Consider the following 144179-nt stretch of genomic DNA (forward strand, 5'->3'; position numbering starts at 1 on the left):
CGCATCATAGTTTCCTCTTCCCCAATTAAATATCCTCCCATTTTGCCGAATCCTCTCCTTCTCCATAGCTATGTAGAATGTGAGGCAGTTGTGGTCACTATCACCAAAATGCTCTCCCACCACAAGATCTGATACCTGCCCTTGCTTGTTTCCGAGCACCAAGTCTAGAATGGCCTCTCCCCTCATCGGCCTGTCAACGTACTGAGTTAGGAAACCCTCCTGAACACACCTTACAAAAACAGCTCCATTCAAATCTTCTGCTCGAAGGAGGTTCCAATCAATAGTGGGAAAGTTAAAGTCACCCATTACAACAACCCTACTACGTCCACACTTTTCCAAAATCTGCTGACCGATGCTTTCTTCCATCTCCCTGCTGCAATTGGGGGCCTGTAATAAACCCTTAATGAGTTGACTGCTCTCTTGCTGTTCCTAATTTCCACCCATACTGACTCGGTAGGCAGACCTTCCTCGACAATGGAAGCTTCTGTAGCTGTGGTAACCTCTCTGATTAGTAGTGCTACACCCCCTCCTCTTTTTCCCTCTCCGTATTATTTTTAAATGCTCTAAATCCTGGAACATCCAGCAACCATTCCTGCCCCTGGGTTATGGGAGAAAGAAGGAGAATGAGGTTGTGAAACATAACAGCCATAATCGAATAATGGAGGATTCAATGGTCCAACTACACTAATTCTGTTCCTATATCCTATCTTACTATAGGGCCCTCTCCAGATGTGTGCACAGTCACTTTTATCTCCATTGTGCATTTATTATTTACAATATGATAGTAAAGCAGGTGGTCAATCCTGAAATAGATTGTCTCAGGCTCCAGCTGTCTGCCTTGCTCAACCCCTATACATCTGAAACTTTCTTCTCAGCCCTGACCACTTGAATATCCCAATAACAACCATGTTGTTATAGACTTCTTCTATCAGCCTGGCTCTTCTCCTGGCCCCCTTCTCTCTCTCTTTTTCTCTCTCTCTAAGTCATAAAAGTCGAGTCACCAACTACCTGAATAATTATCTCGACAGCTGGATCATTGGTTATTTAGTTAAAATTACATGATTTCTTGTAAATTTTGCTTTGATCTCTGTGTTCAGCTTAATTTTATGCCTTTCTTTTATAACAGAACTCAGATGTTCAACAAACTGAGAGTGAAAATGTTTTATCCTCTACTTCGGAAATCAAGTTCCCAAATAACAATAATATATTGTGAATATTCATCACATCAATGTGACCCATATCTTTGGCTGAATTCCACTGGTCTGACAATGTTGGCTGTAATTTTCCGGTTATATCTAACATATGCCATTTTATAAGATGTAATGCGATAAGGAAATCTAATTAATATAAATATTTTTTGGAATACAATCCATGACAAATTTGGCAGAAAAGCATCAAAATTCAATTAAAAACATCTGGCTCCAGCATGAATTGAAAAGTTCTGGTTTTGTAACTAGAAATTATTGAAAAGGAAAGCTGTCAAGATTAGTTTTCCTTCAGCAGGACCAGCATACCGGGATGAACATTATCAAGACCAGTGCAATTCCCAAACTCGTGCAGGTAACCGACAGGGCATCTTGCTGGTGGTGACCAATTAAAAAGGCAATCACCAGGATTACTGTTTCTTTAAGAACCATGACCTGCCTCTCCAGTATAATAGTCCAATCATGGAATGCACATTGCTTCTACTGTGGCGACTGCAAGGAGAAGGAGAGGCAGTCTCTATGTTGATGTGCACTTGATGGGGTGGGAAGAAGCTTTCTTTATCTCCCATGTTGGCAAGCCCCTGTGGTCAGAGGGATGAGCCTTCCAGTCCTGGGGTCAGAGCTGCACGGAATTAATTAGAGTTGATGTTTCTGAAGTGGACTGCTAGAGGAGGTGTCTTCAATGGCCTGTTGGCTATTCAGAAACAAAAATAGCTGAGGTGCTCTTCCCAAGGTGTGGAATGGCTCCTGAGGAAATAAGTTGCTATTGTGAGTGTAAATTGTAATTGTCAGTCTATGAGGTGGCTTGTGGTGGAGCCCACTAGAGAACAGGAAATTCTGGATTTAGTGTTGTGTAATAAGGGAGACTTGATAAGGGAGCTTTAAGTAAAGGAACCTTAAGGAGGCAGAGATCATAATATGATTGAATTTACTCTGCAGTTTGAGAGAGAGAAGGTGGAATGAAATGTCACGGTTTTACAATAGAAATAAGGCAACTAAAGAGGCATGAGGAAGGAGCTGACCAAAATTGACTGGAGAGGAGCCTAGCAGGAAAGACATTCGAAGAGTAATGGCAGAAGTTTCTGCGAGTAATCTGGGAGACACAGAAAAAATTCATCCTGAGGAAAAGAAAGCTTACTAGCGGGACGATGAGGCAACCAGAGAAGTCAGGGACAGCATAAAAGCAAAAGGGAAAGCATATAATGTGGTGAAGGGCAGGGGGAAGCCAGAGGATTGGGAAGACTACAAAGACCAACAGAGAGCATCGAAGAAAGAAATAAGGAAGGAAAAGATGAAATATGAGGGCAAGCTAGATGGTAATATTTGGAAAGATTGCAAGAGTTTCTTTCAATATATAAAGCATAAAATAGAGGCAAAAGTGGCAAATTGGGCCAATGGAAAATGATGCTGGAAAAGTAGCAATGTGGAACAAAGAAATGGCTCAGGAACTGAATGAGTACTTTGTGTCAGTCTTCATAATGGAAGCCACAAGTAACATCCCAAAACTTCAAGAAAGTCAGGGGGCAGAGATGAGTATGGTGGCTATCACCAAGGAGAAAGTGCAAGACAAATTGAAAGAACTGAAGGTGGATAAGTCTACCGGACCTGGTAAGGTCTGGAGTTCTGAAGGAGATAACTGAAGAGATAGCAGAGGCTTCAGCAGTGATCTTTCAGGTATGACTAGAGTCAGAGAGGGTGCCAGAGGACTGGAAAACTGCTAATGCAACCCATCTGTTTAAGGAGGGAGTAAGGCAAAAGACGGGAAACTAAAAGCCAATTACCCTGACCTCTGTCATTGGTAAAATTTTGGAGTCCATTTTGTAGGATGAGATTTTTGAATACTTGAAAGTGCACGGTAAAATAAGGCAAAGTCAGCATGGTTTCATCAAGGGGAGGTCATGCCTGACAAATCTGTTAGATTTCTTTGAGTTAATAACGAGTGGGTTAGACCAATGAAAGCCAATAGATGTTATCTTTCTGGGCTTCAATATGGCCTTTGATAAGGTGCCGCACAGGACGCTGCTGAGTAAGATAAGGGCATGTGGTGTTAGTAAGGTACTAGCATGGATGGACTGTTTGGCTGTCTGGCAGAAGGCAGAGAATGGAGATAAAAGGATCCTTCACAGGATGACAGCTGGTGACTCCTGGTGTTCCACAAGGGTCAGTGTTGGAACCATAACTTTTCACTTCATACATTAATGATCTAGATGAAAGAACTGAGGGCATTCTGGCTAAGTTTGCAGACAATACAAAGATAGGTGAAGGGGCAGGTAGCTTTGAGGAGGTGGGGAGGCTGCAGAAGGATTTGGAGAGGTTAGCAGAGTGGGCAAAGAACTGGCAGATGAAATACAACATTGGAAAGTGTGAGGACTTGCACTTCGGTGGGAAAAATAGAGGCATGGACCATTTTCTAAATGGGGAGAAAATTCAGACAGCTGAAGTGCAAGGGAATTTGGGAGTCTTAGTCCAGGTTTCTCTTAATGTAAACTTGCAGGTTGAATTGGTAGTTCGGAAGGCAAATACAATGTTGTCATTCGTCTCAAGAGGACCAGAATATAAACACAAGGATGTATTTCTGAGGCTTTATAAATCTCTGGTCCAACCATATTTAGAACTTTTTGAGCAAGTTTGGGCCCCATTCCTCAGGAAGGATGTATTAGCCCTGTAGTGGGACAAGAGGAGGTTCACAGAAATGATACCAGGAATGAAAGGCTTAACATTTGAGGAACATTTGAGGATTCTGGGACTATACTCAATGGAGTTTAGAAGGATGACAGGACGTATCTGATTGAAACTTACAGAATACTGAATGGCTTGGCCAGAGTGGACGTTGGGAAGATGTTTCCATTGGTAGGAGAGACTAGGACATGAGGGCACAACCTTAGAGTAAAGGCAAGACCCTTTAGAGCAGAGATAAGGAGAAACGTCTTCAGCCAAAAAGGGGTAAATCTGTGGAAGGCTGTGAAGTCCAAGTTATTGAGTATGTTTAAAACAGAGATAGCTAAGTTCTTGATTACCAAGGGGATCAAAAGTTACTGTGAGAAAACAGAAGAATGGGGTGGAGAAACTTATCAGCCATGATTGAATGGCAGAGCAGACTCGATGGGCTGAATGGTCTAATTTCTGCTCCTATGTCTTCTGGTCTCATGGTCTAAAATGGTCATTAATAGGTAAAAAACTGTGCTTAATTGTTCTCACCCCTCAGGCTGGGAGAAAATACATTTGGACAATTTCAGGATATGAACACAACTTTTATGACTGAGTTGAGGAAATATTATATCAATCAATTTGTGGTGATCATTTGGAATTCACTGTGGATGCTCAGTCATGTACAAATTAGAGGTAAGGTAGTCAGATATTTGATCGCTTCAGGAATCAAGGAAACGAGAGGGCACGGCAGAGTGGTGTTGTAGCACAAGCACAACCATGGTCATATGCAATGGCAGAGCAATCTCCAGCAACCATATGTTATGTTATTTCATATGTTCTCAACTTGTTGTGAGTGAGAGGTTTATAGGTTTCTATGCTAACATACAGGGGCAGAAGGAATTCACAGACATATGGTGGAACAGCTTAAAGAAGATTTACAGTGTTTAAAAAAAGATAAATATTGAAATAATTGAGCTGGTGAATGGGTAATTAATTGAGTTTAACAATAGAAATGGTGTTAGGTGAGATTGGTGTTGATAGGAGAGTCCTAGGCATGGTGCAGAGTCTGTGAAAGATGGAGGTTAGGAGGCCAACAGTATTCGAAAACTCATTTCGAACAGCTTTGTGATTTGTGTAGTGGAGGTAAGTGATGTAGGTGGGATAGTAATATTGTGAAGGTAGATAAAGACCATCCTTGGTGAAGTGAATGCGAGATTTGGAAATCAGCTGAGGTTCAATCAAAGCGCTGAGTTTGCAAATTCCTACTTTTCACATTGCCTCCTCATTTTTCTCAGACTTCCAAATATAATTATGGCATACTATACATCTCTATCATCAGCAGTTATTCCTGGTGTCAAGATATCACAATGGGTCAAATCAAAACAGGACCCAAAGAATTACCTCTGCTGATAAAAATACAATTGACTCTGTTAAACAGCATGCTCTAACTATCTGAGCCAAACGGCCCTGTCCATAAACTGATTCAAATTTATTTTCTTCTTGGACACACTGAGCAGAATTTATACAGTCTGGAACAATGTGAGAGAATTTATACAGTCTGGAAACTGTGAGTTACGGTGAGGAAGTCGGGAAAATCACGAGAGATGACCAAAGAGGAACTTTTGAACATTGAGAGTAATTTACTATTGAGCAGGAGCACTTGCAAGTATTAATATCTTATTATTACTTAATCCCACTTTATTATTGTACAGTTTGTGATTCTGCCACACACCAGTTAGAAATGAGAGGTATCAAAGCTGATACCCCTGGTGGCTCCAGCTGAGTGCTTGTTTTCCTAGATTTTCATCTTGGACACCCAGTACCAACATCTCAGACACACTCCATGGGCAATAGCTGCACACACCCTGGATCCACAACCATTGGCGTTCAACAGGTACCAGCTTTACTACATCATTATGGCACATCTCCAAGAATTTACATAATTCTACACTTCAGTGCCACACTTCAGAATGCACCAACATTTCATTGCTATGCTGTTGCAAGGATACTTTGCACACAGGGGCAGGCATCCATTTCAAAAAAAGACATGATTTGGAGATGACGGTGATGGACTGGGGTGGACAAAGTTAAAAAAAAACAGACAACACCGGGTTATAGTCCAATAGGTTTATTTGGAAGCACTCGCTTTTGGAGCGCTGCTCCTTCATCAGGTGGTTGTGGATCCAAATAAACCTATTGGACTATAACCTGGTATTGTGTGATTTTTAGCAAAAAAAGACACTTGGACATTTTCTGGTAATGTTCTGCTCACTGATGTCTTCACTGAAATCAACAAACTCAGCATTGACAAGACCTCAAGCATTTCTCGGTCCTTCTGATTACGAAATCCTCATATTTCTTTGTGCATTGACATGTTGAACCATCAACATAATTGCAATCAAACCTATGTTTAAATGTATCTCTCTCCCAGTTCCACTCAGTATAAATGTGAAAATTAATGTCAGACTTTCTGGTAACAAGTCATTCTCTTTATAGGAACTGTCTACATCCTATTACGGAAACTAAGGGGATTACAGTATTTGATGTTTTGTTCTGCTTGACCTTCTCCAGCATTGCAAGTAAACTTTAATTTAAAATAAATCCTTGTAACTGTTTGAGTATCCATTGCATTCCTGAGTTGATGGCTTTCTTCCAATTGGAATTACACTTTAGTTCAGCGCGGGGAGAAAATGACCCATGTTACGACTGCCAATGCAGCTCAAATTCTGGAATAATATGTTTTTAAGCTGTATGTTTATTATTATGTGTATTTAATTCTTGATAGGCAGGATACTTATCTCTACTCAACTAAAATGACTCAGATTAATTTATTTCTGTTTGTATGAAAACCAATAGTGTCTCAACATGGATACTTCATGTTTGGGTACCTAATATTGTCCAGGTTTCTTGCCTGCCCTGCAGCCACTGGAGGTTTTCTCTCTACGTGTGTGTTAGGTCCCATTTATGTTATATAGATCTGAATGCATTTTGACTTGTACAATTTTGGACAGGAAGCTTTTATAAATTTCCTTCCAAATGAAGACAGGACAAGAAAGGAGCTAGGGTCAGAAGAGGCCTACAGATCGCACATACACACACCCATACACAGAGAAACACACACACATATGACCACACATCCACATGAACACACCTGCGTTTAACACTTGTCAGGAAGAGCAGGCATCTTCCCTCAATCTCCTGTTAGGAGCTTAGCAGAATTTCTGCAGAGGTAGGTGGCAATAGCCACTGAAGAGCCATTCAGGAGTTTCCACTGTGTTTGACTAACATCACAGGATAATCCATGTTCAGAATCATTATTCATGATAAAAAGAAACACATTGGCACATTTCTATACACTGTCAGTGAAATAAAATGTTAATCTTTTGCTAATTCATGTTGGGAACTCATGGAGAAATGAAAATAATGTGGCTAATGTAATTCCTGTCAGAACAGACAAGATGCTTTCCAACCATCAAATAGAAGTTTTGTTGCATATTGTTCTGTTTGATGTTGAATTTACTTCAGAGAACAGAGGAAAATGACTTAATGAATAGAATCGACTCAAAAACATTACTGATGGTAGGGAAAAGGAATGTAATTCTGCATAATATGCTAATAATGAAGGTACACTTAATTATGCATGCTTGGAGTAAATTTTGATCATTTGTTAATCCCTAGAGGTTTTCACAGAAATAAAAACTAAACATTCAAAGAGACCAAGGCATGGTGGAATTCGAATTCAATTAAAAAAAACTGGAATTAAGAATCTACTGATGACCATTGTTGATTTTTGGTAAAACCCATCTGGTTTACATTGTCCTTCAGGGCATGAAAGCCGCCATCCTCCATGTGATTCCAGACACACAGAAATGTGGTTGACCCAATTGCCGTATGAAATGGCCTAGTTAGTCACACAGTTGTATCAATTGCTATGAAGTCTCATCAAAGAAATTAAACTGGTCGGACCACCTGGTGTCAAATTAGACACCTGAAAAGACATTGGTAGAAATAGCCCTGCAAAGTCCTGCAAAGTCTTTCTTCCTAACATCTGGAGCTAGTGTCAAAATTGAGAGACTTGTCTCACCGACTAGTGAATCAAACGTCTAACAGAACCATTCGCAAGAACTCATACCTGACAATATCCCAGTCACCTCCATGTCAACCCCGAATAAGTCCTGTCCCACTGGTAGTATAAAGCCAGCTGGCTTTATACTCTGGGTGGGGGATTTCAATACCCACCACTAAGAGTGGTTCAGCAGAAGCACTACAAATCTGGCTGCCCAGGACCTAAAGGTGAGTTTTTTGAGGAAGTGGCAAAGAGGACTGATGAGGGCAGAGCAGTAGATGTGATCTATATGGACTTCAGTAAGGCATTCGACAAGGTTCCCCATGGGAGACTGATTAGCAAGGTTAGATCTCATGGAATACAGGGAGAACTAGCCACTTGGATACAGAACTGGCTCAAAGGTAGAAGATAGAGGGTGGTGGTGAAGGGTTGTTTTTCAGACTGGAGGCCTGTGACCAGTGGAGTGCCACAAGGATTGGTGCTGGGTCCTCTGCTTTTTGTCATTTACATAAATGATTTGGATGCGAGCATAAGAGGTACAGTTAGTAAGTTTGCAGATGACACCAAAATTGGAGGTGGAGTGGACAGCAAAGAGGGTTACCTCAGACTATAACAGGATCTTGACCAGATGGGCCAATGGGCTGAGAAGTGGCAGATGGAGTTTAATTCAGATAAATGCGAGGTGCTGCATTTTGGGAAAGCAAATCTTAGCAGGATTTATATACTTAATGGTAAGGTCCTCGGGAGTGTTGCTGAACAAAGAGACCTTGGAGTTCAGGTTCATAGCTCCTTGAAAGTGGAGTCGCAGGTAGATAGGATAGTGAAGAAGGCGTTTGGTATGCTTTCCTTTATTGGTCAGAGTATTGAGTACAGGAGTTGGGAGGTCATGTTGTAGCTGTACAGGACATTGGTTAGGCTACTTCTGGAATATTGTGTGCAATTCTGGTCTCCTTCCTATCGCAAAGATGTTGTGAAACTTGAAAGGGTTCAGAAAAGATTTACAAGGATGTTGCCAGGGTTGGAGGATTTGAGCTATAGGAAGAGGCTGAACAGGCTGGGGCTGTTTTCCCTGGAGTGTCAGAGGCTGAGGGGTGACCTTATAGAGATTTATAAAATTATGAGGGGCATGGATAAGATAAATAGGCAAAGTCTTTTCCCTGGGGTTGGGGAGTACACATTTAGAGGGCATAGGTTTAGGGTGAGAGGGAAAAGATATAAAAGAGACCTGCGGGGCAACTTTTTCACACAGAGAGTGGTACGTGTATGAGCAGCCAGAGGAAGTGGTGGAGGCTGGTACAATTGCAACATTTAAGAGGCATTTGGATGGGTATATGAATAGGAAGGGTTTGGAGGGATATGGGCTGGGTGCTGGCAGGTAGGACTAGATTGGGTTGGGCTATCTGGTCGGCATGGACGGGATGGACCGAAAGGTCTATTTCCATGCTGTACATCTCTATGACTCTATGCAGCAAGTGTGATGAGGAAACCAATAAGAGGGAAAAACATACTTAACCTTATCCTTACCAATCTTCCCACTGCAGGTGCGTCTGTCCATGACAGTACTGATAATAGTTACAACTGCACAGTCCTTGTGGAGATTAAGTCGACCTCCACATTGAGAGTACACGCCATCAAGCTGTATAGCACAATCTCTGTGCTAAATGGGATAGACTTTGAATAGATCTAGCAACTCAAGACTGGACATCCATGCGGCAGTGTGGGTAATCAACAGCAGCAGAATTGTACTCCAGCACAATCTGCAACCTCATATCCCCACTTGCCATCAAGCCAAGGGATGAAACCTGGTTCAATAGAGGGTGTGTGAAGGCATGCCAGGAGCAGCACCAGGCATACCTAACAGGAGTGCTTGCATGCTAAACAGCATAAGCAGCGAGGGCGAGACAGAACTAAGCACTCCGACAGCCAAAGGATCAGTCTTAACCTCTGTAGTGCTACCACATCCATTTGTGAATGGTGGTGAATAATTTAAAAATTCATTGGAGGAGAAATTCATTGGTTCTACAAATATCCCTGTCATATTCTCGATCATCAGTAAAGTGATGGAAGGTGTCATCAATAGTGCTGTCAAGCAGCACCTGCTCAACAATAACCTGCTCAGCGATACCCAATTTGGGTTCCACCAGGGCCACTCAGCTCCTGACCTCAATACAGCCTTGGTTCAAACATGGACAAAAGAGCTGAATTCCAGAGGTGAGGGGAGAGTGACAGCCCTTGACATAAAGATCACAGTTGACCAAGTGTAGCATCAATGGGTATTGGGGCAGGGGCTAAACTCTCCATTGTTGGAGATATACCTAGCACATAAGAAGATGGTTCTGGTTGTTGGTGGTCAGTCATTTCAGCTCTTGACCTGTGCAGGGGTTCTTCAGGATGGTGTCCAATAACCTTCAGCTGCTTCATGAATGATCTTCCCTCCATCATAAGGTCAGAAGTGGGGATTATAAGGTTCTGGTTTGCAAGCAGTAATCTTCTGATTTTTAAGTGGTTCGAATCACCCCCAGATCTCTGGTTCTGGATATTGGACTTATTTAGGGAATGTGAATGAAGAGGCAGTAGACAAGTGTCTCAGGTCAAAAGAATCTCTGTGTTTATTTAATACATAAGGTAAGGATAATACAAGAAATACATGCCATTCTGCTGCAACATGCATTTCATCAACGCGAATTGGCTATAACATGATTGATGAACTGTAGATACTGTTTGGATAATGTAAACTTTCTACTGAACAGCTGTAGTGATTTTATATTAGTGATCTTCCACAGCGCGATTTTCTATCGCGGTTTTCCATTACACAATTTTCCATAACGTGAGGTTGCAGAGGAACACAATTGTCACTTTGTAGCAGAACAACCTGTATAGGTAAATGTAATAAACAGGGAAATTGACACAAGCAACTATACAGAGTATTGCTGGTCTATTAAATATACTATTAGCTAGATTAACACTATAGAAACTTATTCTGCTGACACACAGTGAAAAACATCAGTGTTTAATTTCAGACTCTTTAATCAGAATTCCGACACTGAGGTACCAGTGCACCGTCACCAGCTGCCTTCCCTTCCCTGCTAGCTAGGTCAGAACTTTAGGGTCTCAGGAGATTAAGCTCGCCACTGAAAAAATGCGTATTTGAAATGCACCTGGCTCTTCCCGCTTGCTGTACCCAGAGCCTGGATGAAGACTTCGGACTGCATAGGTTTCTCAGTTTGGGTTGTGTCTGCTGATGCAGTAAGGTGCATATTGGATCTCTCGGGTAAGTACCTGTTCTTTTTAACTTTCTGTTGGTTTTGAAGGGCCCAATTTTCACTTCAGGATGTGTCTGAGGCCTGATGGTGTTGGTCAGGTTGATACATTTGCAGTGTTTGTCAGATCTTGGATCTGCTGGTCATGGTCGGTTGCCATTGGTTTTCCTGGTTTGGAATAGGCCTGAGTCTTGTCGCTGTTGTTCTGAAGTTCTCAGTTCTAGAATTGCTCTCAGATTGCTCCTGGAATTGGTCTTTCATGTGAGTTTGGGGTCTGCAATTATACTGATTGTGGACCCCTAATCTTCAAAGCAAAATCAGTACTTTCATTGTATTTCTAGTGTTTCCTTCTGAAATGGTTTCCTGGTCGTTATGAGCAAGTGTGAATGGATTTCGATTGAAGTTAAATGTCCAGCATCTGTGTAGGCCCCAAACTGTTTGAAGTTAAAAAATCACACAAAACCAGGGTATAGTCCAAAAGATTTATTTGGAAGCACTAGCTTTCGGAGCACTGCTCCTTCATCAGGTGGTTATGGAGCCTACAACCACCAGTGCTCTGAAAGCTAGTTCCTTTATTGTCACTAATCCAAAATCCTGGATCTCTATTCTTCACAGCACTGAGTATTTGGGCCACACAGAGTAGAGCTATTCAAGAAGCCGATGGTGAAAGTGACTCCCCACTACGTTCTCAATGTTCAGCAATGCCTACATCATGTGAAATAATTAACAGAAAATAATGACAAATGCACAAAACCCCAGATGGTTTCAACAAAAGTCTTTTTAAACAATCGGCAAACATGCAGATACCCTGACTATAATCTTGTCAAGTTTACCTGACGTGGGGTCTGTACTTCCAACTGGAAACTTTTGCTTTCACTGTTATCTTGGAAACAACGAGAAATTTTATACCACTTAGTTCACCTCTTGCTGTCAAGAAACTGCTATGTGTCTAATTATTCGTAAAGTGACTGGACATTTTGAAAATTTTCAAGCTGAGCAGAAAGAGTAAGCATGGACTTGTAAAGGGCAAGTCACGTTCGAGTAAGCTGAATGAATTGCCTGAAGAGGTCATTTCAAGAATGGGCAGCTGAATGTGTATGAAAGTTATTTAGAAAGCATTTGATAAAAGTTATCAATAAAAAATTGACTGAACTTGAAATTCATGCCTTGGATTTGGGATAGAAAAGTTATAATGTGAGAGCATGAATAAACCGGATGCCCAGAACACAGCTCTTGAGACACAAATTTAAATCCACACTCCACCTCCAAACCATTTGGCAGAATTTTAATTCAGTTGAATTAATAAAACTTGAATCAAATGTTTGTCTTGTTAATAATATTCATGAACTATTGAACTTTTATAAACAACCATCTGACTTACCAATATTCTGTAAAGCAGGAAATCAGTTGTCCTGACCTGGTCTGGCTGACATCAGACTCCAGATTCCCTGAAGCAAGACCATGCCAGCCCATACTCTCAAAGACAGTCCGACATAGGTTAGAAATTTTAGTGCTGCCGATGATACACATCTGAAAAACAAATGCATTAAAAAAAAAGTTGACATTTCTGGAACTGTAATTGTTCAAAGAGTGAAGGGGCACTTGAAAGCTTACATGCCTCAATTAATAAAGGCAAAATACTGCACATGCTGGAGAATAAAAAGAGAAAGTGTTGGAGAAACTCAGTAGGTCTGTGCAGAGAGAAATAGAGTTAACATTTGAAGCCTAATGACTCTTCTTTGGAAATCTGACTCAAATTAATTGCCTGAAGACCTTATTGCCAGGCCTCACAGGAGTGTTTATATTTTCAGTAAGCTGTCAAGGGGAAAATGCAATATCTGGGACAACTCAGGGCATAGCATCCATGAGTAAAATTTGGAACTTGAGAGTTAATCAATGAAGAATTCTCAGCTGCTCAATCATTGGCACAGAGATACCATCACTACATCTGAGAGGCTTGTACTTGTGAGCACGGAGTGGTGGAACTCCTATGAGAGAGCAGGGGAGAGAGAGAGAAAGAGAGATGGAGGAGGGTTGGCATTACTTCGCAGTAGAGAGTGGCAGAGGAAGTACTGGTGAATGAAGTGACAGGTTACTCCAGCATTCAATAAAACAGTGAGGCAGAGTTTCAGCAAATGTATGAAGATCAGGGGGCCAGAGAAACAGAGACAGGGCAGCTAAGGGGTTCACAAATGGTCACTGATGATTGTACAACGTTCAGCACAATGTGTGACTCCGCGGATACTGAAACCATCCATATCCAAACACAGCATGATCTGAACAAGGGAAAGGAAGACTTAGCAGTATAGGGATGATTTGACTTGTTGTTTTCATTTCTGGTGTTTGGTTCAATGCCACATTTTATATCTGCTTTTACTCTTCTGATTTTTTAGTGATTTAATACATGGAGTGGCTTGCTAGGCCACTTCAGAGAGCAGCTAAGAGTCAAATCCACTGCTGCAGGTCTCGCAACACATGTATGCCAGATCCGGAAAGGACAGCAGACTTCCATCCCATAAAGACATTAGTGAACCCAGATGTGTTTTTACAATAATCAACAATGGTTTTATGATCATCCTTGGATTTTTCATTCCAGATTTGTTTTTCTTTTTTAAATATTATTTCCTCCATCTTCCATGTTGTAATCTTAATCTTGGTCCCCAGAACATTACCTGGATCACAGAATTATTAGTCCAGGAAAAATACCACTACACCATTGCCATATTGGACTATAACCCTATGTGTCTGCCCTTAGTGGTATGCTGACATCAACTAGAATGACTGCCTCATTCTGGCAGGCTCATGACCCAGTCATGCTTCACTCCTAACACTGAAAGCATTTAACAGCAGCAAACCAGATTCTATATGACTGGGTTTTCTCATAAGTGACTAACATGAAGAGGTTTCACCCAAGTATGGTAAGTATTTTAACTAGGAAACAATTTGGTTATGAAGGAATCAAGGAACAGAAAAAATTTGTACTCACCTGAAAATGGAAAAAGTCAACGACATCATCAGTAGCACACCTCGTTGGTATTAGTCAGGTTTGTGACAGACAGGTTTTCCACTTCTGGCTAACATAGTTGTGCCCATGAATTGAGGTCTTGCTAAGTATTTATGATATGGTTATAAATGTAAAACAAGTTCCTGAAAGCTGACCAGACTGAAACATTCTAAGAAATTAACCAAAACTTTAAGCTACTATTAGCTAAGTCGGGGAGTCAAGGGTTTTGGGAAAGTGGAGTTGAGGATTATCAGGTCAGCCATGATCTCATTGAATGATAGTGCAGATTCAATAGACTGAACGTCCTGCTTTTGTTCCTATATCTGATGGTTTTATGATGTTATACTTGCACATTAATTCCAGGAAAACTATACTTTGACCTAATTATAAAAGTTTCTAAGGCTTTGATGTGAGTTGGAGCTATTGTGGACTGAAAGTGACTTCACTTAATGGGTTCTTCCAACTGGTGAGTTGAGAACTCAAAATTAGACTGTGTTACCAGTTTGCTCAGATTACATTTTTTTAAGATTAGATTCCCTACGTTGTGAGGTTAGGCTATTCGGCCCAGCAATCCTCTGAAAAGCAACCCACCCAGACTCATCTCCCTCTGACTAATGCACCTAAAATTTAGCATGGCCAATCCACCTGGCATGCACATCTTTGGATTGTGGGAGAAAACCCACACAGAGACAGGGACAATGTGCAAACTCCATACAAACAGTCACCCAAAGCTGGAATTGAACCTGGGTCCCTAGCCCTGTGAGGCTGCAGAACTAACCAATGAGCCACCATGCCATCTTTTAACACTAGTACAATTACATGATCTTATTATTAAATCCATGTCTGAATCTTTCATTCCAACTGTACCAAGTTAACACTATGTTCTATTTGCGCTGTTCACCTCACCCATTGAAACTGGGAATAACAGAAACTTAGGGACTTACTTTGTTCATATATCTTAAAAGAAAGTCAGAAGTCACATGACATCAGGTTATAGTCCAGCAGCTTTATTTGAAATCACAAGCTTTCAGAGCTGACGAAGAAGCAGCGCTGTGAAGGCTTGTGACTTCAAATAAACCTGATGGGGAGGAGCCAGTGTTGGGCTGGGGTGTACACAGTTAAAAAAAAACACATAACACCAGGTTATAGTCCAACAGGTTTATTCGGAAGTACAAGTTTTTGGAGCCCTGCTTCATCATTAGGTAGCTAGTGGAGCAGGATCACAGGACTCAAAATTTATAATAAAAGATCAAAGTGTCAGACCACTAATGTGACACATTGAACAAACCGAGATTGCTGTTAAGTTTTCAATCATGTAGAATGGGGGATGCAGGTTTCAGATGACTAATATGTAAATTCCAGAACTTCCTTCAAGTCACATAACTTAAGGTGTTGTTTTTTAAAAAAAAGACATCTCAGCTCAGACAATATATTAAAGATGTGAGGTTAGAGTCTGAGGTTAGAGGCAGAGGCTGATAGCCAAGTTTGGTACCCATGAGGATGGCCTCAACTGGGATCTTGGGTTCATGTCACATGACAGGTGATCCCACTACACTATACACTCACACACACAAGCACACATGCACGCATGCACACTTTCACATATGATCACACACCCACACTCATAATCATAAGCGTCTCTCATACACACCTCTCTCAGACACATACACCCACACACCCACACCCACCCGCACACCCTCTCACAGGCATATACTCCGTACACACTCACATGCACACTCTATCAAGCAGACACACACACATATGTCTATGGGGTAAATTTGCATTTGATATTTTGTTCAAAAAGCACACTATCTGTGAGCAGTCAGTCAATGTGACATTTTATAAATTCCTGCTTTGGAAATAGAACTAGTCTGACTCAAGGTTGTAATACGACAAAACTCTAACCTCACATCTTTAATGTAGTGTCTGAGCTGAGATGTCTTTTTTTTAAAATAACACCTTAAGTTATCTCAGGAATGTGACTTGAAAGAAGTTCTGGAATTTACATATTAATCAATTGAAACCTGCATCCCCCATTCTACGTGATTAAAAACTTAACAACAATCTAGGTTTGTTCAATACATCACATCACTTGGATCTTTTACTATAAATTCTGTGTCCTATGATTCTGCCCACTAGTTACCTGGTAAAGGAGCAGTGCTCCAAAAGCTTGTACTTCCAAATAAACCTGTTGGACTATAACCTGGTGTCCTGTGACTTCTGACTTTGTCTACCCGAGTCCAATGCTGGTATTTCCATGTCTTAAAGAAAGATGGTGGCTAAAAGCTCTTGCTGCTGTATACCCATACACCACCAAACCCAGCAAACCCAGTGACTCATACCTGGTAAAACACCCCCTGATATGAGTTATCTGTGGCCAATTTGCCATAACCTCCACAAATTCTGTCTAATGATTCAATGAATCCACATCCTTTAAGAGCTGATGCAAGCTCATCAGGATCAGTCACCACAATGGAGGTCTCATACTTGAGCAGCAGGCTGCCAATGGAAAGAAAGATTGCATGTTATGAATGATTAAGGCCAACAATGAACATTACCATAGTAGACCCGCTTCAGATGGTTTCAGAGTCCTCTCTTCTCCAATCCTACTTCACAGAGAATTGATCCTTAGAGATGAGCTTTTTTGCTCTTCTTTGCATTGTGGTCAATGTTTGAATGTCTATCTTGTGATGTGACTATTCAACCGGGCAGAGCACTGTTCAAAGCATTATAGAGGCTTATCATGATTTTTGGAATTATATTCTACTATTCTGGCTATAAGCTTCCACATTCTGTTGTTTGTTGTTTTGTGTTCACTGGACTGAAACTTTACTAATTGGTCGAGTGTCTTTCAAATTCATTCCTAACTATTTCAACAGAATTCAAATAATAATTGTCTTGTGCATTGATCTTTCTGATGTGTAGCACTTTATATTCTCCAGCTGGTCTCCTTTCATGTTGCAGCTGGACAAATGTGGCTGGCCCCACTTTGTCCTAAATATATCATAACAACAGTAAAAGCCTTTATGAGAGATCCTCTACCACATCTATGACATGTGGGGGTTCGTTTTAGAAACTCTGGAGTTATCCATTGTAGTTCTGATGAACTCTTGTGGACAAATATTCAGATGTGTGTTGTATGTTTTTCCACAGACTCTGCTGAAATTGGATTCTTCGAGACATGCCTAGATGACAATAGATAGCAATCATACAAAAACAATAACTTTTTAAAAACATGTATATGTTTTTGAGGTCTGAATCTTGCACTCAGCAACTAAGGGAGTATACAGTAAATGTTCCACAAAGAGTAGTTGGAAGTTGCCCTGGCCAACATTCCTAATTTAAGTTGATTAGTGGTTCATTGATGTCATTGCTGTTTGTTAGACCTTATGCTTGAGGTGCCTTCCATCTATGCCTGATTAAGAATGATTTCTGCACTTCAAAGTAGTAGTTAGTTTTCTGTGAAGTGCTGTGGAAAATTTGAGAGATGTGCTGAGATGCTATACAAGAGCAAACATATCTTTGCTTATTTATGTGTATGAACAGCTGGAAAGCATAACCCTGACTGACTGTGGAAACTATTGTTGAGTTATTACTCATATGTGGGCCTAATAGACCTTTCAGAGTGATTCTGGTTAATTAATTTCTTTCTTTGTAAGAATCTAATTTTGTGTTATCATTTTTAATCCACTTTTGCATATAATTCAGAAATTAAATGAAAGCTTAAAGATTATTACAGAGCCTTAAACTGCCCCCTAAATGCCAGCACTTTTTTATTAGGCAGCCTAATAGGAGACTGAAGATTTGAGCACACCGTCACTCATTTCAGGCACCATGGTAGAGGAGGTACAATTTCACGATAGGGCTGGACCAAGTGGAGTAGTATTTGCGTCCATTTCCAGTACCTACCACCATGACCAGCACTAACAAGATCCCTTGATCCTGACGTGTGTTCAGAAATAACTGTAGCAAATGACTTTTTAGTTCCATTGAACAACTTGTATATTGATGAAAACCAGCTTTCCAGTAAAAATTCAGAGTCAGAATTTAACCTGACCTTTAATTACACTGAGCTAGAAGTTTTGAAACCACAGATGGAGTTTCCTTCCAAGGGAAGGGAAATAAATGTTAGAAGGGTTTTCAGATTCCAATCCTACTCCCTCTCTCTTGAAGAAACGTCCCCAACTCTAAGTTTTGTAAACACTAATTTAACTGGTGTATAAATAGATATGGCAAATTGTCAGGGCTGAGAATGGAGGTTGGACTGAGTAATTGTGTGCCCAGATTGAGTGGGCACTATCTATTGTTGGCAAGACATCTCAGGTGTGGCACAGGCCTGAAACCATTCATAGATACAGATCTAGAGGTAATCTTTGAGGCTGTGATGAAGTGGATGGAGGTCCCTGTCCTGGAGGGTGGCAGAATAAGACCATCCACCCAGATCAAGGAGGCCTCAGTCAAGCTGATTTAGTATGCAGAAACTGGTAGAGTATATGGAAGAGGTTCAATTGCCATATCTGATATGATAAAAAGAGTGCAACAAAGGGTATTTACTTTCCAGCAGATGTAATGTCTCACAGCTCAAAGCTAATGCTGTTCCTGAACGTTGGTGAAGTCTCATTCTAGGACACTTAATAATTCCTGCAGATTGTCCCAGATTCATCATTCTGATGAGAACCTGACAAAATACAACTTTCAATTCACAAGTGCAGCAGGTGTTGGCAGGACAGTGCCTTATATCAATAGCTTTGTCCTTGCAGGAGAAATGGGTTTATAATTTTTATGAAAGGATGGAAGATTTCAGACTTGCCAGTCATCACTACCTTGGAAATAGCCATAGATATCAACTGTACCATAAGTAAATCATCCAATCAGAAGAAGAAGGGCTTATGCCCGAAACGTCGATTCTCCTGCTCCTTGGATGCTGCCTGACCTGCTGCGCTTTTCCAGCAACACATTTTCAGCTCTGATCTCCAGCACTTGCAGTCCTCACTTTCTCCTAAAACATAATTTGTCAAAGTGAGAGTTAAGGTAGACAAGCAGGAGGTTGAAAGAACACAGTAAGGCAGGCAACATCAGGAGGAGGGGAAGTCAATGTTTTGGGTGAAACCCTTCTTCAGGACTGGGGGTGGGGGAGGTGGGATAGGTGAGCACAGATAGAGGGTGTGACCTGTTTGCTCGATGAGAGGAATGAATCTGGATGGTGCCCAGAAGGATGGGTCAATGGTAGGAATGGAATGGTGAGGGAAGGGAGGAGGAGGGGTTGGGTATGGAGTCAGGTGATGGGAAGGAAGGTCATTTGAAATTGGAGAGCTCAGTGTTGAGTCCTCCGGGCTGTAGGCTGCCCAGGCGGAAGTTGAGGTGTTGTGAGTTAAGTTCACTGAGAAAGGAATCTCCTGGATTGTTGAAAATAGAGTTCTGTTTTCAAAGCTATTCTGCAGTTGCAAGCCAATGGGATAGATCCCATCAGGCCTGGGAACTTATCGACCTCAATGTTTTTCAAGGTGCTCAATACCTCGTCCTCCTTCATATCGGCGCGCCTCAGAATATCAACATTATCCTCCCTAATCTTACTATCATCCATGTCCTTGTCCTTGGTGAATATGATTATCAATGTGAAGTACTAATTAAGGACCACATCCACTTCCTCTGACTCCAAGCATAATTTGCTCATTTGTCCTTGAGTGGACCTACCATTTCCCTAGCTATCCTCTTACTCTTAATAAATATATAAAATGCCTTTGGATTCTCCTTAATCTAATTTGCCAAAGACATTCATGGCTCCTTTTAGCCCTCCTAATCCTGTTTCCTTTATTTTCCTCAAAAGCCTTGCCTGATTTCAGTTTCATAGAGCTTATTTACACTTCCTTTCTCTTTTTGACTAAAATTTCAATGTCTCTTGTCATCCAGGGTTCCCAAATCTTGCCATTATGATCTTTCATTCTCACAGGAATATGCTGGGCCTGAACTCGGACCAACTGGCCTGTCAAAGATTATGACATGTCAAATGCAGATTTACTCTCAAATAACGACCCCAATATAATTTCTCCAGTTCCTGCCCAATACTGTTGTAATTAGCTTTCCCTCAAATTAGCACTTTCAGTTGAGGACCACTCTTATCTTCCTCAATAACTATTTTAATGCTTATGGAAATATGAATGCTGTCCCAAAAATGCACTCCACTGAAACCTCAATCACTTGGCCAGGTTCATTTTCTAATACAGGTCTAGTATAGCCCTAGTTTGTCAAACTACAAATTGTTTCTAGAAGTTGTCCTTGATGTACCCAACAAATTCTGCCCCATCTAAGCTCCTGGCACTAATGGAGTCCCAGTCAATATTGAGGAAGTAAAAACCATTCACAACAACAACCCTGTTGTTTTTACATCTTTTTACGGTCTGCTTACATATCTGATCCTTTACTGACTATTGGGAGGCCTATAGTATAACCCCAGCATAGTGATTTCATCTTTCTTAATCCTGAGTTCTCCTCATATGGCCTTGCTGGATGGGCTGTTCAAGATATTGCCTCTTAGTGTAGCTGTGACATTTTCCTTAAATCAGTAATGCAACTTGCTCTCCCTTTTACATCAATTTCTATTACACCTGAAATATCTGAACTCTGGAACATTATACTGTTAGTCCTTCTCTTAACCAACTCTCTATAATGGCTACAGCATTATAGTTCCATGTACTAATCCAGGCTCTATGCTCATCTGCCTCACCTGAGAAAGTGAGGACTACAGATGCTGGAGATCAGAGGTGAGAGTGTGTTGCTGGGAAACATCAGGCAGCATCAGAGGAGCAGGAGAATCAATGTTTCGGGCATAAGCCCTTCATCAGGAATGAGGCTTGTGGGCCAGGGCTGAGTGGTAAATGGGAGGGGGTGAGGTGGGTAGCTGAGAAAGCGATAGGTGGATGAAGGTGAGGGAGAAGATGATAGGTCAGAGGGGGGAGGGATGGACAGGTCCAGAGGGCGGTGCTGAGTTGGAGGCTTAGGACTGGGATAATGTGGGAGGAGGGAAAATGAGGAAGCTGTTGAAATCCACATTTATCCTGTGTGGTTGCAGGGTCCCAGCAACACATTTTAGAAGAACGCTTGGGAGAGGAGGAGAAAGGAATTTTTTACCACGACATCTCAAAATCTCGATAATTGAGTTCAAAATGTAACAGCCTTATTCAAACTACAAACAGGGTCATGTGAGCTCTCTCTGAAAATCTCAGACAGCAGATATCTCCACCTGAGCCCCTGCTCCTTGCATGTGAAACATTATTGCTGATGCCCTAGTGTCTTACCTCCTTGTTTTAAGTATCTTTGTTAAAATTCAAAGATATTTAGAAATACAGTCAAAGTTATTGTAAATTAATATTTGGATCACACCTGATCATGATGAGAGAGAGTGGCTAATTTCAATTGGGACAGCCCTTGGGGTGCATGCAGGAACTGTGCACTGAAACACAGAGAATGCATGCCACACAGTCTCGTTTTGAGCATTTAGTGGCACTGATGATGAGGACCATCTTGTGGCACCCCAGTTATCAAGGGTTGAGGCAATCACAGAAGACAAGGCATCCTTATAATCAGCAGCCTTCCTCGCCCCACCTCACTGAGATAACATTGTTGCAGAAGGACCTAGGGACAAAGGTTGCTCCTGCAGTAAAGTCAAAGGTACTGTATTGATTCTATCCCTTTTTGTAGTTTTGATTATAGACTGAAAGTGGAAAATAGCAATTTTAAAAGAATTGTTCAATGATTACTGCATTTTTAAAAAGCAATTACTTGACACTCATTGCAAATGCTGTTTATACAGCTTTTGGTTCAAGCAGTGAAGAAAGACTAGTTACAGATGAGCTGTAGCAAAGGGGCAGGGGATAATAGAAATACGGCTAGCATCATGTAGTTGATTGGTCTTTGAAGTGATGACCAGCTATCGATGACAAAGTTCTCCTGCTTGCTAACAGCGATGTGATTAGCTCCAAAATAGCTGAACAGCCTGAAGTTATGAGTGCTTAGGGAGGTGTCATAAGACACCTGGAAAGAAAGGAGCTGTTTTTGGTCTGAAACATAGAACACTTCAAGTCTGAAATAATTGGATTACTTCCCCTCATCAGTTGATAGAAGATGTGTTTGTAATTAATAAGTCAGTGACATGAATAAGTGTGAAGCACTCATCTTGTGCCTCCTGCAGACAAGTGAAAGGGCATAGAGAATGAATATCAAGATGCAATGTTCTAATCAGAGAAAGGATCACCTCAACAACCTGTGGACAGGTACCATTGAACTGGCTTCCCAGTCTTTCCCTCTACCTATATTCCTTTTTTTTTGTGTGTTCCAAAGTTTTGATTAGTAGAGCTATGTGCCAATGGTTCATAATTGTCTAGGCAATAGTTGTTAGTAATATTTCTTGCTAAGTACGGAAATCTCATCTTTGCTTGATGTCAAAAGATGACTGGTGAATTCAGCTCATTTTTAAAAAATCTTAAACTTTTCTCATGACTGAAAATAGTGCAGCTTGATTTCCAGCATCTATCACAATGGGGCCTACCAGTACCTCCAGTACAAGGATAACCAAAATATGCACCTCCATCACAAGCCACAACAAGTGAACAGAGTACCTTCACTGTCCCTAGGACACGAGTGGAGTATTGTGTTGAATTTTATTGTTTATTGTGGCCATGGTCTTGTACAGAGCACAATCGTGTATCAAGCATTACATTGTGCACTTTTTCTATTTCTATTTTTTTCTACTGAATGGGTGGATCAGCAGCGGGGGTTATTGAAGAGAGTAAAGGAATTTATAGTTTAAAAGCATGTAAGTATTTTTATGAGGACAAGGTAAGCAGATTGGGCATGTATTAATTGGAATTTAGAGGAATGAGAGTTAATGTTAAAACTTGTAAGATCCAGAGGATGTTTGACAGGGTGGGAGCTGAGAGAATACTTCCCTTTATCTAGGCTAATTAGCATTGTCTTTAAGATTAAAGACTGGGATAAAGGGATTTGCTTTTCTCTTAGTGGGTGGATAGTCTTTCAAACGCACTCCCCTTGAGAGCTGTAAAGGCATGTGTGTTGTATATATTTAAGGCTGAGTTACACAGACTATATAGTTATACAGTAATCAAGGGTCAAGACAGACAGAAAAGTTGAATTCAAGCCACAATCAGATCAACCATAATCTTATTTTTACAATATATGTTAATGATATAGAAGATGGTATCAGCAATAACATTAGCAAATTTGCTGATGATACAAAGCTGGGTGGTAGGGTGAAATGTGATGAGGATGTTAGGAGATTACAGGGTGACCTGGACAAGTTGGGTGAGTGGGCAGATGCATGGCAGATGCAGTTTAATGTGGATAAATGTATGGTTATCCACTTTGGTGGCAAGAACAGGAAGGTAGATTACTACCTCAATGGTATCAAATTAGGTAAAGGGGCTGTTCAGAGAGATCTGGGTGTTCTTGTCCACCAGTCAATGAAGGCAAGCATGCAGGTACAGCAGGTCGTGAAGAAGGCTAATAGTATGCTGGCCTTCATAACAAGAGGGATTGAGTATAGAAGCAAAGAGGTGCTTCTGCAGCTGTACAGGGCCCTGGTGAGACCACACCTGGAGTACTGTGTACAGTTCTGGTCTCCAAATTTGAGGAAAGACATTCTGGCTATTGAGGGAGTGCAGCGTAGGTTCACAAGGTCAATTCCTGGAATGGCAGGATTGCCTTACACGGAAAGACTGAAGCGACTGGGCTTGTATACCCTTGAGTTTAGAAGACTGAGAGGGGATCTGATTGAAACGTATAGGATTATGAAAGGATTGGACACTCTGGCAGGAGGAAACATATTTCCACTGATGGGGGAGTGCCGAACCAGAGGACACAACTTAAAAATACGGGGTAGACCATTTAGGACAGAGATGAGGAGAAACTACTTCACCCAGAGAGTGGTGGCTGTGTGGAATGCTCTGCCCCAGAGGGCAGTGGAGGCCCAGTCTCTGGATTCATTTAAGAAAGAATTGGATAGAGCTCTTAAAGATAGTGGAGTCAAGGGTTATGGAGATAAGGCTGGAACAGGATACTGATTGGGAATGATCAGCCATGATCATATTGAATGGCGGTGCAGGCTCGAAGGGCTGAATGGCCTACTCCTGCATCTATTGTCTATTGTCTATTGTCTATTGTCTATTATTGAATGGTGAAGCAGGCTCTAGAGGCTGAATAGCTTATTCCTGATCCCAATTCGGATTATCTTGTGAATATTCCAAAGTGAACCTTGCTGAACCTTATTATTTCTTCCAGAGGAGTTTACTGTCCCTCAGGTCCCTCACATGCAAATATTTACTCTGTTAATTTTGGGGAACAATGTAACTATTTCAGACACAAAGGCATCCTTTTATTAATGATAAAGCAGGAGAAGAAAGATGAAGTAGTGAAAACAAATACAGAAACGCAACGCATGGCAGTGAGTGAAACTCTGGACAGAAGGCATTTCTTCATTGCTGATAAGAGTTGAGTTTCTACAGGTGGTATCTTCAATGGAAATGTTCTCACAGGAAGTTCAACAAATTTCATATTATTCTATTCCATCTGGGCCAGATGGGCTCACATGAACTCTATGTTGACATTATTCTGATGATACCCTTATTCTCCCACCCCAGTGAGTCCTGAGGTCTTCCTTACATAGGTGGGTATCTTCCTTTTCTTTTTCCATGTCCCTCCCCTCTTCTTGCTTGTTTGAGCTCTGTCTATTTAGTTCTTCATCCTCGAGAAGGGCCGATCCTTTCTGGAGGGCCATACCAAAGCGAGTTCTGCTGGGTACAAGAATGAGCAAGACTCTTGTTGGAGCATACGGCAGAGTCCCTCCTTAAGATACCAGAATTGCATTGTTTAAAGCTGGGTGGCCTGCTCACTGGCTGTCATAGTGAACAGAGAGTTTTGGTCACAATATTTGTGCCTTTGTCTTGGTGTCTTTTGGAGGGGTGTGGTTCATCCAGTCAAGAAATACCCCCTAAGCTGTAAAATCCACTCATGCAGTTTGATTGTTGGCACGAAAAGCTGTGACAGTCTTAGTAGCTGCCAGGATAGCAAGTGAACCCATGAAAGATGGTTTTATTGTGGTTGCACACCAGATGAACTTTGAGGGAGTGAAAAATCCTCCTGATGAACTTGGTCATAGTTGCCTTAATGACTAAATAGATGGAATTGGTAATATTCTGCACCTAGGGCAATGTAGCAATGGAAGAGAAACCCACTATTTGCCTGCAAGACCATATATATGTCTGGAATTACATTTTCTGTCCAGCTCTGGCAGAGTCAGAGACCTGTGAAAGGCAGTGATGCATTATTGCTTGTAAGATGCCACAAGGTCTGTGATTGAAGTAAGGAGCCAGAAACAAATTCAAGGCCACATTAACTTTGACAGGCCTTTGAAAGCAACGTTGTAAGGACTGAGGTCTCATGTGACAAGAGGACAAATCTGGGACCAGGCATCTGAAGAGACACTCTCCTTGGCACTGTCGACTGACATCTCAATAAAGCTTCAGCGTTAGATCCACTGATGAGGGGCAATGAATCTTTCATTCCTCTCATCGTTCTCCTCACCTGTCCTGTCCCCCATGTCTGTGACCTTTCTGAAGAAGAGAAAGTAAGGACTATAGATGCTGGAGATCACAGTCAAAACATGTGAAGTTGGAAAAGCGCAGCCAGTTAGGCAGCATCTGGGCCTAAAATCTGGGAGTCATGCCATCATCTGCTGCCTTCTTTGTGCTCAGGTAGCCCCACAATTGTGCTTGGCATCTTCTTTAATGACTTCACAATGCCAGTAGGTGAGCATCATTGGAATGCTTGATTGCTTACTACCCACTTTCCCAACAACCTACACTTCTCTGATACCAGCCAATGGCTGCTCCTTCTGCTTTACTGTTCTTCCTTTCATGGGAGCCTCTCCATTCCCTGGTTGGCCAAGTCTGGCTCCTGCTGTACATGGTGCCTTCAAAATCTGAATGAATGTTCATTAAGCTCTTTAATAATCTGATGTTGTCAATGGATTGGACAGGAGTCCAAGACTGTCTTCACCATTCACCCACCCACTTCCCCCCAACATCCACCCACTCAGCACCAGGGATGGCAACAGCAAGGTGCCTGGCCTGCATTTGTATTCTTATCCAGCTCCATTTCTGCACCGGCAGGACCTAAAAATTCAGCTCAACTTCTAGTGAGTGATTTTGTATCAATGTGAATTTTACAGTTATGAATCTATTTTCCTTTTCATTTTAATTACTTTTCAATTCTTTTAACCCTAAGAGTTAGTTTTTTTAAAAAAAAAATTGGAAACAAGCCACTAATAACCTCTATGTTGCTAAGGAAAATACTAAGACAAGTGAGGACAGCAGATGCTGGAGGTCAGAGTTGAGAGTGTGGTGCTGGAAAAGTGCAGCAGGTCGGGCAGCACCTGAGGAGCAGGAGAATTGACGTTTGGAGCATAAGCCCTTCATTAGGAATGAGGTTTGTGGACTGAGAGGCTGAGAGGAAAATACTAAACCCAGAAAATATGTCATACCTTTAAAGTATCTACTTGTAAGTTCTATGCAGGTACAAGGAATTGCTCCAAAATACACAGTGCTGCACATTTGGTAAACACAATTTTAAGAGTATGTATGTGATACTTTTCATCTCTTTTAACCATGCTAATAGATAGAAATGCTTCCGAACCCTTTAACATGGTGAGACTAATTAAATATTGATAGTAATTTGTTTTGAAGAGTGATATGACCTTTTTGTGCTTTGGCACCAGCAATGAGTTTAAGATGGATGAAGATAGCTCCAAGGAAGAGTAAACAAGCACTTTCCTAGTCGCAAAAGCCGATGATATTTGAAGTTTCAAATCCTCTCAAAATGGAGTGATCCACTGCAACCAACTATACATATTCCATTTAAAAATGAGCAAAGGTTAACCACAGAGAATAGCAGACAATGTTTACCATGTTTGCTTGTGAAGATTTAAACCTGTATGTATATATCAGTCAGCAGCTGAAATATAAAGAGCAGTGATCCACCAAATTCAATTCCCAGTCTGTACTGAGTTAACTAATCCAAGCCAGCAGGCTATGAAAGCTACCCTTACAACCTGAAAAGGAGAAACCATAAGTGCTGAAGTATCTCAGCAAGTCTGGCAGCATCTGTGGAGAGAAAAATAGAGTTAAAATTCTGAGTGAAACATGACTCTCCTCCAGAACCAAAGGGGTTCTCTCCCCCATGCTGCCAGATGTTGCTAAGCTTCTCCATTCCAGTAATCTATACCTGATTGCTATCATGCAATAAATTACATATTATTGAAAATAAGAACCTCTTCACCTTCAACTAATGAGTGGTTTTCATCTACCACTTTACACCAAATGGACTTTGTAGATTCAGTCAAGAAAAAAGATAGTGGCATCCATCTTCCCAATCTATGTTGCCACTGGTTGCATCTTGGGCTCATACAAAGCCTGAGGACCTTAACTGAGAACCTTTCAGGCTTGATTTAGTGTAAGCCTTTCAGCTTTTCAAGATAACTCTGTATCCTAATCCCATCCTAAATCCATCTACGTGCCTTGATTTTTTGATCTTTAATATCCTTGATTAACAAAGATCTACTGAACTCAGCTTTAAAATTTTCATTGATCTCCTCTGAACTTGCTCTTTGTGAAGGTAGTTTGAGATTAGATTAGATTACATTACAGTGTGGAAACAGGCCCTTCAAGTCCACACTGACCCGCAACCCACCCATACCCCTACATTTACCCCTTACCTCACACTACAGGCAATTTAGCATGGCCAATTCACCCAACCTGTACATCTTTGGACTGTGGGAGGAAACCGGAGCACCCGGAAGAAACCCACACAGACATGGGGAGAACATGCAAACTCCACAGAGTCAGTCACCTGAGGCGGGAATTGAACCCAGGTCTCAGGCAGCAGTGCTAACCACTGTGCCACCGTGCTGCCCACGATGAGATCTCCAATTTGAGATCTCCAATAGTCTTTTTGTGCAGAAGTTATTCCTTGTCATTACCCTTGAATAATTTTAAGGTCCCTCTACTGTATGGCCCCTGACCAGATGAAATAGTTCTATTTTGTCCATCAATTCCTTTAGTCAGCCCCACTTAATATTCAAGGAAATACAAGTCAATTCATACAACCTGACCTTCTAATTTTAACCCAGAACAATTCTTATATGCCTGATCTGTAGCTGTTGCATGATGACCAGATTCAAACCTGAGTTCCTCCAAGTGAATCCCAAAGTGCTGACATGCAGTGGGAGAAAGTGAGGACTGCAGATGCTGGGGATCAGAGCTTAAAAATGTGTTGCTGGAAAAGCGCAGCAGGTCAGGCAGCATCAAAGGAGAAGGATAATCGACGTTTCGGGCATAAGCCCTTCTTCAGGAATGCTGACATGCAGTGTCAATTCACATTACCAATACTTAACTATGAGTTTTGGGGGGAGCAGTGTTAAAGTATCTTGACTAATAATTCATGACCCCACACAGTTCTATGGGCATATGCTTGAATCTCACCCTGGCAGATGATGAAACTTAATTCAATAAAAATCTTGAAAATAAAAATAGGCTAACCTAATAGCAACCAGTTAACCATTGTTTGTTGCCATAACAATCCAATTGATTCATTAATGTCCTAAAAGGAAGGGAAAATCTGCCATTTTTACTGGCCTGGATGACCTGTGACTCCAGACCCACACAATGTGGGTGATTCTTAACTGCTTGCAATTTTTGAGATTTGTAGCTCAGGTTGAGGTTCAGGTTGTAAGTTTGCTCGCTGGGCTGGTAGGTTTGTTCTCAGATGTTTCATCACCATACCAGGTAACATCATCAGTGAGCCTCCAGTGAAGTGCTGGTGTTCTGTCCCACTTCCTATTTATGTGTCTTGGTCTGTTAAGGTGGGTGATATCATTTCCAGTTCTTTTTCTCAGAGGTTAGTAAATGGGGTCCAAGTTGATGTGTTTATTGATGGAGTTCTGGTTTGAATGCCAGGCCTCAAGGAATTCCTGTGCGTGCCTCTGTTTAGTTTGTCCGAGGATGGATGTGTTGTCCCAGTCGAAGTGGTGTCCTTCTTCATCTGTGTGTAAGGATACTAGTGATAGCTGGTCATGTCTTTTGATGGCTAGTTGCTGTTCATGTATCCTGGTGGCTAGTTTTCTGCCTGTCTGCTTGATGTGGTGTTTGTTACAGTCCTTGTATGGTATTTTGCAAATGACATTCAATTTGCTGGTTGTTGGTACAGGGTCCTTTAGGTTCATCAGTAGCTGTTTCACTGTGCTGGTAGGTTTGGGGTGCTACCATGATGCCAAGTGGTCAGAGTAGTCTGGTAGTCATCTCTGAGATGTCTTTGATGTATGGTAGTGTGGCTAAAGTTTCTGGTTGCGTTTCTGGGCACGTCCTCTTGTTTGAGTTTATTGTTTAAGAATTGGAATGAACAGTCAATGGAGAAACACAACAGCATCTACAGGAAAGCAACACAGCCTGGTAGTCATCTCTGAGATGTCTTTGATGTATGGTAGTGTGGCTAGAGTCTCTGGACATGTTGAGTCTACTTGTTTGGGTTCGTTGTTTAAGAATCGGTGGACTGTGTTTATCAGGTACCTGTTGTTCTTGAATACACTGTATAGGTATTTTTCTTCTGCTGCTTGTAGTTCCTGGGTGCAGTATGTTGTGGCCTGTTTAAATAATTTGATGATGCAGCTCTGTTTGTGGGTGTTGGGATGATTGCTTCTGTGGTTGAGTTTCTGGTCAAGAAGGATACCACTTTGACTGGGACAACACACCTATCCTCGGACAAACTAAACAGAGACACATACAGGAATATCTAAAGGCCTGGCATTTAAACCAGAACTCCATCAATGAACACATTGATTTGGACCCCAATTACCAACTTCTGAGAAAAAGAACTAAAAATGATATCATCCACCTTAACAGACCAAGACACATAAATAGAAAGTGGGACAGAACACCAGCGCTTCATCGGAGGCTCACTGATGATGTTACCGAGCATGGTGATGAAACTTTTGAGAACAGACCTACCAGCCCAGCGAGCAAACTTACGACCTGATTCTTAACTGCATTTAGGGAAATTAAACTTTTGAGTCAAATATGACTTTCCTTCAGAACCAAAGGGGGTCTCTCCCCATTTAGGAGAGAAATGGACAATTAGGGATAGATAATAAATGCTGGCCAACCAGTGATAGCCACATCCCATGAATGGATTTTTAAAAATGCATAACTCAGCAATATAGCAATGATCTTAGCTATATAGTCATATCCTTCATCCATGTCCCTGTTTCTGGTACGTTTGCTGGATCAGTCATGATGAAGGAGTTGCCATGTATGCACTAACATCTGTTAATGGAACAGCCAACTTATGGCAGAAATCAGCATGAACACTGCTCAATGGCAGTGTTGCCATCTGAGATCACCATGTTGTCGTCAACACCTTAGATTAGATTAGATTAGATTACTTACAGTGTGGAAACAGGCCCTTCGGCCCAACAAGTCCACACCGACCCGCCGAAGCGCAACCCACCCATACCCCTACATTTACCCCTTACCTAACACTACGGGCAATTTAGCATGGCCAATTCACCTGACCTGCACATCTTTGGACTGTGGGAGGAAACCGGAGCACCCAGAGGAAACCCATGCAGACATGGGGAGAACATGCAAACAGTCAGTCGCCTGAGGCGGGAATTGAACCCGGATCTCTGGCGCTGTAAGGCAGCAGTGCTAACCACTGTGCCACCGTGCCGCCCAGAAGATTGCTGCAAAAGCCATTGCTCTATAAAATTACAAACTGGCTCTGTTGGCTCTATAAAACTACAAGTGCACAAGTAGACTTTTGTCTTGAAGTCAAACATGACCAGGAGATTGAACTTAGGGAGAGCACAGTGGCTCAAAGCGTCAAGGACACTAGTTTGATTCCACCCTTGGGTGACTGTCCATGTGAAGTTTGCGCATTCTCCCTATAAGCAAATGGGTTTCCTCTGGGTGCTCCAGTTTCCTCTAACAATCCAAAGATGTTCAGGTTAGGTGGATTGGCCATGGTAAATTGCCCTGTAGTGTCCAGGGATGTGCAGGCTAGGTGGAGCAGCCATGGGAAAAACAAGATTACAGGGAATCTGGTGGTTTTAATTGGGGCACTCTTTAGAGGGTCAATGCAGACTTGATGAGGTGAATGGTCTCTACCTGCACTGTCGGGATTCTGTGACTATGTAGCGTGAGAGGAGGGGAGTAGGACTCTCCATGGAAGACTATATCTGCTCAGAGTGTGAAAGTAACATTTTTAAAATATTGATATACAGCATGTCTGTGTCCTGGGCAATAACAACATTTATTGCCCATCCCTAATTGCCCTCAAGAACATTGGTATGGCATGGATAGAGGATTGGCTGGCTGGCTGGCAGAAGGCAGAGAGCTGGGAAAAAGGGAACTTTTTCAGGATGGCAGCCAGTGATTTGTGGATTTCCACAGGGTTCAGTTTTGGGATCACAATGTTATACATTAACAATACTGTCAAAGGAACTGAAGGTATTGTTGCTAAGTTTGCAGATGACACAAAGATAACTGGAGGAATACATAGTGTTGAGGAAGCTGGAAGGCTGCAGAAGGACTTGGGCAAGCTGGGAGAGTGAACTCTCTTTAAGCTAGTCTTTTATTTGTTATTTCTTTCTTATTCTGAAACTATTTTAAAAATTAGCACTGTATCGTGGTGACAGTGAAAACTTTTCATTGTATTTTACTGTTTTTTTCACTGTAAAATACACGTGACAATAAAATCATCATCTTTCATCATCAGTCAATCAAAGAAGTGGCACATGGACTACAGTGAATTAGGTCAGGTTAGGTTATTTTATTTTAGGTTAGGATTAATCCTCGGCTCAACATTGTGCTGTACGTTTCTATGTTCTACAAACCTCCTCTGGACTTCCTCCAATGCCAGCATATCCTTCCCTAAACATGGGGCCCAAAACTGCTCACAATATTGCGCCCAGTGTGCAGTTAGGTAAGGACTCAAATGATTTTGAGTCATCCATCTACCTGAAATTTATGGTGTACCATATTTCAGATGCCTGATATATTGAAGAGGTCATCATAGTGACATTTCAACTGCTGCTGGCACAACTTGCAACCTCCCTGTAATATCAAAAAATATGAACAGGGGTCAACTATTTAGCTCCCTGAACCTTTGCCTTACAATGAGAATGTGGCTGATGTGGGGAACATGGTGAGACTGAATTGCTATTGGACTGCAAAGGTAACTCAAACTATCAACTTTTGTAATCATGACTTATTAAATTATTGAGAATCTTTGTAAAATGTTGAGCATGGCTGAGTTGCTTTTGAAGCCAACATGACATGCACATGAAGGATTGAATCACCTCTTCGTGTGCTATAATCATCTGCGATTCTCTAAGGGAGCACCTGTCTGATGAGAATTGAGGATGAGCATGAACAGAATAGGAGGATGAGAAAGAAGAGAAAGTGGAAGTGCAAAGGAGGTCTCAATCTAGGGTTCTTTTCTGCTTGACTGTACATGAAAAATGAATGCCATTGTAATACCAGCATCTAAATTCTATTCCTCAATCACCAACAGCTCTATATATCGTACTTCCCCATGGACAATGACATTGTCCCCTTTCCCACAAAGCAAAAATTAATAACAACACAAAAAATCCAGGTTCTGATCAAAGGTTATTTTCTTGAAACATCAATTCAGTTTTTCTAGCATTTTGCTTTTTTACAGTACTTTCTAAACCAAATTTATAAACAAATCTGCACTATTTTGGCTACAAATATAAAAAGCGTAACCCTATATGTCTGAGTGTGGTGGTCTACAGTGAGATGTGTGACAGAATTAGGTGACAATTACAGTGAGACCTATCTCAATGTTGGGAGCAAATTGCATAAAATTTTTATGCTCTCCAGAAGCATTTTGGTGAGATTCTTGCGAGCTGGCCAGTCGATAGGGACTAAAGCTTGTTAAATGACACTACTCATCTCATTAATCTTCAGCTTCCCAACTTACTAAACCAGCTCAGAAAAAGTCACCATAAAAACCAGAGTGTGTACCTGGGAAATTCAGTTTGCTGCTTGCTCTGAATGACCTCCACATTGGATACTGAGCACCAGCAACTCAGGACACACTCCATGGGCACTAGCCACATTTATCCTGAATCCACAGATAGACACATAGAGTCATAGAGATGTACAGGCATGGAAACAGACCCTTCGGTCCAACCTGTCCATGCTAACCAGATATCCCAACCCAATCTAGTCCCACCTGCCAGCACCCAGCACATATCCCTCCAAACCCTTCCTATTCATATACCCATCCAAATGCCTCTTAAATGTTGCAATTGCACCAGCCTCCACCACTTCCTCTGGCAGCTCATTCCATACCCGTACCACCCCCTGTGTGAAAAAGTTGCCCCTTAGGTCTCTTTTATATCTTTTCCAAGCATCCAGCTTGTACCAAACTCGAAGATACCTCATGACATATCTCTGATGCATTTATAGGATGCTTCTGCACTTCAATGCTGCATCTCGGCTGCACTGGTAATTGGTTTTGAAAAGCAAAGAGACTTTGATGTCAGAGAGAAATACTCAGCTTTAGGATGGACCAGGCTGCATCTCTAAGCTCTTCACTCACTGTCATAATGTTCACTAACTATGACGTTACCTGGGTGCTCACAACAATGCTGCCATGGACGTTTTGTGCTTTGCTCCCCTCAGTGAGAGATACCAAGCTCATATTGCTGCAGTCTTGCTATGCCATGTAGTACAGAGCCAAAGTCTGGCATAAAACCAGGAAGCTTATCACAATTGTCCAAACTGGTTGTCCAAGAGTCAACCAGTCTGGTTTAAAATTAAACAAACCTTGACATTAACTAGCTGATGTTACCATACAGGACCCTCCTTCTCAACCTCATCCCTCACCTGAGGTCAACTATCAGTCAACTCACTTTCATGAAAGCCCAGCACTACGATTGTCTGGGACTACGGCATCTTTACCTTACCATTAACTAGTGCATTCTCCATGGCAGCACCATTACCGCTCATATTCCTTATGCACTGTCCTTTCATATAACATAAATGTACATTTTTCCTTACTTTGGTACTTCTTGTGAATTCTCCTGATGAGTGCAAGACAAAAATGCTTTGACAAAAACTGTTTTTTTTTCTCAGCAGTACTTAAGTTCTGTACTAACAAGCATTTGTATCTGTTTCCATGTTTGGCTTTTGGAATGTTTTGCTGAATCTGACTCTGTTCAAGATGAACAATAAGCACCAACGAACATTGGCATCAGTGTGTAATGAGTACAAGATGTATCGTGACAGTTCAGTCAGGCTGCTTTGAAAGCATCTTCCAACTCCACAATCTCTGCCAGCTGGAAGGACAGGGGCATGGGAACACTACCACCTGTATTCCAATTAAGCAGCATATCATCCTGGCTTCACCATTCCTTCACAGTCATTTCATCAAATTGTAGGAACTTCCTTCCTACCAGGACCGTGTTGGTGTATCTGCAGCATATGGATTTCAGTGGTTCAAGAAAGAAGCTCTTTACCACTTTGTCAAGGGCAGGATCAGAAATAAATGTTCATCCTGCCTGCAATGCCTTTGTCCCATGAAAGGATAAATGACACAAATATGTCATAGAGAAAGAGCAAGCAATGCCTTTTATCAAAATATCACACATATCTTGACATCAAATAAAGTAAGTTGTGACTTTAAATTACAAAAACTTTATTACGAGTCAGCTTTCTAACTACAGGAACATTAATACTTCAAATAAGAAATTTCAGGAAAGGTAGTGCAAACAATCCTTGTTGCTATGCAAAACTGAATTGTTCTCAAGTTCCAGTTAGCTCTGCTGTTACATTTACTGTAGCCCACATTGCTATTTGCAAATAATATGATGCCTAGTTTGTGAAAAAGGCCTACTTTGGTTCTATACTTGGTACAACAATGGAACAGAACTAAATGAGAAAATGATGTCTTGTAAACTTGTACTTGCAGTTAAGTCATGGAAACAGTTTCCTTTTTTTCTGGAAATAATGTTTACTTTTCCAGTAACTCTAGCTGTGGTCCAAATAATGTTCAACTTCCAAATGTTAAATTGTCCTGTGACAAACAGACTGTGGTGTGCAGATGGCAAACACAGCTCTTTTCGTGCAAACAGAGGCTTGAAAAGAATGAAGAGTTGTGTCCTGAGTAATTGAGGAATGCTCTGAGAATGACAATAATGGCAGGAATTCCCTCCAACAATGGCAAACTTGCTGGAAAAACAACAGTATTTTACCTCCTGCAGCCATGGGTCAGGGCCATAAATTGTATGTCAATTTTAACACTATCTTTCGCAGAAATGTCACTAGTTTGGTGGCAAATTAAAGCGGTAATCCACAGTTCATTTTATTTATCTCTACTAATAATTTTATACCATAACGTTTCTTTTAAAATTGCAGAAGTTAAAGTAGTGAAAATGACTGTCACTTTCTTGCTTACTTTATCACAAATATTAACTGGTAAGCTAGAGTAAGACTGGTAAGCTAGAGGAGATACTTGTTAGGAAGGAAAATGTGTTGGGCATTTTGAAAAACTTGAAGATAGACAAGTCCCCCGGGCCTGACGGGATATATCCTAGGATTATGTGGGAAGTAAGAGAGGAAATTGCAGAGCCGTTGGCAATGATCTTTTCATCTTCACTATCATTGGGGTTGTACCAGGGGACTGGAGAGTGCTGAATGTTGTGCCCCTGTTCAAAAAAGGGAATGGGGATAACCCCGGGAATAACAGGCCAGTTAGTCTTACTTCGGTGGTAGGCAAAGTAATGGAAAGGGTACTGAGGGAAAGGATTTATGAGTATCTGGAAAGACACTGCTTGATTAGGGACAGTCAGCACGGATTTGTGAGGGGTAGGTCTTGCCTTACAAGTCTTATTGAATTCTTTGAGGAGGTGACCAAGCATGTGGATGAGGGTAGAGCAGTGGATGTAGTGGCATTTGATAAGGTTCCCCATGGTAAGCTTATGCGGAAAGTCAGGAGGCATGGGATAGTGGGAAATTTGGCCAGTTGGATAGAGAACTGGCTAACCGGTCGAAGTCAGAGAGTGGTGGTAGATGGTAAATATTCAGCCTGGAGCCCAGTTACAAGTGGAGTTCTGCAGAGATCAGTTCTGGGTCCTCTGCTGTTTGTAATTTTTATTAATGACTTGGAAGAGGGAGTCGAAGGGTGGGTCAGTAAATTTGCAGATGATACGAAGATTGGTGGAGTTGTGGATAGTGAGGAGGGCTGTTGTCGGCTGCAAAGGGACATAGATATGATGCAGAGCTGGGCTGAGGAGTGGCAGATGGAGTTCAACCCTGTCAAGTGTGAGGTTGTCCATTTTGGAAGGACAAATAAGAATGCAGAATACAGGGTTAACGGTAGGGTTCTTAGTAAGGTGGAGGAGCAGAGGGATCTTGGGGGTCTATGTTCATAGCTCTTTGAAAGTTGCCACTCAGGTGGATAGAGCTTATAAGAAGGCCTATGGTGTATTAGCGTTCATTAGCAGAGGGATTGAATTCAAGAGTCGTGAGGTGATGTTGCAGCTGTACAGGACCTTGGTAAGGCCACATTTGGAGTACTGTGTGCAGTTCTGATCACCTCACTTTAGGAAAGATGTGGAAGCCTTGGAGACGGTGCAGAGGAGATTTACCAGGATGTTGCCTGGAATGGAGAATAGGTCATACGAGGATAGGTTGAGTGTGCTAGGCTTTTTCTCATTGGAACGGCGAAGGATGAGGGATGACTTGATAGAGGTTTATAAGATGATCAGGGGAATAGATAGAGTTGACAGTCAGAGACTTTTTCCCCGGGAACAACAGAGTGTTACAAGGGGACATAAATTTAAGGTGAAGGGTGGAAGGTATAGGGGGGATGTCAGGGGTAGGTTCTTTACCCAGAGAGTGGTGGGGGCATGGAATGCGCTGCCTGTGGGAGTGGCAGAGTCAGAATCATTGGTGACCTTTAAGTGACAATTGGATAGGTACATGGATAGGTGCTTAAGCTGGGACAAATGTTCGGCACAACATCGTGGGCCTAAGGGCCTGTTCTGTGCTGTATTGTTCTATGTTCTATGTTCTATTAACAAAAATCACACTGACCATGAGAACTCAGGACAAAATGTATGTTCCCAGGGAGAAAAGCTCCATGTTAACATTCCTAATTTATCATATTTTCCATATAAGCAAACCACTCTATAGCTAAATATCTAATCTCCCTTTTTTATCTCCTACAGTAAATCATTTTATATATTTGACAAAAAGAGACAGTACTTTCATGGATTTCAGTGTGATTACTATACCATCTAATACAGTAGTGGCAAAAGTGGAAATTTACTTTTTGAAAGTGATGGGGTGAAATTTGCTTGAATAACATTGGTTTTAGCAGCAATGCACGGAGTTACTTAAATTCCCCTGTGGAAGATAATGTTTAGACCCTCACTTATGCCTTTTTTACATCCTGTGTAAGATGGCAGCCCTGGCAACAGCCAGTTTTGGCTACAGTCCTTATAATTCATTGGAAAGATCAACCATCTGCCTATGCACACCAGTGACATAGGTTTCCTACCAATTACACACAGATTTTTCCTATCTGCAAAATTTAGGCCATTATTTCTTGTTGAGATTCAGCTAGGACAGTTACTCTCTGAATATCCTGGGCAGATAGTGTTGTGTTGTGTCACATGTTTCAATTACACTCTACCTTTAAGATGGTTCTTTGACACCACATGTGACAATCCTGTATGAAGGTTACCAGCTCACCTTCAGTCACTCTTTCTGTGCAGTCAGTTCAATTTGGTTCGATCAGTCATTTTTGTGTGTGATGCACAGTAACTTTAGAACCCAGATTTTGTAATCTGTGATTCATAGTCTCATAAAGACTTAACTTTGTAACTAAATGTCAGATATCTGACTTTAAAAGAACTTGATTTTTGACATATGTATGTGGACTAATGTATATATTAAATCATAAATAGCATCAGATATGCCCTACACCTAAGAATGCTTCTCTCCTTTCTCTTCCTCCCTCTGCTTCTGTGTGACCTCGGATTATTTTCCCTGTTATGCTACATTCAAAGAGAATGTCAATTACTGCACAGGGGAACAACTGTGTAGTGTAGAGTCTTCAAACCAGCACCTGCCACTCCTCTCCTTTCAAATTTCAATTTGAAATTCAGTTTGAAACAACAATAGAAAACCCCAAACAAACGTAAATTACAGCCTGCAAAATGTAGACGGCGACCAGCAACAAACTTAATAAATTGTTGATGAGCCATTTGTATTCTTTCTGCAGTGTACAACAGCATGAAATTAAGAGAAGCACTTTGGCTGGAGTTCTAACATAACAGAGGGTGCTGGTGGGAATTGATCAAGGAAGATTCTGAGAAAATGTCAGTGCAGTCACCACATCTGAGAAAGGTATCATAGAGGCCGCAGTGCTCAAAAAAGAGGAAGAGCATCCAACAGAGGGCACTGGTGAGAAGTGACCAAGACATCGCTTGGCTGGCGGTGAGAAGGTCAATACCTGTGAGATTCTTCATTTACTCCCAGGTGATCCACACCAATGCACACTGGACAAGGGGGGGGGGGGGGGGGGGCGGGGGGGAGGTGGGGGTGCATGGAATTGAGACTGTTACACACCTCCTTCTGGAAGGTGCCTTTGCGAAGTAAGTGTGGACAAAGTTGCAGTGGTTTGTGTCGAAGTTCTTCCCGAGCAGATCCGTGATGTGGAGTTCTATGCTATAAGGTTTGTTCCTCAGGACTCACACCAAGACAAACATCAGCTGTGCCTGGAGGACCACCGACTCAGTGAAAGACATGCTTTGGTCTGCCTGAAACTTGTTGGTCTTCCAGAACAAGGAGTTGACCCCAACTGAATGTTGCAGGCTAATACATTCTAAGGTGTTGAGGAACGCATGAAAGCTTGGGGCAGTTGCCGCCAAGGCATAGTGGGGAGAGACCACTGTCTGTGGTCTTCCTGCTGAAGATAAATGGGGGTCTGTTCAGTTATTGGACCGTCCCAGTGTCTCAAACACATGTAAATATTGGTATTGTATACGAGAGTTGGTTCGAGTCAAAGCTCAATATTTTTGATTTGATTATTTGATGTGCAACTGTACAGAACTGATCTTCAATTGTGACAATGTATGTATAAACAAAGATTTTGTAAGAACTTTTGAGGAAAAAAGATGATTCTAGGAGATGTCAGTGCAGTCACCAGGACTGCTAATTTTGTTTAGCAGCCTGACCTTGATCGCAGCCAGGAACTGGAGCCAGAGCAACTGGAGCAGGAAAAACTCTAGCATGAGGCATTCAGGCCTAGTTTCTAGTAGCAGTCTTACCTTGATCCATTACACAGGGAGTATCATGGGAGCTGAACTTTGTGACATCACACATTAAAACATGACATGATGGACAGCAGAGTTCCTGATTAGTACGTAACAGTCAGGGATTCATTTCTTCTCTTACCTTCAGTTACCATTACCCTTTTCATACACATAAAGTTTTAGAGCAGTGGAATTTAGGCTAGTGGTAGATTAGTACAGTGCTAAGACTTATAGTACCATCGAGACTGTTGTTTACATGATTGTGTATTTAATTGTCTTTATTAAGAATGTAACACCATGGACCATCAAGTTAGCTGTGAATTAATTTTATCGAAATTTATCTTTAATTAGAGAATTGCCAGAGGGTAACATTGGCAGTTAGCAAGATAGTTTGCTTCTCATGCTGAATGTGGGAAATCAGAAACCGTTCATACATCCCTGATGACAACATTTTCTGGGAGTGTGTTCAATTGCAGCTTCTGTTGGACTGCATTGATTGGTTGGAGTGGTAGCTGGAGACATTCAGATGTATGCAGGAGGTGGAAAAGATCAACAGACAGAAGTTTTAGAGACATGGTCACATCCAAGGTTCAGGCAAATAGATGGGTAACTGCTGGAATGGCAGGAGTGCCCTGTGGCTCTCTCCCTCCCTAATAATTATAACTTTTAGATACTGTTAGGCAGTTTTGCAAATCAGGGAGTGGCCATAGCAGCAGCCACAGCTGTGACACTACAGCTGGCTCTGTTGGACAGCAGGGAGAGTCAAAATGCAGTAGTAATAGGGGACTCCATAGCAAGGGGTACAATTCGGAATTTCTGTGGCTGCAAAAGGGACTCCAGATGATGGGTTGCCTCCCTGGTTCCAGGGTCAAGGATGTCACTGAGTAAGCACAAGACATTCACAAAAGGGAGGGTGAGCAGCCAGAGGCCGTGGTACACATTGGTTCTGATGAGACAGGCAGGAAGAGTGATGTCCTGAAAAGGGAGTTCAGGGAGTTAAGTAATACATTGTAAAGCAGGACCTCCACGATTGTAATCTTGGGATTACTCCCTGTGAAACTTGCCAACGAGGCTAGCAATAAGAAAACAGTACAGTTAAGAACATGGCTAAAGAGCTAGTACAGGGGGGAGGGCTTCAGATATGGATCAATGGGATGTCTTCTGGCAGATATCTGCTCCACCCTCCCCACTGACCTATCACAATTACCTCCCATCTGCATAGACCTATCGCCTTGCCAGCTACCTTCCCTCCTACATTTCTGATGAAGGGCTTATGCTCAAAACATTGATTTTCCTGCTCCTTGGATGCTGCCTGACCTGCTTTGCTTTTTCAGCACCCCGCTCTCAACTCTGACCTCCAGGATCTGCAGTCCTCACTTTCTCCTCGGCTCCTCAAAGAAGAAATAGACTATACTGCTGACTGGCATTTTTACCCTCTAGCAACTCTCTAATTGAAGATAACTTTTCATTAAAATAATTTACAGCTAACGATATGGTCCCTAGTGTTAGATCTTACTAAAACAATTAAATATTCAGTTCTGTAAATAACAGTCTTCATTCTACTCTAAGTCCCAGCAGTGTACTACTCTACCAAATTTACAAAATTATGAGAGGCATGGATAGAATGAATAGTCAGAATCCATTTTCTCAGATGAAAATGTCAGTGACTGGGGGCCATAGGTTTAGGATAAGAGGGGGCAAGTTTAATGATATGAGAGTCAAATGTTTTACACAGAGGGTGTTAAGTCCTGGGAATGCGCTACCAGAGGAAGTGACAGAAGCAGAAATAATAGCAACAGTTAAGAGGCATCTTTATAGATACATGAATAGGCAAGGAATAGAGGAATATGGACTGCTTTGAGCTGGAAGGTTTTCAATTTAGAATGATATCATATGTCAGCACAGGCTTGGTAGACCGAAGGGCCTATTCCTGTGCTGTACTGTTCTTTGCCTTTTGACACTGTTGGACATCAAATCAGTGTTAACACTGACTGATGTCAGTGTCTACCAGGTCTGCATGCCACTAAGTCACGTCCCCTTCATCCTTGCACCAAGATTACAATTCCTGCAAATGTTTGCAATGGCACAGACACCATTTTGAAGTTTCCAAATATGTATGATTGAGCCTGATTTCTCTTGAGCACACAGATTAATACATGCTTGATAAAACAATCAGACATTTGACAAACATTTGACATTTGTATTTTCTTGGTTATGTTTCAGTCATAAGTACTCAGTTTAAACAAACAATTGTCGACCAGAAATTTCCACAGCTCTAAGATTTTCTCTTCAGACAGTTTTCATGTTGCAGGAAGAAACACAGCAGGTTGTTGTTATGGTTTGAATTCATGGTGTTAAGGAGAACCAACATTGGATTATTCTTTCAAGGACTGGAGAGTTATGTTTTCTCAACAAACCTAAAATAGCAAATAAAATGGCCTTGGGGTGGTTTGCTGAAGTTTGAATTATCCTCACAGCATGCTAGAAGTGAATGTGCTTTCTTTAAAAAGTATAATATTCATGAAAATTGGATTGCAGTTGAAATGACTCCACAGAGGCCAGTATCCCATCACCCAAGTCACCCTTTGTTTACACGCGCAGATCCTTGACACTGATCCAGCTCCCTAAGAGCCACCTCTCAGAGTGAACAGGATGCCTGACACCCCTGTTTATATCTGTCAGTCAGGCCTCCCTGATTGGACCAGATTTACAGCCCCAATCAGGGAACTGATATTCTATGAGGTCCACCTGGTTGACCTCAATATAATCCTGACAGCATTGTTGAGAATACATTTTATGATTATTGTAACAATTTAGATTCCTTTGGATGTCTTCTGTTCTGCCAAAGCAAAAGTTATTTGCCATTAGAAAGTCTGCAATTCCTATGAAATAACTCCACAGAGGCCAGTATCCTGTCACCAAAATCACCTTATAGTTACATGTACACAGTACTTGGCACTGATCCAGCTCTCTCAGAGCGAACAGAACCTCTGACAGTTCTGTTTATATCGGTCAGCCACGGCTTCCTGCTTGGACCAGGTTATCAGCCCCTAATCAGGGAACTCATATTCTATGAGATTCAGCTGGCTGGCCTTGTTACACTCACTGCATCATTCCCCCTCTATGTCCAGGGCCATAGCTTGTTTTTTTTCTTCTAGCCTGTCCTGGGACGTTTTTGCAGCAGTCCTCCAACTCAGCCTCGGACAATACTGGACAGCAGCTTGTCTCTGACATTTACTCTGTTTGGGTGTTGCTGGTTACATATGTCTGTCAGAAAGTGATGGTATTTTGACATTGCTATTTAAGGGGAGGCATAGAGAGGGAGAGCAATTGAGAGGAACGGGTGTTTGCTGGCCTGCTGAGACATTACAAGCTTTTTTAAAAAAGTTTCAGCAGGTTTAAAACATGCCATGGCAGATGGTTGTATTTGAATTCAATAAAAAAAAAATCTGGAATTAAGAATCCAGTGAAACTACCGCCAATTGCATAAAACATAGAACAGTACAGCACAGGAATAGGCCCTTTGGCTACCAGATCTGTGCCAACCGTGATGCCATTCTAAACTAATCCCATCTGCCTGCACATAGTCTATATTTCTCCTTTCTCAGTCTGTTCATGCGTCCATCTAAATGCCTGTTAAACAATGTTTTTGTGCCTGCTTCTACCACCTCCTCTGGCATTCCAGACATTTACTAACCTCGCACATCTCCTTTCAAATTTCCCTCTCTCACCATAAAGTTCTGCCCCTAATATTTAACATTTCTATTCTGGGAAAGATCATTGACTATCCACTCTATCCATGCCATTCAATTTAATGCACTTGCATGAGGCCACCCCTCAGCCTTTGATGCTCCAGCAAAAACAATCCACGTTTTTCCAACCTCTCTTTATAGCTAATACACTCCAACCAGGGGATGTTCTGGTAAACCACTTTTGCACTCTTTCCAAAACCCCCACTGCCCATAATGTGGCGAGCACAATGACACACAAACTCCAAATGTGGCCTAACTAAAGTTTTATGCAACTGTAACATGACTTGCCAACCTTTATACTCAGTGCCCTGACTGATGACCAAGCATGCCATACGACATCCTAACCACATTATCCACTTGTGTTGTCACTTTCAGGGACTAAGGATTTGCACCCCAAGATCTCCCTGTATATTAATGCTCCCTCCTCAGTGTCCTGCCATTTACTGCATACTTTCCTCTTGCATTTGCCTTCCCAAAATGCATACCTCATACTTGTCCAGGTTAAGCTCCAGCTATCAATTCTCTGTCTAAATTTCCAAATGAAGTATATCCTGCTGTATCTCTTGACAACCTTACTCACCATTATCAACCTATGTGTTATCTGCAAACTTACTAATCAACCACCTACCTTTTCATCCAAAACTTACAAACTATAGAAGTCCTTATGGTCTGTTTTAGATAACACCCTGCCACAAATATCCTTGGTCTTCTACGGTCAAGCCAAATTTGTATCCAACTTGCCCAGTCACTGTGAATCCCATGTGCCTCAATCTTTGGAAATAGCCTACCATGAAGGACCTTGTCAAATGCTTTAGTAAAGTCCATGTAGACAACACCCAATGTCCTCCCTTCAATCATTTTCATCACTTTGTCAAAAAATTCAAACAAGTTCTCAAGACAAGACATTTCCCCCTGCAAAGTCATGCTGACTATCACTGATAAGTCAATTATTGCCATCCTAAACTATAGGAAACTATATGTTATGAATCCAGACCAGTTGAACACCTGCTAAAATGTGGGAAACTCAGTTGACATTATTTAAAGATAAAAATGCTTCTTCAATCATAAAACCTCCTTAAAAGCTGTTAATAACTAGCTCACCTTTTACCATTAACACCTCTGCCTCTACAGTTTATATCTCTGGGGCACTCTGTGGCTGGGTTTGAGATTTTATAGATTATAATTTCTCAGCCAATCCAAACATACATTATCTCTGAGACTAATCACTGTTATTTCCTCATACGGTGCTGAAAAATGTAGAAACCATTCTGTCAACATGCAGTCTATGAAGATTTTTTTGAAAAATACTTTGATCTTAATTAGCTTAGTTTAAGATAAGAATCAAAAGATGACAGAATCTTGGTGTTCTTTCAGCAAATCCCAAAAGTGAATCTTCCTCGCGGTAACGTTGAATCTCTGACCTTTGTTCACAATGATTGTGGCTCCATCTTGTGTGCTCCATCTTGTGACTGTACAATTAGCTTTACCGTATACATTTGTTTTTTTTATTGTCAACATTACTGAAAACACTTCCATTTTCATGAGAGATCTGTTGACACAATACATGTTTTCCAGTGAATTCCTTCAAAAGCCATGTTCATTTCCAGGATAATACTGGTCAGCTGATTACTTTAAGAAATGCTTTGGGTTCATTACCTGACAGTGTGTAGGTGTAAGTGGAATTCTTAGTGCTGTTGATGTTGTAAGTTAACTTATCTCCGAATATTAGGAATATTCCAAAGGACTGTTGGGTGTAACAGTAAGCTGCATGAATTTTAACTAAAAGGTTGGTAGTGAGCTACTTTATGCTCGACCAGGTTACCCAAAAACCATTAATTGACTCTTGGGCTATTAATTGGATTGAAGTGAACCTTCCATCTCCACCAGGGAGCCATTCCCTCTTCAGAGAACTGCCAGCAATCATTGTCAAGCAACTCTCCAGTCTCAGCAGTGCCATTGGAACTGGAATTGCAGGCAGTCCTCAAAGAAAAAGTACCAAGGGCTCAGGATTTCTGGAAGTTCTGGGGTATTAGGGTGCTCGAATGAGAGGCAAAATGCCTCCTAATCCCCACAACTCTTAACCCAGCAGCAAGGCCACAGAATCACAAATTTGTTACACTGCAGGAGGAGGCCATTTAGCCCATCATGACTTCACTGAGCTTATTAAACAAGCACCATGACCACATACCAATCTCCTGCCTTTCCTCTACACCTTTTCATACCATTTCTATCCAAGTAATTAACCAGTGCCCTCTTGAATGCTTCAATTGAACCTGCCTCCACCTCATTTCCAAGGAGTTCATTTTATATTCTAAGGACTGAATTTTTCTCACATCTCCCTTCCTTTTCTGCACATCACTTTCAATCTATGTCCACTCATTCTTGTTCCTTTTACAAGCGGGAATAGCTACTCCTAACCCAGCCCACTCATGATTTTGAAAACTTCTATCAAACTTCTACTAAAATGCCTCCTTCAGGATGCAGGAGGCAGCAGATGAATTGAACCGGTATTTTGCATCAATCTTGACTGCAGACGATATATGTAACATCTGAGAAAAGCAATGATTCAGGAAATGGAAGAAAGGGAGGAACTTAACTCTGTGATCTGCCTGTATTGCTCACAAAACAAAACTTTTCTCTGTGCCTCGGTATATGTGACAATAAATTCAATCCAATTCAACTCAGGTGTACTGACTCAGGGAGCCCGACTGGAAAGGAACATCATTTGTTATTGAAGACTAAAGATAAAGCCACTACTTGTCATGTGCATAGGTTAATCCCAGCCCAGGACAGACATTTCTGCAGACCCCACTCTGGGTATGCCTTTTTTATCCTCATCCGGAAGTGTGATCACACACAACCAAACTGCTTTCCCACCACAACTGTTTATAACTATCAAAAGCCACCAGTACAACACCCATGTGCCCAACTGGATACTTACATTGAAAGCACAGCTTATCAGGCAGCATCTGAGGAGCAGGAAAGTCAACATTTCGGGCAAAAAGTCCTGACCTGCTGTGCTTTTCTAGCACCACACTCTCAACTCTAATCTCTAGCTATCCTCACTTTCGCCTGTTTACATGCAAAGCCTGTCTCAGGCAATGCAGACAATCAAAAGTGAGGTGGGACCTGGGGAGGGAGAGCAGGAAGGGGCTAAATCAAATTCAAATTAGACAGAGAAATAAAGTACTGTATTCCCCGGGGTGCCCATCTCTCTCTAAAGGCATTGAGAGCACTGATGGATATCATGTGTTCCCTCTCTAAGGATATCTGGACATATACATATGCCCCACAGAAGAGGGGCAGACAGTTAGCATATATCACCCCTCCACAGCTTGCACCTGCTTATAGTCAACCTGGCCAGAGCCAGGAGCAGACCCATGAGGAGACCCTCCGATCTGCCCACACCCCATGGCACTGAAATTGAATTCAATTTTCACCATCTACAGTGATTGGATATGAAACAATGCGCCTGGAACATTAACATATAGCTCTGGATTACAAGTCCACCCCTCCTCACCCGTGGAGCCAATTAGATAATATTTGCAAAGCCTGTTAATGGGTCCACTGTTTTTTTTCATTCTTTGTTCATTTCCTTTGTAGCCAGAGTTTTGTTTTATAAGGGGATCAATTTCCCTACTCAAAAAGAGAGGGAAACAGAAAGCAAGAAAGTACAGGCAGGTTAGTTTAATATCTGTCCTTTAGAAATTTTAGTAGTTATATAAACATTAAAGCAGAGTACTTTCAAAATCAAAGTTCAAAGTAATCAGGCACAGCTGACAGGTTTTGTCAAGAGGAAATCATATTTAAGCAAGTTTTGAAGGTTCTTGAGGAATGAACATATGCTGTGGATAAAAGGGATCCAATGGATATAATGTACTAGATTTCCAGAAGGCATTTAATAAAGTGCTGCATCATAGGTCATAGTGTAAAACAAAAGGAACAGCATATTGACATGGATAGTAGTTTGGCTGGTTAACAGGAAGCAAAGAGATTTTTAAAATTCACTCATGGGACATGGGTGCCATATTTATTGCCCTTAGTTGCCTTGGTTGCCCTTGAGAAGTTGGTGCTATGCTGTCATTCTTGAACTTTTACAGGCCACATGCTGTAGGTTGACCCACAATGCAGTTAGGAAGTGAATTGCAGAATTTTGACTCAGTGACACTGAAAGAACAGCAATATATTTCCAAGTTAGAATGGTGAGTGGTTTGGAAGGGAACTTGCAGGTGATGGTGTTCCCATGTATTTGCTGCCCTTGTTCTTCTAGATGCAAGTGGCTCTAGGATTGTAAGGTGCTTTCTAAGGATTTTTGGTGATTTTCTGTATAGTGTAGGCATAAATGCCGTCTTTCCAATTGGTAAAATGTAGCAAGTGGGGTGCCACAGGGATCAGTTAGGAGAAAGTGAGGGCTCCAGATGCTGGAAACCAGAGTTGAAAAATGTGGTGCTGGAAAAACACAGCAGGCCAGGCAGCATCCGAGGAGCAGGAGAATCGACGTTTCGGGCATAAGCCCTTCTTCAGGAATGAGGCTGGTGTGCCAAGTGGGCTGAGATAAAAGGTAGGGGGGGAGGAGTTTGGGAGAGGGGCGCTGGGAATACGATAGGTGAAAGGAGGTGAGGGTGAGGGTGATAGGTCGGAGAGGGGGTGGAGGCGGATAGGTCGGGAAGAAGATTGCAGGTCAAGAGGGCGGTGCTAAATCCAGGGGATGGGACTGAGATAAGGTGGGGGGAGGGAAAATGAGGAAGCTGGAGAAATCTACATTCATCCCGTGTGGTTGGAGGGTTCCTAGGCGGAAGATGAGGCACTCTTCCTCCAAGTGTCGTGTGGTCAGGGTCTGGCGATGGAGGAGGCGGAGTGGGAGGGGGAGTTAAAGTGTTCAGCCACGGGGCAGTTGGGTTGGTTGGTGTGGGTGTCCCAGAGGTGTTCCCTGAAACGTTCCGCAAGTACTTTCAGGGAACACCTCTGGGACACCTGCACCAACCAACCCAACCGTCCTGTGGCTGAACACTTTAACTCCCCCTCCCACTCCGCCAAGGACATGCAGGTCCTTGACCTCCTCCATTGCCAGACCATGACCACACGACACTTGGAGGAAGAGCGCCTCATCTTCCAACTAGGAACCCTCCAACCACACGGGATTAATGTAGATTTCTCCAGCTTCCTCATTTCCCCTCCCCCCACCTTATCTCAGTCCCAATCCCTAGATTCAGCACCGCCCTGTTGGCCTGCATCTTCTTCCCAACCTCTCTGCCCCCACCCCCTCTTCAGCCTATCACCCTCACCCTCACCTCCTTATACCTATCGTATTCCCAGCGCCCCTCCCTCAAATTCCCACCCCCCTACCTTTTATTTCAGCTCGCTTGGCACACCAGTCTCATTCCTGAAGAAGGGCTTCTGCCCGAAACGTCGATTTTCCTGCTCCTCGGATGCTGCCTGGCCTGCTGTGTTTTTCCAGCACCAAATTTTTCAACACAGGGATCAGTTGCCAAGTTTCATGAGCTACAAATCTTCTCAAAACTCGATAAGTAGGGATGTAAGTTGTGATGAGAGAATAAGGAAGCTATGAAGGGATTTTATGAAGTGATGGGAAAAGATCTGGCAATTGGAATATTATGTGTGGAAAACGTGAAACTGTCCAAATACTGAGAAACTGCAGAACCCTGAAATAGATCTGGTTGTCTTTGTGAATCGCAAGAATTGCAAAACATTAGTCTGCAAGAACAGCAAGTAATCAGCAAAAATAATAGAACATTAAGAGGAATTGAACGCAAAAGACAGGAAGTTATGTTCAGTAATACAGGACATTGGTGAGGCCACATCTGGAGTACTGTGTACAGTATTCATTTCTTTATTTAAAGAAGGATATAACTGAGTTGGAGACAGTTCAGAGAAGGTTTACCAGACTAATTCCTGGAATGAAAACAGAAATTGCTGGAAAAGCTCAGCAGATCTGGCAGCGTCTGTGGCTGAGGTAAAATGTATTGCCTTAGAAGTTCATGAGACATTGGAACTCTCTTCCTGAAAAGATGGTGAAACAGAGTCTTTGAATATTTGAAAGGTCAAATTGAATAGATTCGTGTCAAGCATGGAGGTGTAAGGTGGTTAGAGGAAGGTCAAGAATTGAGGCTTTGAGGTAATTATTCAGCTATTCCAATATTAAATGAAGAGCAGGCTGGCAGTACACCGTATTTATATGTTAATAAATACACGCAGCACAGCAGCAGTGTTGCAGGCCATGACATGCGGCATTTCTTGTGCATATTCTTACTGCATTAATGAAATTACATTTTTGAAGATCCCAAAACCACTTTGGAGTGACTGAGGAAAGTGTAAAGTGAGGAAGGGGATAGATTAGCACATGGGTCAGTACGAGGGGCAATATTGGGCATAGGAGGGTGAGGTAGGTAAGGTGTAGCAAGGTGATGGGGATTGTGTGTCAGATGGGTAAGATAGGCAGAGTGCCAGCTGGGTAAGGGCTTAACATGTCAGATGGGTGAGGAAATAGGGTGCCAAGTGGATGATGGACTGGGTTTCTAAGGAGTGAATAAGGGTATAGGGTAGCTCTGGGGATTAGATTGGTAATGACGGGGAGGTAGTCAGGTCAGGGAAGATAAAGACTGATGGCTGGGTGTTCTTAGCTTAGGTTGGAGTAGAGTCATCAGGTCTTGAGCCAGTTTGCTGGGTCTGGTTCAGTCTGGTTTGATGTGGGGATGTTAGGTTAGGAATGGAAGTTATATGGTTTGGGTGCCAGTGAGTGTTTGAGTCTGTGGTTGAGGGGTTTTTGGGCTGCGGAGATGCAGGTTGGTTGGGATGGATCAGGTCAGTCATGGTGGGACATGAGTCAGGTTCTGATAGGTGCATTTCAGGTATGACTTGGATTTTCATGTTGGGATGTACCAAGTGTTAAGTGGGACTAATATGGAGACAAGTAAGCAGTGTCTCAGGAATGTGGTTTAATCACTACCCAGGAGTCAAAGCAGACATTTAATCTTTTACCTTCTCCTGGATAACTATAGAGGATGCAAGAAAGCTACAAGGTGATGTAAAAAAATTGAGTGAGTTGGCAAAGACATGATCGAAGCCGTATAACATGATTAAATGTGAAATTGTACACTTTGGTGTGAAAACCAAGAAAGAATAGTATGACTTAAATGATGATACAGTGCGAAAAGTGGATGTACAAAAGGTGTCCTTTTACACCAATTATAACATGGTGAGTTATGATATATTACACGGATAGTTTAAACCTGTAATCAATCCCATTATTATTGCTTCATTTTCCAACAAACATGCTCAATCCTGAAAGTTTCCATCTATTCAGTATTGCAGCACGTCTGCTCCATGGTGTATTTCTTTAGTACATTTGCCAGCAAGTAGTTAAACCATATTTTGTGTGACATAATTTCATGGAAAGTATGGAATGACAATGTTAACAAAATATGCTTCCAGGGAAGTTTATATTTTTCACAGGTTTTTAAAAATCACTTTGATTTATTAGCATGCAAGATTTGAGTAGCAGCTGGAGCTATGTGATAGTGTTCAGCATCCAAGGACAACTCACTTTGTTGAAGTAGGTTAGAATGCTTTTATGTAACAGCACTTAAAATGTAAATCTACATTTGCACAGCTCCAGCCATCAGTTGGAACACTGCCAAGCTTTCCTGCATCATTGTTTTGTAGTGCCTACCAGTTAATGTTGTTCTAATTTTACACATTACTAAAATGATTGATATTCCTGATGTTGACAAGTGTTTTTCTTTCCTGCATGTTTAGTACAATGTTCCCAACAAACAGCCACAAATCCTGAGAATCTGAAATAAAATCAAAAACAAAAATACTGGAAGCTGATCAGGTTGATAAGTTTCTGAAATGCAATGCTTGCCGAATCAGAAAAGCTTTTAGTAATTTGGAAATAAAACCAACTTTGCAACTTTCAAGCAAGTCCTGCGATATTCAGTTCTTACTTGTGTTTTATTACAGACATTTAGATAATTGTTTGGTAGTGTAGAACTTGAGTATTGCTGAAATAAAAAATTTGTTGAAGTTTTCCAGTTTGCACTCAGCAGGACATTTCAAAGAATAAAAATTCGGGGGGGGGGGAACAAAAATTTATATTAAATGACAGGAACATGTATTTTGTTGAGTTAAACCAGAGGTAAACTGTGTGCATATTATTTTTATCTGCAAAGAACAAAGCCCTTTGCAATCCAGTGATAGCCATTTGCTGGTTTGTTAGTTAGGGCAATGCACTGACCAATCAAAGTCTGATTTAAAATTGAACAAAATCTGGATGTTAACTGTCAATCAGCATTCTCCATGGCAATGCCTCTATCATTCAGAGTTCACTTGCAAACCAACCAGCATTGTCCTTTCATGCAATATAACTGGCTTATGCCAAACTGGCCATAAACAGGTAGAGGTAGCGGGCCATAAAGGGGGTCATTATGGCTGATTGCCTGCCCCTCTTCTGTGGTTATGTCCGAGCCCAGGTGTCCCTGGAGAAGGAGCACATGGTGTCCACCAACACCCTCGAGATTTTCAAGGAGAGGTGGGCACTGCAGGGAGTGAGGTGTATTAGTTCCCATTCCAACTCTATTTTGATTTAATCCCTGCCCTCCCCTTCACTGTTTGATCATGCAGCATTACCCTTTGAAGAGGGCACTGCTTGTCACTGGCCACTTGGGTATTTCCTTTCTTCCTGGTGTTGGAATATCAATAAAGACTTTTACACCTGTTGTTCTTTCATTGTATCCCACACTTGCACACACATGACATGGGTGCTGGGGAAAAATAAGCACTATCGCTGTTAGGCTGTAGTATGGGGTAAAAGGACAAAAAAAATAAAAAACTGGTTGGTTTTCTCCTTGAATTGTATTCTTGCAAAATTGATAAATGCAAACAGAGGACTCCTGAATAAAGGTTACACCCAAAATGTTGACTTCTCCACCTCCTGATGCTGCTTGATTTGCTGTTTTCTTCCAGCCTCCGGCTTGCCAACGTTGGATTCCAGAATCTGCAGTTTTATTTTGTCTTTAAGCTGGTAAATTGGGCAGAGAATGGGAGATAGAATTTAAACCTGAAAATTGTGAGGTGATCCATTTAGTGAGGTCTAATAAGGGAAGGAAAAAGACGATGAAAGGCAGCTCCTGAGGAAGTACTGAGGAACAAAGGGATTTTGGCGTATAAGTTCATAAATCCCTAAAGGTGTGAGCTAAGTGAAACAGGATGGTGAAAAATATGGGATGCTTGTGTGCATTAGCTTGGGTGTAGAATATATAAGCAATAGATGTCCTAATTTCATAAAACATTGTTTGGAATACTGCGCACAGTTGTAAACCAAGCAGGTAGACTCTGATTGGTCAGGGCATTGCCCTACTTAAAAGGAATACTGTGTGCAATTGTGGTTGTCACACTGTTGGATGGATGTGATTTCACTGAAGAGGGTACAGAACAGATTCACCAGGATGTTCCCCAGAATGAAAAGTCTCAATTATAAGAAGACACTTGATAGGTTGTGTTTGTTTTCCTTAGAACTGAAGTGAAGGGAGGGGTGTGGCAGGGGGAATCTGATAGAGGTATACAAAATTATAGACAGTGTAGATTGTGAGAATCGTTTCCCCATGGCAGGCGTGTCTAAGACTGGAGAGCATAAGTTTAAGGTGAGGAGCAAGTGGTTTAGAGGAGATCTACAAAATAACCTTTTTGCCCAGAGAGTGATAAAACTATGGAACATGCTGTCTGAAAGGGTGGTGGAGGCAGGTACTCTCACAACATTTAAGAAGCATCTGGATGAACACTTAAATTGACAGGCATAATAGACAATGGACCAAGTATAGGTAAGTGGGATTAGTGTTATTTGGTCTTTGTTATGATTTGGAGATGCCAGTGTTGGACTGGGGTGTATAAAGTTAAAAATCACACAACATTAGGTTACAGTCCAACAGATTTAATTGGAAGCACTAACTTTCGGAGCACTGCTCCTTCATCAGGTGGTTGTGTGATTTTTAACTTGGTCTTTGAAGGTTGGCATAGACATTGTGGGCTGAAGGCACTTCTTCTGTGCTGTATGACTCTATGAATAACAAGTTAACCCTGATGGCAGAAGAGATCAAGAATGCTCATAGTGAGACACACAAGAGGTATCAGCCACCGCAACAGAGAGAACATCTACACTTGCATAAAATTCTGTCTGGCGTTTGTTCCAAAACCACCACTGACCTATTTTACTATGAATGGAGCCAACTTAATCTTAGTCACAAATTATTTCTTCAAATTTTCAATTGTCAGGTAGGTAAAGAAACTTCACACATGTCTGTGGCAGATACATTGAGAATAATATTGAGTTTGTTTGATGGACCTGAAGAAACCATTTCTGACAATGGGTCTTTATATGTGTCCCAAATAGGACATGAACCATATGATGTCCTCATGACATTATCCCAGGGCAGTCTTAGCAAGTGAATGGTTCACATTGTTAAATCACTCATCTTGAAATGTTGGACATTAAAACAAGATCTTCCTGTTGTCACATTATACCTCAGAGCTACATCTCTGGTTATGGAGTTTGTATCTTACACAATTTTCTTGTAAGCTACTTAATAGAGAGAAGTTGGCCATAAAGACGTAACAGTCTTTATATTTCACTGAGCTTCTGGCATCCCCATTAATATTTTCCAGCCAGCTAGTAAAGGAATAAGGTGCTGTACTATGTGTCACAAATGTAAAATTATCCAAAAGTAATCTCAATTTAGACATAAAAACATGTTAAATATGACAACCTTCCAAAAGAAATATTATGAACCAAATGCTGATCCGTTTCAAGATTTATCATATCACCATTCTTTTCAATACCTTTTCAGTCAGAAATGCTAAAAATAACATGTTCTTTGATCAGTTGGAGCCCATTGGGCTACTCTGTCCATCTGAATTATTGTGTTGGGTGGAATCACCTTCTCATATCCCACTAGCCTTTGCAAAGTTCTATTCTATGTCAACAAAATTTCTACATGGACTTATCAACACTTGCTTTGCAATATCCTGTGACTTGCACTGCTCTTTAAGCATTGGATTTTTCCCCTCTCCCTTTCCACATAATCAGCAATTATTCCTCTTCAATGCGTGTACTCTTCGTCCCTGGAGCTTTCTTGTGCACCTGTATGCACAAATCTCCATAAAGCCTTTTTCTTTTCAGCTGTTAATTCTCAACTTTGAGTTCCAATGCATTTCTTAACCTTCCATGTCCAATGTGTTTCTAATGTGATAATGTTCTGAAATATCTTCCTGAAGCTGAAAATGTTTACTTTCTTCTTGTGGCTGAAATTAATGCAAGTCTGGACTCTCACGGTGATCTTTTTTGTTAGCACCATACCACCTGAACAGGGAGTGCAGGGGTTACTATTTAATGCCCTGTGAAATTCACAGACGGGTGGCCAGCAGCCCTTTTGAAATCCGTAAGTTGCAGTATGCTTTCTGGGATTCATTTTATTCGCTCATTGATGTTGAACATTTGCTGTATTTGTTGCCTATCGTAATTACTCTTGAACAATCCATTGCAGAAAGCCTGCAATAGAGCCCCAAGTATTAGGGTCTAATATTCAGATTTCTCAGTCTACTGAGTCCCAGTGAGGAATTCTGGTGAGGAGTAGAATGGAGCTATTTACAACTGACAAAGAGACAGAATATGAGTCATGCTGAGGCAAAGCTACTCCTTTCCAGTTTTTTAAGCTATATTTGGACGTTTTATTTTAGTCTTCAGTGTCCTGCAGAGATAATTTGTTTCCATTGGATAGGATCTATACATTATTGTTAGCCTCAGCAGAACAGAAGTCGTAGTCTTGGCAAACATACCATCGATTATCTGAGACAATAAGATTCCATAGGTGTCACCAGCAGGTCCCTTAAAGGAGCCAGGACAGTGGTGATTTTAGTGCCAAGGAAAAGCATACAAGTCTGATTCAGTCAGCATGAAGTCTTTCCAAGAAGAGGAGTAAAGTAAGCCTGCTCTGGGGGAGATGATGGTGTCACTAGACCAGTAATATGAACATCTGGGAAAATATTCTGTGACTTGGGTTTAAATCCTCCTTTTGCATGAATGATTTTAATGCAATTGAGTAATAAATCTGGAATTGAAATTTAAGTCTCAGTAATGGTGATCATGAAAATATAATGAACCATTGCCATCGAGTCTGTCAACATAGAAACAGGGCCTTTGGCCCATCATGTCTATGCCAACTAACAAATACACTAATCCAATTTGCCTGCATTTGATCCATAGCCTTAGTAGGTCATGGTATTTTAAATGCCCAACCAGAAGCTTCTTAAATATTGTATGTGTCTCCATCATCCTTTCCGGTAGCAAGTTCTGTATGTCCACCACCCTCTATGTAAAATTTTGTAATCTCAGATCTCCTCTAAACCAATTTCTCCTCAATTTATGTTACACCCTCTGGTCTTAGACCCACCTGCCATGAGGAAATGATTCTCATGATCTACTCTGTCTATGCCTCTCATCAATCAGATGTTCTATCAGTCTCCTCTGCTCCAAGTAAAACAACTGTAGCTTATCCAGTCTCTCCTCATAACTGAGACTTTTCATCGCATGCAACATGCTACTTTGACTACCACTGACCACTTCCTGCCTTTCAAAATGTTGATTATTCCTGTCTCTCAGGAATCTTTTCCAATAATTTCCTTCCCACTGACATCAGACTAACTGGTCTGCAATTACCTGGCCTACCTCTATTATAAACAAAAGATTCCTAATCCTTTTTAGGGAGGGACATCTGATGTCCTTACATGGTCTGACCTACAAGTGACTCCAAATCCACAGCAATGTGGCTTGTAATTCCCTTTTGAAATGGCACAGCGGGCCTCTCTGTGGTATGAAACTGCTACAGAAAAGTCACAAGGGGACACAACAGGCCGGCCACCAAACGTCAACTGAGGCACTGTAAATAAAAATTGCAAATACAAGCCCTTGTTCTAAAAATCCTTTTTAGTAGGAGGCATCAGCCATATCTAAAAATGTGTCAACCTGGTGAAGCTTAAACATAGGATAATTTGTGTGCAAAACAGGGGAAAAAGCATGCGATAAACAAAGTTAAACAGCCTCACAGCCAGTGGATCAAATCAAAGGGCCTCAGGGCAAAAGAAAAGGCTGAAGTGTTTGCAACTACCTTCAGCCAGTAGTGCCAAGTGGATAATCCATTCTGGCCTCGTCCTGAGATCACCAACATCAGAGATGGCAATCTGCAGCCAATTCCATTCATTCCATGCGACATTAAGATTGGCATTACCATCGCTGAAACCTCACTGTCAACATCCTGAGGTTTATCATTGATCATAAACTGCCCTGGACCTGCCAAATAAATACAGTGGCTACAAGAGCAAGTGAGAGTCTTGGAATCCTGCAGCGAGTAACTCATTTCCTGCCACCCTAAATCCTGTCTATCATCTACAAGATAGCAGTCAGGAGTGTGATGGAATACTGTCCACTTGCCTAGAGGGGGAATGCTCCAACAACATTTAAGAAGCTTGATACCATTCAGGCCAAAGCAGCTCATATGTTTGTCACTGCTTCCACCACTTTAAACATCACAGTCTTCACCACAGACACATAGTGGCAGCAGTCTGTATGATCTACAAGATTCGCTGCAGCAACTCACAAAGGCTCCTTCACCAGCAACTTCCAAATCCACAACCTCTCACATGTAGAAGGACAAGGCCCATAGATGTAAGGGAACACCACCACCCACACTTTCTCCTCCATTCCTTCATTTTCACTGGTTCAAAATCCTGAAGTCTTTAATACTGTGGTTGGGTGCCACTCCAAGCACTACAGCAGTTCAGGGATGCAGCTCACCCTTACCTTCTTCTTTAGGAAGGACAATAAACCCTGGCATAACTGGAAATGCTTGTATTCCATGAACAAATAAGAAAAAAAGCCCTTTTTGCAATGGTATCACTGAACTCAACCCGCTGACAATCGAGCAATTATTACAACAATATTATCACAGATTAACTAACTAAATGTTCTGAAATTTCAGTCAATTAGTATATGTAAAAAGAAAAAGAACATTTAATTTTAATTTTTTCTTCTCAAGGAATTAGTGAAAACTATAGAGAACATAATGCCCTACCTCTTTTCCAGATAAAATTATGGTTAGCATTTTGAATTATTTAATGCTGTCATCTCTGGAAATGTTGCTCACTTTGTTGCCTTGGTAATGAAATATCTAGGATTCAATCACATTTAATGACTTTATTATTGCTATGCCTGGTATTTCTCATGCTTTATTTCAGAGTTGTCAAGCAGACTTACATAACTAGCAACAGAAAAGTTCACATTGAAATGTATGGTTAAGGTTGTTCTTCATGCTAGTTAGTAGTGAAGTGTTTACTGTATTTGTGTTAAATCCCTGTGTGTGCTATCTTACAAAGTCATTAACCCATTTCGTAAGAACTTTGGTAATGTAGCTGAAGTACCAATGGAACTTCACTAACTTATACTCTAAAATCACAAGACTAGACTATAATAAGCATTTTTTGTAAAAACAGATTCCACACTTTTTCTACCAAAAGCAATAATTTCAAGAATTTGATGAAGAAAAAGCCCTCACCTTTATCAATAACTTGATTATACAGGCATTATATCTGAGACTAGCTTTATTCCATTGACATAAACATTGCATCGTATCAGAATACTGAGAAGGCCACATATACCATACTTTGAGGACTGACTCTGATTTTTTTTCCTGTGCCCTTAATTTTTTTTCTCCCATCTTTTGATAACAACTTGTGGGAGTTTCCATGGTTCTTGCTTTTTTTTTATTTTTGTGAGTGTGAGCATTGTAATCATTGGCCGCCAGGAGGAATTATAGTCAGCAGAACCTCTCCCCTCTGCATTCCCCTATCCACCACCAACACAAACCACCCAGTACTATTGTCAAGGCATGACTTACTTCATCACAATTGGTCATCCTGTTAATGAGGACTGCAGCAGTGAGAATTAGCTACCATTTAAAGAGCCCATAACTTCTTAGGGTTTGTCTGGTGCTGCATTACCATGACTGGATTTTGATGGGGTATCTACTGTATTACTGGAAAAATCATAGTGGTGAAGAGATAGAAAGGCAAAGGAAATTCAGGGCCAGCTTCTTTCCATTCAAAATGGTTTTGATTGTAAAATATTTACTCAGTTATTTCCAATAGAAGTAATCGATTTGTAGTTAAGAAGTCATTACATACATAAACTCCCTCAACCCCCTATTTCAGTAGAGTGTTCTGATAGCTAAATACACTCACATAGTTAGCTAACGCCAATAAAACTGGACTCCATCCAAACCTTAACTTTATAATACCCTGTTTCAAGACTGACTGCCAGTGGAATGTTTCCATAACATTAAGCGTCTTGTCCGCACTTAATTCACTTGAGAGTTGGCACCTCTGCAGTACATCACACCTTTTACTTATATTTCAATTCAATACTTGATTTATTTGAGTAATAATAATTCAAAGTATTTTCTCATGAATGAGAATATTACATAATTAAACAAGAATGATTTTGGCAATTAGACCATACAAATGAACCTACCCAGAAGCCTGGCCATCCTAGTACAACATCCAACAGATTTTTCACTTGACCTGTGGTTACTCTATGATCAAATCAAAAGCAAAATATGATGGATGCTGGAAATCTGAACTAAACCAGAAAATTCTGTAAAAAAAACTCAGGCAGCATCTGTGGAAAGAAACAGATTTGGCATTCCACGTAGATGGCCTTTTGTCAGAAGCCTGTTGATAAATGCTATGGTGTGCAGGTGCCGATGTTGGACTGGGGTGGACAAGGTCAAAAGTCACATAACACTAGGTTATAGTCCAACAGGTTTATTTGACATTGCAAGCTTTCAGAGTGCTGTTCCTTCATCATGTGATCTTTTTATGGATTCAGATTCACTTACTCACCTGCTCACCATAGCCCTTAATTGCTTTACTGTTCAAAAATCTATCTACCTTTGCCTTAAAAACATTCCATGAGGTAGCCTCAACTGCTTCACTGGGCAGGGAATTCCATAGATATCTTCTCTATGGTGTGGACATTGCACCGACTTCAGTAACTACTTCAGACCCAGGCAGTGTTATAAATGGCACACAGCTATATTTTTAAAATGGCACTCATGACACACCCAAAGTAAGGTCCTGGCACAGTGGAACTCTTTTGCCTCTGCTAAGTGTATGTGTGTGTGAACAGTGCTGTGGAGGCAAGATACATATTTCTGGAGGTGAACAACATAAATCAGTGTGAGGGAAGTCACTCCAGGTCCTGTAATGAAACCCTCTATGAAATTCCCTAAAATTAACACCACACTTTGGGGTAATTCAACCGTTTGTTTCGATCCACAGATGTTGCTTAACTGCTGAATTTTTGCAGTAATTTTTGTTATTCTACAGCTATGAAGACTGGAAAATAGTTCAAAGCTTACATTATTCTGAATAAAGAAGTCTCTTCCTGTCAGCTTTGAAATGTACTTTCATGAATTTGCACGTGTGTTTTGGTCTTCAAAATTTTAACGTACACTCACAATCCAGTTTTATCTTGTTCATCCATCGTTTGGCGTTTGGCTGCTTTCTTCTCAGAGAATAAAGCTGATTTCCATTATTTTGTTTTGCTCCAATTTGTTAAGCTTTAGTTCAGTGTCATCACTCTTTTCTCCGAATCAGAAAGTTTTAAGTTTCAAGCCCACTTTAGGAGTTGAGCATATATCTGGACTGACTTTTCAATGTCATGCTGAAGAAATGCTGCTGAGTTGAAGGCAGCGTGTTTCAATTGAAGTTTGAAAGCAAAGTTGCATTGGCATCTGTTGTGAATGTAAAAGATCACGTGTTCTTGCTTTGAAGAAGAATAAGTTAATTTTCCATAATGTCAATGTGAATCCATCAAACAACATCACTGATAGAAATTAATCACTTTTCTCATTGCTATTTGTGATACCTTGATGTGATCAAATTGGCTCCTGCATCATAATAGCAAACACACATTCCTTTATTCCTTTTAGAAGATCAGCCCATTCCTAATTGCCTTTGAGAAGGTCTGGGTGAGGCATCTTCACAGTTCACATGGTGAAAACTTCCACAGTGCTCTCAGTGAAGCATATCCAGGATTTTGACTCAGTGCCAATCAAGGCCTGGGGACATCGTTTCAAGCTAGTGAGTTCTGAACAAAATTCATATTGGACTCAAACAATATCGCAGTCCCTCTCTTTCTCTCCACAAATTTGCTAGGCATGCTGTGTTTCTCCAATCCTTTCTGTTTTTAGTTCCATAATATGTGGCTTGCAGATGAACTTACAGGTGGTGGTGCTGTTGCTACGAGCCTGCTACCCTTGTCCTTCTAGATGGTAGTGTTTCCTGGTTTGGAAGCTATTGTTAAAAGCATAGTTCCTCTTATATCTATTACACTGCAAAAACTGTGGGTCAGTGTGTCTGGAGGAATGTTCAAGGGGGGGTGAATGAGGAGTAAAGTTTTATCCTGGATTGCATTAAGTTATTGAATGTTGTTGAAGGTTTACCTATTCAAGCAATTGGAAAGCATTCAGTCACACTCCACCCAGTGCCTATGAGAGTCAGAATTTAAGTCATTCATTGCAGAACTTTCCCAGAATGTTCTGATGGAAGGAGGGTAATAAAAGGTAAAGCAACTCAAGATTGTTGGGCCTAATACTATCCTGGGAAGTCCTGCAGAGATGTTCTGGAGCTGAGATGACTGATCTCCAAAACAACACTCATCTTCCATTGTGCTTGACATGATTACAACCATACAGTCATAGAGTCCTACAGCATGGAAACAGGCCCTTCAGCCCAACTCCTTCATGCCAACTAGGTTTCCTAAACTAAACCTTTGCCTGTATTTGGTCTGTATTCTTCTAAACCTTTCCTATCCATGTACCCATCCAAACGTCTTTTAAATTTTGTAATTGTCACCCCCTACCCCAATTCCTCTGACAACTTGTTCCATAAATACACCTGCCCTCTGTGCGAAAAAAGTTGCCCCTCAGTTCCCTGCTAAATCTTTCCCTTCTTACCCTAAACTATGCCCTCTAGTTTTGGACCCCCCCACCCCAGGGAAAAGACCTTCACTATTCACCACATCTATGATTTTACCTCTATAAGGTCATCCCTCAGTCTTTGGTGGTCCAGGGAAATAAGACCTGGCCTATTCAGCCTCCCCCTTTAACTCCAGTCCCAGTAACAACATTGTAAATCTTTACTGCACCCTCTCAAGTTTAACAATATCTTACCAATAACAGGACAACCAAAATTGTACACAGCTTTTGTACACAAGCATTCCAAATGTGCCCTCACCAATATCCTGTTCAGCTGACAACTTCTGTCATTGTGCATGCAATTTCAACTCAGGCTTGCTCTGAATGCTCTTAATTTATAAATTTACAGGGTTTTTTTTGCTATTAGTTTTATTGAACAAACAAATAAAGTGAAATGCTTTTGTGTGGTATGGTTGTTGTGCACTGTACAACTTTAAAATGGAATTTTGATTTTTAAAATCACTTTACCCAAAAATAATTTGCACCTGGATTCAATAAGACACAATATAAAACAAAGCTGATTTGATTTCCTAAATGGACAATGCAGGATTCATACAGACTAGAGATAAAAAGCCAAATCAACTCACCACATTGCATTTTTGAAAAATATATTCAATCCAACTTGTGATTATTCCAGACACTTAACAACTGGAGAATGCAAACTGACGTGTGTTACTCTTCAAAGCATGCTTACAAATTTCATTTATGCCAAGGTATCAGCATTGGATCAGAGGCAGCATTCTCTTTCCTGAGACAAAAGTTTGTGAGTTCAAATTCTATTCGAGAGATTTCGGCACACATTCCAGACTAACACTGACAGAAACAGCAGCATTAAAGGAAAAGAAATCTGTCTATTGTCTTATTGCTGTTTGTAGAAACCTGCAAAAAAAACACAACAATGTTTCCAAAAGATTTGATTTAGCTATCAAAATGTAAAAAAAGAGATGTTCAGTGCAAATGTTTACCCCATATCTGCAGCAAAGCAAAGGCAGAACAGGTGGCATATGGGGAAGTGAACCCATCTGGTTCTCCAACATATGGAATAACACAATGGTTGCTGAATTGCTGAAGCTTAATTGTCAGAGACAGGTCTCTCCTAAAACATCCAAGTATTTGTGCTGTGGTCGTATAATATTTTTTTAAAAATCATTTGTGTCTGTAGGTGTCACTGGCTCACCAGCATTTATTGCCATTCGTACTTGCCCTTGAGAAGGTGGTGGTGAGCTGCCTTCTTGAACCGCTGCAGCGAACCTGCCGTGGTTTATCCACAATGCTCTGTGGGAGGGAATTCCATGATTTTGACCTACCAACAGTGACATAATGGTGATATATTTCCAAGTCAGGATGGTGTGCAGATTGGAGCGGAACCTGAGTGCGGTGGTGTTCCCATGTATCTGCTGCCCTTGTCCTTCTAGATGGAAATGGTCATGGGTTTGGAAGGTGTTGTCTGAGGATTTTTGGTGAATTTCTGCAGTGTGTCTTGTAAGTACGCTGTGCTGCTCCTAAGCATCTGTGGTGGAAAGAGTGCATGTTTGTAGATATCATTTGGATTCTGAATTGGCTCGAAGGTAGAAGACAGTGGTTGGTGGTGGAGGGTTACTTTTCTAACTGGAGGCCTGTGACCAGTGATGTGGCACAAGGATCGGTGCTGGGTCCACTGCTTTTCTTCATTTATATAAATGATTTGGATGTGAACATAGGAGGTATAGTTAGTGAGTTTGCAGATGACACCAACATTGGAATGTAGTGGACAGTGAAGAAGGTTATCTTAGAGTACAATGGGATCTTGATCAGATGGGAAAATGGGCCAAGGGCTGGCAGATGGAGTTTAATTTAAAGAATGTTTGAAAGGCAAATCAGAGCAGATTTGAAAAAGACCTAAGGGGCAACTTTTTCATGCAGAGGGTGATGTGTGAATGGAATAAGCTGCCAAAGGAAGTGGTGGAGGCTGGTACAATTGCAACATTTAAAAGGCATCTGGATGGGTATATGAATAGGAAGGGTTTGGAGGGATATGGGCCAATTGGGACTAGATTTGTAAGACCATAAGATCACAAGACATAAGAGCAGAAATTGGGCCATTCAGCCTATTAAGTCTGCTCTGTCATTCAATCATGGCTAATAAGTTTCTCAACCCCATTCTCCTGCTTTCTCCCCATAATCCTTGATCCCCTTGATACTCAAGAACCTATCTATCTCAATATTAAATATACTCAATGGCCTGGTGTCCACGGCCATCTGTGGCAATGAATTCCATAGATTCACCACTCTCTGGCTCAAGATATTTCTTCGTATCTCCATTCTAAAAGGCCATTCCTTTACGCTAAAGCTGTGTGCTTAGCTTCTAGTGTCTCCTACCAATGGAAACATCTTACCAATATTTACTCTGTCTAGAATATTCAGTTTTCTGTATGTTTCGATTGGATCCCCACTCATCCTTCTAAACTCCATCAAATATAGACCCAGAGCCCTCAAACGTACCTCATAAGTTAAGCTTTTCATTCCTGGGACCATTCTCGTGAATCTCCTCTGAACATGCTCCAGGGCTAGTACATCCTTCCTGCCCAAAACTGCACACAATACTCCAAATGTACTCTGACCAGAGCTTTATAGAGCCTCAGAAGTCCATCCCTGCTTTTATATTCAAGTCCTCTCAAAATGGATGCCAGCATTGCATTTGCCTTCCAAACTACTGCCTCAACCTGCAAGCTTACCTTGAGAGAATCCTGGACTACAATGCCCACGTCTCTTTATATTTCAAACTTCTGAATTTTCTCCCTATTTAGAAAATTGTCAAGGCCTCTATTCTTCCTGCCAAAGTTCATGACCTCTCACTTTCCCATGTTGTACTCCAGATGTCAGTTCTTTGCCGACTCTCCTAACCGGTCCAAATTTTTCTGCAGCCTCCCCACCTCCTCAATGTTACCTGTCCCTAAACCTATCTATGTATTGTCTGCAAACTTAGCCAGAGTACCCTGAGTTCGTTTATCCGGATCATTAATGTATAAAGTGAAAAGTTGTGGTCCCAACACTGAGCCTTGTGGAACACCACTTGTCACCGGCTGCCATTCTGAGAAGGACCCTTTTATCCCCATTTTCTGCTTTTTGCCAGACAGCCAAACTTCTATTCATGCGAGCACCTTGCCTCTGGCACCATAGTCCTTTATCTTACTCAGCAGCCTCCTGTGCAACCACTTGTCAAAGACCTTCTTGAAGTTCAGGTAGATAACATCTATTGGCTCTCTTTGGTCTAACCTACTCATTACTTCCTCAAAGAATTCTAACAGATTTGTCAGGCATGACCTCCTCTAAGTGAAACCATGCTGAAACCTATCTTGCCATACACTTTCAAATATTCAGAGATCTCATCCCACATAATGGATTCTAATATCTTACCCAGGACAGAGGTTGGGCTAATTGGTCTGTAATTTTCCGTCTTTTCCCTTATTCCCTTTTTAAATGGAGGTGTCACATTAGCAATTTTCCAGTCCTCTGAGACTCTCCTAGTGATTCCTAGAAGATCGCCACTAATGCCTCCACTATCTCTTCAGCTCTGTCCCTTAGAATATGAGTGCTGGGAAAAAGTAAGCACTATCGCTGTTAGGCTGTAGTATGGGGTAAAAGGACAAAAAAGAAAAAAATATATAACTGGTTGGTTTTCTCCTTGAATTGTATTCTTGCAAAATTGATAAATGCAAACAGAGGACTCCTGAAGAAGGGTTACATCCGAAATGTTGACTTCTTCACCTCCTGATGCTGCCTGACGTGCTGTGTTCTTCCAGCCTCCTGCCTGACTAGCCTGTGAGACAGCTTTCCCAATTTTGGCATTAGCCTCCAGATGTTTGTAAGGACGACTTTGCACGGTTGACAAGGCTGTATCTGCCATTGTTTTTTCCGATGCCTAGGCCGATGCCAAGTGATCTGTCTAGTTTTAGTTCTTGCAGATTTTTTGTAGCATTCAATGTTTTGTTCGGCTATTTTGGAGAACAATTGAGAGTCAACTACATTGTTGTGGGTCTGGAGTCACATGTAGGCTAGACCAGGTGAGAATGGCAGATTTCCTTCCTTGAAGGACATTAGTGAACCATATAATGTGATAATGCTTTCATGGTCATCAGGATTCACACTCCACCATCTACTGTGGTGGGATTTGAAACCAAGTTCCCAGACAAATGATTCTCAGTAGCAGTAAGGTGGACTTGTGTGTTGACTGAGTGCTACAACTGAGAAATGCAAACAGAGAAGCAAGACTTCATTGAAATCACTGAAACTAAAATGTAAATCTACAAAGCAGATTTAATAATATTACAACTAGTAATGGAGCTGAATAGTGAGTAGCTGATTGACAACTGGAAGGACCAGTGTAAACATAAAGTCACCAGTGTCCAATTGCCTCAATGGAGAGAGTTTAACTTGAGGGTCACCATGCCTCAAGTGAGGGGAGAGATTGAGAAAGGGAGTCCTTCATGCTAACCTCAGCTGGGTTTTATTGATCACGTGTTGCAGGCATCACCCTGCATTGCAAACCTGCTGTCTAAGCTAACCAACCCCCTAGCTAAAGTTGCCATAGTCCTATTGGGTTATTGGGCTGCTCTCTCATTAGAGAAAGATGGCTGGTGGTAATTTAACCTGAGGGTCCTCACGATTCAGGTAAGAGATTAGGATGAGAAGGAGAGTCCTTCATTACAGCTTCAGCCAGTGCAGGAATCAAACCCATGCTGTTGGCATCACTCTTTATATAAACTAGCCACCCAGCCAACTGAGCTAGCCAACACCCATCCAAATGGTTGAACATGTTTGTGAATAGAGTATTTTGAATAAATTCACCTCCCCAGTTAAGAGAGCGTGAGCAGAGAAAGAATGGGTAACTGCTAAGCAGTCAAGAAGACCAGGTAAGAATACCCTACATTATGTTGTGTGGCACTGGCGCTGTGCAAAATGGGACAGACTTTGTACAAATCTAGCAACTCAAGACTGGGCATGTGTGAGTCACTATGGGCCATCAACAGCAGCAGAATTGTACTCCCGCACAATATGTAACATCATGGTTATCCCTCACTGCATTTCCCTCACTCAACCATTACCATGTAAGTACAGTAGTTCATAGAAGGCTGGACAATCTCCAACCAGTGTTAGTTTTGAATATTCATGAATTTGTTCAAGTACAGCCAGAGTTGAGTTCATGGCGCAGTAAGCTCAACTGCATATGGTGGAGAGGAAGAGTTGTGGAAGAGATTAATGGTAGGGGACAGATGTTTCTCCAAGATGATACGTTGTCTGACTAATGCCAGAGTTAAGGATGTCACTTAGCATTGTGTGTGGGGAAGATGGATCAGACACTGATCATGGTCCAACTGATATCGATGGAAAGAGGGATGGGATTGGCAGGCAGAGCTTAGAGACTCACAAGAAAGACTAAACAGCAAATCCTCAAAAGTAGTAATGCCCAGTTTAGTTCCTGTGCCAAATGATCATGCGTGTAAAAGATGGAAGATAGAACTGATGAATACATGACTAGACAGATGGTTCAGATGTGAGGGCTTTAGATTCTGAGACATTGGCACCATTTCAGGGACAGGTGGAACATCCACAACCTGGACAGGTACATCTCAATGGGATCAGAAGTGAGATTCTCAAAGTAGGTATTGTGAATGGAGTTGGGGAGGATTCAGAATAGGTTTGGCACAGGGATGAGTACCTGGCAGCAGATTCAAAAGGGAGGGAAGAAAAGTTGAAAATATAAAGCAGAAAATGAGTGAGTATTCTTGGAAGACTGAGAAAACAATGGCTAATAATGGAGATGAGGAGTTTGTTAGTGCTATTTACTTTAATGCAAGATATCTAGGAATAAGACAGATGAGCAGAGAGCACAGATTGTCACATGGGAGTATCATCTAGCTATTTATGAATGTGGGTGAAAGAAGGCAACACTTTATTCTTAGGTACAAAGATTTTAGACAAGACAGGAGAATGATAAAAGAGGAGGTTAGCAATGTTGATTAAAGAACCAAAACTCACTGTGAGCAGGAATGAAAAGTATATAGAGCAGAAGAAATTCAAGTGAGAGAATATCATAGGACCCATCAAATCTGGCCCACCATTTACCATGATAACCACTGACCTTGGGCTACAACTCTATGTTCCCAAATGCTCTGGCTATCCTTTTGAATGCCTTGTTCTGCAGATCCCTTGAGTCTGAAAATCTGTCTAGCTCAACCATAAGTAATTTCAGGAATGAATCACAATCTTCTGAGGTGAAAAAATTCCAAAGATTCAAAACCCTTTGTTATGAAGATATGGGTGTACTGTGCCTTTAAGAGAGTTAAAAGCGAGCAGATTTACCTGACAGCACCAAGTGTTCTGACTGAGGTACAATGTAACATGTGGTCCAGCGGCTCGGGTAACTGGCTGCCTGGAGACAAAAACAAATTTGAATTAGGCCAATCAATTTAAATTATACCCCCAAAAAACAAATTCCAATCAAGTTTGAATGTAGTATATTGACAATACTAAAAGCTAATGACACAATCCGATGCTTTGGGGGTATAAGACCAAGAAAATTTGAATAGTTGAGGAGAACTGCCAAAAGACCAACAGATGTAGGCTACTAGTCAGAACTAGTCAGAACTGTCTGAGAGGTACCTGGCGAGAGAAGGAGTTTGCGCAGAGGAAAAACGTCGACACCGACCTAGAGAGCAAATCTGCAAAGAGAAGGTTCGACAGCTGGCTGGTTTTGAAATTTGAATTTTCCAGTAAATCTTTTTCAGGGATTTTATTGGACTAGTATTATAGAGGGGAAAGTAAAAGGTAGGTTAGAGGAAGGAATTGTAAATAGTTATTAGTTAATTATTTTCTGTCATACTTTATGAAATAAAGTTATTAATTTGTACTTTAAATAATTCTTGGCCTCTTGAATTTTCACAGATTACTGTTATGGATAAATCTTTTCCGTGTTGCTAGTTTAAATTAAGCAGGAAGGTTTACCCCATGTCATAACACCTTTGAGTGAAGAGTTTTCCCCTGTTACTGTCCCCTCACCTATAATCTGTGCCCCACGTGGTCTAGATTCTCACCAAGGAGGTGCAATCTTTTAAAATCTGCCCTGTCAATCTCTTCATGAATATTTCCATAAGATCACTCTCATTCTTCTATAATACAGAGAACATAAAGCTAATTTGCTCATTCTTTCACTAAACCTGTCATCCCAGGGACCAATCTTGTGAGTCTGCTCTCTGTTGTCTCCAATGCAGTAATATTTTTCCTTAAAAATGGAAACTGAATTCACATTCGGTTTTCCAGCTATTGTCTCATCAATTGTAGTAATTTCTCTATTATTCTCTTCCAATCATCTTCCAATAAAAACCAAGATCCATTTGTTTTTCTAGTTGGTTGATGTACCTACTAATGGTAACGTTTGTGTCCCTTGTGTGAGAACACCCAAGTCTCCCTGAACTTCTGGTTACGCATCTTTTAAGAAACATTCAACTTGCACTTTGTCAAATTATGAAGTTTTATAACAATATAAAGAGCATGACACTTTCCACTGGCTGGGTCTACTGTTGTTCTGATGGCATTTCATTGTGAAGAAGTTTGCAATTTTTTTTCTGCTGAACCACACAATTATTTTGCTGAACTAAGTGATGTTTGGGCTTTGAAATTTCCTGATTAAAAATCAGGCACATTCAAAATATTGAATAACTACAAAGGTCAATGCATGTCACTTGTTAACAACATCCATAGCAAAGATAACAAGGCAAAGTTCAACTGCGTGTTATGGGCACTGTGTTGGCAAAGGGGACAAGGACTACTGATGGATTTATAGCTGCTAACAAGTGGACACAGAGGAACTAGGGCCAACGGATATGAAATTTCCTAATTGCATTTCCTCACCATTTTTTTCGGCCAATGTGTACTTCCTATTTTGATACCCAGTTAAATAAAGGCACTATATCTGACCTCCATCTGGCTAAAACGGCTGCATATTCACTGCGTTTACAGTGTGTTCCCTTTCGGAAGCAATTCTGATAAAACAGTTGATGGAAACTTGCTTCCATTTCATGCACAGAACTTTGGCTGAGGAAACACTATCAGTGAACAACGTAAGCAGAAGAAAAATGCAAATGTTTGAATTTTATTTCTTCTCATAAACATTTGTCCAAGAAAAACTATCTTTATTATTAGAATTGCTTAATCAATAACCATAGTGAGATCAGTACAAGAAGGATTGCAGTAAGGAGAGGTTTATGACTGCAGGGTGGGAGAAAGTAAGCTTTCGGATGACCTATCCACTTCTATTATGACTGGGGGTATGCTGGAAAAGAACTTAGCCAAATGCATTTAAGTTTAAGCCAATCTTGTATTTTATTGAAGTTTAGGTTTGTTTCGGGAAAAAGAAATGAAACTCCCAACTACCGCACTCATTAACCCCTTTCTGTGCTGTAAATTAATTTTGTTCCAAATATTATGTACCAAGTAAGCAGTCAAAGTTAATTTTGTCTATTTGCTGTTTTTTTCCCCCTTTTTGACTCTAATTGCTGCTGTTTTGCCAAGTAATCTCTACCCCTTCCTGTTCTGTTTTGAGCATCACTATCAAAATAGATGCCCTGCAATGCTGCCATTTACTTCCACTTTAGAAGCTACATATCCTCTTTCGCAAATCCTCCCCTCTATTTAGTTTAAAGTCCCCTCTACAGTCTGGGTTATTCGATCTGCCAGGACACTGGGTCCAGCACTGTGCAAGTGAAGCTGCTCCCTCCCAACTCTGCCCTGGTGACAGAGCCCCATTAACTGGAACCCATTCTCCCCAGACCAATCTCTGAGCCATTTAACTCCTTGACTTTATTTATTCTGACAGTTTGCTATCTGTTCAACTAGCAATCCAGAGATTATCACCTTGGAATTCCTGGTTTTCAATTTAGCATCTAGCTGTTAAAATTCTTTCAGCAAAACATCCTTTCTCATCCTATCAGTGTTGTTAGTAGTAATTTTGACATCAACAACTGGATCCTTCCCCTGCCTCTCTAAGTTCCTCTCCAGCCCCGAGGTGATATCCTCAACAAAGAACAGAAATTTAGCAGTCTGACAGCATCTGTAGGAAGAAAGCAGAGTTAACATTTTGTGTCTAGTTGCTCATCAGAATATGATCAGTTCTGAAAAAGAGTCACTGGGCTTGAAATGTGAACTCTGCTTTCTTCCCAAAGATGCTGCCAGACCCACTGAGTTTCTCCTATAATTTCTGTTTTTGTTTTGGATCTCCAGCATCTGCAGTTTTTTGTTTTGCATTATTGTGAAATTCTCAACCAGGGACTGTGTAGGCAACAAAGCATTTGAGACTTGTACTCATGGCTTCAGAGAACAGTGTCTAGCCCTCTAAAGAGCCCCTAACTGTACCATCCCTGAACATGACTACATTCCTATTCCATTCCCTCTTGAATGGCTTAGTACCATGGCCAGTTCATTCATCCACCTTGTACTCACTGCTGTCATCCACACAGTTTACAAGAACCTTGCTATGTTGATCAAGTACAGGGACTGAAACTCCTCAAGTGCAACCCACTGACTTTTAATACCCTCACCTACAGTTACAGCCTCCTGTCTCTGATCACAGACCAAATCTTACAATGTTCATTGTTGTTCTTACTCTATTTCTTCTGATACTGCTAGTAGTTGTCAGCTGGTTACAGCTGATGTTCAAGAAGGTTAAAGATTGTAGGTTTAAACGGCTTCTGGAATACTTTGCATACAGTTCCGATAGAGATTAACACTCTCCAATGACACAAGTTTCAGGTGCTATCTAATTTGAGTGAACTAGTCTGAGGAGTGTGTCCTCCTCCTGGAACAAAGTGTCTAGGTAACTTTCCAGCCCTCCGTGAGGTTGTGCAATGTCTGCAAATGAGACTCCAGTTCCAGAACTCAGATCACAGTTCCTCAAGCTGCAAACCTTTACCACAGGCGGTTTCACCCTGGATGACCTTGGTGTTCAGCCACTTCCAGATGTTGCAGCAGTTAACACATCATGCCATCACTCTTGTTTTTACTTAATTTTTAAAATTAATTACTTTTGTTTTCCTGCTGTTTATATTTTACAGTCAATTAACAGGATATAAAATCAACTGTATCTTAAGAAGCTGTTTTCTTTAAAATAAAGGGGAGAATAAAAAGACAAGAGACCTAAGCACAAACTGAAGACTTTGCTTTCACTTGAAGAATAAAGATAGTTATCACTGCTTCTCACTAACCAGCTGCTTTCACTGTGCTTACATCACGTTATGCTTTACGGAGGCAACTCTACCGCTGGTCTCACTGCAGGGAAGCTTCTTGATCCTTATCTTTTTTACTCTGCTGCTCACCTCTCATACTGAGGAGTTTCTTTCTTACAGTAAACCTTAGTTAAAGCACCTCTGTCTCCTTTTGCAACAAATTCCCACTTTAGACTAAATTTCCAGCTACATTCACAGCCTTTGTCTAAGTCAGGGGAGGTTTCCACTCGCATTGACTGTGCTCATTACTTGTGTATTACAGAAAGTGAAAAATCCATAGGATCTGAATCGGTACAAGGCCACAGATTCTTAAGGAATAAATGTGAATAAATGTGAAGGTGTCCACTTTGGTGGAACAAGCAAAAAGAGATATTACTTAACTGGTGAGTGGTTGGGAAGTATTGGTATCCAAAAGGTTGCAATTATTCACTAAAAGCTGAAATGCAGTTTCAACGATCAATAAGGAAGGCTTTCATCACAAGGGTTTCGTGTACAGAAGTAAAGGTATCTTGTTGCAATTAGTGAGTTTACATCTGGAGCATTGTGTACATTTTGGTCTCCCTATCTCAGGAAGAATACACACACCATGGAGGAACCTTTAGGGTTCACCAGACTAATCCCTGGGAGGCCAGGGTTTTCTTCCAGTTGAGAGATTGAGAAAACTGTGTTTGTATTCCATAGAATTTCGAAGCATGAGGCATGATATGATTGCAACAGATAACATTTTTATATGTGTGACAGGGTGGATGTTGTGATGATGTTTCCCCTGGCTGGTGAATCTAGAATCAGGAGGCATCATCTTTGGATAAGGTCATTTCAAACTGAGACTGGTGAATCATTAGAAATTTCTAGTTCAGAGAGACATGGTAGTTCAAGACAGAAATTAGTGGTAGATTTCTCAGGATTAATAATATCAAGGCATATAGATAGTTAATGGCAGGACCCTGAACAGCATTGTTGTACAGAGGGATCTTGGGGTTAAGTCCATCCCAAGTGGATAGGGTGGTAAAGAAGGTTTATGGCATTCTTGCCTGTATCGGTTGGGGAATTGAATACAAAACTCAGGATGTCACGTTGCAACTTTATAAGACTTCAGCTCGGCCATGCTTAGAGTACTACATTCAATTCTAGTTGCCACATTACAGGAAGGATGTGGAGGCTTTGCAGAAGGTGCAGAAGAAGTTTAACAGGGTGATTCCTGGATTAGAGGGTATGAGTGAAAAAGTGGGGCTAGAAAAACTCAAGTTGTCTTGCCTGGAGCAGCGGAGGCTGAGGAGAGATTTTAAAGGAAGCCTATAAAAGTATGAGATGTATAGATAGGGTTGACAGTCAGAATCTTTTTCCCAGAATTGAAATGTCTAATACTAGAGGGCATGCATTTAAGGCGAGGGGGGAATGTTCGAAGCAGATATGGGGGGCAAGTTTTTTTACACAGAGTGTTAAGAGTGTGGAACATACAACCATGAGGCAGATAGGCGAGGGGCATTTAAAGGACTTTAGGAAAAGCACAGGAATATGCACGGAATGGAGGGATGTAGACCAAGGGCAGGTAGAAGGGATTATTTTAATTTGGAGTCATGTTCGACACAACATCATGAGTGGAAAGGCCCATTCCTGTGCTGTATAGTTTTCTGTTCTGTATGGAGCTGGTGCAGAAAAGTTGCATTGAGGTAGATAATCAGCTATGACTTAATGGAATGGCAGAGCAGGCACAGCAACATGAACGGCTGTTCCTATGTCCCATTTTACAAAGTTTGGAGTGATTTGAGTAGTGGTAGCTGAGGCTTGCGGTGCAATCGCTGGAATCTGACACTTGAACATTTATTCGTGTGACCTTATTCAATAATTCTCTTATGTAAGGTCACTGAATTTCTTGGTGCACAGCATCCTTGATGCAGCCAGATCCTCAGGCCAAACTCCTGATTTTAGTATCTGCTACTCTCTGATCCCATCGCCTTTTGTGCGTTACCTTGAGGATCTCCAGGGCCCATGCAGCTGGTGATCAAAGTTCCTTTGCATCTCCTCCACTAAGGCATCTAGTGCAGTACCATTCTTCTGACTTTATCAGATCATTTGCAGCTTCCATAAGACAGCAATTGCTGCCAACACCTGCTCTAGCCATAATGCACCTCCCTTTACAGTGTGCAAGTCAACCATAAGAAGGTCGGCTAGCTTTAACTGGCACTAGTAACTCATGATATTGGCTGTCTGCTCAGGCACCTAGCCAATTCAGTGTGGTTAGTGCTGACTGACTGGAAGAAATAATTTAAAACAGCATTGAGCACAAAGTTTGCAGGCTGACTACATTACAGCCACCAGGCCCACAATAATCATAATCCTTGTTCCCAGCTTCAGAGTCTCTGGTCTCCAAGTCTTTGAGAGAAATCTTAGCAATAGTGTGAATGCCCAAATTCATTTTTGTACATTAAAACTGAATGTAAGTAAAGACTTTCATTCCATATCTTGCCATAATTCAAATGCCGTACATGGATTTTTTTCATCAATAATTATATCATTTGCAACACAGGCCATTATGACAAACATAAATTAGGAAAAGACAGGAAAATTGCAAACAAAAAGAATGCAGTCAAAAGAAATCACTGTTGGACAAATAATACTTAATCTCTGGCTGAAATGAAATATTTGCAAGTTAGTCTTACTTCTGTGGTAGGCAAAGTAATGGAAAGGGTACTGAGGGATAGGATTTATGAGTATCTAGAAAGACACATCTTGATTAGGGACAGCCAGCACGGATTTGTGAAGGGTAGGTCTTGCCTTACAAGTCTTATTGAATTCTTTGAGGAGGTGACCAAGCATGTGGATGAGGGTAGAGCAGTGGATGTAGTGTACATGGATTTTAGTAAGGCATTTGATAAGGTTCCCCATGGTAGGCTTATGCGGAAAGTCAGGAGGCATGGGATAGAGGGAAATTTGGCCAATTGGATAGAAAACTGGCTAACCGGTCGAAGTCAGAGAGTGGTGGTAGATGGTAAATATTCAGCCTGGAGCCCAGTTACAAGTGGAGTTCCGCAGGGATCAGTTCTGGGTCCTCTGCTGTTTGTAATTTTTATTAATGACTTGGATGAGGGAAGGGTGGGTCAGTAAATTTGCAGATGATACGAAGATAGGTGGAGTTGTGGACTGTGAGGAGGGCATTTGTCGTTTGCAAAGGGACTTAGATATGATGCAGAGCTGAGCTGAGGAGTGGCAGATGGAGTTCAACCCTGCCAAGTGTGAGGTTGTCCATTTTGGAAGAACAAATAAGATTGCGGAATACAGGGTTAATGGTAGGGTTCTTAGTCAGGTGGAGGAACAGAGGGATCTTGGGGTCTCTGTACATAGATCTTTGAAAGTTGCCACTCAGGTGGATAGAGTTTGTAAGAAGGCCTATGGAGTATTATCGTTCATTAGCAGAGGGATTGAATTCAAGAGTCGTGAAATGATGTTGCAGCTGTAGAGGACTTTGGTTAGGCCACATTTGGAGTACTGTGTGCAGTTCTGGTCGCCTCACTTTAGGAAAGATGTGGAAGCTTTGGAGAGGGTGCAGAGAAGATTTACCAGGATGTTGCCTGGAATGGAGAATAGGTCGTATGAGGATAAGTTGAGAGTTCTCGGCCTGTTCTCGTTGGAACGGCGAAGGATGAGAGGTGACTTGATAGAGGTTTATAAGATGATCAGAGGAATAGATAGAGTAGACAGTCAGAAACTTTTTCCCCGGGTACAACAGAGTGTTACAAGGGGACATAAATTTAAGGTGAAGGGTGGAAGGTATAGGGGAGATGTCAGGGGTGGGTTCTTTACCCAGAGAGTGGTGGGGGCATGGAATGCGCTGCCCGCGGGAGTGGTAGAGTCAGAATCATTGGCGACCTTTAAGCTGCATTTGGATAGGTACATGGATGGGTGCTTAATCTAGGATAGAAGTTCGGCACAACATCGTGGGCCGAAGGGCCTGTTCTGTGCTGTATTGTTCTATGTTCTATGTTCTAAATAAGTAAATAATAGAATCCTGACAGTGCAGAAGCCGCCCTTCAGGCATAGAGACCATACTGACCCGCTAAAGAATATCCCACCTATATCCACCCCATCTCTGTAACCCTGTATTTCCCATGGCTAATCAACCTAGTCTACACATCTCTAGAGACTGTAGCATGCCCAATCCACCTAACCGGCACATCTTTGGATGGTGGGAGGAAACCCAAGTACTGGGAGGAAACAATGCAGACATGAGGAGAAGATGCAAACTCCACACAGTCACCCAAGGGTGGAACTGAACCTGGGTCACTGGCACTGTGCTGCAGCAATGCTAACCACTGAGCCACCATACTGCTCCTAATAAAAGAACTGAATATCATTTAAATGGAGAAAAACTGCAGAAAGCTACAGTGCAGAAGGATTTAGGAGTGCTTGAGCATAAATCACAAAAGTCAACTATACAATCTCTGTCATAGGGATGGCAAATGGACTTTGCTTTACTTCTAAAGGAATGGAGTATAAAATTAGGAAGGTCTTGCTCAGTCTATACAAGGGCACTAGTCAGACATCAACTGGAACACTTTGAGCAGTTTTGCATCCTTTATCTAAGGAAAGATATAATGGCATTGGAGGCAGTCCAGAGAAGATTCACAAGGCTGGTATCAACTATGGAGGGACTGTCTTTTGGGGTGGGGTTGAATGGGTTTGGCCTATACTCATATAAGTGACCTAATGAAACATAAAATGTTCTTAAGGGACTTTTCAGGGTTGTTGTGAAAAGATTGTTTCCCCTAGTGGGGCAGTCTAGAACCAGACGGCATAATTTCAAAATAAGGGGTCATTCATTTAAAAAAATACATGAAGAGGGCATTCTTCTGTCAGAGGATGCTGAATTTGTGGGATTCTTTATCACAGTGCATTGTTAACATGAGGTAATTAAGTGTATTAAAGGATGGGATAGACAGGTTATTAATCAATAAGAGAATCAAGGGTTATGGGGAAAAGGCAAAAATGTGGATTTGAGGATTATCGCATCAGTGATGATCTCATTGAAGGGCAGAGCAGACATAATGGGCTGAATGATCCAGTTTTGCTCCGATGTCTGATTGTCTTATGGATAAGTTAGCCTAACATCTGTTATTGGGAAAATGTTAATCTGTTAGAGAGGTGGAAGAGCAGACCATTTGACAAACACAACAAAATCAAACAGAGTTAGCATGGCTTCACAAAGGGGAAATAATACCTAATGCATTTATTAGAATTCTTTGAAGAGGTAACAAAAAACATAGATGAAGAGGAACCAGATGTAATACATTTGTATTTCCAGAAACCACTTGACAAAGTACAGTATTGTTCCCAACTAAATAAATGGGGGGATCTCGTACATTAGCGTTGATAAGGGATTGGCTTTGTTCATTTAAGTGAAGATGAAACTGCTATTAAGAAAAGTTGTTTTGTCTGATTTGTGATAAATAGCAAGATTCTTCGGCACCAATTCCAATAAGTATCTACTGAAACGGATTGAGAAGTGTTGGGTTGAAAGTGGAAGTGGCCAGTGTTTTGAAGTAGATAGACAATGTGTATTCCACCAGCCAAGCATCCATCTTGCTTAAAAGGAACAGTCAAGCACATCCCACAGAAGTTATCAAACTTGGAGCGCAATAGAAATCAGGGTTAACCCTTACAGTCAAGAGGAAGAAGTTGAGGGAGAAGACACAAGCAGCAGCTGAACCAACTAACTTAATTACAAACTAATCACCTTGTGTGATTGTAAATAAAGGAATTTTCAGCCACAATATTAAGCCATTCATCCTACATCTGAAAATTGAACAATAATTTGAATTCAGAAAGAATTGGAACCGTAGTATGCATTTTCACTCTCAAAAGTGGTAAGAATAATGGCAAATATGATGACATAATCTTCTCAAGAGTCCAAAAATCAGATTTCGTCATTTGGAAAAACATGCATCTACATTTACATCTCATTGATTACACACATTTCTGGAATTAATTCTGAAGGTAAAACCAATAAAACCATCGTCTGACTCATTTTATAGTCTTCAAAATAATGATCCAGTATGACCACTATTTTCATTTCCAAGTATTACTTGCCTTAAAAAAAAGTGATTTAAGCCTCTGGGAAGTTTGCATTCCCAATTGACTTCAACCAGTTGAGATAACAAATACTTCAGGAAATTGACTGCTCAACTTCATGTGTCAAATAGCTCCCTGTGATCTTGCTCTTCTCCAATCTAGGTGAGTACAAAGCTTTGACTGCCTCTGAGAAAACCTTCTCAGTGTTCGCTGCCTTCACTTTCACTATTAACTGTACAACTGCAATAGCCACATCCATGTGGACCAAGGCAAGACATGCCCCTGATCCATCACAGAACTGAACTGGGGAATGGCAATACTTCACAGGTGGAGAAAGTGAGGACTGCAGATGCTGGAGATCAGAGCTGAAAATGTGTTGCTGGAAAAGCGCAGCAGGTCAGGCAGCATCCAAGGAGCAGGAGAATCGACGTTTTGGGCATAAGCCCTTCTTCAGGAATGAGGAAAGTGTGTCCAGCAGGCTAAGATAAAAGTTAGGGAGGAGGGACTTGGGGGAGGGGTGTTGGAAATGCGATAGGTGGAAGGAGGTCAAGGTGAGGGTGATAGGCCGGAGTTGGGGTGGGGGCGGAGCGGTCAGGAAGAAGATTGCAGGTTAGGAAGGCGGTGCTGAGTTCGAGGGATTTGAGTGAGACAAGGTAGGGGGAGGGGAAATGAGGAAACTGGAGAAATCTGAGTTCATCCCTTGTGGTTGGAGGGTTCCTAGGCGGGAGATGAGGCGCTCTTCCTCCAACCGTCGTGTTGCTATGGTCTGGCGATGGAGGAGTCCAAGGACCTGCATGTCCTTGGTGGGGTGGGAGGGGGAGTTGAAGTGTTGAGGTTGGTTTGGTTGGTCCGGGTGTCCCAGAGGTGTTCTCTGAAACGTTCCGCAAGTAGGCAGCCTATCTGATTAGATTAGATTACTTACAGTGTGGAAACAGGCCCTTCAGCCCAACAAGTCCACACCAACCCGACAAAGCGCAACCCACCCAGACCCATTCCCCATTAGTTATCCCTGACTAATGCACCTAACATTACGGGCAATTCAGCATGGCCAGTTCACCTGGCCTGCACATTTTTGGACTGTGGGAGGAAACCGGAGCACCCAGAGGAAACCCATGCAGACACGGGGAGAAAGTGCAACCTCCACACAGTCAGTTGTCTGAGGCGGGAATTGAACCTGGGTCTCTGGCGCTGTGAGGCAACAGTGCTAACCACTGTGCCACCGTGCCACCCACTAACTTGGGCCTGTCTCCCCAATATAGAGGAGGCCACATTGGGTGCAGCAGATGCAATAAATGATGTGTGTGGAGGTGCAGGTGAATTTGTGGTGGATATGGAAGGATCCCTTGGGGCTTTGGAGGGAAGTAAGGGGGGAGGTGTGGGCGTAAGTTTTGCATTTCTTGCGGTTGCAGGGGAAGGTGCCGGGAGTGGAGGTTGGGTTGGTGGGATCTGATGAGGGAGTCATGGAGGAAGTGGTCTTTTCGGAATGCTGATAGAGGAGGGGAGGGAAATATGTCCCTGGTGGTGGGGTCCGTTTGGAGGTGGCGGAAATGACGGCGGATGATATGCTGTATATGGAGGTTGGTGGGGTGGTAGGTGAGGACCAGTGGGGTTCTGTCCTGGTGGCGGTTGGAGGGGCGGGGCTCAAGGGCAGAGGAGCGGGAAGTGGAGGAGATATGGTGGAGGGCATCGTCGACCACGTCTGGGGGGACATTGCGGTCTTTGAAGAAGGAGGCCATCTGGGTTGTTCGGTATTGGAACTGGTCCTCCTGGGAACAGATGCAGCGGAGACGAAGGAATTGGGAATATGGGATGGCATTTCTATAGGGGGCAGGGTGGGAGGAGGTGTAGTATAGGTAGCTGTGGAGTCGGTCGGTTAATAGTAAATGTCCGTGTTGTTTCGGTTGCCCGAGATAGAAATGGAAAGTTCTTGGAAGGGGACGGAGGAGTCTGAGACGGTCCAGGTGAATTTGAGGTCGGGGTGGGAGGTGTTGGTAAAGTGGATGAACTGTTCAACCTCCTCGTGGGAGCACGAGGCAGCGCCGATACAGTCACCGATGTAGCGGAGGAAAAGGTGGGGGGTGGTGTCAGTGTAACTGCGGAAGACGGACTGTTCCACATATCCTACGAAGAGGCAGGCATAGCTGGGGCCCATGTGGGCGCCCATGGCTACTCCTTTGGTTTGGAGGAAGTGGGAGGATTGGAAAGAGAAGTTGTTCAGGGTGAGGACCAGTTCAGTCAGTCGAAGGAGGGTGTCAGTGGAAGGATACTGGTTGGTACGTTGGGAAAGGAAGAAGCTGAGGGCTTTGAGTCCTTCGTGATGGGGGATGGAGGTGTACAAGGACTGGATGTCCATGGTGAGGGTAAGGCGTTGGGGACCGGGGAAGCGAAAATCATGGAGGAGGTGGAGGGCATGGGTGGTGTCCCAAACGTAGGTGGGAAGTTCTTGGACTAAGGGGGACAGGACCGTGTCAAGGCATGCAGAGATGAATTCGGTGGGCAGGAGCAGGCTGAGACAATGGGTCGGCCGGGGCAGTCAGGTTTGTGGATTTTGGGCAGGAGGTAGAAACGGGCGGTGCAGAGTTCTGGGACTATGAGGTTGGAGGCGGTGGATGGGAGATCCCCTGAGGTAATGAGGTTATGGATGGTCTGGGAGATGATGGTTTGGTGGTGGGAGGTGGGGTCATGGTCAAGGGGGCAGTAGGAGGAGGTGTCCACGAGCTGGCGTTTAGCCTCAACGGTGTAAAGGTCGGAGCACCAAACTACTACCGCGCCTCCCTTCTCTGCTGGTTTGATAGTGAGGTTGGGTTGGAACGGAGGGAGTGGAGGGCTGCATGTTCCGAGGTTGAGAGGTTGGAGTGGGTGAGAGGGGTGGAGAAGTTGAGGCGGTTAATGTCGCATCGGCAGTTGGCTATGAAGAGATCGAGGGCGGGTAAGAGGCCAGCACGGGGTGTCCAGGTGGATGGGGTGTGTTGGAGGTGGGAGAAGGGGTCGTCAGAGGGTGGGCGAGAATCCTGGTTGAAGAAGTAGGCGCGGAGGCGAAGGCGGCGGAAGAATTGTTCAATGTCACGCCGCGTGTTGAACTCGTTAATCTGGGAGCGTAGGGGAATGAAGGTGAGGCCTCTGCTGAGGACTGATCTTTCAGCCTCAGAGAGGGGTGGTTCTGGAGGGATGGTGAAAACACGTCAGGGCTGGGAGCTAGGATCTGGTGTGGGGCTGGAGCTGGGATTGGGGGCGGGGATGGAGATTGGCGTGGGGCGGGGTTAGGCACGGTGACGGAGATCGGCGTGGGGGCGGGGTTAGGCATGGCGACAGAGATCGGCGTGGGGGCGGAGTTAAGCGTGGTGATGGAGATCGGCGTTGGGGCGGAGACACATGCGGCGTTGTGGTCGTGCAGGTTAGTGATGTCACTGGGGGCGGAAGTGGCTGCGGCGACGGCAACCCAGGGGGCGGAAGTGGCTGTGGCGACGACAGAAACAGTGTTATTCCCGATAGCCGCGGAGGCCGCGAATCTGTCGGCGATGGTCTTCCTGGCGATCGTGGAGGCGGTTGTCTGGGCGGCCATCTGGAGGCCATCTGGGTTGTATTTTCCCGGAGGGATGGTGAAAACACGGCAGGGCTGGGAGCTAGGTTTTTCTGGAGGGATGGTGATCTCTACCAACACCTTCCAACCCGACCTCAAATTCACCTGGACCGTCTCAGACTCCTCCCTCCCCTTCCTAAACCTTTCCATTTCAATCTCAGGCGACCGAATCAACACAGACATCTACTATAAACCAACTGACTCCCACAGCTACCTAGACTACACCTCCTCCCACCCTGCCTCCTGTAAAAACACCATCCCATATTCCCAATTCCTTCATCTCTGCTGCATCTGCTCCCAGGAGGACCAGTTCCAAAACCGAACAACCCAGATGGCCTCCTTCTTCAAAGACCGCAATTTCCCCCCAGACCTGATCAACAATACCCTCCACCGCATCTCCTCCACTTCCTGCTCCTCTGCCCTTGAGCCCCGCCCCTCCAACCGCCACCAGGACAGAACCCCACTGGTCCTCACCTACCACCCTACCAACCTCCATATACAGCGTATCATCCGCCGTCATTTCTGCCACCTCCAAACGACCCCACCATCAGGGATTTATTTCCCTCCCCTCCCCTATCAGTGTTCCGAAAAGACCATTCCCTCCATGACTCCCTCGTCAGGTCCACACACCCACCAACCCAACCTCCACTCCCAGCACCTTCCCCTGCAACCGCAAGAAATGCAAAACGTACACCCACACCTCCCCCCTTACTTCCCTCCAAGGCCCCAAGGGATACTTCCATATTCGCCACAAATTCACCTGCACCTCCACACACATCATTTATTGCATCCGCTGCACCCGATGTGGCCTCCTCTATATTGGGGAGACAGGCCGCCGACTTGTGGAACGTTTCAGGGAACACCTCTGGGACACCCAGACCAACCAACCCAACCACCCCGTGGCTCAACACTTCAATTCCCCCTCCCACTCCACCAAGGACATGCAGGTCCTTGGACTCCTCCATCGCCAGACCATAGCAACACGACGGTTGGAGGAAGAGCGCCTCATCTTCCGCCTAGGAACCCTCCAACCACAAGGGATGAACTCAGATTTCTCCAGTTTCCTCATTTCCCCTCCCCCCACCTTGTCTCAGTCAAATCCCCCGAACTCAGCACCGCCTTCCTAACCTGCAATCTTCTTCCTGACCTCTCCGCCCCCACCCCCACTCCGGCCTATCACCCTCACCTTGACCTCCTTCCACCTATCACATTTCCAACACCCCTCCCCCAAGTCCCTCCTCCCTACCTTTTATCTTAGCCTGCTTTTCTCATTCCTGAAGAAGGGCTTATGCCCGAAACATCGATTCTCCTGCTCCTTGGATGCTGCCTGACCTGCTGCGCTTTTCCAGCAACACATTTTCAATACTTCACAGGTGACAGCTTTACACACACACCCAGACGGCAACTTTTGTCTCAGAGTGACACTTTAATGTTGAAGGCAAGGAAGGGCTTGCTGTAAGGGACACTTTAACACAGAAGGCAAGACAGTAGCAGATACTGTAAGGGCAGTGAACATCAATAGGAAAGAAAGGAGGTGTCTCGGCCACTGAACAGCACAGTGCTGAGTCACTATCAGGGATATTTCAAAGGTCTGCCAGGTTTCTGACAAATATTGCTTGTACATGAAGAGCTTAGCATGTGTAAATGGAAAAGGGGAGGCATGCTTTGTGGGGCAAGGTCAGATTTCAGTCAGTCAGCGGTATTTGATGGTCCAGTCCAGCACCTGGGCCCTTTCCAGATTGGGGTATGGGTAAGATGGGTGAGGGCAGGTTAACCATGGTCAGTCAGTTGGTGGGTCCATCTCAAGTCCAAAGACTGGGTTTCCCGTCATTCCTCAAAATCAAGTAAAATCAGCCCATGCCTTGCCTGGTCCATGAGCAATTGTCCTTGTGCTCACTCGCTGAGCGATTGGCTACCAGTCAACTACATGGGCATTTCCCACAATTGACAATGGATTCATGGTCAGTAATGGACTCTTAATCACAAAATTCAAAATCCATCATCTACCATTGTGGGATTTGAACCCAGAGAAAGTGAGGCCTGCAGATGCTGGAGATCAGAGTCAAAAAGTGTGGTGCTGGAAAAGCACAGCTAGTCAGGCAGCATCTGAGGAGCAGGAGAGTCGACGTTTTGAGCATAAACTCTTCACTAGGAATGAGGAGGACCCCAAGGGGGCTGAGAGATAAATGGGAGGGTGGTGGGGCTGGGGGGAAGGTAGCTGGGAATGCAATTGGTAGATGAAGGTGGGGAGTGATGGTTATAAGTCGGAGTGGAGGGTGGAGCAGATAAGTAGGAAGGGGGATGGACAGGTAGGACAGTTCAAGAGGGTGGTTCTGAGTTGGCGGGGTTGGATCTGGGATAAGGTGGGTGGAGGCGAGATGAGGAAACTGGTGAAATTGACATTGATCCCGTGTGTTTAGAGAGTCCCAAGGCAGAAGATGAGGCATTCTTCCTCCAGGTGTTAGGTGGCTAATGTTTAGCGGTGGAAGAAGCCCAGGACTTGCATGTACTTAGAAAAATGGGAGGGGGAATTGAAGTGTTCAGCCACAGGGTGGTGGGGTTTAGTGTGTGTGTCCCAGATTTGTTCTCTGAAACGTTCTACAGGTTGGTGTTCTGTCTCCCCAATGTAGAGGAGATCACAGCACATTCTGTGACTCCCTTGTAAGGACCAGCCACACCCCCGTCGCCCCCCACCCCCCCCACCTCCCGACCCACCCTCCACTCCTGGCATCTTCCCCAGCAACCACAAGAGGTATAAAACCTGAGCCCACACCTCCGTCCAAGGACCCAAAGGATCCTTCCATATCCAGTAGAGTTTTTCCTGTACATCCAAACACCTCATCTCCTGTGTCCATTGCTCTCGATGTGGTCTCCTCTGCACTGGGGAGACAGGATGCCAACTTGCAGAACATTTCAGAGAACATTTCTAGGATACACACACCAAACAACCACACCTCCCTGTGACTGACCACTTCAACTCCCCTGCCCACTCTGCCAAGGACATGCAAATCCTGGGCCTCCTCCACTGCCAAACTTTAGCGACCTGACACATGGAGGAGGCTCGCCTCATTTTCTGCCTTGGGACCATCCAACCAACGGGATCAATGTCAATTTCACCAGTTTCCTCATCTCCCCTCACCCCACCTTATCCCAGATCCCACCCTCCAACTCAGAGCCACCCTCTTGAACTGTACTACCTGTCCATCTCCCTTCCCACCTATCCGCTCTACCCTCCACTCTGACCTATCACCATCACCCCCCCCATCTTTATCTACTTATAGAATTCCCAGCTAAACTTCCCCCAGCCCCAACACACTCCCATTTATCTCTCAGTCCCATGGGGGCTCCCCGCATTCCTGATGAAGACTTTCTGCTTGAACCGTTGAATCTCCTGCTGCTCCGATGCTGCCTGAATGACTGTGCTTTTCCAACACCACACTTTTTGGTTGGGATTTGAATCCGACTACTCAGAACATTACCTGGGTCTCTGGATTAACAGTCCAGCAATAATACACTAAGCCATTGCTTCCCTTAAGTTGACCTTGAAGAGACATGATGAGCTGCCATCTTGAACGGTTCCAGGCCATGTGCTGTAGATCAACTCATAAGTTTGTTAGGGAGAGAATTCCAGGATTTTGATCCAGGGTCAGGGAGGATGGTGATATGGTTCCAAGTCAGGATGATGGGTCGGTTAGAGGGGAACTTGCAGGTGATGGTGTTCCCATGTATCAGCTGTCCTTGACCTTCTAGATGAAAATAGTGTGGATTTGGAAGGTGACGACTTTTGATGAATTTCTACAGTGCATGCACGCTGCTGCTACTGAGCATCGGTGCTGGATGGAGTGGATGCTTGTGAATGCTCACCAATTTAGTCAGCTGCTTTGTCCTGGATAGTGTCAAGCTTCTTGAGTGGAACTTCACTCATTCAGGCAAGTATGGAGTATTGCATCATGCTCCTGACTAGTAGTAGTCTGGCTTTGGGAAGTCAGGTGGTGAGTTACTTCCTGAAAGATTGCTATCCTCTGAGTTGCTCTTGCAGTAGCTACAGTATTTATTTGGCAAGTCCAGTTCAATGGTAATATCCAGGATGTTAGTGGATGATGGTGATACCATTGTATATCAAAGGGCAGTTGTTAGATTGACTCTTATTGGTCATTCACTGGCATTTGTGTGGCATGAATATTTCTTGCCACTTTTCAGTTCAAGCCTGGATATTGTTAATTTGGAAATGGACCATTTTGGTGTCTGAAGAATGACAAATAGTCCTGGATATCGGCAAACCTCCCCACTTCTGACCTTATGATGGAGGGAAGATCATTGATGAAGCAGCTGGAAATGGTTGGGTCAAGGATACTAGCCTGAGGAACTCCTGTAGATATGTCCTGCAGCGGAGAAGATAGTTTCTAACAACCACGATGCCTTTGCGCCAAGTAAGATTCCAACCAGCAGAGAGCTTTCCTCCTTATTCCCATTAACCCCAGTTTTGCTAAAACTGCTGGACGCCACTCTCAGTCAAATATAGCTTGGACTGTTACTCACACCTCAGGTCTGAGCTTGAAGGATAGAAGAGAGGATTAGATGATCTCAAAGGGATCAGTGCAAGTCATGGTCACAATAGCGTCAACCTGGGGATTGTGTCGGCAAGGAAGGAGAGAGGCGCTTCAATAGTCGGGAGCACCGGGGACTGAGCATACTGTAAACAGGCTGAACCAAAATAGGAGATTGAATGCTGATTGGGAAAACAGAGACTGGGAAATGATAAAGGAGGTGAAGAAGGAAGGGGAGTACAAAAGTGAGCCTGCTCTTCGGTAAACATGAATTCTCAAGCTCACCAAATTAAGCTTTCAATTACTGTCAAGGCAATTTCAAAGTAAGAGGAGGAAGTAACATTATTTTCTGAAAGTGTTGGAGTTCAGGGATGGAATTTGAGACCACCTAAACTGCGACTCTAATAATCAGAGGCGCAGTGATTACTCCGTATGAACTATCCACCTTGAGTTCCTGTTTAAATCATCACGTCAACACTCCCTTTACCACCTGTGGCCTTCATGGCAACTTCTCATCTCTCAGGTTAAGAAGAATCAACGGAGAACGCACAATTACTCAAAACTTCATCTTCCTTATTGGCGATGATATACAGTCACTAGGACTGCAAGCCATAACTTTGCAGTCACCCTCGGCAGTGGTTTGGTGATAGTGTAACTGGACAAATAATCCTGAGCAATAAGCCAATGCTCTAAGGGCATGAGTTTGGGTTCTTGGTGGATGTTGAAATTTAAATGTAATACAAAATTAATGTAAGATCGAATAATTTAGTAAAAACTGTCCTAATAACTATCATGTGGCTGCTTTTAATTGTCATAAAAAACTATCACTCCTCTCTTTCCAGAAAAGAAATCTACCATCCTTGTCTACTACTCTCACAATGTGGCCAACTTTTAACTGTGTTCCAGCCAAGACGAAGGGTGACATGTGAGGTCTACTGTAGAGGGTTTGGGTATTGGGGGAAGAGGCAGGTGATAAGATGGCATGTGTCCTCATGGCAGCAGCCAAAGCCACATAGTCACTTTGATGAGTGTGGTCAGGATGACATTGTACAAAGGAAGTGGTGTTGTCAGGCTGGAAGGTATCCAGCAGTAGTAGATGCATAAAAAGACCTCTGATGTTGGTGGCAAGGAGCCAAGTTGTACACCAACAAAGAATTGTATGGAGCACATACTCGTTGGGGACTTGGCCAGGTGCATGACTAATCTCTGTGAGAGCAAAGCTTCATGGGGAAGGATTTCATGGGCAAAGGGTCCCTTTACTAAGACTGTTTGATTTCACTTTGGAGGAGCAATGACCAAGTGGTATTATTGTAGAGATCCAGCTAATATTCTAGGGACCCAGATTCAAATCCTGTGATAGTGGAAATATAATAATAATTTGGAATTATGAGTTTAACAGTAAACATGGAACCACTGTTGATTCTCAGGAAAAATCCACCTGATCCACTAATGTCCTTTAGGGAAGGAAATTGCCATTATTACCTGGTCTGGCCTACATGTGACTCCACACCCCCAGTGATGTGCTTGTCTCTTAACTGCTCTCTGGGCAATAAGGAATAGGCAATAAATGCTGGGATGCTCACCTGCCTTGGATGAATGAAAAGAACTTCCTCTTCTGAAGGATCTCCTGAAATTAATGGACTGTAGCAGGCATCAACACTGCAATTTTTCAAATGTTTTTGTAGCTATGAAGGGTTTACTGATAAAGAATGCTAATGCAACAGTAGCTGTAGCAACAACAGCAGTACCACCCACTCAAGTAATAATACATAGCCTGCAGAGGGAGAACAAGAAGGACAAGAGGCACCACAATGACAGAGAGCTCTGGAGTGAAACACGATCAAAGGCTTCAGTACAGCCATCTGCAAATGAGTGATCATCAGGGCTAATGATGCCTCACGAACTCTCATGCCATCATGTCATGCCTACACCAGCCTTCATGATGACAGGGACTAACCTCATCCTAGTAGCACTGGGAATGTGTGGCTTTTCACAGTCCCCACTCGTACATGCATTCAAGCTGCACAGACAGAGTCATAGAGTCATACAGCACTAAAACAGGCCTTTGGCCCACCATGTCGATGCCAACCAACAAACTCCAAACTACACTAATTCCATTTACCTCCATTTAGTCCATAGCCTACCATACCCTGGAATTTTAAGTGTTCATCCAGTTGCTTCTTAAATGTTGCACCACAGTTTGAAGCAGCATGCTCATATTTCTCCAGCGCTTTGAGTGAATGTGGTTTCTCAGATCTCTTCTAAACCACTTGCTCCTCAACTTAAAATAATACCATCTGGTCCTGTGCAGGTTTCCATGTGGAAAAGAGTCGCACAATCTACCTGTCTATGCCCCTTGTAATTGTGTACCCCTCAATCAAAACCTTCCTCAGTCTCCTCTGCTCCAAGGTAAACAAACCCAGCCCTTCCAGTCTCTCCTCATAACTGAGACTTTTCACCCCAGGCAACATCCTGGTGAATCTCCTCAGCACTCTCTCTTGTGCAATTTCATCCTTCCAAAAATTTGGCAACAATAACTCCACAATATTCTATCTGTGTTCTAACCAATATTTTATAATGTTGAAGCAAAATGTCCTTGTTCCTTTATTCTATGCCTTGAATTATGAATGCAAACATCCCATATGCCTTCTTAACCATCCTGTCCACCTGTGCTGAGACCTTCAGGGATCTATGGACTTGTACATCAAGTTCCCTTTGTTTCTCAGTATTCCCTAGGGGCCTACCAATCATTGTGTATATCCTTCCTTATTTGACATTCCAAAATGCATCACTTTGCACTTATCAGTGTCAATTCCATCTGCCATTCTCTGCTGAATTTACCAACTGATCAATATCAGATTGTAGTCTGAGACCATCCTCCTCACTATCAACAACATCACCAATTTTGGTATCATCTGCAAGCTTATCAATTATGCCTTCTGCATTCATATCCAAGTTGTTAATGGCAATAACAACAGCAGGGACCCCCAACACTAATCCCTATGGTGTACCGTTGGTCACAGCCTTTCAATCACAAAATCATCCCTCCACCTTCGCCCTCTAGTTGCAACCTAAGTATGGATCCAATCTGCCAACTGCTATTGAATCCCATAGGGTCTTAATGTTTAGGCCAGCCTTCCATGCGGGATCTTGTCAAAGGCCTTACTGAAGTCCATGTAAACCATATCAACTGTATTATCCTCATCTATATATTTATTCACCTTCTCAAAAAATTCAACGAAATTAATTTGACAGGATCTTCCTCTGAAAAATCCATGCTGACTATCCCTGCTCACTCCTGCCTTTCTAAATACTGATTAATCCTATCCCTCAGAAATTTTTCCAATAATTTCCCGGCCACTGAATTTAGACTAACTGATTTTACTTACCTGGCCTATCCCTGCTGCCCTTCTTGAATAAAGGAACCATATGAACTTTCCTCCAGTCAGCTGGCACTTTATTTGTGGCCAGTGAAGTATTAAATATCTTCACCAGGGCTCCAGCAATCTCCTCCCTTGCCTCCTATAGCAGCCTACCATATATCTCAACAGGCCCTGGGATTTATGCATCTGTATGCCTGCTAAAACATCTAAAACTTCCATCTTATTAATCTTATAGTGTTATATAGCCTCACTATCCCAAATGAAATCCTCAGCTACATTGCCTTTCTCCTTTGTGAATACAGGCAAAAAATTTTCATTTAAGACCTCACCCACATCCTCTAGCTCCATGTACCAATTACCCCTTTGGGGTCTTTACTAGAGCCCATTCTTTCCCCTTAATGCCCTTCTTATACTGACAAAAACCTTTGGGTTTTTTTTATTCCTATCCGACAAAGATTTTTCCTGGCTCCTCTTTGTCCTGTTAGTTTCCTTTTGAAGCTTCCTTCTGCACTCTCTATACTTTGAAGATCCTCCTTCGTTTTTCATGCTCTGTACCTAACATGTACTTCCTTCTTTTTCTTTATCAAACTCTCAATATCTCTTGACATCCAGAGTTCCCTGGACTAGCTATCCTTGCCCTTCACTCTTAGAGAAACACTTTGGCACTGAATTCTCACTACACTACTTTGAAAAGTCTATCATTTTCCAAATATAGACTTACATGCAAGTAACTGGTCCCAGTCTACATTTGCCAGATCCCTTATAATGATATTAAAATTGGCCTTCCCCTAATTTTGACATTTATCGTCTGTACTACGTTTACCCCTTTCTATAATAACTTTGCAACATACAGAATGGTGGGCACTGTCCGTAAAATGCTCATCCACTGAAATTTTGATTACTTGACCAGTTTCATTCTCTAGGATTAGGTCTAACACTGATCCATTTTGAGTAGGACTAACCACATATTATCATAAAAAGCTCTCCTGGATGCACTTTAAAAATTCCACTCCATCTTATCCTTTCACACTAACAATGTTAACAAGGTTGAAGCTCCCTACAACTACAGTCCTGGTTCTCTCCCTTACTCTATGATTTGCCTATATATCTGTTTCTCTCTCCCCCTCTGACTGTTGGGAGGCGTGTAGCATAATCCCAGCCAGGTAAACGCCCATATTTTGAATTTCTAGGCTCTACCCAGATGGCCTCATTTGAAGACCCTTCCACGATATCCTCCCTCATTACTGCAACGATGGTTTCCTTTATGAATAATGTAATTCCCCCACCTTTGTTACACCTTTCCCCTCCCACCCCATTATGCCTGAAACTTCTATCATCTGGAATGTTGAGCTGCTGTTCTTCCTTCATCCATGTCTCAATGATTGCAACAATATGATAGTCCTGTGCTGATTAATGTTATAAATTCATCTGCCTTACCTGTCAAGTTCCCTGCTTTAATTTTCTAGATCTCCTTATAATGTCGATCCCTTTGCTGCCTGCAGGACTGTCTTGGCAGTCCCTTCTATCTGAATGGATATTGCTCCTGACTTTATATGTGCGTGAAGATCCACAGTAAGCTATGCAAATACACAAAAGGCAGACCAATGTGTTTGTCTTTTGTGCACTTGAAGTGTAGCCTGCAATTTTATTTACAATAGATTAGCTTCCCTACAGTGTGGAAACAGGCCCTTCAGGCCAACAAGTCCACACCGACCCTCCGAAGAGCAACCCACCCAGACCCATTTCCCTAACACTACAGGCAATTTAGTGTGGTCAATTCACCTGACCTGCACATCTTTGAATTGTGAGGAAACCAGAGCACCCGGAGGAAACCCAAGCAGACACGGGGAGAATGTGCAAACTCCACATAGACAGCTGCCCTAGGTGGGAATTGAACCTGGGTCCCTGGCACTGTGAGGCAGTAGTGCTAACCACTGAGCCACCATGCCCCTGGGCTCCTGGGCCAACTCAGGAATCCTCTCAGTATTCTGGCCAGCTGAGTTGCCCTTTCCTCAGAAAGGGAGGGTCCTGATATCCAACACTCCATCACTGGTCTTGACTCACTGCATGCATGTGGTTCAGCTTTTCCTGTAGTAAGATAAAGACAAGGCTTGAGTTCGATGGCAAATGATGTGCAAAGACTTTGTGAACATGGAGTTCAACCCTGTCAAGTGTGAGGTTGTCCATTTTGGAAGGACAAATAAGAATGCGAAATACAGGGTTAACGGTAGGGTTCTTAGTAAGGTGGAGGAGCACAGGGATCTTGGGGTCTATGTTCATAGCTCTTTGAAAGTTGCCACTCAGGTGGATAGAGTTTGTAAGAAGGCCTATGGTGTATTAGCGTTCATTAGCAGAGGGATTGAATTCAAGAGTCGTGAGGTGATGTTGCAGCTGTACAGGACCTTGGGAAGGCCACATTTGGAGTACTGTGTGCAGTTCTGGTCGCCTCATTTTAGGAAAGATGTGGAAGCTTTGGAGACAGTGCAGAGGAGATTTACCAGGATGTTGCCTGGAATGGAGAATGGGTCGTACAAGGATAGGTTGAGAGTGCTAGGCCTTTTCTCATTGGAACGGCAAAGGATGTGGGGTGACTTGATAGAGGTTTATAAGATGATCAGGGGAATAGATAGAATAGACAGTCAGAGACTTTTTCCCCGGGTACAACAGAGTGTTACAAGGGGACATAAATTTCAGGTGAAGGGTGGAAGATATAGGGGGATGTCAGGGGTAGGTTCTTTACCCAGAGAGTGGTGGGGGCATGGAATGCGCTGCCTGTGGGAGTGGCAGAGTCAGAATCATTGGTCACCTTTAAGCGGCAATTGGATAGGTACATGGATAGGTGCTTAAGCTAGGACAAATGTTTGGCACAACATCGTGGGCTGAAAGGCCTGTTCTGTGCTGTATTGTTCTATGTTCTATGCATAACCATAAAGAGTGGTGTGCTGTCCCTAGTGAGTGAGTAGGAAACACAGTATTCATGAAGGGTTAGTAGTTTGACTCAAGGAGGTGGGTCATTGAGCGTGTATCCTTGCATGTGATGTTGAGACTTGGAGGCCATGACCTGTGTAAGATGTCTGTGTAATGCTAGAATTAGGCTGAGTGATGCCCAGGGGATGGTGCCACTTACCCTTAGTGTGCAGGAGGTCATTTTATTTTCTTCCTGTACTTCTTGCAGTGCTGCTAATTGATGCTGACACATGCTAGTATTTGATCCAAAACTAGACCGTTTAGATGGTGAGACCACTGGTGCCATTCCCTGGCAAAAGATTTTCCTTCTGTTGGTGACTCCATCCACAAGAAGATGTAAAGAGACATTGTTGAAATGAGGTGCCACCTTCTGCTTCTTAGGTGACCACCACAGGTCTAGTGATGCTCCTGTCTTCTAGCAAGTGATGTGGGATGCAGCTGGCTATTAAATATAGAGCCAGAAACTTTGAGCCTGGGAATTCCCATTATGGCCAACAACACTCTCCTCATTTCTACGATGCATTGATCCACTCAATCAATATTTGTCTTACATATATAATGAGGAGAGAAGCATGCAATTGAGAGTCGTTAAGCTCAGTTGGCCAGTTTGCAATGCAGAGTGTTGCCAACAGTCATGTTGAATTCCCATAGCCACTGAGTTCTGCCTTCTTGACCTGGCTTCTCGCCTGAAGTATGGTGATCCTAAGGTTAAAGTGATAGCAAAGAGTGGATTTAATTTCTACCATGGTTGAGATAGCCATGATAGGCTCTACTTCTCAATCTAACCCCTTACCTGAAGTGTGGTGATCCTCAGGTTGAATTCAACTACAACCAGTCATCTCTCCCTAGTGACAGAGTAGCCCTATGATCCTCTGAGACTATGGCTACTACTACTGATCATGTGAGATAACTTACCACATGACACCATCTAAGGCACCTGCCATCATACATTAATAATCTGAACGACAAATCTTAGTAAAGTCAATTATGTAGCCTTAGAAAAAAGAAGGAAGAGAACCAATTGCCTCTGTAATTTACTTTTCTTAAAATAAATCAATCAAGAAAGGAGAAAAAAATTGCTTCATACACAATCTTACACATCCTCAGGATGTCGCAAAACATCAACAGTCAATTAAGTATTTGAAGTCTATTTACTGCTTATGTGTAAGTTGGAAAGTTTTGGAGGTGCAAATATTCTGTATCGAAGAGACAAAATAGGTTAATGGTACAGTTACAAAGAAAATCCGATGATGATTGATATCAAGGTAAGGTTGCCATCTTCCTACTCGGCCACAGGGCTGATCTCTCATTAGGGAGAGATGACTGGTGGTAATTTAACCTGACATTCATCACACCTAAGGTAAGGGGAGAGGTTGAGAAGGAGAGTCCATTCACGGTAACTTCAGGTGGTGTGGAAACTGAACCCATACTGTTGGTATCACTCTGCATTGCAATCCAGCTGTGTACATTGGATGACTGTGAAGGGCTGCAACACTTCTGGCTCTTTTAAAAAGTGTGAAGTGTGGGGAGGGAATGTGACAGTTAGAAGTAATGGAAAGATAAAACGTTTTATGGAGAAATATGCAATTGTCTGAGTTCAGTAAGTTGAGTAAAGGGATGGTAGGGAGACCTTAGAAGCCAGCAAGGAGGATATTGAATAAGTTGAATCCAAAAGCTGAATAAAGGATTTAAAACTTGTGGTTGAATTTTAGCAGTGGGAATCTAAGGGATAAGTAGATTCAGGCATCATTGCAAAGGTAGTGAGGCAATTATCTTGTATCACCTTGTTAGGTTTGAAACTAAGTTCTGCTTCATAAAAAAACTGCCAGCAATTTGCACTGTCAGGTGCAGTCTGAGTGAAAAACCTGAAGTTGAATACAGATAGTGGCAAGGGAAGAGAGTTTATAGATAGTCTAAAATTATGTTTTTTCTTTATGTTAATATTCATTTAAGATTTTAGTGAAGAAACAAAAGTTGTTTGGATAAATTCATTTGTAGGCTATGTGTTAGCTGGCTTGCCATATTCTTATAACTTCTATCTCTGCTGTAAATTGTTTTCACTTTAGCTTATAGCCATCATTAATCACATGACTTGAACATTGATAACAGAAATCTGAGGCTGAGACTAAGTGCATCTTCAGAGCCATAAGGGAACCAGCTACTGTCAAAAAACAGCAAAGAATTAAAGCTAAAGTTGGCAAATGTTAAGTGTTAAGAGAATCTGATTGGCTATGAACTTTTCATTCCCTGTTGCTATAGAAATGAATGGAGACATGATAAAAAAAATTGGAATTTTTCTCACTGTCAGTGCAAAATTATGAAATTGCAACAGAAATAAATAAGAAGACTGGGCAAGTAAGAGTCAAAATCCTGTTTCAGTGCTGGTCTAAAATTGGTTTGCTGCTGAGACCTTACTGAGGAGCAGAGAAGCCTGATTGCAGAAATTTTGGAAATATTCAAGAGACACTTTGAAAACCATGTTAATGTTGCATATAAATGGTACCTTTCCAATTTCAGAATTAAAAGGGAGAGAGAGGCTTTTTGGTCATCATGTGATGGCATTGAGATAGCTTGCTGCATGTTGTGAGTTTGAAAAGATTACATTATTGGAGATATAGGAGAAAGTGAGGACTGCAGATGCTGGACATCAGAGTCAAGAGTGTGATGCTAGAAAAACACAGCAGGTCAGGCAGCATCTGAGAAGCACCAGAATTGACACTTTGTGCATAAGCCCTTCATCAGGAATGAGGCTTGTGGTTCGAGGCTTAGAGGTAAATAGGAGTGCATGGGGATTTGGGAAAGGTAGCAGAGAAAATTATTGGAGAACATTATTAGAGATGTGGTAGTCTTAGACACAAGAGATTCAGGTTGTGTGGCATATCTGCTGAAAGAGAAGAAACTTACTCTAAAAAATGCTGTTGACTATGTAGAAGCTCTGAGCTCATGAGAACAGCTGAGTCAGCGTACTATGCTGAGAGACAGTCCAGACTGAACATGAGACACAAGATTATATATTGGGAGAAAGGAAGACATATTTCCAAAAGGACCAGCAGAAAAATCAAAGGATACAGCAGGATGCCAATATTGTAGTGGATAACGTAACAAAGGCAAGAAAGAATTTCCTACATGGAGAAAGAGTGCTTTGATCACAAGGAACTGAATCACTTTGTAGGCAAATTTTAGCTAGAAGTAGGCAAAGGCAGATCTTTAAATATGGCTGTTTAGTCATTAAGTGCATTCAAGGAAGCTTTTCTTCTCTCAGAGAGTAGTGAATCTGTGGAATTCTTGATCATGAAAGATTGTGAAAGCGAGATCATTAGGTGTATTCAAAGCTGAGATAGATTTTTAATCAGGAATGGAATGAAAGGATATGGAGAAAAACCAAGGAAGTGGAGTCAAGGATTATCAGATTAACCATGATCTCATTGAATGATGAAACAGGTAAGTCAATCATTCTGATGAATGATTGCATCATTCAAAGGGTTGATATTGTTAGGGCTATAAGTGATAAGTAGTTGTAACTGTCCATATGATGATTGCTAAAGGAAAGCATCAAGTGAGTATAAGGTGTCAGATAGACACTGGTAATTCATGCAGCATCTATTTGACAGTGACACAAAAATGAAGCTCTAAAAGTAAGGTTTATGGCATATGATAGAATGATAATCATTCCAAGGAGATAAATGAAGCTGAAAACCCAATGCATTGGGAAGAGTGAAAATCTGGAGTTTCAGATAGTAGACGTTAAATAAAATCCATTCACCTCTGTTGAAGCAAGTCTAAAGCTTGGACAAGTGATACTACATATACCAGAAAAGCCTTGTAGAATATTGCATATCACTATTTGCAGGTCTTAAATCATAAGACCACAGATGTTGGACAATAAGTAGGCCATTCAGCCCATTGAGACTACTGCACCATTCAATGAGATCATGATTGACCTGATAATCCTCCAATTCCACTTTACTGCCTTTTCCCCATAGCCTTTGATTCCCTCCCCATTAAAAATCTATCTCTGCCTTGAATACACTTAATGATCTCGCTTTCATGATCTTTCATGACAAAGAATTCTATAGATTCACTACTCTCTGTTAAGAAAAATGCCTCCTCTTCTCTGTTCTAACTGGGCAACTCTTTACTGTCAAAGTATGCCTGCTGGTCCTAAAACACTCCTGTCAAGCCCCCCTAAGAATTTTGAATGTTTTAGCAGCATCACTTCTCATTCTTCTAGGCTCCAACGAGTTTCGAACAAGGTTACTGGGTGTCTCCTCATAAAAGAAACCATCTGTACATGGGATCATCTTAGTTAACCCGATCTGGACAGCCTCCAATGCCAGGATATTTTTCCTTAGATACAAGGACCAAAACTGCTCATAGTTTTAACAAGTTTTCCCAGTCTTAAATGTCATTCCGGTGAACATCATCTTAACCAGATAAGTATGTAAGATCAATTCAGCATCTGCCAAGGACAATTCCAGCTGACCTCAAGTCCAGCCTGAAAGACAAGCTTGATTGAGGAGTTCCTAAATAATGCAAGAAGTGATAATTAGGCCAAGAAATTGGGTTTTTTGGGAGGAGCTGGCAACTAATGATGAGCATATGATTTAAAAGAGGTGGCCATCATAGATCAGAGAGAAACACATGGCAAGGAGACAAAATGTTAGGGATGCATTGAAGATTGTTGAATTCAATTAAATAGATAGGAATTCATTTCAGTCTGGGCAAGGTGAAAGCTTCATCAGAGATTAACTGACCAACAGATGTTAAGCAATACAATGATTTGTTGGATTCGTGAAATTTCGAGAGAAATTCTTAAATTTGGGACTTCACATCGAGATGAGAAAATACCAGTAAAGCTGACATCAAAAGCAACTCACACATATGATATTAAAAGACCTGAATGCTTTTGAGACAAGGGATGAAAGGATTGTGATGAAAACAGGACAAGCTGGGATTGTCACAAAGGCAGAAAATGCTGAAGAAACTCGCTAGATCTGGCAGCACATGTGGAGAGTTAATGTTTCAGGTCCAGCTTTCTGGATGGTGTATGGCTTTAAGAGATTTGATCTGTTTTTCTAAGACAGCTTGTAAGGCAGAGGCACCAAGCAGTCTACAAGACCCTTGAGTAAACAATTTGAGAGACTGTTTCTTTTTTAAAAAGCCATCCTGAATAAGTGTGGCCAGCTCTCACAGATCAGGATTTTCAGGTTTTGGTTTTTCAGTAGCATCAGAAGCTATTGGGGTCTCAACTTAGTTGGAAGCTTCAATTAATGTCTCCTAGCTGCTATTTTCTCTGAATTTCCTCTTGATTTTTTTTCCTCCTGCGTTGGAAAATTGCACGTGAGGATCTGTGTCTAATTTTGCCTTTTTGCCAAGGGATGTGTTTATGGCCTGTTACTATATTAGAACAGTTATTTAGTAATAATTATTGTATCTATGATTCTGTTAAGTTTTCTAATAGAGTTAAGTTACTCTAAATTCCTCTTTATTTTGGTTGTATTTTAACTAGTGTTTAAATAAATTGTGCTTTGCTTAATGTCGAGTAATTTGACGAGTCACATTGCAACTGGAACAGGCATTTCACATTTGTCTTTAAAAATAAGAAGACGTTAATGTCTAAGCTACCTTCCTAAAATATTTTGAGAGGGTCTGGTCTGGCCAATAACAAGAGGTGCTGCTGGACCTACTGAGTTTCTCCAGCAGTTTCTGTTTTTGTTTCAGATCTTCAGCATCCTTGTTTTATTTTAGTGTGGAATTAATACAGTTCTCTTAATGTAAGATTGTCTTCTTTATTATCCATGTATATTGAGTGATATGAATAAATTGTAACTGAAAATGATAGTTCATGCTTTTATTTTGATATTGAAAAGAGCGATGTTAGGTGAAATGTATTTGTATATCGTGTAAGAGCTGTCTTGTTATAGTCATGTACCTCTGCTCTAAAGTGCTTTCATTTTAGCTTGTGGAAGCCATTAAACATATTGCATTCAGCAAAAGATGATTCCAGACTCAAAACAAAGTCAAGTTTAGAAATAACATTATAGCAGGGCTAACAATAAAATGTAAATAAGTTCAGTGGAACAACAGCATTTATTAGAATTCCTCAGAGTATGAAAACACGCACATCCGTTGACAAATATATTCATTTATTATTTGGCAAATGTAAATCCCCAGAGCATAGTAATCACCTCCTCGTTTGCTGTGTTTAAATTGATTAGTCCACCACTTGGTCTGTAGACAGGACACTTCTCAGTGATGTAAAGCATTGTTTGTGCCTTTCCACAAGGGCCGTATAAGGAAGCCCCAGTTGTGGGGGTTGACTGTGAATAGAGCTTAATCTGTCCTGATCCCATTTAGCAAGTACCACTCTCACTGTGGTCATTCAACAGATATGGTTCATCACAAGGAACTTATGAGTAAATTCTGTATTTTCCATTCCTCAATCCAAACAGTGTCTGCTGGCTGATCTTGCTCAGGAAGGTTTCTCCATATGAGTTTGAAGATAGGCAGTAATTGGATCGAACATGTCACTATGGATAAATAAGGTAAAGCTTGGCTGGTTTCAACACAAATATGCAGATCATGGGAAAATAAACTAAATTGGCAAAAATGTGTCCATGACACTGATGAGTGTGGTATGGCATTTTTGAGTGTGTTAAGAAGTTACTTTCCTGTCATTTTGTGTGTTTGTTGCCTATAACTATTACCATAAGTAGCATAAACTGGTGTTGATTTTAGCTTGATTTTACAGTCAAAGTCTTAAAACCTGAAACTTTACAGTGTGACATTCTCGAGCCAATCACTGGGAATTCATATCTCACTTTGAACGTTAATGATCTCTACAGAGATTAGCACAATATTCAGAGCCATTGAAGATGTTTTAGTGCTCAGGCAGAGGGGAATTTCAAATGTAGAGTTGTGGGAAAATTAAACATGAATTTGGCAGAAGTAACATACTCAAGAACTTTGGAGAAAAAAGGAGTTGACATAACATTTTCCAGGATACTTGGTGTTATAAGTCCTAACTGCAAAAGCGAAGTAAAATAAATTGTGTCCACAAATCATTAGAGAATTATTTCTTTCAGCGTACAATACTTAATATGTGTCAGAAACATGTATACGAATACTATAACCATTTTTACCCATTCAATAACTATTTATTCTGTACAGATATTAAAACTATCAGGTAATGATAGAAACAGATGTTTAATTTACTCCTAAAATGTTCATCTGTTTATTTTTTATGCTGATGCTAAACAGTTTATTTTATTACTGTAAATACCTTCTAAACACTTATGGGGATTTGAAACTTGCTTTCACAAACTGCAGTTGATATTAGATTGGTGTTAATTTTAAATCTGAGATCGACAAATGTTTGTTAAACAAATGTATTAAGTGATATAGTCAAAGGCTATATAACATTAGGCAACAGATCAGCCACGATCCCATTGAATGGCAGAAAAGGCACAGTTGGTTGAATGGCCTAATTGTGTTCCTGTCTCATCACTGAGAAAAGCAAAGGGGTTTCAGATTAAGTGCTTAATGTAACTTGGTCTCATATTGTTACCACAGGTTTTCATTCAGTTGATGATGAATATTGGATTAAGTGAATTGCTCAGTGAACTCTTAAATTTGGAAAAGCTATTTTATTCTAATTCAAAAGAGCTGTTTGTAAGTTTGCAATCAGGGTTTCCAATTCAGAATGAACGTTTGTCCTGTTTAGGAAAGAACTGATTAATCAAATAGTCAAACATCAGCTGTTCCTGAGTACATTGTATTGAAATTCTCCTGCAGGAAGTCAGTTTTGGCATGGTGCCTTCAATGAACTCTTAAGTGTCGTTTTCCTTTTTTTGTTAATTTAGAATTCCCATAACCTATTTTCAGCAATATTAACAGACAGATGTTACCCAAGTAAAGACCTTTACACGATTTGACTCCAGTATAAAGCATAAAAATAAAAAGGTATATTTTTATTGCCATATTTTTATTGTTTAATCCATTTGCATGAAAAAATAAACATTTGCAAATAACCACACAAACAACTGGCACGATGTGGGAAAGATTAGGATTGTTTTTAGAACATAGAACAGTACAGCATAGAACAGGCCCTTCTGCCCACGATGTTGTGCCGACCATTGATCTTCATGTATGCACCCTCAAATTTCTGTGACCATATGCATGTCCAGCAGTCTCTTAAATGTCCCCAATGACCTTGCTTCCACAACTGCTGCTGGCAACGCATTCCATAGTCTCAACTCTCTGTGTAAGGAACCCGCCTCTGACATCCCCTCTATACTTTCCTCCAACCAGCCCATTTCTGCCCTGGGAAATAGTCTCTGTCTATCGACTCTATCTATGCCTCTCATTACCTTGTATACCTCACTTCGGTCCCTTCTCCTCCTCCTTTTCTCCAATGAAAAAGTCTGAGCTCAGTCAACCTCTCTTCATAAGATAAGCCCTCCAGTCCAGGCAGAATCCTGGTAAACCTTCTCTGAACCCTCTCCAAAGCATCCACATCTTTCCTATAATAGAGCGATCAGAACTTGACGCAGTATTCCAAGTGCGGTCTAACCAAAGTTTTAGAGAGCTGCAATAAGATCTCACGACTCTCAAATTCAATCCCCCTGTTAATGAAAGCCAAAACACCATATGCTTTCTTAACAACCCTGTCCACTTCGGTGGCCATCTTAAGGGATCTATGTGCCTGCACACCAAGATCCCTCTGTTCCTCCACACTGCCAAGAATCCTATCCTTAATCCTGTACTCAGCTTTCAAATTCGACCTTCCAAAATGCATCACCTTGCATTTATCCATGTTGAACTCCATCTGCCACCTCTCAGCCCATCTCTGCATCCTGTCAATGTCCCGCTGCAGCCTACAACAGCCCTCTATACTGTCAACGACACCTCCAACCTTTGTGTCGTCTGCAAACTTGCTGACCCTTACTTCAATCCCCTCATCCAAGTCATTAATAAAAATTACAAACAGTAGAGGCCCAAGGACAGAGCCCTGTGGAACACCACTCACCACTGACTTCCAGGCAGAATATTTTCCTTCTATTACCACTTCTACTTCTGTTGGCCAGCCAATTCTGTATCCAGGCAGCTAAGTTCCCCTGTATCCCATTCCTCCTGACCTTCTGAATGAGCCTATCATGGGGAACCTTATCAAATGCCTTGCTGAAGTCCATATACACCACATCCACAGCTCGACCCTCATCAACTTTTCTAGTCACATCCTCAAAGAACTTGATAAGGTTTGTGAGGCATGACCTTCCCCTCACAAAGCCAGGTTGACTGCATATTTTAAAAAACATAAGAAGAAGATGAAAAAAAAATCGTTGAAGGTTTTGCAAAATCAGTTGTGTAACCTACGTTATATAGAACGGGAAAGTGTTGTCACATAAACTATGCCCCCTCACCAGCTTCTCTCTATCTGGTGCGGTGTGTGTGTGTTTGCATGAGTGTGTGTGCATGTGCGTGTGGTGTGTGTGTGTGCGTGCATGTGTGTTTGTGAGTGGGTGGGTGTATGTGGATTAGGATTCTGCATCCTCCTGTCTACATCATACATCTTTCCTGAGTGTTTAAATTTTGTAAGGATAGCTAGATTTCATCACAACTTCGGACCAGGGCACTTCAGTGATAAAGGATTCTCCTTAGCATCACTTGAAGTCTCAACATCTCTCCCTTTACATCTGCAAGATAAAAGCACAACAAGCAAAGAGTAAAGACTGGGGTTGGAGTGCAGGCATCAGCCAGCTGACCCACAATGGAAGCAGTGGAACTGGCAAGAGAACTGGACAGATGCTCGCCATGAAAGAAAACTCTCACCCTGTGTGCAATGGAAGGCACATCTGGGATTAAACGCTACTGAGCTGGGAAAGGAAAATAAAACACAAACCCTTGAGAGATTAAAATCCCGTTTGACTGGATCCAATAAAATTGGATGATTAATTAACAGACAAGGTAAAGAGTACTTGTAAAGTGCTTTTTTCAGTAAAATGTGTTTTGTAATTTGAAGTACAAGTTAACTTCACAAATATTCTTTTATAACAGTGGTTTTAGCCTGGTAGTCACAGCGAAAGACTTAAAATGTGAAATCTTGTCTTGTCATCTCTTCAGGTATCAAGCTGAAGTCAAATTTCTTTTAACATTTTATCAGTTTCAGAGGAGTCAGAACAATTTGAAGTACTGAGATAAAACAAAGAACTGCAGATGCTAGAAATCTGACACAAAAACAGAAGTTGATGGAGAAAATCAACACATTGGCAGCAACTGAGGAGAGAAAACAGCATTGACATTTTAAGCTCAGTGACCCGTCTTCAGGACTGAGTACAGAACAAAGAAGAAAGAAAATTACCGCACAGAAACAGGCCCTTCAGCCCTCCAAACCTGTGCCAATCCAGATCTTCTATCTACACCTGTCACCTATTTACTAAGGATCTGTATTCCTCTGCTCCCTGCCCGTTCATGTAACTATCTAGCTACATTTTAAATGATGCAATCGTGCCCACCTCTAGCACCTCCGCTGGGAACACGTTCCAGGCACCACCACCCTCTGCGTAAAGAACTTTCCACACATAATTCCCTTAAACTTTTCCCCTCTCACTTTGAACTCATGACTCCTAGTAACTGAGACCCCACTCTGGGAAAAAGCTTCTTGCTATCCATCCTGTCTACACCTCTCATGATATTGTAGACCATAATCAGGTCCCCCCTCAACCTTCGTCTTCCTAATGAAAATAATCCTAATCTACTCAACATTTCTTCATAGCTAGTGCCCTCCATACCAGGCAACATTCTGGTGAACCTCCTCTCCACCCTCTCTAAAGTATCCATATCCTTCTGGTAATGTGGCGACCACAACTGTATGCAGTATTCCAAATGTAGCCTAACCAAAGTCCTATACAACTGTAACATGACCTGCCAACTCTTGTATTCAATACTCCATCCAATGAAGGAAAGCATGCTGTATGGCCACTCTATTGACCTGCGTTGCCATCTTCAGGGTACAGCGTGTAGTTCTGATCAGCATATCATAAAAAAGGATCGAGAGGAATTGGAGAGGGTGCAGCAAAAGTTTAGTGAATAATATCAGAATGTCTGGCTGTATATATCAGGAAAGCATTGACAAGCTGGGTCTCTTCTGACTTTTAAAAAGTAGACTAATCGGTAACCTATTGGAAGCTTTTAAAATTTGCAAGATTTGACACAGTGGGTACTGAGAGAGTGTGTTCCTTTTGTGGGGAAGAGCAAGATTAGAATTCATGAATACTTTGTTCTCTGCTTTGTTCCTGCTTGCCCTGAGTGTTTGACTTACTCCTTTTCCCAACTGTACCAGTCTCAGATTGATCTCTTTCCTCATTATCTCCCAGGGATTCCCCCTCCTCCCCCACCTTACTAGTTTAAATCCTCCAGAGCAACTTGAGCAAATCTCCTTGCTAGTATATTAGTCCCCTTCCAATTCAGTTGGAATCCATCACTCTTGTACAGGTCACTTCCACCCCAGAAGAGATTCCAATGATCCAAAAATGTGAATCCTTCTCCCATACACCAGCTCCTCAGCCATGCATTCATCTGCTCTATCCTCCTATTCCTACCCTCACTAGCTCGTAGCACCGGAGTAATTCAGGTATTACCACCCTCAAGGGCATCCTTTTAAAATTCCTGCCTAACCTTCGATATTCTCCCTTCAGATTCTCAACCTTTTCCCTTCCTATGTCATTGGTTCCAATGTGTACAATGACCTCCTTCTGATCCCTCTCCCCTTTGAGAACATTCTGCACCCTCTCTAAAACATCCTTGATCCTGGCACCAGGGAGGCAACACACCATTCTGATTTTTCACTGCTGGCTGCAGAAACATCTGTCTGTGCCTCTTACTGGAGAGTCCCCTACCAGAAGCGATTGCTTGTACCCCTCATTGCATTAGAGCCTGCCTTGATACCAGAAACTTCACTGTTTGTGCTACATTCCGCTGAGAGTCCATCACTCCCTACATTTTCCAAAACAGCATACTTGTTTGAAATGGAGATAGCCACAGAAGACTCCCACTCTACCTGCCTAGCCCTCCTACCTTTCCTGGAGTTAACCCATCCACCTGACTGTATCTGTGGCTTTTCTCCCTTCCTATAATTGTCACCCATCATACACCTTGCTTTTGTAAATTCCTCACTGCCTCTAATTCCTCTGTCCAATTGACCAATTCCTCTGTCGCTCCAACCGATCCAATTGATCTGATAGGATTTGTAACCAAAGATATTTCCTGCAGACATAATCCTCAGTAAAATGTAAACTCTTCCTAAACTCATGCATGTGACAGGAAGAGCATATCACTCTACTAAAGGCCATCTTTACTCCTTTACAATCTACAGACCCAGAAAATAGTGCCATCTTATTGCTCTAAAAAAACCCCACTGCTCCAAGCTAACTTAATACTTGTGGCTTAGATTTTAAAAATTTAATTAAGAGACAAATGTCAATAAAACATGTAGTCAAGAAAGAATCCACTCTACTGATTATTGCAGATTTACAACAAAGCGACACTTAAAACCAATGCATTTCCCTGTTCCAGTGCTGTGAGCTCTCTCACACAGGTGCCTCTATGATCAGTTGTGAATTTCGCTGTTTGTTAATTTTTCCTAGACGCACTCCAATGTCCAGAGATACGTGAGTTCAAACAGCAAAAGCAGTAACTGTACAGATTCACTGCTGTGTCAGTTATCAGTGTAGGTTTTTTTCTCTCCCTCCTTCACTGATCATGTGGTGCCTTTTGTCTGTCCTTCTCCCTTTTAAAAGTGCTGTTGATTCGATTTTTTTTCTCCCAAATTCCAAAATAATCCAACAGCATATAGAACAGCAATTTGAGGAATTTGAGGAAATCACCTCCAACACCTACAATTCTTCAAAAAAGGAGCAGCTCCTACAGCCACTATTTTTTTCCCGTCCTCCATCTTGGATTGGATTGGTTGAAGCAAATACCATAGACACAGTTTAGCAGATAGAAGGAAAAGAGTTACAATAGGTGGTTACAAAGATAGATTTGTTTGAGAAAAATGGGTGGAGGTGTGAACGGAGCAGAAATAGCAGGAGGGATCTATTAGGCCTTATGACTTGTTTTTACGGTGTGTATCCAATGTAATTCCATGTAAAATCTTTCAGCATCTGTCATACCACTTCAGGAAGAAACTTTTAATGGTCAGTCTGAGCTGCACTTCACTGTTATGTATTTTACTGTTACCACATTAAATCAAAAATCAATTCTCAAGATGTTAAATATAAATTCTTTGGAAAGACAGTATAAAAATGTAAATGCAACAGTTAGAAGTGAGCTTTTATTTTGTTGCCTTAACCAACAGTTTTGTACATAACCAACAGCAGAAGGAAGTAACTTCCAATTACCTCTAACAAGCTTCAGTCCTATCCAGAAAACCAACAAATTGATTCAAACAGCCTCCAGCCCCATCTTCCACCTGGCTACATTTTCACTAGAATCTCAATGCGTAACATTTGGCGGCTGCCATTGCCAATACAAGTTCAAAATGCAAACGCACATATTTGGTGTGAGTCAAAGTGAAAAAGGAAATAGATTTCCTGCAGTAAACATCTTCCGGAACCTAGTATCATAGATGCATCTTGAAGTCAATTAGTGCGTAATGCTGTTTTGACACCAGTGTTACCATTCTGGAGCTCAGTGCTCCATCAAACACTGACTCTTATGCCTGAACAAACATATTTAAAGAGATCATCACAAACCTAAAGATTAGTTGGACATGAGTTTTAACTAATGATTGCTTGATTGCATAAGTAGTTAGTGCTTTCTAACTGACTTTAAAGTCACAAAGGTTAACACAAAATGAAGAATTTGCTTTGGATTTCAAGACACAGACACATTGCTCCCAGTGTGAACATTCTCCCTGTGTCTGTGTGGACATTCTCCCTGTGTCTGTGTGGACATTCTCCCCTACCTGATTAATCCACATTAACCCCTGACTAATGCATCTAACTTAGACATCCTTGAATGTTATGGGGCAATTTAGCATGGCCAATTCACAAACCTGCACAACTTTGGATTGTGGGAGGGAGAATGTCCACACAGACACAGGGAGAATGTCCACAAAGACACAGGGAGAATGTTCACACTGGAATTGAATCCAGGTCCTGGGGCTGTGAGGCATCAGTGCTAACCACTGAGCCACTGCGCCGCCCAAACCACATCTCCACAGATGTTACCATTGCGTTTCTCCAGCACTTTCTGTTTTTATTTTAGCCTCCTTCTGTAGCTGCCTCATCGAAGTGCTTAGCTGACTCCTTTGCAGCTTAACTTGGGTGTAGCTTTTTTTCCTTGCTGAGCAGCAGCTGTACTAACCTTGTTGTGAGCCTTGTCAGGCAGCATCCAAGGAGCAGGAGAATCAACGTTTCGGGCATAAGCCCTTCTTCAGGAGAAAGGGCTTATGCTCAAAACATCGATTCTCCTGCTTTTTGGATGCTGCCTGATCTGTGCACTTTTCCAGCAACACATTTTTCAACTCTGATCTGGAGTCCTCACTTTCTCCTTGTTGTGAGCCTTGTTTGCAGGCAACTCGTGCCAAGTATCTTACCATTAACTGATCATTGTTCTTCATCTTTACTGTGTTACAAACATAAGACCAAGGAACAACAGTCGGCCAATCAGCCGTTTGAGCCAGTTCCATCATTCAATAAGATCATGGTTGATCTGATTTTAACCTTAGCTCAATCCCTGATATTTTTTCACCCCCTTGGTAAGCAAGAATCTATTTACCTCTACTTTAAGAATATTTAAAGATTTTGCAGCCACTGTCTTTTGAGGAAGGGAATTCTGAAGTTTCTGACAGCAAAAATCTTTCCTCCTCTCTGTTTTAGTAGGCACCACCTCATTTACAAAGTGTGACCCTGAGTTCTCGATTCTATGGCAAGAGACCTGGCCAAGTCACCTCAGGACCTTATATGTTTCAATTAGATTAGAATATAATAGCCTTTATTGTCACGCGCACTCGAATTAGTGCAATGGAAAAGTTGGTAATATACAGAATATCTAGGCAGATGTTTAAGTGTTTGTGACAGAATTGAAGAGTTAAATAAAAATGTCCAGCATAGGAATGCAAAGTTTGAAAAAGTACTCAAGTTATTTGAAGTCCAGAATAACAATAAAAAGTATCTTTAAATAGTACTCCAATTATAGCCAATGCCCGCTGGGCATAAGAACTTAAGGATTCGTTGCCTCCTCACACTGGCCTCTGGCCCAGGACCCACCTCCAAGACTTGCCTCCCAGGTCAGCCTAGGCTCGGACCACCTCCCATGTCAGGCTCTGGCCTGTGACTCACCTCACACGTTGGCATGGTCTCTGACTTGTCTCCCGCACCTGGATTCAGATTTGTCTCCTCCATTCTCCATTCCTCCGGGTAAGTTTAAGAAGTTAAAAGTTGTGGGGGTGGGAGTGGGGGAAGAAAAACTGCAGAAGACAGAAGAAAAAAAGAAGGAAAAACGAAATAGAACTGGCAAGGGAGAGGAGTTCCGACTAGAGCATCCTACTCTGCCGCCATCTTGCCTCTCTGATGGACAGTCCTGAATTAAGTCACCTCTGACTGTTCTAGACTCTCAAAGGTCCCAGAATTGATCCCTGTGGCACTCCACTGATGACATTCTGTCAGCCTGAAAAACACCGACTTAATTATTCCCTTTGATCCCTTGTTTTTCCACTACTGCCCAGACAAGTTGCAGTTCTTAGGTATCTAAAAGGAGGAAAACACAAAGGTAGAGCAATTTTGAGGGAAGGTGGAGAAAGCAAGTAGTACATGCTTATTCCAAATGCAGTTTGCGAGACAGAAGGGATTGTATGATATTGGAGAAGTGGAATGTGACAAGGAGGCTTAGAATCTCATTATCTTTTATTTTTTCAACCTTCGTAGAAGTAAAGAATATAGGCAAAGAAGCTTAGCTTGCCACCACCTCCCTCCTTCCACTCCCATCAGTTAGCTCCTCTTCCTTCCCACTGCCTGCCACCTTGTGCTGCAAGAGAGAAGGTAGCAAGCCAGGGAGTATAGTACAGTGGGCTTGGGTGTGGGATCATGGTTGAAAGTATAGAAGTGTATGTAAGGTCGGAGGTGTGGATGTAAGGCTTGTAGCACTGCTAAGTGTGCTAGGGTGAGTGAAGCCTATGAAGAGTAGGTATGCGCCTTGATTGATATAAATTGTTAAAGGTTGAGAAATGTGAGCATATCCTGGTGTCAATGGTAGATACCGGGATATGATATTCACTGAGCTTGACAAATCATTCATAATTATTGAATTTCTGTAGCACTGCATCCAGTAACCTGGGATCCTGACTCTTAGCGTTGACTAACATGACTATTTGCTGTCACTGCCATCTCCACATTGATTGAGGGATATTCTGAGTTCTCATTTCCATTGCTTACATCAAAGCTCCCAAGTACAGAGTCAGAAAAACTTGGAGCTGGTCTCTCCCATATTGTAACACTGTTGAGTATTTGCCTCACTGACAAAATAAATTCCCTTTTAAGTTCAATATGTTGGCTTTAAGTAGGCTAGATTCTCATGATTTTGAATCCTTGCTAATGTGTACTGCCAATGACCAGCATGGTTGGTGCGAGCCACATACTGCAATCATTGAAATAAATAGGCCTACATTTTGCATGCTGCCTGTATCAGACTCAACAATAATACGTTTGTCTTGAATTATAATCCCTCCTCATCTATTTCTGGGGTTACCATTTTTTAAAAATACATTTGTCTGGGGCATGAGGACATCACTGGCCAGGCCAGCAATTATTGCCAACCTCCAAATGCCCAGAGGGCAGTTAGGAACTAACCAGATTAATATGGGTCAGGATTCACATGTGGACCAGACCGGGAAAGGATGGCAGATTTTCTTCTATTAATGAAATTAGTGAGTCAGAAATGTTTACCATAGTAAAAAGTGTTGAAATGTTAGCCATCAGGCTTCTTTTTAAATTCAGAATGCTATTGAAGACAAATTTCCACTATCTGACATGATTGGATTTGAACTCGCACCCACAGAACATCAGCCTAGTGCTCTGGTCCAGTATCACAAATTATGAGTTTAAAATTCTGACTATTGATATATTTGCAGATGTTTTGCTTTTCATGATCCTTCATCTTTTTCAAAAGCACTGACTAAGCTCAAATAAGCACAAAAAAGATTCAACTTTTCAAAAATTCATTCATGGGCTGTGACAGGCCAGCTTTTATGCCAACCTCATAATTGGAGGTTCATTATTTGATATTCCAAAAAGGAAGAACATTTCATGTTACCAATTTTAATCAAGTCGGGCTGCCCTAGTGAACTGCAAACTTACTTTTGTCAGCTGTTTGAAATGTCATCTTTCCGAAAACAATGTATTAACTTGAATTCAATAATTAATTGTCTTGATGAGGAAGTCTGCATGACATTTGGGATTAAGATATTATTTTAGTTGGAACCATGATTCTTAAAATTATAGAGTTTATATTCAGGATTGGACACAGTGAACCGGAATCATTGTAAACTAATAATTCATCCTAAGTAATAATTTAATTATAATTGAGAACATCCTAACTATAAGTAATTCAATTCTCCCATAGTTCCAATATTTCTTGATATCGTTCAATCATGTTTCATGAGTTGTCCATGATAATTAGCTTATTCCTTTTCGAATGTATCTCTCTAGGTACTCAGCCATCTGTTGCTTATTTGAATTAGAAGGGTCATTAAGGAGCTCTTGTGGTGCTGAGGTAGTGTCCCTATGCCTGGACTGAGCGACCTTGGTTCAAGTCCCACCTGCTCCAGAGATGTGCAGCAACATTTCTGAACAGGCTGATTGGAGAAAATATAAGAGGAGTCATTTCAATTTGTTCTGTCGCCCGAAGTTTATAAACTTGGCAAGGATTACATATGATCTGATAAAATGAGCATGATATTGCATGTATTGTTAGGACTAAGATTGGGGAGAGTGCACCATCACTCTCTTTCCACTACTCCACAGTTCACTCTGTAAAATAAAAATTACTTCTTGCAGTTACGAAGCTGACTAATTAAAATCCTATCTATCAGTCTTTAAACAAGATCTATCAAGATTCCTTAATAATCAAAATGATTTGATTTTGATTTTAATTGTCATGTGTCTTTTACAGTAAGAATGCAGTAAAATACAGTGAAAAACTTCCATTAGTTACCATGATATGGCACGATTTTGAATAATTTAAGAATGAGAGGGAAAAAGAAACAAAAGATAGAGCTTGAGAAGAGTCCATCAGTTCTGAGCCAACTCATCACCATCAACAATGCCTGTGCTGCAATCCCTCCACTGCTGTCTATACTGGACCCAAACAACATCAATGTCTCCAATCTTCAGGCACCATCTTTGCTGCTGGGCTGATAATCCGCCACTACTGGATTAGTGGTGCTGGAAGAGCACAGCAGTTCAGGCAGCATCCAACGAGCAGCGCCGCCACTGTCTCACCTGCACCTGCGCCAGACCAACCCATATAGATTCATGTCTCTCACTGCTGGACCCATCTCATCCATGTTGGCGTGATTCCCTTCTATCACCGCTTCACTGCAGGACTCAACCAACAACACCATTTGCCGCTGGGCCTAGCTCACTGACGTTGCCTCTGTCGATGTAGCAGCTGCCAATTCCAGGTCCAGAGCATGATCCAGAAAAGTAAGTAAAGGCCCACTTGAGGTCTGCGCTGGGCCCGCTGTCCTCCATGCTGGGCCCATTCAAAGTCCACACCCTGGGCCCGGCTCAAAGTCCAAACCCTGGGCCTGGCTCAAGATCTGCATGTTGGGCTTTCATCACTGCCAAGGCCATCCATGCTCAAGTCAAGGTACGTAAGCTTATTAGGAACAAAAAGTAAAAGAAAGAGAAAAGTGTTTGGAGCAGATGTGTTCCAGCACAGGAACTCTACTCCGCCATCTTGGACTGATTTGTTTTTTATCAAAATACCAGGGCTTGCAAAATACTTAGGGATACAACTGGCACCAGCATAGAGAACAGTTAGTTAATAGGTGATGCCTGAATGGGGGAGAAAGAAAGGAGGTCCAAAATTGAGTTACGATACATGTATGTAAAAGCCGAGAGTATAGTAAATAAGACTGGGGAGTTACAGACACAGATTGCAATGACAGATTGTGACATTGCGGTGGTGAGGAAGACCTGGCTCAAGGAAGGGCAAGACTGAGTGTTAAGTACTCCTGTCATATAAGCTGTTCAAATTAGATAGAAAAGGAAGGAAAGGTGCAGGATAACAGTATTAGTTAAGGAGGACAGTGCTGGAGAAGGAATCTTGGACAGTTCAAGGGCGGAGTCATTTTGGCTCGAGCTGTGGAATAAAACAGGTGCAATTACATTGCTCAGTATAGTCTACAGACTGGCAACTGTGGAAAAGGTGTAGTGGAATAAATCTGCAGTGAAAATGCAGAAAAATGTCAACATTATAGTGTAGTTAGAATGGGAGTCATAAAGATGTACAGCACGGAAACAGACCCTTCAGTCCAACTCATCCATGTTGACCAGATATCTAAACCTAATCTACTCCCACCTGTCAGCACCCAGCCCATATCCCTCTATGGAGGTGGTATGGTGGCTCAGTGGTTAGCACTGCTGCCTCACAGTACCAGGGACTCAGGTTCAATTCCAGTCTTGGGCGACTGTCTACGTGGAGTTTGCACATTCTCCCTGTGTCTGTGTAGGTTTCTTCTGGGTGCTCCAGTTTCCTCCCACCTTCCAAAGATGTGCAGGTCTGGTGAATTGGCCATTCTAAATTACTCACAGTGTTAGGTATATTAGTTAGAGGGAAATGGGTCTGGGTGGGTTACTCTTCAGAGGGTTGGTGTGGACTGGTTGGGCTGAAGAGCCTGTTTTCACACTGTAGGGAATCTAGTCTTATCAAACCCTTCCTATTCATATTCTCATCCAGATGCCTTTTAAATGTTGTAATTGTACTGGCCTCACCACTTCCTCTGGCAGCTTATTCCATACACATACCACCCTCTGTGAGAAAAAAAATTGCCCCTTAGGACCCTTTTAAATCTCACCTTAAACCTGTGTTTTGGAATCAGCTACACTCGGGAAAAAAACCTTGGTTATTCACCCTATCCATGCCCCTCATGATTTTATAAACCTCTGTGAGGTCACCCCCCAGCCTTTGATACTCCAGGGGAAATAGCCCCAACCTCTTCAGCCTCTCCCTCCAAAACCCTCCAACCTTGGCAACATCCTTGCAAATCTTTTCTGAACGCTGTCAAGTTTCATAATATCCTTCCAATGGCAGGGAGAGCAGAACTGAATGCAATATTCCAAAAGTGGCCTAACCGATGTTCTTTACAGCTGCAACATGACCTCCAAACTCTTATACTCAATGTATTGACTAATAAAACAAGCATACCAAACATTTTCTTCACTATGGAGAAAGTGAGGACTGCAGATGCAGAAGATCAGAGTCGAGAGTATCGTGCTAGAAAATCACAGAAGTTCAGGCAGCCTCCTGGTGATCCTGATGAAGGGCCTATGCCCAAAACATTGATTCTCCAGCTCCTCAGACACTGCCTGACCTGCTGTGCTTTTCCAGCACTGTACTCTTGAACTTTCTTCAGTATCCTATCTATCTGTGACTCTACTTTCAAGGAACTATGAACCTGCACTCCAAGGTCTCCAGGACCTTACTATTAAGTGTATAAGTTCTGCAGCACCTCAGATTTATCTAAATTAAACTCCATCTGCACACCTTGCCTCATCTGATCAAGATCCTATTTGTACTCTGATATATCCTTCTTTGCAGTTCACACCATCAATTTTGATGTCATCTGCAAACTTACTAACCATATCTCCTATGTTCACATCCAAATCATTTATATAAATGACAAAAAGCAGTCGACCCTGTGCCGATCCTTGTGGCACTCCACTGGTCTCAAGCCTCCAGTCTGAAAAGCAACCCTCCACCACTACCCTCTGTTTCCTACCTTCAAGGCAATACAAATTACCCAAATACAGACTGGGATACTTGTAGTGGGAAGGGGCAATGAGGAGCAAGTGTTTTAAAATTATTTTCAGGAGAGTTTCCTACAGCAGTGGGCGCCCAGTCTAACAGGGAAGAATGCATTGTTAGACTTGATCTTTTGGAAATGAAATAGGACAACTAGATCAAGAGTCTGTGGGAAAACATTTAGGAGACAGTGATCATTGTATTAAAGGTTCAGGAAAATGTTGGAAAATGGCATAATATAATCCAGAGCAAAATAAAACAAAAAAAAAACAAAATAAGAATCATTAATTCGAGAGCTGACCTTAATGGGGAAAGAACAGAGCTGGGAGAAAGTCAGGAGTGCAGGTGCTGGAGTGGGATTGGAAAAACAAAGCCGGTCAGGCATCATTCAAGGAGCAGGAGAGTTGACATTTTGGGCATAGACCCTTCATCAGGAATGTAGGAGGGAGGTGGGGAAGGGGGCTGAGAGATAAATAGGAGGGGGGCATTGGGTAGAAAGTAGCTGGGAATGCGATAGGTGGATGAAGGTGGGAGGTGATGGTTATTGGTCAGAGCGGAAGGTGGAGTGGGTAAGTGGGAAGGAAGATGAACAGGTTAGACAGGTCAAGAGGATGGTGCCGAGTTGGAGGATTGGATCTGGGATAAGGTGGGGGCGGGGGGGCGGGGGGGGGGGGGGGGAGGTGTAGGGGAGATGAGAAAGCTGGTGAAATTGACATTGATTCCATGTGTTTGAGGGTCCCGAGGCGTAAAATGAGGCGTTCTTCCTCCAGGCGTCAGGTGGCTTGCATTTAGCAGTGGAGGAGGCCCAGGACCTGTATATCCTTGGCGGAGTGGTAGGGGGAGTTGAAGTGGTCAGTCACAGAGCAGTGGGGTTGTTTAATGAATGTGTCCCAAAGAGGTTCACTGAAACATTCTGCAAGTTGGCATCTTGTCTCCCCACTGCAGAGGAGACCACATTAAAAGCAACATACACAGTAGATGATATGTATGGAGGTGCAGGAAAATCTCTGCCAGATATGGAAGGATCCTTTGGGCCCTTGGATGGAGGTGAGGGGGGAAGTGTGGGTGCAGGTTTTATACCTCTTGCGGTGGCAAGGGAAGGTGCCAGGTGTCTCTGCGGAATGCTGAAAGGGGTGGGGAGGGAAATATATCTCTGGTGGTGGGATCTGACTTAGGTGGTGGAAATGGCGGAGGATGATCCATTGTATCCAGAGGTTGGTGAGGTGGAAGGTAAGGACAAGGTCATTCCTTGTTGCAGTTAGAGGGGTGGAGTTCAAGGGCAGAGGTGCAGGAAGTGGAGGAGATGGGCTGGAGGATGTTGTTGACCACATGGGTGGGGAAATTGTGGTCCTTGAAGTAGGAATCCATCTGGGATGTTCTAGAGTGGAACTGGCCCTCCTGGGAGCAGATGTAGTGGAGGTGGAGAAATTGGGAGCAAGGGATAGCATTTTAACAGGAGGCAGGGTGGGAGGAGGCGTAGACCAGGTAACTGTGGGATGCAGTGGGTTTAAAGTAGATGTCTGTGTTGAGACAGTTGCCGGAAATGGAGATGGAGACATCCAGGAAGGGGAGGAAGTTGTCCAAGATGGTTCAGGTGAACTTGAGATCAGGGTGGAAGGTTTTTTTGAAGTTGATAAACTGTTCAATCTTCTTGTGGGAGCACGAGGTAGTGCCAATACAATCATCAATGTAGGGGAGGTAAAGGTAGGGAATGATTCTGGTATAGCTGTAGAAGATGGACTATTCCAACGAAGATGCAGACATTGCTGGGGCCCATTTTGGTGCCCAGGGATACCCCTTTGGTCTGTAGGAATTGGGAGGATTCAAAGGAGAAATTGGTGAGGGATAGGACCAGTTCTGCCAATCAAATGAGTGTATCAATGTAAGGGTATTGTTTGGGTCAGCAGGACAGGAAGAAACAGAGGGCTTGGAGGCCTTTGTCATGGCAGATGGTTAACAGGGACTGGATGTCCATGGTGAAGGTGAGGCCTTGGGGGCCTGGTCTCCTCTACACGGGGGAGACAGGATGGCAACTCGTGGAATGCTTCAGAGAATATCTCTGGGACACACGCACTGAACAACCCCACTGCCCTGTGGTCGATCACTTCAACTCCCCCTCCCACTCCACCAAGAACGTGCAAGTCCTGGGCCTCCTTTCCCCCCAATCCTAGCCACCTGATGACTGGAGGAGTAACTCCTCATGTCCTACTTTGGGACCTTCCAACCACACGGAATCAATGTCAATTTCGCCAGTTTCCTCATGTCCTCTCCCCCCACCTTATCCCAGATTCAACCCTCCAACTCGGCACTGCCCTCTTGAACTGTCCTACTTGTCTATCTTCCTTCCCAAATATCAGCTCAACCATCCGCTCTGATCTATCACTATCACCCCCCACCATCATTCACCTATTTGTATTCCTAGCTACCTCCCCCCCTGCCCCAACCCCACTCCCATTTATTGCTCAGCCCCCTTGGCACCTTTCCACATGCCTGACAAATGTCAACTCTCCTGCTCCTCAGATGCTGCCTGATCAGCTGTGTTTTACCAGTACTACACTTTTGAACAAAGAACAGAGCTGAGCAGGATTGAATAGAAGAAGAGGGTGTGGGAAAAACAGTAACTTATCATGGGCATCCTTCAAAGAATAGATGGTTCAGGTACAGTCAAGGTGTAGTCCCTCTAATAGAGGGGGTTGGACAAACAAATCCACATATCCCTGGAAGACAAAGGTATCAGAAATTAACATTATGGCAACTGCTCTGCCCAGGACTGTAAGAAACTACAGAAGGTTGAGTACACAGCCCAGACCATCGCAGAAGCCAACTTTCCATCAATGGACTCCATTTGCACGGCCTGCTGCCGTGGAAAAACTGCCAACATCTTCAAAGACCCATCGTATCCCAATAATACTCTTCTACAACCTCTTCCATCTAACAGAAGATACAGAAGCTTGAACACACACACACAGGTAGGTTCAGGAACAGTTTCTTCTCAGCCAATATTAGACTGATGAATAGACTCTCTAACCTGAAATAATGCTGATCTTGTTGATGTTGATTTTGCCTAGCGAACGCCCTGTGTGATGTAACCTGTATGCCTGTAAATTTTTTTTCACCCTACGGTCTGTATGTCTTTGTTTACTATGGTCTGCCTGTATAGCACGTAAACAAAGATGTTCACTGTACTTAGGTACATGGGACAATAAATAACTCAAATCAAATCAAATGAAAGAGGTTAAAAGCAAGTAAGAGAGGCAAAGAGCGTAGCATAAAGGGAAATCCCAAAGTCTTCTGTAAACATATAAATAATAAGAGAGACGTTAAAGGAGAAGTAGGCTATATCTAAATAGACAAAGTCTTTTCCCTAGGGAGGAGAGTCCAGAACTAGAGAGCAGAGGCTTAAGGGAGAGGGGAAAGATATAAAAGAGACCTAAGAGGCAACTTTTTCATGCAGAGTGTGAGCTGCCAAAGGAAGTGGTAGAGGCTGGTACAATTGCAGCATTTAAAAGGCATCTGGATGGGTATATGAATAGGAAGGGTTTGGAGGGATATGGGCAGAGTGCTGGCAGGTTGGACTAGATTGGGGTGGGATATCTGGCCAGCCTGGATGAGTTGGACCGAAGCAAGGTTCCCATGCTGTACATCTCTATAACTCTATGACTCTGTTAAGCTTCGCATGGTCAGGAAGGAGAAATCATATCCAGAGTGAGACACAGCCCAAGTAAGTACATGGTTCAGGGAATTTGGAGGCAGATTGGGAATTTGGTGCAGAGGGAAGAGATGCCTTTTGCTTGCGTTTCTTTGCTCACAGTTTGTCAGTTTTTTTAAAATAGGGTAAACTGAAGCCCAGGATCGGGACCCAACACAAAAGAGTCACGGGTACAATGTACTGTAAGTTCACAAGTTGGTGATAATACCAGTTGAACTATCTGTGACAGGTTACTTTCAGATTAAAGACAAATAGTGGAAACATTTACAGACCACAAATTAAAATTTTTTTTCAAACAAATTAAGAACTAAGTAATTAAAATAGAGATACTAAGTCAGGTGATGTGTTGTAACTGCATAATATGGCAGCTGGTGGACCCCATCGTAGTTCATAGTGAACACATCTGCAGCAAGTTGAGTGGATTCGATCTGATTTATTTTGTGTGCTATCAAACCCTGCATAAGAACATCAGGGTAATAGAACAGAATGTAGAACATAATGTTACAGCTACAAAAAAAAGGTGCAGAGAAAGATCAATGCTAATACGTGAAAGATCCATTTAAAAGTCTGATAATATTGGGGAAGAAGCTGTTCTTGAATCTGTTGGTAAATGTTTTCAAACTTTTGTATCTTCTGCCTGATGGAAGAGGATGTAAGAGAGTATAACTGTGGTAGGAGGGATCTTTGATTATATTGGCTGCTTTCCAGGGGCAGCTGGAAGCATAGACAGGGTCAATGGATGGAAAACTGGTACCCGTGTTGGACTGAGCAGTATTCAGAACTCTCTTCTTGTGCTTTTGGACATAACAGTTGTCATGCCAAACTGCGATTAATCCAGATAGGATGCAATCTATGGTCCATCTATAAAAAATTGGTAAGAGCCATTGTGGACATGCCAAATTTCCTTAGTCTTCTGAGCAATTGTGGTGTGCTTTCCTAACCTTAGCATTGAGCTGGATGGACCCAGATAAATTGTTGTTAATCTTTACTTCTAGGAACTTCAAGCTTCAAGTAAAAGATCAATTAGACGTCTTTACAAAATATACACTACTTTAATTACATAATCACAAAATTTGGAACTGACAATATCAGTAACATTACTGTGGTAAGAGACCATTTACCATCCAGGAAAGGGCTAACCTTCTATTAGTAGATGGAAGATGATATCCTGCAACACGGTTCCTTCTTTCTCAGCCAACGCTGGAGGATGGCTGTAAACATCTAGAAATGTAATGATGAGTGTCTCTTCATGGAATCAAATAAATGAAGTCCTATTTTGACACCTCCTTATGTTGAGATTTTCCCTCACAATCATGTTTTTTTTAAGTTAATGAAACATCACATTACCTAAATACGCTTTTCAGATATTTCCATTCAATATTTCCCAGTGACGAGAGAAACACCTGCACCTGGAATGTCCTCTTTAGAAAATTATGAACCTGACTTCTTCTCCTGACAGAAATCAAAAATCTATACAATTCCATTGGCTGCATTGCTATCAGTGCAACCCATCGGAAAAGGACAAACACCTTGGTTCCTCTGGATTTTTGCCACTCGCAGGATTTTTAAAAATGTCTTATCTGCCTGGTCCTTGAAAACGCAAATGTTTCGAGTGGCAACAGACAGAGGCAGGGCTCACTACTCCAGGAGGTTTTCACTGGGTTCCCAATGCATAGAAAGGGAACTTATTCAGGTGAACTTACTAGTTTAAGCAAAGTAGCCGATGTGCCCAATGAAACCTTGACTTTAAAATAATCTTATGATCGACTCCATTACACAGTGGGTGCAGATAGATATGGGTGAGGCTATTCACTCCAACAAGGAAGGAAACATAGTTATGACTGGTTCTGGAGACTGAGTGGGTAAAATGCACCATGTTAATGGGGGGATATTTAGGAGGCAGTAATTATACACTCATAAGATTTCGGTAATCAATGAAAGAGGACATGGGAAAATCGAGAGAAAACAGAATTAAATTGTGAGAGACAATTGCAGTGGTTTGAGAGCATTTTGGGAGCAAGTAAATTGGAATCAAAAAATGAGCCGGCATCTTGGTAAAATGGGCTTTAAGGAGCAGATTATTCAGGGACAGTCAAGATACATTCCCTTAAGAAGAAACGTTAGGAGAAACACATTCTGAGTTCCTTCAATGATGAAATTAATAGAAAGTAAGAAAAAAACAAAGAAAAGGTTTGCATGGCATTTGTCAGGTAAATGATACAATTAAAAGCCAAGGTGAATATAGAAATTTCAGAGGGAAAGTGAAAAAAAAAATGAGGCATAACGATCGAGTATGAGAAGAGATTGCCAGCGAACATTAAAGGAAATCTAAAGGTTTGCAAGCATGGACACAATAAGAGCAGTAAATGTGTGATCATACGGTGCCTTAAAGAGATGTGTCCACTGCTAGTTTTCTTGCAGAGGGGTGTGGTTACAGTGGTGCTAAAATGTCTCCTTCAGATAGGCAGTCAGTAAGCAGCTTTGCATTCTCCTTGGATGGGTTTCTTTTCAACTAGAAAGAAGAATCATGAGTGAGCTGGGTCAGGCTCAAACAGACCCAAAAGAAGACTTTAGTTTTGCTTTTAGTTAGCTGAGACAGTTCCTGCTGGTTGCTGGAGCAGAAAGCTTGAGTTCTCTACTGATAAAGTGAAGTCTAAGAAAGAGAGTCTCCCTCTAAAACAAGCAAAAGTAGCAGATTGTTTCTTCAAAAGGCTTTTTCCACTGGACTGGAGAGAGATGGCGCATAAGAGTAATAACTGAGTTGCTGAATTGTACTTGCTATGGTTGTGTTTATAGGATGCTGCCAATGTTGGAATAGTTAATGATTAATGGTGAAATAATATGTTATCCTATTAAGTACTTCAATACAGTAAAGTTAAGCTAATTCTTCTTTTAGTTCTGATTTGGAGACTCCGGTGTTGGACTGTGGTGTAAAAAGTTAAAAAACGCACAATGCCAGGTTATAGTCCAACAGGTTTTTTTGGAAGCACTAGCTTTCAGAGTGCTGCTCCTTCATCAGGTGGTTGCATGAACTACCAGGAGGATGTGAATGCTTTGGATAGGGTGCAGAAAAGTGTTGTCTGCTTTAGGGGATTTTAGCTATGAAGAAAGGTTGGATAGACTGGGTTTGTTTTCAATGGAATACTGGAGGTTGAGAGGCAACCTGATAGACGTTTATAAGATGTGAATGGCGTGGATAGAGTGGAAAGTATTGGACTTTTTTTAGGGTGGAGGGGTCAATTACTAGGGGAAACAGGTTCAAGGTGCTGGGGTGGGAGACAGGGTATGTTTAAGAAAGGTGCAGAGGGTGTAACTGAGATGCTAAACAAACACTTTGCATCTACCTTTATCAAAGGATTGAAATTGTGGAGTTATTAGCCATGATTTTCCAGTCATCCTTAGAAACAAGGTGTGTGGTCAGAGAATTTGGAATTGCACATGTTACAAGCTTGTTCAAAAAAGATGCTGTTGTGATGCAGTTGCAGTGCTCTTAATTCTAGACGAGAAGGTCAGGGATTCAAGTCTTATCAGAATTGGAGATATGCCGTAACATGGATGAACTGGTTAATTTAAAATAATGTACAAGAGATATCCATTTAGATTCTTGTAATTATCCTGTTCTGGTTTATTATAGTGCCCCTGGAGCAGGTGAAACTTGAACCTAGGATGCCTGGCCTAGAGGTAGGGAAAATATCACTGTGCCACAAGAGTTCAAAACATATTGTCATAAACACAGACCAGTCAATTTGATCTTGAGTGTGGGAAAGCATTTCAAAACTTTAGAAATTTTAGATAAATTAATGACCATTAGGATAAATGTAGATTAATTAACGAAACGAGCATTGATTTGCTAAATTGTATTTAAACAGCTTGAAATAATTGATCTGTAAATGAAACAAAGAATGAGACAGTACTCCAAGGAGTGGCTGGTTTTAGGACTAGTTTTGTATTAGTCTGATGAAGAGAATGCACAGATGAAACAAACTGGATTGCTTCCTTCTATGCTGTCAGTTTATGAGTCACTCAAGTTTTGATCATTTTAGTTAATGCAAACAAATTGGCAGGAAGTTTATTTGCCCTTATACCTTCACAGGTTTGCTGTCTAATTCTCATTATTAAGATTCCTATCTGATCTGAAGTTCCACCTAATCTGAAAAAAAGCTATTGTTCATGTCAAAAAGCAGTCAAGTGATTTTTGTAACTTGACTCTTTTGCAAAATCATTGACCTTCTTTTTCCAGCAACAATAACTTTTGTCATTCCTTTCCTTGTTATTATCATTATTATCCTTCCCTCAAAAATGTCTTGGCAAATGCCCAAATGGTGGAGCAACATTGCTGATTTGGGATTATTTATTGCAAATATTTTGATTCCTATGAACCAAAAGGTCGAGTTAACTTGGATCCTGTGACAATTGTGCTTTCAATTTATGTGATCTGATTGAAATTGGCGCAGCTACAAATGCAAGCATAATCCTTATAATCATGTAGTTGGAGATAAATTGTTTATATTTGTGATTTCACCACATTTGCCATTCAAGCATTTTTCTGATGATAGAAAAGAATGCAGAGACAGCTTGCTCTGTTTCTACACCACAGAGGAAGGGACTGTCTGATGTGCCTTACAGTGCATGGAGGAAAACTAAATTCAGAAGAATGATTGACAATATAAAGGTTATTTGATTTCTCATCCATTTAACTCAAGTTGTGATATTCCACTTATACTACATGCATGTAAACCACTTTGTGAAGCAGAGTGATGCTAAAAGCATGGGTTCGATTCCTGGATCAGCTGAGGTTAAGATGAAGGGCTCTCTTTCTCAATGTCTCGCTTTGTCTGAGGCGTGATGATCATCAGGTTAGACCACCACCAGTTGTCGCTTTCTAATGACAGTAGCCCTATGGTCCTTTAGCATTATGATGACTTTACCCTTCAGCATTATGGTGACTTTACCCTTTTAGACCATAAATCTACTGTACCCTGGAGTGAAGTTTGGTTTTGGTAATATTTTGCAGAATGTAGTTATGTATCAGGTGTATTCAGCCCCAATAACTTACAACTTCGAGTCTACACTTGCCGGACAAATGTTGTTGGGGACCGAGTTCTCTGGCTAAAGTCAACCTATTCTAGCAGTACCTGGCTTGAGGCAGGTTATGACCAGAAGCAATTATGACATAAGAAGTGATTGCCCTGCTTTGCTCATGGTTTGTTATCAATGTTCCTTCATGCATGACCCATGCAATTGCTGTCCACAGCATTTACAACTGAGTTGCATTAATCAAGCTACTATACCAGCTGTCTGGTCCATTTTTCCCCAAGTAAACACATTTTTTAAGTACCAGAGTGGATATTTTGATCAATATGTTTCATGTGTTGCAAAAGCTGAAGTACATCAAGTGTACCTCAATTAGCTCAAATGTGTAAAACAACAGCTAGACATCAGTTGAGTCTGTGTGCAGTCCAATCACTGCATTGTGGAAATGATTTGATTACGCTAAAGCTGGGAATTGGGATTAGATGAAATTTCTCTTTTTGGAAAGCATGAACATGAGGGATAGAATGTGTCTTTTTGTGGTGTAAACCATTTCATGTTTCTATTTATGAAGTTAAAAGAAAGAAATAAGTCAGAGACATTGAATTAATTACTTAAATTCTATTCCAGCCTGTCTATAGATTGCTTTGAAACTTTGATTTTGGAAAAGTTAGGAATTGGAAAGCTCACCTCATCTGCTGACATGCAGAGATTTGTGGAGACATCGAAGACTATGCATGTAAAAAGTGGAATAACTTGATGTTGCTTACTTCCAGCAGTCAAAATCAATCTACTGCAAAAAACAGCAAACACAGAATTTATGCAACATTAGCATCATAAAGAATGCAGAAGCAGCCAATTTCCTTATATAACATAGCCACCCATTCTTTATTTTTGTACATTTCCCATATGTATAACTTACTACCATACTATGCATTGTTCCAATTAATTCTGTATATCTTTTCATCTATCTTGAAAGATACAATGTGATTGCACAATTCCAATTCCTGCTTCTACCATGCTCCCCCAACCATGCCCCTGACCTTCTCCATTTTCCTTGGCATCTACTTTGAATCACTGTTCTGTAAAGCACTTCAAGATGTTCTCTGTATGTAAGGATCATTTCAGAGCTGAAAGATGCTGTTGTTATATAACTGGCTTTCATGTCACCTGACAGTCATTTCACTGCTAAAACATCATTGCTATTTTTCTGCTGGATATTGTGTCCCAAACTGTTTATCTGGAACTGACTGATGTATTTTTGCCTCTCCTAAATAAGGAAATTGGCTGCTTCCACTCCACTGCTGTAACTTCACAGGAAAAGTGGTGAAAATTCTGATTACAATCACAGATTACAATCTCTGCTATAACTGCAGATGCAAGGTGATCCTAATCTTTTCCAACTACTCTTTTCTGAAATTCCAGTTTCCATCCTTGATATTCTGTTGAATGTTCACTTTATTTCAAGCTGATAATTGATATGAATTCAGGCTTCAATTTTGAAGCTTTTCCTCCTTGGACTGTCTTGCTTTGGACAATGAATAGGCACTATGATTGTTCCAGATCTGCAATGATGAAAAAGAAGCAGTGACAGAATACCTTGGTCAGCTTGCATTGTAATATCCAAGGAAAATGTGTGCATGTCTATGTGGGAGTACAGGTCAAAATGTCCAAGATAAGGAATTAAGATGGTGCTAATCCTGGCCTTGGAGGAGACATCCAGCCTGACATTCCATCACATCCCTCATCTCTCATTTCCAAAGATGCCCAGGTTGACTTTCTACAAGACAGTCAAGGCCTTATCATGGCAGATCTGTCCTTGATACTGCATTATTTATTATTTGGAGATGCCGGTGTTGGACTTGGGTGTACAAAGTTAAAAATCACACAACACCATTTGGGGAACACTTCAGTGGTCCTGGATGGTTAGCCTCGGACCTTCGGGTGACCATCCTCCAAGGTGGATTTCGGGACAGGTAGCAGAGAAAAGTGGGCGAGCAGAGGTTGATCGCTAAGTTCAGTACCCATCGGGAGGGCCTCAACCGGGACCTTGGGTTCATGTCACATTACAGGTGATCACCATTGCACTACACACACACACACACAGATACTCCGACACACACACACTCTCTCTCACACACACAGGCACTCCTATACACACATACACACAGACACACATACACACAGACGTACACACGGACACCCACACACACCCTTACGGACACACACACTTCCACATTCACACATGCATCCCCTCACAGACTTAAGATGTTCTGCACTCACTACACACACACATACACTTTCTCACACTCACAACGCCCAACCCAGACAGACACACACACACACAGACAGACAAAGACCCACATGCACACATATGTTTTGTGGGGTAAATTTGTACTTGCAGGATTACATTGTACTTTGCTCAAAAACTGCATGCATTCATGTAGAACTCTGAGTTCAAAAACTGCATGAATTTATATAAAACTCCGTTTTCTCACTTTTTAGATTAGAAACAATCTAAACATCGTGGCATAGACAGAGAACACAGGGGGCTAACACCTTCAACATATTGTCTAGCTATCACCCATTGTTAACAGCTAACCCGAGAATGTAACTTTTTAAAAAAAAGGTTTTGTGATTTACACATGAAAGAAGTGAAACTATCACTGTATTCGAACAGAAGAAAGGCTTAACAGACAATCAATTTTTCAATGTATAATTTCAGTTACATCACACTGTAAATTTTTGCTATAAATTCTGTGTTAGGATTGAGCCCTCCACAATCACCTGATGAAGGAGCATCACTCCAAAAGCTAGTGTGCTTCCAATTAAACCTGTTGGACTATAACCTGGTGTTGTGTGATTTTTAGCATTATTTATTAAACAGCATCTTGCCAAGTGAACGGTATAACATATTGTAATATTTACACTGTGACAAGCAATAGCCCACGATTAGGAAGTGATGTGCAGAAATATTGTGTTACAATAACATTGAACATGAAATCTTGTGAACGTTCTGAAAATTCTGTACCAAGGCTTTCACCTGTAAGTTATAACTTCAGTGTATTCTTGTTGCATAGAGTCATATAGAATAAACATTGAGGATATTTTGATTTTCTAATAATGTCCATAAAACTATTACCAATTGTCAGAAAAACCCATCTGGTTCACTAACGCCCTTTCGAGAAAGCAAACTGTCTTCCTTTCCTTGCCTGGCCTACATGTGACTCCAGACTCACAGCAACGTGGCTGACTATTAATAGCCCTCTTGGTAATTAGGGATGGGCAATAATCGTTGTGGTTCTGTTCGCTGAGCTGGGAATTTGTGTTGCAGACGTTTCGTCCCCTGTCTAGGTGACATCCTCAGTGCTTGGGAGCCTCCTGTGAAGCGCTTCTGTGATCTTTCCTCCGGCATTTATAGTGGTTTGAATCTGCCACTTCCGGTTGTCAGTTCCACCTGTCCGCTGCAGTGGCCGGTATATTGGGTCCAGGTCGATGTGCTTGTTGATTGAATCTGTGGATGAATGCCATGCCTCTAGGAATTCCCTGGCTGTTCTCTGTTTGGCTTGTCCTATAATAGTAGTGTTGTCCCAGTCGAATTCATGTTGCTTGTCATCTGCGTGTGTGGCTAAGGATAGCTGGTCATGTCGTTTCGTGGCTAGTTGGTGTTCATGGATGCGGATTGTTAGCTGTCTTCCTGTTTGTCCTATGTAGTGTTTTATGCAGTCCTTGCATGGGATATTGTACACTACATTGGTTTTGCTCATGCTGGGTATCGGGTCCTTCGTTCTGGTGAGTTGTTATCTGAGAGTGGCTGTTGGTTTGTGTGCTGTTATGAGTCCTAGTGGTTGCAGTAGTCTGGCTGTCTGTTCAGAAATGCTCCTGATGTATGGTAGTGTGTCCAGTCCTTTGGGTTGCGGCCTGTCCTCGTTCCATTGTCTTTCCTTTAGGCATCTGTTGATGAAATTGCGGGGGTATCCATTTTTGGCGAATACATTGTAGAGGTATTCTTCTTCCTCTTTTTGCAGTTCTGGTGTACTGCAGTGTGTTGTGGCCCTTTTTAATAGTGTCTTGATGCAACTTCGTTTGTGTGTGTTGGGGTGGTTGCTTTCGTAGTTTAGGTTTAGACAATGGAACGAGGACATGCCACAATCCAAAGGACTAGCCACACTACCATACATCAAGAACATTTCCAAACTGACAGCCAGACTATTGCGACCACTAGGACTCATAACAGCACACAAACCAACAGCCGCTCTCAGACAACAACTCACCAGAATGAAGGACCCGATACCCAGCATGAGCAAAACCAATGTAGTGAACAAAATCCCATGCAAGGACTGTACAAAACACTGCATAGGACAAACAGGAAGACAGCTAATGATCCGCATCCATGAACACCAACTAGCCACGAAACGACATGACCAGCTATCCTTGGTAGCCACACACGCAGATGACAAGCAACATGAATTCGACTGGGACAACACTACTATTATAGGACAAGCCAAACAGAGAACAGCCAGGGAATTCCTAGAGGCATGGCATTCGTCCACAGATTCAATCAACAAGCACATCGACCTGGACCCAATATACCGGCCACTACAGCGGACAGCTAGAACTGACAACTGGAAGTGGCAGAGACAAACCACTATAAATGCCGGAGGAAAGATCACAGAAGCACTTCACAGGAGGCTCCCAAGCACTGAGGATGTCACCTAGACAGGGGACGAAACGTCTGCAACACAAATTCCCAGCTCGGCGAACAGAACCACAACAACGAGCACCCGAGCTACAAATCTTCTCACAAACTTTGAATGGGCAATAATTGATGACCTAGCCAGCAGTTCCCACATCCTGTGAATGAATTTTTAAGAAGTAAGTATTCAGGAGGTGGACATCAGGACCATGCGGGAGCCCAGTGCATCTGACTATGCGTGTATTGCCCAGGAACTGAAATTTCCAATGGACAATCACCAGGCATCTGGAGCAGTTTGAAAGGCCTTCAATTCTAACTCATCTTTGACTTAGAGTTGGTGACTTCAAATGTTTCTAACATACTTAGCTTAATCCTTATCCTGGTAAATGTAGAATAATTGAAACCTGGTCCAACAGACTTAAACAAAGTGTACAGAGACCCTTTGATCCAACTCCTCCATGCTAACCAGATATCCCAAATTAATCTAGTCCCATTTATCGGCATTTGGCTCATATCCCTCTAAACCCTTACTATTCATATATCCATCCAGATGCTTTTTAAATGTAAAAAAAACCCAAAAGAACTGCGGATGCTGAGAATCAGAATGCCGCTTTCTCTCCACAGATGCTGCCAGACCTTCTGAGTTTTTCTGGCAATTTCTGTCTCTGTGCCTTTTAAATGTTTTAATTGGACCCGCCTCTACCATTTCCTCTGTTAACTCATTCCATACACGCACCACCCTCTGTGTGAAAATGTTGCCCTTGGTTCCCTTTTAAATCTTTCCCCTCTCACCTTAAACCTATACCCTCTCGTTTTGGAGTCCCTTAACCTGGGAAAAATGATCAGGGGCAGAACGGTGGCTCAGTGGTTAGCACTACTGCCTCACAGCACCAAGGTCCCAGGTTTGATTCCAGCCTCGAGTGACTGTCTGTGTGGAGTTTGCACATTCTCCCTGTGTCTGTGTGGGTTTCCTCCGGGTGCTCCGGTTTCCTCCCACAGTCCAAAGATGTGCATTTCAGGTGAATTGGCCATGTTAAATTGCCCATACTGTTGGGTGCATTAGTCAGAGGGAAATGGGTCTGGGTGGGTTACTGTTCGGAGGGTCAGTGTGGAGTTGTTGGGCTGAAGGGCCTGTTTCCGCACTGTACAAAATCTAATCTAATCTAATCATAGCTATCAAACTTTGCACCCCACCCTCACCAACCCAACATGGAACACCCCACTCGACTCTGCACAGACACCCAACACTGCACAGGCCTGATATGAGTTCTCCTCCTCCCCCAAACCCCCAGACTCCTCTCATTATCGCTCCATCTCTCTGCAGACACCTGAGGGCTGCCATCCTACTACCTTAATCTTCTATCACCCTACCTTTCTACTACCTTACCCAGTTACCTCACTCATTCTCTGGAAATCAATAAATAAGACTGAATGTTGAAATAAGTAACTATTCACAATTAGAATGATGAAATAATTGATTTAAATTTTTAAATTTTAAAAGCATTAAATCTGCAATAAATCATTAAAGTCACATTAACTGCTTGCAAGGAGCTGAAAATATATAAAAAGCTTTGTAATTACTACAGGAATTCCAGTGGCTTTACCCTTCTGCGCTAATCTCTACAGTCTTTGTTGCTACCTTTAAAGAGACATTCCTAAGTGCACTGGTGTCAAGGGAGAATGTAACACTATGGTATCAAGGGGAAGTTAAAAATCATACAGCACCAGGTTATCGTCCAACAAGTTTATTTGGAAGTACAAGCTTTTGGAGCACTGCACTTTTGTTTTGTACTTCCAAATAAGTCTGTTGGACTATAGTCTGGTGTTGTGTGGTTTTTAACTTTGTCCACCCCAGTCCAACACCGACTCCTCCATATCATGGCAAGGGAAAGCACTTCTGAGGAAGGGTCACTGGGTCTGAAACATTAACTCTGATTTCTCTCCACAGATTCTGCTAGACCTGCCGAGATTTTCCAGCAATTTCTGGTCCTAAAGGGAAGAAATAGCTTCCCCTCCCTCGTGCTGGGTTGAGATCTAGGCAGCAGGATGTGACAGAGATTAGATTAGATTACGTACAGTGTGGAAACAGGCCCTTCAGCCCAACAAGTCCACACCGCCCCGCCAAAGCGCAACCCACCCATACCCCTACATTTACCCCTTACCTAACACTACAGGCAATTTAGCATGGCCAATTCACCTGACCTGCACATCTTTGGACTGTGGGAGGAAACCAGAGCACCCGGAGGAAACCCACGCAGACATGGGGAGAATGTGCAAACTCCACACAGACAGTCACCCAAGGCTGGAATTGAACCTGGGACCCTGGCACTGTGAGGCAGCAGTGCTAACCACTGAGCCACCATGCCGCCCCAAAGCGGATGATATTGAGGAACATTACAGACTGGAAGTCTGGCCTCAAAATCCAGAATGGTCAGCAGACTCTCTTGATGTGAACACATAAGATGGATCTGTTGGTAAGTGGTAAGTCTGGACCAATGTAAATGAAGCTCCTGTTCACATATAGAAACTGCTGTCATGTCTGCATTAGTGTGAGACATAAAACAACACAGCCACCACTCACCATCACATTGTCACTCATCAAGAATGATCTTTCCAGTGAATTTGTTGATACACCTGAATTGTTTTCCAAAGAGATAATTTAATTTCTTCAAATAAAGCAGATGTAGTCATAAAGACTACAATTAAAAAAAAATGTTTACAATGTTACAACTGGTTAGTGATATGGAGTGTCTCTGGAGCAGCTTGTTCATGGTGAGCAGGCTCCAGTATAATGTTTATAAATGAACCACAGAGCAATAAACTCAGCTGGAAATTATTATGGAAAGGAATGCTGCCCTGTTTATGCTGACAACTCAGTGGGCAAAGTTGGGCAATTCTAGATACCCCTTGTGTGTGGTCAGTAATTGATATGAAATTAACTCACTGAATCATTTTACAGCAATAATTTTTACAGGCACACAAAGTCTGGATCAAGTCCAGTCACCTAATAGCATGCTATTCCAGTGATTAACACAGCTTCTCTTTGGAACTCGAGAAGGAAAGGGACTTCATCCACTTAGCAGCTCATAGTCCAACAACGAACAAGTTATGGATGATGATCTTTCATTAAAAGAAAGATAAAAGTGACGCTGGCCAGCAGCAAACAAAGAAAAGCTGACGAGCGAGCAAAATAAAAACAGAAATAATTCTGATTATACATTTGTAACAAAGGCCACTATTTTAAAGTGATTAAGTAAACTAAATTCTTTTCTCATGACATAGTTTTAGGAATATTAGTAGTGCTTTTGAAAACATATGTAATAATTTTGTTTATTTTTCTTCCAGAAGCTGAAACTAATTTCCACTTTGACAGTTATGAATATATAGCACAATGTGGGTTTATAGTTTATGTATTATGCTCAACATATCAAAAGCAAAAGAAAAATACACAGAGTGATCACTGTGCAACTACCTCTTTCATCCCTCTGCTTACTAGCTATCCTCAGCCATGATAATGCAGCTCTAAACAAAGATACCTTTCACCAGTTTCTTTATTTCTTAGAGCATAGGAGATACTGGCAAGATCCGATTTATTATTATTAAAGATTGAACAAAAAGGAATCTCAACATCAAGAAAAGCATTTGCAATTTTTCCCTGAAATCTTAAATGGTAACTTCATAATCACACCGTTCAGCAGCGAGTACCTGATCTCCATGTATTTCCATCTCATCAAAGGTATGACTGAATTTATTTATACAACACCTTCAAATCTAGACACGCATGTTGCTGATGTAAATCAGAGTGGAGATTTGGTGTATTCAGCTTGCTGTTTGTCCCAGGCAATATCCAACTGCTTCTTCACAGCAAAGCCCCTGCCCACGCTGGGCTATCATCCTTTTCAACTCTTTATCCACACAAGTCGACATTAGCAATTGACAGCCCCATCGTATCACCATGTGTGCTCCCAGATGAACTGACAAACCGCTTCACCACATCAACACTTCTCTTTCCAGCTCAGGGACACTTATGGCTTGTAAGCTTCCGTAGGTCATTTGTGCTGAGGGAACATGCATCTACACAGATTGAATGTTATGGCTCTTAAGACTTGTTGTCTTAGCACTCACTCACTTTGTGCATACTTGCAGGTTATCAGCCTCTGTGGACTTTACATAGCTTTCCTAATGAAACTCATTGACTTAGGCACAGCCTCTGTTTGAGTTGCGACGCTTTCTGAGCACAAAGGGACTTCAGTTACAAGTTGCCAGCCACTGTGGGGTGCATTGCTATTTTTTTCAGCCGAGGAAGAGGCAGGCAACTTCTCACAGAGGGGAGCTCTGACCACTCAGCTGAGTGAACTGTATGGCACCATGCTACATCACAGTCAGTTTGACAGACTGGACCAGCAGTTTATGGGGCAAACGCATTGCGTGTAGTTCAAGAGAATGGTAGTGTGTGAAGGTCAAAGAGAAGTAATGGAGTGAAGAGGAACTACGCATTGTCATTGTGGTAAAGCTACTGCCAGTGAAGAGGCTTGTCCAGTTCCAGCTCAGGAGTTTGACCACAGTTAGTCAAATGCTTGTTTCTACCAGCATTTAGTGATCCATGTCCTTGCAGTTTGGGGATTGGGCCACAGTCAGTTCTGCAGTTCAGTACAATCAGTTGGAGTTCACAGGTCATTCAGTTGAAAGAAGTGGAAACATTAGTCATTGCTGGGGGGCGGTGTTTTCCTGTGATGAGATAAAAGAGGGACTGAGTATGATGGAAGAGCAGGTAGCGGTGATGCTGATGCAGGAGACATGGTGTACTCATTGCAGTTTGAAAGAATGAGATGGGACGTTATTTAAAAATGTATTCATAGGATGTGGTCAGCATTGACTGTGCCAGTGTTTATTTCCCATTCCTAGCTTTCCTCAATGGTAAGATGGTGCAGCTCATAGACATTTTAGCAGTTATGTTGCAAAGTCATTTCAGAGGGCATTTCAAAGTCATCCGTTGCTGTCAGTCTAGTGTTACATGGTAAGGGCTGTAGATTTCCTTCTGTAAAGAAACAGGTTTGTTTTTACAACAATCAGTAGTGGCTTCATGGTCACCACTAGAATTTTATTGACTTCAAATTCCACTACCTGTTGTGAGAAGATTCAAACCTCAGTCCCCACAGCATTAACCAGGTCACCAGATTACTAGTCCAGTAACAATACCAGTATGCCACTGATTTCTGCCCTGTACCCCTCAAAAAAAAAGAAGATTCTTAGGTGATTTGACACGGAGGAAAGGGCAAAAGAGTTACTAGGAAGAGAAAAGGACCCCTTAAAATCAAAAAGACTGTCTATGTGTGGAACCAATCAAGATGGGTAAGATACTAATTGAGTATTTCATGTCAACCTATGCTGAGTTCGACACCCAGGCTGGTGTCATCTGAATGTTGAGGAGGAACAGTCAACAGTGCCACAAGATGGTCTGGGGATACAGAGTAAACAATTTAGGACTGAGATGAAGGGAAATTTCTTCACCCAGTGATAGGTGACTGTGAAATTCATTACCACAGGAAGCAGTTGAGATTGAAGCATTATATTATTTCAAGAAGGAGTTGAGTTTAACACTTGACAATAAGATGATCAAAAGATATAGGGTAAATATGGAATAGGCTATTGAGTTGGATATCAGCCTTGGTCATAAAGAATGTCAGAGCAGGTTCACAGGGTTGAATGGCCTACCCCTTACTCTGATTCTTTTATGTTTCTATGTCAGTGATCATTTCACCAGGTTAAGTACCACATTTTTCTCTCTGCTAGCTCACACACATCCCCCCCATCGCTCATGCTCTACCACTCCCATTATTGCCTGCAACACTTCCCCTCACTCGTTCATGTTCCCCATTCCTCCAAACCACTAACAGCTTCTGAGCTGCCGATTCACTTACCCACAGGACCTCAGTGCCTTGTGACCACTTGCACCAACACTAAAAGCTGTGCCACCCACTTTCACCTGACTGAATCCCTCCCTCTCTTCCATTAAAAAGGGAAAAAAAAGCCCATAACAAGCTAGAAAGAGCAAAGATGAGTGGAGAATGCATTCCATCAAGGGTCATTGATTTAAGACAGAGATAAGACATACAGGATTACTGCTTACAAACCTATCTGACCTAGTTATTTTTTCTTAAAACTTCTATAAGCATAACAACTTCACAGGTCACTATTTTAAAATCTAAGCTATTTACTTAATGTTAATGTTACACCTTTAACACAATACCACAGCCTAAAACTTTAGTATTGATGTCTGCTTTAATCAAATATTTGGTCTGACAGATTCCTGCAGTCTGTGGCTCTTACTTGTTTTGAAAGAGCATTTCAAAGAATACCAGACTTATTCATGGTTAATTGGTTCTGAACATTTTGGATAGTGGCACAATGGGTATAGAAGGTACACAGCTGGCTTGGAAAATGGGTGCTGGTCATGGAAGGGGTATGGTGGTGTTAGTTAGGGGCATGGCGCTAAAGTTCATGGAAGAGGCTAGATAGGTGGTTAGAATGTGAGGGAGGGTGAGAGGTAAATTCTAAAGAGTCTAACAACTGTTCCAAGAATATAGTTGAAGTTCCAATACCTAGATACAGGCTATTAACCTGCTGTACAGAGACAAACAAACTGCAGATGCTATAATCCAGAGTAGACAAGCAGGAGGCTAGAAAGGCCAGGCAGCATCAGGAGCTGGAGAAGTCGAGGCTTTAGCTGTACCCCTTCTTCAGGACTGGGGCTGGATGTAAGGGGAGCTGCAGATGAAGGAGGTTGGAGGGGGGGTGTGGAATGGTTGGGTGGGGAGAGGGGCAAGGTGGTGAGGTTGGGATAGGTAAACACAGGTAGAGGGTATGATCTAGTTAGTCGATGGGAGGAATGAATCCTGTTGGTCGCCAGAAGGAAGGGTCAATCAGAGGATTGGAAGGGAGGGGGAAGAGCTGGGTAGTGAATCAGGGGATGGGAAGGGAGGTCATTTGAAATTGTTAGCCTGCTCGTGGCATCCTTTCCGACCCTGCAGAACATTTCAGACCTGCGTTGGGATATGATGGGCTGAAGCACACCCAACATTCAGAGACCAAGATACTGATTAAATATGTTGGTTTTCAGAATGCAAGATTGCGACATTGGCCTGATCGTGAAAGAAACATGAAAATACAGTTCTCACTTCATCCTTGTCTATAAATCTGGTTTCTGACAGCTGAACTCAACTTAAAGATAACACTTCAAATAATTCTTCTCAGATCAGTATCTGACAAAAATATAACAACATAGTTGGGCAAATCTGTAACAGTGTCATTCCTTATCTGTGGATTATGGTTTTAAAGATTCTATATGTGATGGTCACTTTAATTTGCATTTTCTGCAAACAAGAGAAAAACAAATATCTTTTCTTTGAGTGTGAGTGTAAAGCATATTCAATAATTGAGTGTCCATTCCTCATTCTGGAAACTGCTACAATGTCTTTGACTGCACAAAGGATCCTTTTTGAAAGAGAACGATTGTCGCTGAGAAATTATTGTTTTCCTTTACTGTTAGTGCTTTTCATTCCCAAGATACAGTATTGAGGCAACTTTCTTCAGAAGTTTGAAAATAATGAAGAGTTTCATTTCTGCCTGGTTTTATAGGTTATTTGAGATGATTAGGGTGGGCAGCTCTGGCATGCTTGAATATAACATTCCCAAATAAAAATTGACATTTGCTGTTAAACAGATTTTCAGAATCTTCTCCCTCTCCAACAGATTACTGAAGCATGGGCTAATTGTAGCTTCCCTGAGGTACTTCAACAGAAGATTGGTTAAACAATTAAACCTACGATTAGTGTCCAAAGCACCATGAGTGGATAAAATATTACTGATGCCTAATTGAACATTTTATATCCTTTTTTGTATGTTTTTTATGAATTTGCCTATACTTTCCTAGTCAGTTTTGCCATTAAAGATAATATGTGGTTTAATAAATGTCTGACTTTAAAAGTTAATTTTTTTTAATCAAGCAGAATTAAACAGTAGATCTAAATTTCACATTGAATATTCTGAAGATCAAATGTCTTAGGACCCTGTTGTGTTTGGATGAGCACAGGAGATTGCATCAGAAATGAGATGCCTCAAAAGTGGGGTATATTGTTTGAATTCACTACCTTCCTTCAAACTGTACAATGTGGAGAAGGGGAAGGTAGCACTTGAACAGTTTATGTCTGTGTCAGATTGAGGTTACAGAGGCAGGCAGAAAGTTTGAGTCAGGAAAATTCCCAACTTTACAGAATTGTCGCCTCACCAACCACCATCTTTTAATTCTGGGAGAGTAAGGCGGAGATGAATTTGGGTCTGCTGCTTCCTGAGGCAAGCCTGAGGTGGAAACTCAGGCAAGAGGGAGGCCAGGCTGGCAGGTCAACATTTCCATCTCCATTTATTGGGATATTGGCCCAGCTTTAAAGTTGAATGCCAAATTCTCACCCCTCTTAGTCCTCTTCACCACATTCCCCCTCTATGCCTCCATATATATCTCATGTCCAACACTTATCCACTCATCCAGTATCCACTGTGGAAAGACTTCCAAATATATTTGAAATACACATTAAAAATATAAGTTTAATCTCATTTAAACATAACATAGTGGGAAAAAGAAGTCTGTGTCAAACAAAAAAAAAATTGGTCAAATGATCATTCAGTTGCAAAGATAAGTCAACAAAATCTAATCCTTTAGTAGCCTGTTTGGAAGATAGGAGTAGGGATTGGCCATTCATCCCCTCAATGTTGTTCTGCTATTCAAGGCAGATCTGTAGCCTCACTCTAAGTATCTGCTTTAGCCCATAATACCTCAGCTTAACAAAAAAAAAATTATCTATCTTAGATTTAAATTTAAAACTGAAAATCAAGATGACTATAAAATCCCCTGCTGAGATAAGTCTTTTGAAACTCAAGTTAAGCATTCATAATGGGCTCAGGTATAACAGCAATCTCTCGGGAATGTAAGCATGCCTTCTGTCGAAACATCCAAACCAGATTCTTTAAGCAGCTCCTTACAAACCCATAACCACTAATATCCAGAAGGACAAGGGCAGTAGATACAGTACATTCTCATATAACGTAATAATTGCATTCCTCTGCAATCTCATGCAATAGAAAATTGCATTATGGAAAACCATGATAGAAAATCACTCTGTAGAAGATTGCTTTAAAAACATCGCTATAACCGTTAAGTAGAAAATTTGCATTATCCAAACAGTATCAAAAATTCATCAATCGCATTATAGCCAATTTGCGCTGACAAAACACACATTATACCAGATTGCACTGTACATGGGAAGGCTGTCACCTAAAGCATCTTAACTTGGAAATATATTGCCACTGCTTCAGTTTTGTTGGTTGAAAAGCCTGGAACTCCATTCCCAACAGCAATGTGGGTTTACCTGCAGCACATGGACTACTGTGTTTCCAGAAGCTACCACCTTCTCAAGGGCAAAGGTGGAAGTGCTGCTTGTGAGTGGTTAATCTACATCTCTATCCTATGCCCATAGAAATTGTTGGAAACAAAATTGGACTGGGAAACCCAAAATTGGGTCTGACATTTGTGAAGGATTTTCAAACATTGCTGACTCAGTGAAAATACATGCTACTATACTTGGGAATTTGGTGCTAATTAAACATTATCCACTGGAAAATCAACCAGACTTGAAAGTTTCATTTATTCCACAAAGTATTACACCCCAAGAAACATGTGGACTACTTTATACTGAAAAAACACTTCTAATTTTGCTAAAGAAAATAAGGCTAATTGTTAGCTACATTTATTAAATTTTCAGTGCTAAACTACAAATAACTAATAGTTCATACTTATTTTGTACAATAATTGCGGTTCATAAGGTAAAAATTAATGAGAAAGACTTTGTTTCTTCAGTGCACTTTCAGAAAGAAATCTTCTAAAGAACCAGCTGCTATTGATACAGAATGACTTACGCTCCATTATTGCTGACTGAGGTGCAACGATCTGTGCACTCAAGGTCAGTTGTATTTAACACCAGCTCATTTGTTTCATGACACGATGAAAATAATTGTGACTCAAACAACTACTGCAAATTGGTTTTGATATTCAGGTGAAATAGGTGAGATCAATAACAATTTCTGGTTACATTGCAAATGACAGCATCATCTTAAGTTTATGGGAACCTCTATTACCTTTGTCACAAAATATCTCTGTTAATATTCAATTCGGTCAAATTAATTTATACAAGAATTGGATTTCCTTGCTGTGTTAATGGACACAGAGATGCAAAGCAAATTTCTCATACTCTGACTCAACTTGATTAGTGTTGTGACTCTATAAAGGCCCAGGCTGTCAACAAAATGCTTCATTTGGATTTTCACTTCATCTCTTTCAATTGCTCTTAACTGCCATTATGTAAATAGAATGGCTATTTATGGAACAACAAAATTAATTGGTGTTGCAGGTGAAGTAATTAGAAGTGAAGCAGATGGTCAAGAAGATCTTTCTTGTAATTATTTAATTAGCAATTCACACACTTTTATAGAAGTGTGATTTGTTTTCCCATGACTGACATTTTTGCCAAGTCTGTACCGGTGTTTTACTGTTATGTTTTAAGCGGCTGTATCACTTCTGTTGAAGTACTTATAAATTTAAAGTTATATTATAATACTTCAGTGTCATTGTAATGAACCACAGAGTTGATTATCACTATTTTGTCAAGCAGATGAAATTCTCCTTTATGCTATTAAAGTGTATTAGTGAATTCTGTTTCAATTTCTTTGCTGTTTTAACATATTTGTTGACTTATTTACTTAAAATGAATCAATGAATGTGTTAAAATGTTGAATGGATGAAATGTATATGAATGTGTTAATATGTTAATTCAACATATATTTAAAAGCAGATTTATCACTGTGTATTGTGAAATGCCTATTTCCTTCTGTTTGCCATGTCCACTGTAAATGTCAAGAAATGGCTTGCACATGTTTTCACTTCCATTCCCAGCTTTCATGTAACACTTCAAACCCTGAAATCAGATATCCAGACCTCCACAGTATCAAACTAGCTCTTATTAAAGTCATAAATGACATCCTAAGTGATGGTGTCAAAGGTGAGCTATTTATATGCATGATTTTTAGTCTGCCTCCAACCTTAGGCACAACGTAACACAATCATGTATCAACTTCTGTTCATGAATATCCAGCTCAGACTCAAACATTCTTACCTAATCTAACTGTAGTCAGTGTATTATTTGCAAAGCAAAAAACTTCCCTTTCCAATCCTGAACTATTATTTCTGATATCCTTGGCTTCCTCCTACATTTTCTTTCTATTTACGTGTTTCCATTTATCACAGTGTTAATATTCATGCGTACACTCAGAACACCTAGCTCTTAGTACCATGTCCCTTTATTGCCTCACTAGAACTAAGTTATCAGCATATTTATCCAAAATCATGACCGAGTTAGAAGAAATTTCTTCCAGTTGAATATTGGCAAAACCATTGATTGAAATTTATATGAATATAAGTAATGTGGTGCAATTTGTGATAGAATCACCTGAGAAGTCTAGTGAGGCCAATATTAACATCGGGAGCACCTTGTTCCATCTTTTATGCTTTCCACAGGTAACATGGTGAATTTCTCCAAATAATTATTACTTGTTAAATGCCTTATTGATGGCCCCACTTACCTCATTCATATTCAATTTGCTGTCTTACCAAACTTGCTTAACAAGCTACACATTGAGAAGCACAACATGGGAAACAGAGTGGCTACCGGGTTAAGTCAGCTCACTGCTTGCTTTGAATGACCTCCATAGTAGACTACAATCAAGATCACAATCCCTGATCCATTGTACTGGCCGTATGGACCCCATGATCATTCATAGCATCTGACAACCTCTAATAACCAACATGCACATCTCTGACCTAATTACAGGATGCTTCTGCACTTCAAAGTTGCATCTGAGGCTGCATCACAGGTCATCATTTTAAGAACAGTACTCTTATGAAGAAATGGCCAACACATGGACAAGAGCGGGCTTTTAAATATATGTTGAATATATGTGCTCACTCACTTTGACCTTGCATGGATGCTCACAGCATCTCTACCTTGCATTGGTTTTCATGCTTTCCTCCCTCAGCCTGAGACAACTGGTTGATATTAATGCTGTCTGGCCTTTGTCATTTAGCATAGACACAAATGATGGAAACTTGTCATGGTTGTCGGAAAGCCTCAGTTAAGTCAAAGGCAGCCTCTGATACAGTCCAGAGGCTTGGAAAAGGTCAATTGGGGTGGACAGAGTCATGAGGCTGCCCGTATAAGGGGTGAGAAAAATTAGACAGCTCTTTGACTCTTCACCATTCATCTTGACTCCATCTGCCCTATTGGGGCGAATGAGAGAAAGACAGTTACTAAGGGAAGTAGATGGCACAAATGTTGCTATTAGTGCATGTGGGGTGGTGTCCTGACTGAGTGAATAGGCAGTGCAGAAGGCATGAATGGTTCGAGGTGTCGGGGCTGGAGTGAGTGAGACTATATGAGGGAAGATTTGCATGTATCATTGAGAATGGTAGAGCATGAACCTTGGTGGGAGATGGTTGTGTTGACTCTTAACTCTGGCTGACACAAGTTTCATTTCAAAGATAGACACTTAATTACTGAACAGCCGGTGAGAGATTCTGGGTGACACCAAAGTGGCACCCCTCGATGAATCTCTGAACATTACATGTAAGCAGTATATTTTATATCTTATTCGGGTGTGACTAATGCAAAGTTCTTAACATCATATGGCTGATTCCTATTATGTTGGTAAAATAGGTATTTCTCAATCTTAAAATGACCAGTGATTGCTACCTTCCTGTGACAAATTTCAAATCGTTCACAGGAGCTTGTTACTGTATTATTCACAATCTTATGTTAATAGGCAAGGAGGTAGATAATAGGATTTAGTATTGCTCTCATTGTTGGTCTTCACATGCCCTTGTTAATAGGTAAGGAAGTGCGCTAATAGGAACAGCAGGCAGTTAATAAGATCTATAACCAGGATTGACACTTTTATTCAGGGAAGCAAATATCTTTGCCCGGGGCTGGGAGCAAATCCACACGTATGGCTCCAGATGATTTTGGCAGTTAGGAGGTAGCCAGACACCCATTGTGATTTCCACTTTCAACCCGTCAAAGGACGTGTACACAACCGAACATATTGTGAGTCACTCTAATAGGGATCTTTAACCCTTGAATTCACAGTACTCCAAAACCCTAGGATAAGCCATTAAAATTTTTATTTTACTTTTGCAATCCTCAAACTTCATCCAGTAGAGGAGCAGAGATAAAGCGAGCATGTGATAGCACAGGCTGGTGGACTGGAAAATGTCATTGATCTTCTTCCTATTGTTCTGCACATTCGTCCAGATGGCTGAGACCACAACAAAGCCGGCAAAAATCTCAGACTAGGTGGTCTGGTGTCATGACCTTTACTTCTTCCCCTGGGGGAGAACATTTTCCCATCTTTCCACCAAGCTGACCCGCCAGGCCTCTCGGTCCCTGCCCACAAAGCAGGATGCTAATTTCACCCCCGGGTGGGACAAATATCAGGAAATATCCAGGGCAGCTCTGAAACAGAGTCCTAGAGATGTACAGCATGGAAACAGACCCTTTGGTCCAACCCGTCCATGCCAACCAGATATCCCAACCCAATCTAGTCCCACCTGCCAGCACCCGGCCCATATCGCTCCAAACCCTTCCTATTCATATACCCATCCAAATGCCTCTTAAATGCTGCAATTGTACCAGTCTCCACCACATCCTCTGGCAGCGCATTTCATGCACGTACCACCCTCTGTGTGAAAAAAATGCCCCGTAGGTCTCTTTTATATCTTTCCCTTTTCACCCTACACCTATGCCCTCTAGTTCTAGACTCCCCCACCCCAGGGAAAAGACTTTGTCTATTTATCATATCCATGCCCCTCATAATTCTGTAAACCTCTATACGGTCACCCCTCAACCTCCGACACTCCAGGGAAAACATCCCCAGCCTGTTCAGCCTCTCCCTATAGCTCAAATCCTCCAACCCTGGCAACATACTTGTAAATCTTTTCTGAACCCTTTCAAGTTTCACAACATCTTTCCGATAGGAAGGAGATCAGAATTGCACACAATATTCCAACAGTGGCCTAACCAATGTCCTGTACAGCCACACCATGACCTCCCAATGCCTGTACTCAATACTCTGACCAATAAAGGAAAGCATACCAAATGTCTTCTTCACTATCCTATCTATCTGTGACTCCACTTTCAAGAAGCTATGAACCTGCACGCCACGGTGTCTTTGTTCAGCAACATTCCCTAGGACCTTACCATTAAGTGTATAAGTCCTGCTAAGATTTGCTATCCCAATACAGAGCTTGTTCAGTTTACAATGGAAATTTAAAGATGATACAGGTTCAAGGAAGGCCAGCGAATTCCAGGATAACCCCTGAGTCATGTGTTCCATCTTAATTCACACAACATGCTTTTTTTCTGTGGTTTCTGGCCCTCTTTGACTCCCAAACAAGAGGTTCTCACCCTAGGTTTTCAAAACCCTACACAGCTCCACCATCCATGTCAATATGCCCTTCTCCAGCCCTGTAGTCTGCTGTGATATCTGTGCTAATCTAAATTTATTTTTATTCATTCATGGGATGAGGGCATTGCTAGCTAGGCCAGTATTTATTGCCCATCCCTAATTACCCAGAACATAGTTAAGAGCTAACCACAATGCTGTGAGTCTGGAGTCACATGTAGGCTAGACCAGGTAAGGATGGCAGTTTCCTTCCCTTAAGGACATTAGTGAATCAGATGGGTTTTTCCAACAATCAACAATGGTCTCATGGTCATCAATAAAGTCTTAATTCCAGATTTTTGTTCAAATCCAGCTGCCATGGTGGATTCAAACCCAGATCTCCAGAACATTACCTGGGTCTCTAGGTTAATACTCCAGCAATAATACACTAGACCATCACCTCCCTAATCGAAATCTGGCATCTTGCCCACTCCTGATCATATATGAGCTGCTGTGGGAAACTATGTCATTAACTGCCAAGGAAAGACGTTCCTACGCCTCTCTGCCTCTCCATCCTTCATTACTATTTTCATTCAAATCCTTTTGACCAGGTTTTAGATCATCTGATCATCTAATATTTTTAACATGACTTTATATCATATTTTGATTTATAATGCTCCTGGGAAATACCTTGATTACCTCATTTTGTCAAAGATTGTTTGTTGTGGTTGTCAAGAGTAGTGAGAAAGTAATTGTTTGCCAGGCAACATTTTTTAATATTCTGTCTCGAAATGCAAGTATAGTATTCAGTGAACCTTCACAGTGGAAGAATGATCTTGGATAGGCTGAGATGTTCGATACAAGCAAACAAAACCTCTTACACAAAGCTGTAGGATGACCCATTAGGTAAGAGAAGATAGTGGAAGTCTGAGTGAAAATGAATGCTGGAGGTCTAAAAATAAAACATCAGAAATATGATAGTCGTCATGATTTGGAGATGCTGGTGTTGGACTGGGGTGTACAAAGTTAAAAATCACACAACACTAGGTTATAGTCCAACAGGTTTAATTGGAAGCACACTAGCTTTCAGAGCGACGCTCTTTCATCAGGTGGTTGTCAATCACTTGGTGAAGGAGCGTCACTCCGAAAGCTAGTGTGCTTCTAATTAAACCTGTTGGACTATAACCTGGTGTCGTGTGATTTTTAACTCAGAACTAAGAGACTAGTTTTCTGATTTAAATGGAATGTGAAGAAATTGGAATTACATCCCAAGAATTTAATGAAGTTTCAAAAGATGTAATAATTGGATATACATAATTTATTCTAATTGTACAATTGAAATGAATTCTATTGCATTAAATTTATTGTCACGTGGACCAACGCACAGTGAAAGGCTTTGTCTTGCAAGCAATACAGGCAGATAACATAGTTAAATAGCATAGATAAGTAAGTAAAAATGCTTAGCAGCTTTATGTTAAAATCTTTTCCATGACGACATTTCCAAACCTAATTGGAAACAGTAGTAGTGCTAATGTAATTCCAATATTCATGAAAGGGGAGAGGTACTGGCCAGAAAGCAGGCCAGTCACTCTAATATTCGTGATGGGAAACCCTTGGAAGTCACTATCAGGCCAAGATAACCTTTACCTTTGGAATGATTTGGATTAACCAAGAAAAGCCAGCATGGATTTGCTAGGGGCAATTTGTGTTTAAATTAATTGAAGACAGAACAAGGACATTTAGAGGACTTTTAAATCAGCACATGAATATGCAAGGAATGGAGGGCTATCGACCAAGGGCAGGCAGAAGGAATTAGATTAATTTGGCATCATGTTCAGCACAACGTCTTTCATATGCTAGGCTGCTCTATGTTCTGTGAAATTTTGATGCTGTAAAAAGAAGTCCAATCAAGATAGTGCAGACATATGTAAACATATCTTTTTATATGTATAGATACTGTGAGGTTTACAATAAATTTCCACCCAGGAGGTTTATTCAGAAGATAGAAATCCTTTAAGTGATGGGTTAAGTGATGGGTATGGACACAAAATTTACCCAGTGATAGAAAGCAAAAAGTAGTGATAAATGAATCATTTTTCCCACTGGAAGGTGGTTTGCTGTACTATTTCCCAAGGATCAGTTTTAGACCCATCATATTGAGAAATAATCTAGACTAAGGTGTAGGGAGAAGAGTTATGAAGATTTCAGCCACAATGAAACTTGACAATGCACTAATGGTGATGGGCTTCTGAATGATGAAATGGGGAGAAGTGAAGTTCAATGCGGAGAATTACAAAAGGATGTGTTTAGGAAAGACTAATATGGATATTACAGTATACTTCAACTGCTACAATTTTGCAAAATATAGATCTGGAGAAATAACTTGGTGTCTTCATGCACCGACCCTTCCAAATTGGATGCCATATTGTTGGTGTGATTAAGAAAGCATATTAACACTTTATAAATAGAACAGAAAGGGTCCTGGTGAAAAATTGTGAACTTCAAATATTAATGCTGTTTCTCTCGCAGCGTATGCTTCCTGACCTCTAGAGAATTTCCTCCATATTCAGGTACACAGTGTTTTCAGTTTTTATTTCAGATTCGCAGCCTCTTCAGTACTTTGTTTTGCAGGGAAGCATCAAGTATTTGTTTGATTCATTCATGGAATGAGGGCATCACTGACAATGCCATCATTACTGCCTATTCCTGATGAATATAGTGGTTAACTGTCTTTCTGAACCATTTCAGTCCACCTGGCACAGGACAAGCATTGTGTTATATGAGAAAAAGTTCCAGGATTTTCAATAGCGAGTTAGTTCCAAGTCAGGATGAAGTGAGGCTTGGAAAGAAACTGGGCTGATAGTGCTTCCATGCATTTGCTGCCCTTGGTAGATGTCACAGATCTGAAAAGTGTGTAAC

Source organism: Chiloscyllium punctatum, chromosome 1 (assembly GCF_047496795.1).
Source record: "Chiloscyllium punctatum isolate Juve2018m chromosome 1, sChiPun1.3, whole genome shotgun sequence".
Lineage (NCBI taxonomy): Eukaryota > Metazoa > Chordata > Chondrichthyes > Orectolobiformes > Hemiscylliidae > Chiloscyllium > Chiloscyllium punctatum.